Here is a 144,179-nt window from a genome sequence, read left to right on the forward strand (position 1 = left end):
CATATGAATATTTCTAATAAGTTTATTTAATGTTTTAATGATGGTGACTCTGGTTGATTGGTTTGTATGAAGAGAAAACGTGTGAGGCAATCTCAAAATATGTGTCCTACTACTAAGGTCTGAATTTCCTTCAGAAAAATACCACGCAAAGGTAGACATACTATGGTATGTCTAGAGAATGTATCAAAATTTGTCGCAATTCAGGGCATAACTACCCTTTTTCAACATAAATTTCAATATAGGAAAAGTACAAACCATTTGTTTATACAGAAGTTTTGGTTTCAAGGAGAGTGCTATCAGGAACAATCTTTGAATCAAAATTTTAGAATCACCCTCGTATATCCACGAAGACAGATTCAAGCCGGTAATATTCATTGTGTTAACTTTTGTCCGGTTGATCAATTCCTTCAAAGATTTCTGGTATATATGAAAAATGGGAATTCCAAGCACACTAACCATGTCACGTTTTGTTGATATTCTGAATTATTCCACTGACAGATGAACACCTCAATAGGTTCGACTGTGAAAGAGGAGACTGACAATTTGTATTTTAATAGAAGGAACCGTCTTTGAAATTCGTGTCTTTACTAACGCCTGGAGAAGCTATTGTATAGCGCAAAACACGAGTTGCATTTTTGTAAAACTATTTAGTGAAAATCTCAGGATAAAGTGTTACTTGAATACGTTATGGATTTTCATCAAGTATCGGCCGATTCCATCACAAATCTTTTGATTTTGTGTTCATAATTTCATTTTGTCTCTAGTTCGTCAAGCTTTTGTGACCCTGGTTTGTCTAATAATTCCTATTTGCCAATAGTTGTACAAGCTGCTGCTTTGTTATCTCGACATTTGTTGTTCGTTTATCTCTAATCAGTGCTCAGATACTGTCTATTGTTACTATTCAGCAGAAAATGGAGTTTATTACCCACTTCGTGCTGCATCGATATTGCAGAAAGCATTAGACGTCCAAATGAGGCAGTAACATCAGAAAACATGAATTAAATTCACAAATTCGTTTTGAATGCTCGAAAAGTGAAGTTGCGTGAGTTAGCTGACATTGTAAAGATATCAAAAAAAGTCTTCGATTTATTTTGCATGAGTATTTGACTATGAGAAAGCTCAGTTCAAAGTAAGTGCCACGCATCTCACTGTTAACCAAAAACAAGAACGTCTTAATTATTCTGAGCCGGAATTTTTGCGTCGATATGTTACAATGGATGAAACTGGATCCATCACTTCACTCCGGAATTAGAACGATCGTCATCTGAGTGGAGAGCAAATAGTGAACCAACGCGTCCGAAAGCCCAAAAATCGGCAGAAAAGGTCATGACCTCGGTATTTTGAAATGTGAGTGGTGTGATATTCATTGACTATCTTCAGAAGGGAAATACCATCATCAGTAAATATTATATGTAGAGAAACTACCGCATATGGTGAATAAAAAAATTTTTGTTCCAAGACTACGCACCGTGTCACGAGTCATCAAAACAATGGCAGAACTACATGAATTGAACTTCAAATGCCTCCCACATCGACCGTATTCGCTAGATTTGGCCCCAGCAACTTCTGACTGTTTGCAAACCTCAAAAAACTGCTTACCGGTGAGAAATTTTGCTCGAATGGAGAAGTTATTGCTGGAACTGAGGCCTATTTTGGGGCAAAAAATGAATCGTTCTACAAAAGTGGTATTGGAATGATAGAATGGCGCTGGAATTATTGTAAGGGTCGTGATGGAGATAACGTTGATGAATGAAGCTAATGTCGAACAAAAAAGCGTTTTCTTTCTTAGGCCCGGGACTTTTCAGCCCATATGTTGAATCACTGATTGTCAGATCAAGCAGACTTCCATGAACTGAATTGAAGGCAATTTGTAAAATCTAAGAGAGTTTGTATAATCTTTGACTTAGAGTATGAAAAATCAATAGTAATAAATTTAGAAATATTTATTTCTCCTACGATATCAACATTTTGTTGATTGACCAAAATTTGTTGGAATTGATCTAGAAATAGGTCGAAATTCTCACTAGTAACTTGAGAGTGGGTATATGCAACGTAAATGAACACTTTGTTTTACTCGTATTTAGTATTTAGAATGGAAGAAGAAGAATATATTTATTGAAATAATATACAATATTATATAAAACATATTACTAACATTATAGAAATTGAAAATAATTATAAAAAACTTAAAAAGTAGATATAGTTCAAAATTGAAAATAGAAAAATGAAAATTTCTAGTTTGAAAAATGACGACATATGCTATTAAAAATATATTGCCATATAAGTGCATTATCAATACAATGATAATTATTTTCCTGATTGATTCGGCCGTTACTTGATGAAGATCCATAGTAATTTCAAAAACATTATTCATACACTTGAGAAAGCTACTGTGCTAGCGAAACAAGTGATTATATTTTTTCAAATAAATTTTGTGGAGATCAAATCGTGAGGAGTAGTTTTTGAAATTACAATGATAAATAGATACAAACAACATACAAATACAAAGTATTATTCTTGCAAAGTATTATTCTAACTAGCATTATGGATGGATTTCAATAACTGTTTTTTAAAAATACTTATAGTAATGATGGACTAGATTTAATTACATTTGGCAATTTATTGTATGAATGAAACCCTTTGTATCAAACCACTTTGTATCAAACCCTTTATATCAAACCACTTCTCCTATTTGTTCTTCATGAATGCAAATTAGTATGATTTCTTGTAGCATATTTGTGCACTTCTTAATTTAGACTGACAAATTCAGAAAAAATATGAAGGTGAAAGGTTATTCACAATTTTATATATAAATGTCATAGTTGAGTAATACAGCCGTAAAGAAACTGGTAGCCACCGCAAAGTTTGTAACATGATTCCGATTTCAGTGAATCTATTCACTTTTAGAAACGCGATTTTGAAGTTTTTGTAATTGAGATGTTTGAGAAAATAATAGAAGCACAGTAATCAAAATGTGGTTGGATAATCGCATTGTATACAATAATTTTAAACTGAGTGGATAAATTACCAGATATTCTTGCAAAGAAATATAGTTTTTTAGATATTTTTTTTCATGTATAATTAAAAGTAATATAATATCTAACTGGAATCCAAGATATTTGATACCTGACACAATTTCAATGTTTTCATTATCGATTTGTAGATTTACTTCGTTTAAATCAAGGTTGTTCCATTTTTATTTTGTTATCATAATCATTCCTTTAGTTTTCATTTTACTTAGTTTCAATTTATTTGCCCAGAGGTACTCATTTACATCCTTCAGTCCTTCAATAGATATAAAAAGAGAAACCGCACAAACATATCGAATGATAATATTTACGATTATGGGAGCAGAACATTTTTTAACGAAACATTTTACTAGAACAAAAGGTTGCTGTCGCAAAATGAGGTTCTGAGAAATACAGTTCAGTGATATTGACTCACACACACATGAAATTAACAAATGAAATATGTTTTTCACAACAAACATTGAATACTGAAAAAGTGTTTGATAGCCTGAAAGCCTAAAATATTCTAAGAGGGCAACTGTAACGAGTGCCAGCTCAATCTACTTCTCTGGATTGCATATAGTTGATAAAATACCCGCAACCTATTACATTCCATAGATTCACTACGATTTCCAATAACTTGTTATTGTATAATTACGTCAGAATAGAAATATTTCCGATTAAATGATTACTAATCTGTAGAATGGATTTGTACTTTTTCTTCGTCGAGAAAGAAATCTGAATCATACGTTGGTGTTACGAATATTCATATAAAAAGTGATTTATGAGTAATGGCGAATTTAAATAGATAGTAGAGAAGCATATACTTCTTTCTCATTTACACTATTTATTGAAAGAAGTAAAATTGTAAGTCTTTTGTGTATATATCAATGTTACAACGGGAGTGAATGAAGCTAATTGGCTATCATTTCTCCAAAAACTATAATAATTCCAAGAAATGAACTTTTTTGAATTCAAACAAATCTGCTAGCTAAAATCTTCGAACATTGCATCAAAAGTAGACTGTTAACGTTTTTCAGGGATCATTATGTTATAACAGAACATCAATATGGCTTTATACAGAATTGTAATACTGAAAATGCTACCTTAGATCTCACAAAAAAAAATTAAACTTCTCTTGGCAAATCGTCCAAGTGTTTAGCGATTATTATGGACTTGGCCAAAGCATTTGATACTGTGTCTCATGATGCACTGTTGAAAAAACATGAAGGATATGGTATTAGAGGAATATCCCTACAACATTTTCAAAACTATTTCAGTGATAGAACTCAACAAGTTAAAATCGGTAAAATCTAATGTTCATCCTCAATCATATATATTGGTGTGTCTCAAGGTACAGTATTGGGTCCGATACCGTTCCTTGTATACATAAACAATATTTGCCACATCAATAATTATCAAGGTTACATTATATGCTATGCCAAAGGTACTGTATTGATTTTCGAAGGCAACAACCGAAATGAAACTATTAACACAGCTGAGCAAGATTTTAGGAAAAGTGGATTATGGCTAAATAATAACAAATCAAGTATAAATATACAAAAAACAAAATTTATCACCTTTTCCTTCAGATCTGGTTGTGTTAATCACGAAATTCTGCTCAGGAAACTTTATCTCTATGATATTGAAAGTATTACTCATAAATGGTTTGCTTCTTATCTATCGGGTAGAAATCAAAGGATTTAATATACAACAGTATCTGATGTTTCTAACATATCTAACGGAATACCACAAGGATCAGTACGGGGACCTACCCTATTTCTACTCTATATTTTTGACTTGAGTACCGTTAATATTGAGGGTAAATTTACTTTATTCGCCGATGACAGTACAATATTATGGCGCAATACCAACACAAATGATCTATATAATGCCATTTGCTCTGATATTTCCAAACTTTCAGATTGGTGTAAGGCAAATTTATTAGCTTTCAGTGTCTCAAAAACTAAAATTTCATCCTTTAATTGCATTCTTGATGATATTCCTCTAGCTTCGAATTCGAATGTGATTGAGAACACGTCATGGAACAAATTTTTTGGGTTATTAATTGATAATAAATTGAAATTTGAGGACCACATAATGTCTCGTAACAAAAAACTTTCATCTGGATGTTATGCTGTGAAAATAACTTTTATATAACGAACTAGGACTAACTGCAGCTAAAACTGTCTATTATTCATTAGTAGAATCACATCTAAGATATGGGATACTTTTCTGAGGGGTAAGTAATCAAACTCGACTCGAGTCGATTTTTATTCTGCAGAATAGGTCATTAAGATTTCTCTGTAGAGCCAGGCGGCGAGATTCTTGAAGGCCTTTGTTTGTAGCAAACAAAATTTTATCACTGTATGCTCTATTCATTTCAGAAACAGTTTGTTTAGTGCATAAACATAGAACAGAACTTTCCTCTATTGTCTCTTACTACACCACACGTCAGACCCTAAATTTAGGTCTTCTCATAACTAACACTACTTTTTTTATGATGATACCTTTCAATCATATTTTATACACATATCTTTTTATACATTTTTTTTTCAAATTATTTTTGTGTTTGTATATGCATGTTATTTTGTTTATATTTGTTAATATTCATGGTAAGACTCTAGATGTTTTAATTAATCTACCAGCTTATATTCTGATTTCATGCAGTCGACTATGTTTTTTCGTTCTCAAAATGTTCACCAAAGCTTTGTCAATAAGAACTTTTCTTTGGACAATAAATCATATTTATTATTATCATTATTATAACCCAACACAAAAACAAATAAAACTCATAAATATGATTGCCCAAGTCTACAGTTTCAATGCCCCCAAATTACAAAGACATCATCGATTATTTACTTAGGAATTTTTATCGACCAGCACATGGGGTGGAATGAAGATGTTGATCACTTGTTCAAAAGGATATGATTGTTAATGAATACATTTTTCAATCTGACCGACATCGTATCAACCACATTACACTACAACAATATGCTGATAATGAATATAAATTCCTTATATATTTACAGAAGCATCATGTAGATCTATTTAAACAACGGTAAATTCGAAAAACTAGATGAGGATGTAAAAAGGTCAAGTATAGTCACAAAAGATCAAAATTTCAATTTTTTAGGAAAACTCATTTCAAAAGAATTATTTTTTGCAATGGCCCAAAATTTTTTAACCTCGTTCCTGAAAACCTGAAAGCTATAAATGGTATAAAAACACTCAAAACTACCTTGAAAAATTATATACAAAAAAATCCCAATCTGTTCCTTGAATGAATACTGTTCACTGTTCACGTTTGCTAACATTCGCCAATCAAATATTTTAAATACATCTTTTCCTAGCTCTCCTGCCAAAAACCCACTGAAACCACTAGAATTGAATAGCCCTCCGATTTCACTCATTGTGTTTATTAAACAAATACATTTCATGTATTTGATATATACATGGTTTATAATCTGCTGAATTGAAGGGAAAGCACAATACATGTATATTTTATACCTAGGTGTAACCCATACATTCAGCGAAATCATATTTGCAATATTGATGTAGAAGTTTGTAAAGAATGAATAAATAAATGTTGAAAATAAAACTCGTAGGTACTTCAATTGTATTCTCATTGTCATCGATATGAACGTACGGAAATGATTTTTCAACTCTAATCAGATGTCTTTGATAAACTTTACAATTGTTTCATCTATTTCTAGGTCATATGGTCGCATTTGCTGATCAATAGCCCGAAAGAAAAACAATATATTTTAATTTTTTTCATAGAATTATTGTGTTCAATGAAATAGTGCTTTCAGTGAATTTCTATACCTACCTACCTATTTCCAGAAAAATTGTTACATTATGCAAACGTTTTCGGAAAGGATAAAAAATGTCCACCAATGTTATTGTTTGAAGGTGATTGAGAATGTTTCATGATGAATTTCATCAGTTCGAGCTTCCATTGTCTGATATTATATAAAATGATTTGAAATTCCGGAAAGAACTAATAATATAAAAAAGAATTAAAAAAATTGCTGAAAATAACAATCATATTAGGCAAAATAAACTGAAATGAAATAACAGTGAAATAAAATACTTAAAAATAACTTTTTTATTATACATTTCAACATGCAATACAAAGAACTAGAGAAGATAGTAAACCAAATATTGGCCATGCCATGATAAATAATCCTAGCAAATATCAAAAAAGTAGTTTTTTCATAATTGAATTTCGAATAACTCGATCGCGAGACGAAGACTTATATGTTTCAATCGGGTAAGAAGCAAAAAATCATCATGGGCTGGAAACTTATATTTGCTATACGTATCTACTCATTGAAAAAAAAATTCCATCCTAAACGCCTAGGAGAGAATTATGGTGACACAACGTCTCAAATGCGTTTGAAATGGGGTTTTCTGTAAAACTAATTATTGATTATCTGTTACTTGGAACTTGAAATTCTGTTGTGATGGAATCGTTTATACTACCCATACACGACGAAACAATACAATGAAATGGGAAGAATGTTTAGTATTTTGCTTTTTATAATATTGGCAAGCTGATGCCCACTTGATTTTCTTCTCATTGATGATTGAATGAGTACGTATTGGATCTTTTGAAATTAATATTTCATTATTTTTATTCTCATTTTTATATTTTCAATGAAATTATCAATTTTGATTAGTGAACATAATCGAAGTTGCATTTTCAATAATTCAAAGGTTGATTTTACACATAATGTTTATGGGTCAGTAAGATTACATTTAAAATTTAAACATTCGTGTCCAATCTGTCTGTTAAAAATAGCGTCAACTGTGATGATATGCCGTTATAAATAACATTTTTTTCTAATCTATCTTCGAACATAAGGCAAGCCTATTCGCTGTTCTTGTGTGTAATTTTGTCAAATTCATTTCAAGTTACTAAGAAAACCTTTATTTTGTTTCTTATATATAATTATCAGATTTCGAACAGAGAATGGATAAAAAGGTAAATTCACTAAATAACAATTTACAGAGGTAAATGAAATATTTAAAACAAAAAAATATATCGAAATGAAAAATAACCAACTATGAGCTCTGAGCTCCCCTACTATTCAGCACCTGAAGAACCCAATGAACCACCTCATTAAGTGTCTAGTCTTGATGATGATCTCTACGTCACGGTCACTTCCAGAAGCCGCTGCTCTGTTGGAGATTATTGTCAGTGGATGTATATGTTTACAATTGGCAACATGTGTCGTGTGAGATCTGCTCGAACGTGTTCGTTGGTGAGGTTGTTGTTGTGGTTTTGTTTTTTGGCTATTTCAAAATGTCAAGGTGAGTGACAAAGTTTTCAACAGGAAACTCGAAACTATCAAACAAGGCGTCAACAATATTGAACATTTTAGAATATTTTGAACAATATCTTTGAACGTAGTACTCAGCTACAGGTGAAAGAAAGAAATAATGAGGTAACCGCTGGCGATATACCTATGTAACATTTATAACACCTTCGTATTCAATAATTTTAATATTTTGCTAACAGGGGTTTTTCATCAGAATATTTCAGTCAAATTTAATATTGAATTTCTTTTATGACTACCACCAATTAGAATAGTTGAAATTACACCTTTTGAAGGTTGGTTCACTCGTGTAAATATTCCCATTTAACTTTATAATTCCACCTCCCTTGATATGCTAAGATTTTCAATAATATAAAAAGTTTATTTCTTTCAGGCCTGGCTTACTCTGAAGATGTTCCATATTTATCTGGCTAAGGTCTTCACAAAATGATATTTCGATGAAACTTCATAATTTCAGCTTTTTTGATATGACGTCAATGACAAAAGTTCAAATAACCTCTTTTGGGGGTAGTTTACTCTCGTAATTTTGATTCACATTCTTCTTAAACCTGAACCATTTTTCCTCACTTCTTGTACAGACGTTGAATTGTCAATTTTAAAAATATTCTTATCAAATATTAACCCTACTTTACGTCCTATCTTAACCGAACTTGACCTACCCTGACCCCCAAAAGAAGTAGTAGATTCAACTTTTCTCGTTTCTGGTACTGGCATATCAAGCAACGAAAAGGTGAAGTGTTATAAAAATATTACGTTGGGAATATCTTGGTCAGCAAAGTATTTTCAAAAATTCCAAGATCAAGTGAAATTCATGTGGTTTTTTCAATTTGAATAGGTTTTCGAATTATGAAGGTTCTATTTGGGTGGTCATTTAAAAATATTCAAGTACTACCTGTTGCCCGCGATATTGTTCATCAACTAAAGTTTCAGACAAATCAATTGAACAATGTTTTGTTGCATTTTTTTTCAACAAATTTCTGTTCTGTTAAAAGCTGTTTTTCCGTTAACCAGCTGCCGCCCTTCTCTACAAACGACAACTCTCAAAATCGAAACTTGTGCAAGCTAAGGACCAACAAGGTCTTACATTTCAACGTGTGATTCCTAATACGTTAAAAAGTAAGCCGCATCTTCAATTCTTAAAATTGCCATAACTTTTTTATTAATGGATTGAAATGAATCAAACACGAAATCTTAAATGAAGCTTACATTATATATTAGTGGAAACCTCATCTAAATCGGAAAAGCCATTTTCGAGATTTATGCGCACAAACGCAAATACAAACAAACATATTCTTGAAAAGACAAATAGGCAAAAATTCTTTGTTTTGGGTTCTATTGCGTTAATAAAGACTCGCAATTATAATTTTTCTCAAATGTCTATCATGTACAGACACTGATCAGTCACACTTATTAACTTATAATAACTTATAATATTCCCATAAATAACAATAAATTGATGGACGTAGCCGTTACTACGTGATATAAAACATAATGAAGGAAAGAGAATTGAAACTTTCTATGTTTTTTACCACTTTACATTAAAGTTCAATGTATAATTTTGAAAATGTCCTTATAGGACGAAACTGCAGTAACGTTAGTTACAAATAAAAGTGGTAAAAAACATAGAAAGTTTCAATTCTCTTTTCTTCATCATAAAAACAATGAGTTATGTAGTTTTTAGAAATTATAATTCAATAGAAACATAAAGTGGGCAAGTAAATAAAATGTATATACTTACTTTTGTTTCAAATGATATGCAACAATTCTTTCATCGATAAAGACACCTTGAAATCATATATTTCAGAGAGGAGATCAATATCGTCAATTGCGTAATCTAGTTTGATATAACATACATCCAACCTAATAATCATTCTCAGAAATTATTTAATAATGACAATTAAGGATACATGCAAAAGGTATACGAACAAAAACTTTCATGAATGTTTAAATTTGGATCTGTATATATTTTAAGTATAATTCATTTATTTTTCACCCCAAATATATCTTATTTAAGTAAAAATACTATAATTGTTTCAAAAGTAAGGATCATTGAAGATGAATCGAACTGATAAAAATTTGACAATCTAAACAAGATGGATAAAATACATATTTGAAAATTGAAACTGGTATTTTTGACGATATGAAATGCTACTTAAGATCTTATTTAGTACGTCATCCATTAACGTTCAACTTGATAATAACAACCAGTTGGATAGAAATCATTTATAATCAAATAATGTCACAACTGGGACTAATCAGGTAGATTAGTCCCAGTCCCAATTTCTATAGTCTTTACCTCTTTACCATAACATCAGTGATATGACACCCAAGTTATAGCTTTCAGAACCATATTAACCATAAATAAATTACTTTCAAAATTTGAGGATAAAACTCCTACAAATTTTTAATCTCATTTAGTTTATTCCATACCATGTTTGAATTGTACTAATGAATATATTGGTCAAACGTCAAGACTACTTAAAGATAGAATCACTTCATACAAAAGTGGTAGTAGATTACATCCTGAGAGATATGCTCTCAGCAATCACGTTTTCAAAGAAGGTCATAATATGGACTATAATTCAACCAAAATTAATTCACGGAAGATTGAGGCATCTACAATATGATATCCAATATCACAGATTCAGTGCGATCCAATATTCAGACTAACAATTTCAGGAATAATGATTTCCGAGCTGATTCCATTAGGTACAATTTTTGAAAAGTGAACGTCGGTTACGAAATCCAATTGAATATTTTCATTCTTGTTAATTTTTTTCCTAAACAATAAACGGTAGATTGTTTATAGATAATATCCTGCAAAGCTCGGTGAGATACTATTTCATCGACGCAAGTTGTTTCAATGCCAACAGTGGTCCAAGTTTCAACCGTAGGAACAAAAATTGCATGATGGCTATCTTGATGGGGGCTCAACGTCTGTATTTGATTAGCAACCTCAAAAGTTCCTCAGAATTTTTTTAGAATTATTTCCTAATATTTATCTGTTTACTTAGACATTTCTCTCGAATCTGTTGACCCTTCATCACGTTCTTTTCAAGTCGTTGAGATCATTCTGATAGACAAACACTCGTGAATACCTTTTTGATAAATCAACTTTTCAAATTCGAATCATCAGATTTGTTATTGCTAATGTTTCACATACATATTGCTATGTTCAATATTTGCTCAGTTGCACATTCAAAAATTTAGAGTTTCAGTCATATAATTAACCAGTACGCATATCTGTGAAATTTCTGATATTTTCCCGGCAATGACCTTTTTTTAACTAGAAGAATAACATTTTTGAGTTGATATAAAAAATGAATGCGTAGTTACCAGAATTTGAATTAAACGGGAAAACAAATAATTAACGATAATCACACTAAATGATTTTCAGACAATCGACGACAGAATTTTCTCAAAACAAAGGAAATGTGTCGTTAGCTTTTTGATTAATTAATTTTTTTGAGTTTCCTGAAATGTGATATGTCAGACTGAAAAAATTGATTCCCATGGAAATATTAAATTTTTTTTAACCTCAATATATCAAACAATATATCAAAATAATTGAGGCGTGCAATAAATATTTTTCAGACTGGATTCATTGTGTCGATTTATTCTTAGTCGAAAAGTTATGAACAAACAAATTATTTATTAGTAGTGTTAAGGCGCAAGGTCAATTAGTTTCGATTGTGGCACTAATTTGACGTAAATATTTTCATTTTAGAAGTATTTTGTTTTCTTGAATTCACTTCTCGAGATTTATTGTTAGTGATGACACAATCGATCGTTAGAAATATTTATTATATCATGAATGAAATATACATTTCAGTTACCTATATTTTTTACTTAGCCAATCGAAAAAATATTCTGTTAGTGGTAACGGAAACATAATCAATCGTTTGCATGGAAATTAAGTTCACAAGTAACGTCTACAACTGAATATATATGAAAATGAATTAATATTGAACATCAATGGAATATATGTACATTTATCCGAAGCACTGGAAACTGTGGGATATTATCATTGTTTCATAATAAATGATTTCGTATCAAGAAAGACAGAAAACATTATACAGGGTGTCCCTGGACTTCCTCTTTTCCTCTCGGGAATGTATAGATGGGGTCAAAATATCACCAGTACTTCATATAACTTTTTTTCCTAAAATCCTTCGTTACCAAGTAACGGGCCCTCGAAGTTACAAAATGAAAAATGTTTTTCTTTGATAACTTTTCAAGTGAATATTCAAAATCATCCAAATTTTGGTAATTGACTAAACAAATGAATTCCTTCGATGAGCTTTCATGCAGGAGTCAGTTGTTTTGCTACAAAGTCAGGAACGGACTACCCCCGATGGTCCACACCCCAAAACTTTGAAATGACAGATATTTTTCAATATTTTTCAACAAATTAAGGTTACTTGGACAATTTTATGAATAAAAGTACTCGTGTGGAAAGTCGATTTTGCTCTTGAGGCTCTTGAGTTTCGTTAGTTAAACGTGTTTGCATTATAAAAATTCGTTATGAACATTTTACCTATCATTTCCATTTTCCTTAAAAACTAATATTTTCGAATAATGGTAGACATCTCAGGATAAATGTTGTTGAATTAACGTTATCATTATTATTTCTGCTTTGATAATTATTCATTTCAAATAATGGTGATGTCGTCGAGTAGAACTACATTTTTATCAAGACTCGTTGCTCCGATCGACTTTCCACACGAGTACTTTTATTCATAAAATTGTCCAAGTAACCTTATTTTGTTGAAAAATATTGAAAAATATCTGTCATTTCAAAGTTTTGGGGTGTGAACCATCGGGGGTAGTCCGTTCCTGACTTTGTAGTAAAACAACTGACTCCTGCATGAAAGCTCATCGACGGAATTCATTTGTTCAGTCAATTACCAAAATTTGGATGATTTTGAATATTCACTTGAAAAGTTATCAAAGAAAAATATTTTTCATTTTGTAACTTCGAGGGCCCGTAACTTGGTTACGAAGACTTTTAGGAAAAAAAGTTATATGAAGTACTGGTGATATTTTGACCCCATCTATACATTCCCTAGAGAAAAAGAGGAAGTCCAGGGACACCCTGTATATTATAGCTTGGAAAATTTAAATAAATGGGCTTGAAATAGCCAGCCAAACTAAAAAGTGGGAAATAAATAAGAGTTCAAAAAACTTAAAAACACGATTTGAAAACAACACAAACTGGAAAATAATTCGGAACTAATTCAAGATTGTGTTCAACATCGATAATAAATCCTATGGCTCGATGTAATTAATGATAAGTCTGAAATCAGAATGAAGAGTGGGTTGCTATATATCCATTGTTTTAAATATTTTGTTTAGGAGCTGTTTGCCAGATTAGAGCCATGATAAAAATATAATTTGAAGCACCTCACGCTTTTTACAACAAAATAAACATTTTTAAAAATAGATTTATTTTGATTTCAGACTCAATAAAAGTCATTATAGTTACATCAAGCCATAGGACTCATTATTAATTTCGAACACAATCTTAAATTAATTTCGATTTATTTTTTAGCTTGTGTTGCTATTAAAGCGTGTTTTTTAGTGTTTCCAAACTATTTTATTTATTCAGCTTGTATTAGAAATTGTACTGAATTTCTTAAATTGTTCATAATCATTTCGTATTTTCAAATAAATTTGGAATCTTGATGATTTTGTGCCTGAATTCCCTAATAAATTCTCTTTAACATAAATTTTCCATGTTTCTGAGTAATCATCTGATTCTGTTAATGAGTTTGAAATCCCGCCGATCGCTAGCATTCTGAGAAATTTCAAGTGATTCCTCAATGACTGTGAGATTTTGTGATATATGCGTCAGCCTCGTGAGTTCCGACGTTGTTGTGATAGTTGAAGTAAAATATCAGGCGAGATGGATAATTACAAAATTGGGCATTTGCCCATTTTTGATTTCCGAGAAAATCGTTTAACAAACTATTTTTTCGAAAAATGTTTGAAGTGATTCATTAATTTGAAATAACTTTTTCAGTCATGAATCGATTGAAATAATTTGAACGATGAACAATATACTGGTGGACACCGCACTTCAATCAATTAAACCTTTTTTACATTAGCGCGCTCAAATGCACAGACATGCAGATAAGGAGACAAAAAATCTGAAAATAATTTTTTCGGTTTTATTGCGTCAATGGGGGTCCAAAATGATAGTTTCTCTTGAATATCTTCCATGTACAGGCAGCGATAAGTTACACTTTCATTGTAGGCTTCTTCACAGTTTTAACGATTATGAGATGGTTCAAAATAGTTACCTCGCTGATCATTGACAGTAGACTCCCACAAAAATGTTCTTTTCAAGTTTCAACTGTGCGACCACATTTAACAGTTCGAAAACTGTTCAAATAGCGAACCCGAATACGGCTTATAATGTTTTGATGGTACCTAGTTTATGTATAATGCGAATTTCTGTAGTTACTCAATTCATCAGACTTCACACATTCATTGTAAACAAATATGATAATGTTTCAAAATTGAGATTTGAGATTGTTTATGAAGCTGAAAAATTAACAATGAATAAAATTTTCTTGTGATTAAAAGATTCGGTTTGAATTTTTACGTAAATGAGTTTTTGTTCAGTATCTATGTTAAAACACCGAATTAACACCGAATAGCGAATAATCGCCTTGTGAAACCCATACAGCGAATAATATTCGGGATTTGCCGAGTACCGCATGTCTGTTCTCGGCTCAAGAAGAGTGGAAGACTTATTCCCCGCAATTGTACTAAAATCAGTGTTTGAGAGTGTTATCAAAATATCATTGAGGAGTAATAATTATAATACTTGGTTCCACCGCGTTGAATCGTGTCCGATTATTCATCTGGTTCTCGGTCGAAAAGTAGTGGAAAGAAAATCTCATCTTGTTTCCCTTTCTTTTCCTTACCTTTTATCACCTACCTCATCAGAGCGAGAGAGAAAGACGAAAGGAGAGAACGTTTGATGCCGACAGATAAAAATGGGTGAGTTTTTATATATAGTTCACATCGCATCTGAATGATTTATTTACGCAATTATCAATCGCACAAACACATTTTTTATCAATTCATTGATTGATGGAAGGATCTGTAATTTACTAGTCAGAGATACGATATTGAAAAAAAAACAATTTTAATATACAGAAACAAAGTAAAATATGTGAAATCGGGTTCAGATTATCCAAATGAAACGAACTTACAGCGACAAAATATCTATTAAATGTGCTGTGATGTGTAATCACTGTAATCAGCGTCATTGCCATTACATAGATTGTTGGGGCTGCATTTGTATTCAGTTGGGTTTAAGTAAGCATCATTGTTTGTCGACATTATAATGCATATATTTTTCATTCTCAATTGATGATATTACTTAGATAATATAGAGTATTCCAACAAGGACATCTGTCATATAAGTTGTCATTTATTCAGTCTATTTTGCTAAATCATCATGGACGAATATAGGATTTAACAAAATGTGCAAATAATAAAATTGTTGTATCAAAATGTGTGTTTTGTTCGGGCAACGTATCACGCGCTTCGTCCATTTTACGGTCGCTATAATAATCCTACTGAGAGGATTATTCGCAATTTGGTGAATGAATTCGAGTCCACTGAACCAGTGGGGTGAAACAACCTACATCTGTACGTCGACGAAATGCAAGATCTGTCAAAAACATCGCCGCTGTCTGTAAGAGTGTGCAGGAGAAATCGAGGCAGTTGATTTCGCGTTGCTCGCAAGAACTTGGCTTTTCACAGACCACAACTTGGCGAATTTTGTATCGTGACATATGCCTGCACTCATACAAAATTCAACTGACCCAGGAACAGAAGGTAAACGACCATAGACAACGACTTTTGTTCGCTAAATGGGATCTGGAGTAGTTGACAACTAACCCTAATTTTCATCGAGAAATCATCTTCAGCGATGAGGCCCCCCATGAATAAATGGGTACGTGAACAAAGAAAATTGTCGAATTTGGAACAATATCAATCCACATGAAATTCAAGAGCGTTCAATGCATCTCGGAAAAGGCATAGTTTGGTGGAGATTTTGAGCTGGTGGCGTCATCGGTCTATATTTTTTTTTGAGAACGATGTTGGCGAGGCCATCACTGTCAACGTCGAGCACTATAGGTTGATAATTACCAACTTCTTTCGATCTAAATTGAATGATCTGGACACTAAGGAAACGTGGCTTCAACAGGGCAGCGCTACGTGGCACACAGCTCATGCTACATTGGATATTCTGGACGAGCGATTTGAGGGGATGGTCATCTCACGTGGAAATGGTGTGAACTGGCCACTGTTAGATGACTAAAAATTTTCGATTATGTGTCACACACATTTTGTTTTATTTAAATTTAAATTTAAAGATACGATGCGACTAATGAAACACCCCTTACATTCACAATATTAACGAGTATTTTTGTTATGATGTAAAAACAGAGTTTATCCGATAGATACATTATACTGTTAATTGACACCAGACATCGTTCTATTTTTTCTTATGATTTATTCAAAGTTGAATTAATATTGATACCGATAGAAAGTGATCTTCATCACTTCAGGCGGGAGTGCACCTGAAGAATTTCTCGTATAGTGTTTTCTGTTTGATCAAAAAATCACATCGCCTCCTCCAAAAATTTTATTTCAGATTTCCACAGATTATATTGTTAAAAAATTTGTATGTTGGGTCCTCACATCTGTTTCACTTACTGTTTTAACAGTACTTTCGAAAAAATCGAAGAATTCCAAAAATATAAAAGTTATTAGATGAAGAAATGTTCTGTCTGTATCTGTAGAGTAGGGAGGGTGAGTGTAAGCCCACAGCACTTAGGCCACATGTGACTCTTTGTACATCCTCCCGAAGAGTTGTCCTCATCGTCCATCCTTTCCTTTCCAGGAAGGTGGACAGGTCACTGGGCGACATCTCCTTTATATCAGCAGGTGTAGGCCAAGATTCGCCGAACACACACTCTCTTATTGATGATAACTCCGGGCACTCGCACATGACATGCCTGACAGTCTCATCTTCCTGTTCACACATCCTGCATAGAGATGTGTCCACTAGCCCCATATCATGGAGGTATTTTTTTATTTCTGTTTAAAAAAAATCTGTTTAAAATCTGTTTTTCCGTTAACCAGCTGTCGCACCCCTACGAACGACAACCCTCAGAAGTCGAAACTTGTGCGAGCTAAGGATTAACGAGGTCTTACCTTTTAACGTGTGATTCCTAACATGGTGGTCAGTGGTGACAGTGGTCAGTCAGAAATCATAGATTTTTCCTGGTCATCGCCAGATATTTCTTCGGCAGCAGCTTCCTAGGGTCGCTCAAGGTGATACTGGCAAGATTACATCCTTTGATTTCATCCCATCTCTTTAGGGACTGAGCATGGGTGTGTCGTTTGGCTAGTTCTGCAATTGTTGAAGTCATCATGCCGTAGGTGCCACTGGGTCCTAAAATTCTTAGTCCAGTCGCTTCCTTAGCTAAAGAGTCGGCAATACGATTATTTTTACTCCTGTTTGCCCTTCAACCCACCTCAGGAAAATGTGATTATCTACCGAGGCTTCGACTAAATCTTGGTGACACTCTAGTACTAGCTCAGAGAAGTGAAGAAATGTTATTATAATAAAAAAAAATTTATTGTCACACATAAAATTTGTTCACTTATTCATTATATCAATCATAGTTCTGAAGTAGAGAAAAAAATGGACCTACTGTTATTGTCCTTAATTGAAAGGGTTTTCACATTCCACGTATTCAATCTCCCCTGTGGATTACTTTTTTCGTCAGAAACGAAGCATTGAAAAAATTAAGGTGAATTTCAAAGTTTTTCAATTGCTTGTGCAGTATGGAAAAATAACTCTCAAATGAAACACAAATCTGCTTTCAAGAGACTGCTTTCAGCAGAGTATTGAAATAGGATTTTTTTTTGAAAACTTGTGAAATTCGTTTTCTTTTCCAAAGGAATATTATGATATTAATTTGCGCAGATTTCAGCTATAATATACACATAGTGTTTTAGTCTAATATTCATATTTGAATTTCAGACGGAGCCAACCTTGATGGTCATTATATGTAGTTAAGAGAGATAATAACAGCTACCACACTATTATCATGACATTACAATTCGCCACACCCACAGTTGTTACTGTTAAACGGATTTCCCATCGATATTCTCTTTTTCAACTCGGAAATACCCATTCAAAATTATTTGTATTTTTTTACGGTTTACAGAGAATATTCACTCTCGCACTATCTATGCTTTTCGACCGGAAACGATACAGGTTCATTATTGTTTCGATATATTCACATTGATTTTTGAAATAGATGTAAATTGAAGGAAAAAAATAAAGTTCACATAAAGAGAATCGTTTCTTTTACCAAACTACACTTAACGATTTGATCTTCACAAACTTTATTTTAAAAAAATATATCACAACATGTTTCAATATCACAGTAGCTTTTTTCCACGAAAAATGTGTTGAAATCAAAATGTTGGTGGTACTTTGTTGAATTACTATGGATCTTCATCAATTAACGGCCAAATCAAACATTGACAGTGAAATATTGTTTAATTCACACGAGGGTAATGTGCCAGATTTTATCAAGATGCCACCTCACGATTATTTGTAGGTCCAGTCAAATTTTCGTGTCAGCACTTGACAAGTAAACAATTCAAAACATCATCACCAATTATTATTATTCGATATTGTAGTTGATTTTACAACAATCCAAAATTGTGAAATTTCAAAGTAAGTGTGCAGTAATTGATTGATCCTTTAAAATGAAGCGACTAGGCATACAGAGATGCAGCACACTTATTGCTGAAAAAATGAACCGACAAACTAGTCCAAAATTCTTGAGTCGAATGAGATTAATAGATTTCACTAGGTTACAGCCACTTTATGACTGTAATGACAAAGGTAGTTTTTTGTTAATTTTTGGTCCCTAAATGCGAAAATAATAGTAAAAATATCCTAACACGTAAGACTTTTGAGTTATGGTTTTTTTCACAAAAATTTAATGAACACGACATTCCAAATTTGCTTTTTCCCTAAATTGAGGAAATTATTTTACCCTCCGAAACTTTGGGATGAGCATCAATGAATTTGCTGAATTTTTAACTGATAAACATGTAATTTCTCTCCGTGATTTTTTTTTATTTACGCAGTAACTTATCAGGGTGAAATAAACGTTTGTCCTTTCTACACCTGTATAAAGTTCTTCATTAAGTTTTTTTTTAATTCTTATTGTGGAAGGTGGAAATATCTGAAAAAAGTTGATGAAAAACACTGACTTTTCCAGAAAAAATGAAACTCCATAGTTGTTAGTGTTATTGATACTGTAACGAATTAAAGAACTAACTGTTTTAAACAAATTTATTTTCAACAATATTTCACTATCACAACTAATTTATATACAACACTTAGCAACTAACGCTTAATTTATCTTCACGGATAGAATTTTTTCTTTAAACGCACGATTCACTTTCTAGATACAGACTCTCTCTCTCTGAGCGAGGAACCAACCTTTTATATTGGTAACGAACGTTCTAGATGCCTCTAGCGGTTTCGGTACTCATCTATTTTTTTCGTGGCGATTCGTCGATCGCATTCCTTTCGCGGTGAGTCATATGTTTGGTGTCTGAGATAACGGTTAGGGCCGGCTTACGATTTATTACATCGCCCCCTTCTTAAAGACGTTTCGTCACGAAATGTCATCTTTGGCATGTGTCGATACCTGCAGGACTCCCCATATCTGCACTGTGAAGTTCGATGGAAGTAACACTCCACAATATTCATGATCGGTCGTGGAAGATGGTTACCGCACACCAAAATCTAGATGTCGCTGGATCTGAAGATCGTTTTCAACATGCTTCTCACAATTCTCCAGTCCAGCCTGTCGAGCCTAGAGGCTAATTTTGGGATTGCCAAGTCCGCGAGATTCTGGTCGAGCATCGTTTCCTTCAGTCTAGTAAGACTCCTCCAGACATCTTCATAGGACGGTTTGTCTCTAGAATGCTTTTTGGTCACCAAGTAGCACCAAGTAGCACTCCTCCGACTTATGGATTCTGTTCTCGTAATGTTTGGAGCTGACCGATTTTCTTGTTGAATACCACAACGATACCCTTGGACATTTGGAGATCCTCTGCCACGCAGTGAGTTAGTGCGTAATTAACTGGAACCTTGAAAAGGTCTCGTGGCTCTTCTCGAGATACCACATGTACGACCTTCTGTCCGTTCGAGTATAAGGACATGAATTACTGAAACGCCATTCCATCCTCTGGTGGTCTGAGGGCGCGAACTTGATCGTGATTTCCAGCATAAGGAGCCAATCTATTAAAATGGACGACTCTTGGCTTTCCTCGAGGTGGCTTATGGATTCGGTAGACGAGGCCATTAATCTTTTTCATGATTTTGTACGGACCTTTCCGCGAGTTCCGTAACTTCAGTGATAAACCACGGCGTCGCTTAGGGTTGTACAGCCAAACTAGATCACCGGTTTCGGATTCGCATTCGCCTTGATGTCATAGGCTTCCTTCATTCTATCGCTGGCACTCCGGATGTTCAGACAGACTCGTTCATGGATGTCGTCCATTCTCTGCCGAAGCTTGCTGACATAGTCTTCCCCCGCAGTGTCTTGTTCTGGCGGCGTCCCAAACTTTAGATTGCAAGGAAATCACAGCTCTCGACCCATTATAATATTGACAGGTGTTTGGCCAGTTGACAAGTGCACTGCCGAACGATAAGCCAGCAGGAACAGGTGGAGGTATTGGTCCCAGTCTCTTTGATGGTCAGAGACTACCTTGGACAAGTGGCGGTTTATGGTCTTATTCATTTGTTCTACCACTCCATCGGACTGTGGATATAAGGCTGTTGTTCTGGTCTTTCGACTGTCCAACAGTTAACATATTTCTTGGAACAGGTTGAACCCAAACTTTCTGCCCTGGTTCGAATGCAGCTCCAATGGGACACCGAATCGAGATATACATTCCTTCAGCAGGACGTCAGCGACGGTAAAGGCTTCCTGGTTGGGCAGGGCATAGGCTTCTGCCCACTTGCTGAAGTGGTCCATGGCTACCAGGATGTATTTGTTTCCATGGTCGGACTCTGAGAACAGGCCGGCGATGTCGATGGCGATTCTCTCAAAAGGACTACACACGTTATACTGGCGCATTGGAGCTTTCGGTCGTATCCTAGGTTCGTTACTGGCAGCGCATACAGCACACTTTCTGAACCAGTCCTTGACGTCGGCTTGCAAATTAACCCAGTTAAACCGTTGTCTTAATTTCTGGAGGGTCTTCGTTATTCCCAGATGTCCTTCAGTGACTCCATCATGGATTTCTTTGAGCACCTCCCGTCGTCTGTTCCTGAGTACCACTGTCTGGCGCCTTCATTCTCCAACGTCTTCAGACTCCAACACCCACTTCAGAACCCCGTTTTCCATGTTAAGAGAGTTCCATTGGGCTCAGTAGGACTTAACAGCTGGCGAATAACCTACTACCTCTTGCCACGATGGCCTTTGATTATTTTTCTTCCATCCGATGACTAAACCAAGATATCGATCTTTCTTTTGGTTTTCTCTGATCATATTGTCCTTCCAGTTGTCATCTACAGCTGTAGTTCTATAAATAGCCGCTTCCTACTCTTCTGCTCGTCAGTAATGTGAGGAGCCATCGGGACATGGTGTACGTGAAAGGGCATCTGCGTTTCTTACGGGGGTTTGCTGGATACAGGCTGACGATTTTTCCTTCTCACGGAACCTCTCTAGTTTTCTTGATTTGGTGTTGGTTCTGTGAATGCTTGGACATTTGCTACGCACATGCCCAATTTTCCCACGTTTCCAGCATCTTATTTGTTTTCTTTCAGACAAAACTCCTTTTCTCAGCTTTCTAATAGTGGCCTCAATATCAGCAGAACCCTTTCCGTCTTCCTCCATAGTATGAACTTTACTCTGGCCCTTGCCGGATTGTTTTACAGCCTCAAGCTCCAGAGATCTTGCCAGTGCGTCCACGAGATGTTTGGGACGAGCTAGTCTCAAGGTCTGCCTCGTTTCTTGGTCGCGAAGTCCATCCAAGAATGCCTGAACTGCTAACCGCTCCATTACATTTTCGGGTGTAGCAGGATATGCCAGACGGACCAATCGAGCTATGTCGGCTTCAAACTCCTGTAGGGATTCTCCTGATTTCTGACAGCGGTTCTTCAGCTGTGAATGGTAAACGTGTTCTAGGTGTGCCTGTCCATACCGTAGCTCAAGATGCTTTATGAGTTGGTCATATTCTTCCTGTTCTTGGGCCGTGAGGGTTTGAAAAATATTCGTTGCTTCTCCACTCAACGCCAGTGTTAATGCTACCGCCTTTTCTCCTGCATTCCATCCATTTGCTCTGGCTGCAGCTTCGAATCGCCGGCGGTAATTTTCCCAGGGAGTTTTTCCGTCGAACTAGGGCGGCTTCGTAGAGAGCTTTCTTAGTTTAGAACTACCTTTGACATCTTTCAGTTCGGGAATCGAGTTTTCGGTAACACATTCTGCGGTGTGGGCAGAATTAACGATTTGGTTTTGCAACTTGTTAATTGTTTCCTTCATCTTGCTGATTTCTGCCTCAAATCCGCCTATGATCTCATTGCCTAACTTTTTTCCATTTTCTTCATTTCTGCTCCGATTTCATATTTGATCTTCCCTTTGATTTCCTCTCTGATTTTGTCTATCTCTGTCTCGATGATTCCTATCCTTTCTTCGAGTAGGCTCGCCACACACTCTTTCTTCAAGCATTCTGCATTTTCTAGAAGTTCTTCCTTCAAGCTATTCGAATTCTCTAGGAATTTATCTTCGAAACCCATCGAACTTTGTTGAAGTTCATCTAGTTTACTCATTATTGAACTCAAATCAACCCCAGAAACTTCGAATAAATATGCTTCGGGATCTTCTTCTGATTCAATCAGGTTATCCCATAGTCTCCTCTGGAGTACTGATTTTTTCCCGGAAGAATCTAGCCATCTCTCTTCCAATTCTTGCTTCAATTCGGCGACTTTCAAGCCTACTAGGCGCACTTTCCTCGAACACATTTTGTCTCTTATTGTCTATTTTCCACAAAATTGAATACGTCCACTTATTTCAATCGAGTCCGAAACACTTATTTATTTTCACAAGTCTATCAGTTTATGTTTCCGTAGTCCGGTACTGTCCACTTCACGAAAAACAATGAATTAACAGTCTCTACGCGAACAAATAAGTCTTATAGTCAATTTCACCGTAATATAAAGTGTCCACCAAGCGCTTACAAATTTATTTTAAAAATCCACTTCTGATCACCAATTGTAACGAATTAAAGAATTATCTGTCTTAATCAAATTTAATTTTAACAATATTTCACTATCACAACTAATTTATATGCAACACTTAGCAACCAACGCTTAATGTATCTTCACGGTTAGAATTCTTTCTTTAAACGCACGATTCACTTTCTAGATACAGACTCTCCCTCTGACGAGTCATCCTGATTTCGTCCAGGTTTGGAGACCAGCTCCCCTACCCTTTTGGCTGATTATTGGCCTTGAGAGGGGCCAATGGGTACACAACTGATAGATGTCTCTCTCTCTGAGCGAGGACCCGACCTTTTATATTGGTAACAAATGTTCTAGATACCTCTAGCGGTTTCGGTACTCATCTATTCTTTTCGTGGCGATTCGTCGATCGCATTCATTTCGCGGTGAGTCATATGTTTGGTGTCTGAGATAACGGTCAGGGCCGGCTTCATATTCATTACAATACTAAAATCTATGAAGGAACGCACATTCTGCCTCGCAGACCAAAATTCTGATGTATGTTTTAAAAATCATCAGAAATTATGAGTATTGTGTCTTGAGAACAACCCACATAACAAGTTTTTCATAACTTATTGTCACAGAAATGTATTGTTCAATCTGTGAGAATCAATAGGATTACTACGTACAAAGTTTCTAGAAAGATATCAAATTCACTTAAGCTACGAGATCCGGAGTTTTAATTGTTCGGTGTCTAGGATGTTTGCAAACACATGTGCTGATTCTATGACAGTTGAAAGAGCACGATGGTGGAAATCATCTTCAGTTGCTGAAACCTACATTGAAGACTCAGTTGCTACAAAAATTACGCTGTCTTAGCATAGAATGAAAAAATAATGTGATACAACTGCCAGCAGTAGGTATATATCATACTCGGTATCCCCACTAAAATTATTGAAGATGTATCGCTTTAATCTCGCAGTTGATGAGACGAATGAAAATATTGAATCTGATAGTTGAGAAATGATAATTAGTAATAACTGTTATTGTTCGAAGTAAAAATCTATGATAAACCCAATGTTGAAAGTTCGGTTTCAATTTTCAGTATAATAATCAAAAATTCCCATATGTTTTAGACTTCAGTGACTAAGAAAATTAAATTGAAAATCTATTGAATATATTGAAAATAAAAATTTTGTTAGTTCAACTTGTATTGAGTATCAAAATTTCAAATTCCAATAAAAACTCCATCTTGGATAGACATCATATTTTAAAAAATATAGTTTTCCTAATGCGAGTGGAAATTTCCAATTCAGAACATATAATGTTACTCTTTTCTGGTATGAAACATGTACTTTCTGTGTGAGACTCAGAGTGCTTTCTTTACATTTTCTCAATAAAACAAAAAAAATTATTATTATCATTTCGAATGCGAGTAATTTTTCGTAATATGTGATGGAATTTAACTTCAACTAGTTTCATTCATATTATATCTCACATTATCTCAGTGGATATCGATTGATTCGTATTTTGGTTCGCATGGTAGAAAGTAAAACCCCCCGTTGGTCTATAGAAGATTTGTGATGTTAAATATATCGGGATTGAATATTTTTTATTGAAAGCTTTCATTTAACTTGACTTGTATGTATGTTAACAAATCTTGAAAGTTTAATTTGACTCATTTCCCGGTATCCGATTAACCTGAAATTTTGCATGCTGGTCCAAAACCGTTGACAATGCATGTTAATCATAAACGTGACATGATGCTGCTGCCAGTATCGGCTCCGTACGAGAGACCTCCTCAGCGGTAAATAGCAGGGACACGAAATTTTGTATACGTATTTGTTTATGATAGGCAGTTGGTAGGCCCACCATAAAATAGATGCCATATCCAGGGATGGCTTCAATAAAATAAATTTATTTCTAGAAAAAAAATTAAATCAAGCTTTTATCTTTAAATACCTACTTCCCGACCCTAAAAAGAAGACAATAAATGGTGTAGTAGGTTGTAAGAACTCATATTTATTTGAATTGTAAAAAAATATTATCTGCCACCCTCTAAGTTCCCAGAGTAAGAGGGTCCATCACGCAATGTGAGCAACAGGCACAAAAGGTATACCATGACTTGTGTAATTTGGTGAACTGGATGTCATTAGCATTGGTCTGCAACCCGTTTAGGAGAAGGAAAACTCCAAAATCAAATCCGGAACGGTGTTTCGTCAGGCACGAGTAAGCTCTATGCTGAAAAAAGTGGTGCTTCTTTCATCAAATTACTACCCAAGTCAAGGTGAGGCCGTGCCGAGGACTGAGTGGCATCAGGGTGTGAAATGATGTCGTGAACGTACCACGTCAGGGCACCACCGGAGCGCACCCTGTTGTATATCAGCTCTTTCCCTGCTAAACGAAGCTCTGGGAGGGTTAACAAATATTCCTCCGGTACTCGTGGGAACACTATAGGAAATAATCAAACATCAACACGAAGAAAGAGAAATGGAAACTAAATGAAAAAATTGATAATGAAAGCGTTAACTTGAAACGCCAAAGGTCTCCTGGTAGAGGAATTAGACTGTTCGAAATTAACTGGGACTCGGCCATGTAATAATGATGCCATCAATGAAACGAATACACTAAGAAATATAACAAGCTAATTCTTCTATAAGGTATGCCGGAGAAGTAGGTATCTACCTGCTTCTATAGAATATAGTTTATCCTAATAATAGTTTTCCCCTTTCCTTAAGTTTTTCTGTTGAAGGACTCTCCGTTTTATAGATGGACTTTCGTATTGATCGATAACTATCGATTGAAACTATTCATTTAAGTGCTCTAAAAAGATCAAAATAAAATTTGTAATCACATTAACCACATTCATTTAGGCACATACTAAACTTGTAAGCAATTCATAATGTTTGTAATTAAATAAAAGTGCAGTGAATGCTCAAAATGTGGAACTTTAACCTTGAATAACTTTTTTGTACACATAGGATTTATCTAGTTGATCCTAGTTGATCTTTCAGAATGTTTCTTAATTTTAATTCCATCTGACTGAATATGTAGAGATTTCTTCCAGGTATCGCGACAAGCTTTTATTGTAATTTCAATTCTGTAAAGTCATAAATGAATGTGGTTAATGTGATTCAAAATTTTATTTTGATCTTTTTAGGGCACTTGAATAAAAGCTTGTTTTAAGAGTTTTTTATCATCAAGTGTTTCGTATTTTCTACGGTATCTATGTTACTGAAACCTTTTTTCAAAAACAACATTTCACACCTTATTTTCACTTTCAGATTGGGTAATAGAAGACGAAGGTTGTATAACACCCGATGGTGAATCCGGAGACTGCACACCTATTCGACAATGCCAGCCTATGGTTGATTTTCTCTCAACGGCTAAAAGACCATTATCAAATTCAGCAAGTAAAAGATTGAACGCATTCACTTGTAGCTTCGCTTCTAATCAGGTTTGGGTGTGTTGTCCACCAGGACCAATTGTTATTCCTAACGAACCCGTCGTCGCGACTCCTCCAACTGTGGAACCAGAGAGGCCGCCACCAGATGTTACACAGCACAGAAATTACCGTATGTTGCCGCAGGAATGTGGATACCTTGAGACAGGTGATAAAATTAGGAATGGTGTCAACGCCAGTCTCAATGAATTCCCTTGGATGGCACTTCTGTCATACAGAACCCGTAAGTAAACGTAACTTTCAAAAGGCCAATAGAATATTGGTCCTAACAATTGAACTTTGATACAGTGTCTTGTGATAATGCATTTCTTCAGATTAATTGCAAGAATTCACTTTAGTCAGACAACAATTCAGTCTGTAATCCAACAAAAATAGTTTGTCTTCAGAAAGAGTATGTTCCAATAAAATTCCACCAGCCTTTGTAAAATAACCAACAATGTTAACAAAAATCCCCTTTCCATTTCAGAAACCTCCACAGATCGTAAATTTGAGATTACAAACATATATTATATCGATAATCTTCAACTGTACGTGAACAAAAAATTCAAATCAGTCCTTAATAGTATTGAGATAGTGAACCTGTTCTTTCAACATGGATTTCATTTCAAGTTGTTATACGTATATACGAGATCATGCTATAAAACTGTATAACTTCCTCATCAATTTCCTTCAAGCATGATGAGGTTCAGAATGCCTGTCAAGTTTTCTCAAAAATATAAAAGATCAGTAATGACATTTTCGAAAACGACCCGTCAGAAAATTTTCCATTATTTTTTCATTGAAATTTTTGAAGTATCTAACATAATGATTACATAGTACAACGTAGTTGGCACCTGTCGATAAATAAAATTCGCAAAGAGAATAGTTCATTCAGTCAGTGAAGTTTCAATTTACTTCTATAAAAACAGGAATCTTTTTGGTATAGGAGAAAAAAATTGCCAGGTGCAATTCCAGCAATGAGAATTTGAAATCTACCATTTAATAAATCCAAATGAACTATCATTTTGATGATGAGTTTTCCCTCTCAACCAAAAGGAGGCCCAATACAATAATTTTCATATTAATTTTCATGCAAGTAATAACTTGAAAACCATGATCCTGAGGGCAAGCATGTTCTGATTAGTTTTAAGAAACGGCTTTTCAAACAGTAATGAATTAGGATATCATTAGAAAAAGAATAGAAGATACGTGAAAATTATTCTACTTGGGTAATTGTTCTCTCCAATCGTTCTATTCAAAACCCCGAGGGTAATATCTATTCCTAGTTGGGGGTTGAAATATTTCTTGAAATTGCCCTCTTTGAAAATAAAAATGAACAATTTTTTCGATTTTCAATATTATTTTCCACAAGAGTTTTTACATTCATACCCTGTTTAACATGCATATAAATTCATGCTAATAGTTTAAAACTGATAACATTCAATTGTTATTAATGAAAATTAATGAAAAAAATAATCTGTATATCTAAACCAAATTACATTCCACACAGCATTTATTTGAATTGACATAATTTGTTATGTTTCAGATACTTCCTGAATAACTGACTATTCATTATTGCATTTGATAATAGTATATTATTTTAATAGTTTGAATGAGTTGTTGACTGAATTAGCATTCAATCTTTTAATAGAATACCTACTTGATATGAATTTTGCAGTACAATAATCACCTCAACCATTCACTGGAAAATGTTCAATTTGTATCTATTTGACCTTGCTAATTATTAACATTGTTACATGAAATGAAGTTAATAATGTTTATGGTTCAGTATCTATAAATAATATAAAATTAATTCGACTGATTGTTTATGGACAAGTATATTAGGTAAGCCAATTCTGATAAAAAAATTTCATATTGGGAACTGTAATAAAATCAACTTCACTGTCAATTTGTGTTCATAAGGGTGAAACTGGAATTGTTTGAAAGCTGAGAAAATAAATTGGTTGTCTCATCTTTTTAATAAGATAATTTTTGATGTAAAACATCTAATGCCTCACGTAAAACCGACTGCTGAAGTGGCGACAGGTCGCCATGCGCAAGCGACTATGCGATTTTCTTACCACTGGTTCGGCGTTGCGCTATCTTTCTCGCCACATTGAGCTCGGAGACCTATAGTGCATATAGTTGTATTTACTACAGTATACTCAACCTGTTTTCACTAAATGAATGATTTTTATAAATAATTGAAAAATAGTATAAATTAGACAAAAGTTATTTCTTTATTCCATATGAAAATAAAATAAGTCTGACAGTGGTGATTCATGAAAAGAGCAAGACTCCTGCAAAGAAAGCAAAATCAAACTAATGAAGTCATCAGTAAGTTAATTATAGTTTTCTATTTTATAATTGAAGTGGGCATTTATCTGTGCATTACCCCACGTATATTTGGTCTGTCTCAAGTGTCAGGAAATGTAAAATTTACTCTTTTGGTAGAACAAAAGTTGCACAATTTTCATAGCATAAAATATTTTTAAATCGATTGTTAATTAATGTCTTTTTTCTGAAAAATAATGCTCTTTAACATTTGCTTGAAGAATAAATTTCATAAAGACTGACAAAATTGTATTTCAAAATCAGTTGATAGCGAGTAGTGCAGGAAAGTATTTTCATTTATTATTAACAGCAACATCAAAAAATTAATTATTCAAATAATTTTCCGATGATGGTGGAATTTATATTGAAATCTTACAATTTGAGATCTTCAGTAATATCTGTATCTGTAGAGTAGGAGAAGTGAGTATAAGCCCACAGCAGTTGTGGACAGGTCACTGGGAGACATCTCCTTTATATCGGCAGGTGTAGGCCAAGATTCGCCGAACACACACTCTCTTATTGACGATAACTCCGGGCACTCGCATAAGATATGCCTGACAGTTTCATCTTCCTGTTCACACATTCTACATAGAGGTCTGTCCACTAAACCCATATTATGGGTGTGTTTCCTTAGTTGAAAGTGGCTAGTCAGAAATCCTACTGTTGAGCGTAGATTTTTCCTGGTCATCGCCAGATATTTCTTTGGCGCCAGCTTCCCAGGGTCGCCCAAGGTGATCCTGGCAAGATTGCATCCTTTGATTCCATCCCATTTCTTTAGAGATTGAGTATGGGTGTAACATTTGGCTGGTTCCGCAATTGTCGAAATCATCAGGCCATAGAACATAGAACATAGAACAATAGTGTTCTGAAAATATGCGACTTCAACATTTGGCGTTTGTCGAAAGGTAGTGTGACGTCATTCGAAATGCAAGATTGTTATGAAGCGAAGAATGTTTGAAGTTTGAAAGAAGATGTGTTTAGTCCAGAAAAGTTATAAGGCAGACACAAGTAACCACAGGCAGTATTATTCATGGTTATGAAATACTTCAATATAGCTGAGGATAATTTTTTTCATAAAACTCAACAATTAAAAGCATTCGTCCACCCCTACCATTCAAATTTAAATTTTTTGCAGAGATGAGAAAAAAAGTGGGGCAATATTTTTCAAAGCGTTTTTGTGTGAAGATGCTTAAAAGTGATTTTTTATCCTCTTCATCGAAATGTATATTATAGTTACTTTGGATTATATATTTGATGTATTTAAATTTTTACAAAAAGATCATTCAAAGAACTCATTTCTTCGCATAGCAATTTACAAGTCTGACTTGATTTCTTCATTATTGGTAACAATTACAATTTCTTTGGTGCACCTCAATTGAATGAGTACAACAATTTTTTGACTTTTTTGTTTGCCATACTTTTCCAACATAGGACGCTGAATATGAACAACCAACCCTGGAGATCCTATTGTGAAGCAGCCGAAGACTTCCCACTAGCTTCTAGGCTACAGAAGGCACTCTCAAATGACCACCATAAGAGTATCGGCATCCTGACGAAAGAAAATGGCGACAAAGCCGCCAACCTCCAGGAGAGTGCTGAGATTCTTATGGAAACTCACTTCCCAGGTTCTGTCTTTCCTGGAATGACGAACTGGACGGATGTACCAACAACACCCTCACAATACGACTGGCAATATGCTAGTACAGTAATTGATTAGGACAAAATAAGATGGACTATATCGGGTTTTTCCTCTTTCAAGTCACCAGGATCTGACGGTATAATACCAGCCCTACTTCAGTGGGGACTGGACACTCTTGTGCCGCACCTGGTTGAAATATTCAGAGCCTCTCTAGCTCTGAAGTATATTCCCAGTAAGTGGAGATAAGTAAGAGTAGTATTTATACTCAATCCAGTTAGGATGTACCAACAACACCCTCACAATACGACTGGCAATATGCTAGTACAGTAATTGATAAGGACAAAATAAGATGGACTATATCGGGTTTTTCCTCCTTCAAGTCACCAGGACCTGATGGTATAATACCAGCCCTACTTCAGTGGGGACTGGACACTCTTGTGCCGCACCTGGTTGGAATATTCAGAGCCTCTCTAGCTCTGAAGTATATTCTCAGTAAGTGGAGATAAGTAAGAGTAGTATTTATACACAAACCAGTTAGGATGGACTACAGCCTACCGAAAGCATTCCGACCAATTAGTCTCACATCGTTTTCCTTGAAAACCATGAAGATGCTATGTGAGCCATTCATAAGAGATGGAGTACTTGTTCACAATCCACTTCATCCAAATCAGCATGCATATACCCCGGGAAGGTCTACTGATTCGGCCCTTCACCATGTGGTTGGCAGAATCGTGAGATCATTGGACAACAAAGAATCCACCCTGGGTATATTCATAGATATCGAGGGAGCGTTCGATAAAACAACCTTTCCAACAATTACCCAGCAAATACACTCCAGGAATGTACCCCTGGTAGTAGAATAATGGATAATCCAGATGCTCTCTAGTAGAGCAATAAGTATTAATGTAGAAGACATCACAGTGAAAGGACTGGTCATGAGGGGATGTCCACAGGGATTGGTCTTATCACCTCTTCTCTGGAACATAGTTCTGGATACTCTAATTAATCACCTTAACAAAAATGGATTCTAAATAATTGCATAAGCAGATGACATAGTTATCTTGCAGACCGGCGAATTTGTAAACTGTGCGATAGAGCAGGATGGGCTCAAATTAATAGAAACGTGGTGTAAGGAACACTCACTGTCGACCAATCCCGAGAAGACTGAGATGGTCCTTTTCACCAGGAAAAGAAGTTTAATGGGCTTAAAACCTCCCAAAATCTTCAAAAGCAAACTAAACTTCTCTGAAGAGGTGAAATACCTTGGTACTATCCTCGACAAAAAGCTAATATGGAACTCCCATCTACAGAGTAGAGCAAAAAGAGCATACGTGGATTATGAGCAATGTCGGAGGATAGTGGAACGCGCATGGGGTCTTTCACCCCGTGTGGTCACCTGGATCTACACTGCAACAATAAGACCTATGTTAACGTATGGAGCCATTGTATGGGGACCGAAAGTTCTACAAGCAACGGCCATCCAAAAATTATATCAAATATAGCGACTGGCTTGTTTAAATATCACAGGAGCTATGAGAACAACACCAACCGCGGCAATGGAATCAATCACGGGTCTGACCCCTCTGGATCTGTACGTTAAGGAGGTTGCGTTAATGGCCATGATACGATTGCACACGGCTGGTGTAAACCTAGAAATAGGAATGGGTCGATAGAAGCTGGGCCTATGGCGGGAAGCGCTTACTGCGCAACCTCTGCTGCAGGCAACAAGTGATGCAATTGAACCCAGGTAGATAATAACATTATCCTGAGGTGGGTTAAAGGATACGACAAGAGTAAAGGTAATCGCATTGCCGACTCTTTAGCCAAGGAAGCGGCTGGACTAAGAATTTTAGGACCCAGTGGCACCCACGGCCTGATGGCTTCGACAATTGCGGAACTTGTCAAATGTTACACCCATGCTCAATCCTCAAAGAGATGAGATGGAATCAAAGGATGTAATCTTGCCAGGATCACCTTGGGCGACCCTGAGAAGCTAGCGCCGAAGAAATATCTGGCGATGACCAGGAAAAATCTACGCCTCACAGTAGGATTTCTGACTGGCCACTGTCAACTAAGGAAACACCTCTATAATATGGGGCTAGTGGACACACCTCTATGCAGGATGTGTGAACAGGATGATGAGACTGTCAGGCATGTCCTGTGCGTGTGCCCGGAGTTATCGTCAATAAAAGAGTGTGTGTTCGGCGAGTCTTGGCCTACACCTGCCGATATAAAGGAGATGTCCCCCAGCGACCTGTCCACCTTCCTGGAAAGGACAGGATGGACGATGACCTAGGAGAACAACTCCTCGGGAGGATGTACAATGGGCACATGTGGCCTAAGTGCGTGGGCTTACACTCACCCTCCCTACTCTACAGATACAGATGAACAACCAAACGTCTGAAACTGTGAGTCCAAGCCGACTGCGCTTATTATATCTCTGATGACATCACGTTCTATTTGGCTGATACACTTCTCTAAGACTGTTCTCTGAATCATTGAATTTAATCATTGATTTTTTTTTGCTAATATTCTTCCACTTGCGTACCAATTTCATTTTCAGAAATTCTAACCTAATGTATATTACCAAATATACATTAAGGTAATGTAACCTGAATATATTTAGGATACGTAGTCCAATATGGCGGGTCGCTAAATATATTTGGGTTACATAAGCAAAATTACGTAACTTGAATGTATTTTTAACCTAAACAAAGCCTAATATATTTAGGTTACGTCGGTAAAGGTTTCTGTTCTACCATCCATCATTATTCATTATTCATTATTCTGAGTAATTGAGCTTTGAATGAGTTAGAAGTGAAAACAAAATTATGAGTATGAATTCTAAATTTCCAGGTTAAAATGGAAAATCTGATCTAAAAACAGAAATTCCAAGTATGAAGTGAAAATGAACAAATTGGTTACGAAATTCATATCTGAAAGTTGAAATTTCAAATTGAAATACCAAACTTTGAGAATGAAGTTGGAATTGTTAATTCAAATTCAGAATTTAAAATTGTAAGTCAAAGTGAGTTTGAGTCGAAATTGATAAAATATCTTCACTATGTACACAGTCTCGTTTTAGGCATTTTATACCAGCTTTTTTAGTTGGAGAATATACATTAAGAACAAATACCTGTGTTCTTGGTGGTTGCAACTACAGATTTTTCATATTTTTTTAATGTTTTGGTGTACCGTCAGCACACTATAAATCATCAAACAGAAGGTGCTCAACAATGAAGACAGAAAATGAATGATATTTTCAGTGAAACCTATTGAATTTCTGTCGCAGAAAATATAACATTGTTAATGAAGATAATAATAGGAGGGTTACCACTAATATTTAAGATATTGAACATGATATTTGTAAAAAAGAAGATTAAAACAACCGTAATGACATAGAATACCTCCACAATGTTATCATACAGAACAGATCAAAAGAACTTCTCGAAGTTCAAACAGAGGAAACAAGTGAAAAACATGGTTGAATGGGATACCTTAGGCAAAATTTAATCTGAATCATTAGTATGAATTTATCGTTAGCAATCCTGGTAGAATGGACTACAATTTGTTTGATTATTGGGGCAATAGCCTCTGTTACACCAATGTCAGTTTCAATACTACTAATGAAGTGAGTTGGAAGAACCAACAAAAATAAAAGGATTCAAAATAATAAGTCATTATAATCAATCAATAATCAGATTTAGCAAAGAAAAAAACAAGAAATTGAAGTCCAATATCATAAACGAGGTTATACTCATTCAATAAAGGGCTAGGTAAAGTACTTCTCTTTCTCCTTTATTTTTCGACACTAAAGTTTTATGCCTTTTTCATTACTCCTTCAGTTGTATTCATGACATGATACATTTTACATAAACATTTCATAAATCTTTTTCTATGGTTAAATGATCTCATTAATTTTCAGGACAAGGACCTCAGTTCAAATGTGGAGGAACTATAATAAATGAAAGATACATACTTACAGCTGCGCATTGCATCAGTAAATTGAATGACCCATTGTAAGTATTTACAGTTACAAAAATCAAAATAAAAAAATTCTTCATTGCCAATTTCTCTATAGTAAATCTAAGGTCCAATGTACAGAGTATATATACAATAATTACATCTCTCCCACAAACGGGAGTGGGTGGGGTAGAAAAAGGTTTGGTGAAGGAACGGGGAGGATCAGCAGGATGATACTTGATTATAGAGCCCCAGGACGTCCACAGGGTGAAACGCCACCTCATAAACCCACGACAGGCCAATGGGAGGCGCCCCCGCTGGTGTTAACGGGTGGCTTTCTGCCCAACAGAGTCTCATTTCAGCATTCAGTCTAAGACTTCCCGCTTCCTGCCGAGGCTTACGCGAGATGTATCGGGATGTTGCGATTTCGATACCTCATAACTGAGTGTACTAAGTGGGTGTTACGGGATTATTACTAGCCCCTTGGAAAAAGTTCAGTTACAGGTTTAGTACAAAATAACATGTTAACTGAACAAGTGGTTTCGTAATGACGATAATTTGGTTAATAAAATGCGGGAAACAGTATTTTTCTTCTGATGGGGGAAAAGTGTTATCAACAGATATATTTCACATCAGAGAATCCGATTCTTCTCAGTACTTCCAAGTTGAACAAATAATGGAATATAATATGAATGTATTATAATTCTTGTACTTGAGTAATTGACATTCTGAAAAAGAACTTAAAATTGAATAATTATTAAGATGAACGAAAACATGTTTAATGTTTTCAAAATTCAAATATTTCCAAAAGAGTTTTTATTGAGTTACTCGGTAAGACATATAGAATATCATTTATAGTTTATTATTTTGGCATAGAAGGTTTTCAGATATGAGTATATTTAACTAAGTGTTGAAGATGGATGAAAGGTATGTTATTTGATTGAACAATTATTGTTTATTATAAAGAACACAGCAATAAATCAGGTGTTGAAGTAAATATGCAAATAGTTCACTGGAAGTGCCGTTTATGATAATAAAACTTTTTTGTCGAACCTTTCTTGGCCAGCTCTTTGGATGCTTTGGATATATTCGATGCTCACGCCATTGAATTGTTTTTTCAAGTTTTTATTCAACTCTGCCATGTATATATAATATTGACTGCGGAGAGGATATACAGCTCGTAGATGGAAGCGTCCTACACCATCTGGATGCCGCAGGGACGTATACTTACCTCTGGGTGAAACAAGCCCATTCACAAGAGGTAACAGCAGTGAAGATTTCCGCGGAGAGTGTCAGCACAGATCTGGTCTTTGGAACTGTAGCGGAAGAACAAAGTTGCTACAACAAATATGTTTGGCGTTTCAATATTACTCCACTCGTTTGGAGTAGTGAAGTGACCCAGGAGGAGCTGTATCAACTTGACGTAAAGAACCGAAAATTGATGTATCTCCATAGCAGTTTGCATCACGAATCATTCGTACCACAGTTGTACTTCCCCTGACAACAGGGAGGCCGTGAAGTTTTGATTTTGGAGTGTCTACATGACAGAATGGTACTGGACGACACAGAACGAGGTGATCACAACTCTGTCACTGACTTGGAATATGTTAAGCAAAAGGTTCATATGAAAGCGACAGAGATCACTTCACTTCTACGGCAACACAAGGATAAGCCAATGTATAGGGTCTTCTTCAACAAAATTGAAGACGTTGGCTTATCAAAGCGTCTGACTTTCGCTTTCCTCAGGTCGAGTGAGATGAAGTCGAATACTTAAGGGTTCATCATGGCTTGCGAGGATAGTTTTTTCAACACCACAGTCTACCGCAGTCGCGTGATAAGTATAGAGGTACGACACAAAGTGCAGAGGCGTCTGAGGCCCTAATGCACTTGATGTCAGCATGTTCAGCATATGCGGTATCGGCTTATTTCCATCGACATTACGCGACCCTAAAAGTGATTCATTACCACCTACGGCACTTTTACGGTATTGATGAGACACCGGTCTTGCACTACGCTCCGGAGGGTATTGAATCCGTTCTGAGAAATGAGAAGGTCCGAGTTTATTGGAACAAATCGTTCTTCATCCGCAGGATCATACGAGCTAATAAGACTGATGTAGTCCTTCTTGACCAACAGAGCAAGACGATATTTGTCGTGGAGATTTCAGCTCTCGGCGAAACGAATATCGTCCGAAAAGAGAAGGAAACATGGATAAAATATCGAGAATATATCTCTGAACTCCGCAGACTATACAGACCACTGCATCAAAATCTGTTTAAAATCTAAGATGATTGTTCCGATTATTGGAGTCCTTGATGGAATGATGCCCTCTCTCCTCTCAAATCTCAAAATCATGCTTGCCGCACTGAGGCAGAAATCTAAGCCAGACAAATGCAGAAAGCTGTCGTTCTTGGCTCGCTGCGCTTACTCAGGGCACATGATTCTCGGACCCAATGATCACTTACCCTACGGTGTAGGTAGTGTTCTTCGGTTGATAATGCTGGCGTACCTTCATGAATGTATCGGGGCTTCGGGGGATAGGACCTGACCAACGCAAACTTAGGATACATCCGGAGCATGCCACCTTTCCCGTCCAAATCCTGAACCAGCATGCCTACAAAGTGGTGAAAGTGACAGTTCTACCACCCGTTGACACAGCTGGAGCGGAGACCCGCATCATGCTACCAATGGAGATTATCAAAACACGCAGGGCGCTCCACTGAATCAGGTCACTGTAAAACAAGAACTGGCTTATTTGGATGCAGAAGTTCATAGAATTCTAACAGAAGAACATAACAGACATCTGCCAAATTACCACCACCGTATACAGCGTTATCCAATCGTTTTCAGAATCGGAAGGATGAATTCTCGGCCTTGCGGTTCGGGAAATTGCACGACAGGAACACAAGTTGGAGACTAGGATCACGTTGGCGGGACAACACGCGTTTCGTATTTAATGTGTGATGGATTATAATAGGGCGGTCAATAGGCCTTTCATGTCTGCAGTGTGGAAAATAGCCGCCAAACTACGACGTACCTATCTATCGTACTCTGAGTCAAAACAGCACTGTCTTGATAGGATACGAATGCTAGTGGCTACTAAAGAGTCACTAGTGAGGCGAGAGAAAAGTATCACGAAAAACCTCAGGTTACATGAAAAACCTTCTCGCTTATCCTAAAACCTCCGCGTGGATAATCAGTCGACCGCTGATCAGGTGATCTTCTGAAAGAACATCTTTGAACACCCGCAACAAATTAGACACTTCAACCTTTGCCCAGTTCAAAGCTTTCAGCAGCCTGAGCTCAATGAGCTGCGCAACTTGATAACCCCGGAAACCCCGGATGACGTTCGGAGAGCTCTTGTAGGTTTCAAGAACGTTGCTACTCCAGGCCCAGATGTGCTGAACACTTGGTGAAAAAACTACCAGGCATCCATCGCCATCTGGCCAGAGTTTTCAACGCATGTTTGGACGCAGAGCGGCCGATTACCGATTGGTTTGTCGAGGGGTGGACTGTGGATTCCTAAGAATTACAGACCAATAACTTGCTTGAATTCATGTAATGAGTTGTTTACGAACATCTTATTGTTGACCGAGTATTGGACGGATGTTGCATTTGCTCATGTTGCATTTGCTCATATGCCTTACGGTACCTGACAAAAAATTGAGATTGATTGAACAACTGGTACCACTCTGGTGGACTCGGTTCACTATAATATCTGATCGAGCCAGGGTCCAAACAGGGTGTTGATACTTTCAGAAAGAGTGTATTTAATGGCAGTTCTCTCAGTCCCCTTCTCTTCTGCATCTTACAATCGCCATTATCAGTTGCGCTTAGAAATACTTTAGGGTATAACTGTGGCACCCCATGAAACCGGAGGGTCACCCATTTATTTTATATGGATGCTCTTGAACTTTATGCCTTTGGAGAAAATGATTTTCATCAGTCCTTGAGAGTGATGGAAGAATACACGCATGCTATCGGTATGGAATTCAGAATAGACAAATGTGCAACGGTTCATCTCGAAAGAGGAACCGAAAGAGGAAGAAGCATTATAAGCAAAGCATTCTATGTCCAAAATTTTCGACCACTCGACCAACCTTCAGATATGGGGGTGCATGGAATTGAAAGGATTTGCTGAAGAAAAGAGTAAACAAAATAAAATGGCTGATCGCTTAAGATGACGGACTGATTTTTCTAAGCGGTCTCTTGATATGGGTATCAAATGAACAGAATGGGAAAAATAACATGACTTCATTCTAAATCTAATGTGGTGGACGACTCAAGATGCGAACTATTTTTTTTCATGCACCCCAATGAAATTGATTTCGAACGAAAAGGTTTGCTGAAGAGAGCATGAAAAATAATATAACGTTACTCCAAATTCCAAATGACTTGCGACCCAAGATGCGAACAATTTTTTTATGCACTCCTATGACATGGTTATCAAACGAGAAGGTTTTGCTGAAGAGAACTATATCCAATATAGTAGGCTACCCGGAAAAAAAATAAGGAATATTTCTAGCGATAACTGAAAAATAAAAAAATTACGAATTAATTCAATCTCATCAATTTAATACATTACACAATTTATGTTATATGAAATTGTTGCAGTGTAGGTATATAGATAAACTAAAATACAATATGTAACTTTATTTCGACAGGTAATTCTGATAAAAAAGCCTTGTTTTTTATAGAATAGGTAAGTATCACAATAGCTTGATGCGGGCTATATATAAGTCGCTGGATGAAAGATATGAAGTCATTCATTATTACGAAAAATGTTTTTCAACACTTTTATTTGTAACTAAAGTTACTTTAGTTTCGTTCCATAAAAACATTTTCATATAAACATTATTATCATTAGCTTGAACAATTTTTGACTCCGGAAGGTTGCCATTTGTATGGATATGATCGTTGTTGAACACAGACAAACTATTTTTCCAATATCGAAATGTAATCTCGAAAGAAATATGTTTTATATATCGGGAATAAAATTGAATTTTAGACAAAAACAAAAAAAAATATCTACCTTTTTTAGAATTTTACTGTTCATGTCAATTTACTTGATATTATCAAATAAATTTAACGCTAGTCAAAGATCGAGTCAAATCATTGATTGAGTACAGAGTGAGTTTTTTTTCTGTAGTTGAAGAAAATCAATTTCTCAAAGATTCATTAGCATGAAAAGGAATCTGAAATCTTCCAAAGTTATGAAATAACAATCATAAAACCATTAAAATCATTTAATCATTCACCTGTCTCTTTCTACAGATCGGAAAGACTAATATTTTTTGAATGCCCTGAAAGCAATTGCTACATCGGAAGTTACCCCTAAAGTTTTTCAGTGTAATTTCTCAAAAATATTTCAGATGTTTTAAGAATATCTATTGAAGAACAAATTATCTCTTATTCACCTTTTTTTCTGATTGATCCGACCGTTACTTGATGACGATCCACAGAAATTTCATAAACTACACTTTAAGATTTGATCTTCACAAACTTTTTTTATAAAATATTACGTATATCACGACAGATCTCGCTTGTCTTGATATATGTGATATAGTTTGGAAAACAAATTTTCTGAAGATCAAATCGTAAGATGTAGTTTATGTAATTCCTATTTACCTATTTAGTGTTTTTTGCATCCAAAACAGTATATCTTATAATTGTTAGAGAAGTTCATTCATCTGAGTAATTCAAACTTTCTGGTACTGTTGAAAATGACTATTTTCCATAAAATATTTTCTTATCATTTCCAGATTAGGTGTCAGAGTAGGAGAACACAACATACTAACAAGAACAGACTGTGAAATCATGGTAAATGGACAAAGGAAGTGCTCAGGTCCAGTTCAAGACTTAGCAATTGAAGAAATTCTTCCCCATCCTCGTTTCAATCCCAACGTCATACAAAATGATATTGGGCTTCTGAGGGTATCCAGGATGAACTTGAATGTTGGTGAGTTTTGAGAATAATGATATTCATCGAACTTTAACCCAATTTCCTTTGTTTCATTAACAAATGTTATTATCGATTCACAACTTCATATAGTTACTATGTCAAAGTTTAACTATTCCACAGACTGAGAACCGTTACTTTGTGAACTGACACAGAGCAAAGTGAATTTCTGACGATGGGCAATCGATCAGGTCAGTTTCAGCTGAAATGGCAGAAAAAGACAAGTTGAGACTTTTCTTATCAATTCCTAAAGTCAGTTAGAGAATTTTGGGTTCGATGAATCTGTTGAAATCTTTTGAAATATGTTAACAAGCAGTTTATGCTTGAGGAAGCTATTTTATAGCGAAACACGTGTCTCGGTTTTTTAAAACCCTTTTATAGTGAGAATCATACAATAAACTGTATTGATCAGTTTTTTTTTCTGAGGTATTTACCTTGGTATATCAGATCAGATTATAGAATGGGGGTTTGCCTTAAGTGTCACGCAATATGCCGTTAATATTATTCTGTCTCAAGTTCAACTCCGAACTGATTTTCGATTTCGATTGATTGAAATCAATAATAGGGAAATATTCAAGCTAACGTTCTTAGAAAATATTTGTGTGTGTTAAAGGGCATTTGTTATCAAAACAATTCGAGTGGGATCAACCACTATTTATGTATAACAAATTACAGGTATTCACCTAGTAATTTTATTTCTTATATCAACACTAAGTTTGCACTAGGAGCAAAAAACTCATGGAGTGCACAGTTAGTGTATGTGATATATGAAATCAATAAAAGATGGAGTATAATTACCCAAAAAAAACTTCCAAACACCTTTGTGCTAACTAGGAACATGTAGCTTAGCATTTGTATTTCAACCCGCTTTTTCCCGGGCTGTCAATCTCAGTTTCACTATTGGTTAACTTTGACGAATGCTAGAATTTGGTGTTTCGATTTAACCATAAAAGAAAGTAGCGTGGAGATGCATCTCAGTGGTTGCTGGATGCTACAAATATTCTTTAGATTTTGAATAAGAATCACTGTCATCACATAAACATCTGAATCTGTCAAAGTTACTCATGCTATAATTACTCCATAATCAAATAAAACAGAACACAGAGTCGGGTGCTACAAATGCAATACGCATATACAGACGGCTCAATAACCAAAGAAGGCTCAGAATGTGGAGTTTACTCCAGATCACTAAGCCTAAGGATTGAGTGGGGAATGGGAAAAATACCAGCATGGTTCAAAGAGAACTGGCTGGTATCTCAAACGCCACAAATGAAATAGCCAGGTAAGGAATTTCTGGTAAAAATATGACAATCTGCACTGACAGTAGACAAGCCCTGTTAGCCTTGAACATACAACGAGTTACCTCAGGGCTAGTACTAGAGTGCCACCAAGATTTAACCAAAGCCTCGGTAGATAATAACATTATCCAGAGGTGGGTTGAAAGGCACGACAGAAGTAAAGGTAATCGCATTGCCGACTCTTCAGCCAAGGAAGCGGCTGGACTAAGAATTTTAGTACCCAGTGGTACCTATGGCCTGATGACTTCGACAATTGCGGAACTAGCCAAACGTCACGCCCATGTTCTATTCCTAAAGAGATGAGATGAAATCAAAGGATTCAATCTTGCCAGGATCACCCTGGGCGACCCTGGGAAGCTGGCGCCGAAGAAATATATGGCGATGACCAGGAAAAACCTACAGTTAATAGTAGGATTTCTGACTGGCCACTGTCAACTAGGGAAACACCTCCATATTATGGGGCTGGTGAACACACCTCTATGCAGGTTGTGTGAACAGCAAGATGAAACTGTCAGGCATGTTTTCTGCGAGTGTCCGGAGTTATCGTCAATAAGAGAGTGTGTGTTTGGCGAGTCTTCGCCTACACCGGCCGATATAACGGAGATGTCTCCTAGTGACCTATCCACCTTCCTGGAAAGGACAGGATGGACGATGACCTAGGAGGACAACTCCTTGGATGTACAATGGGTCACATGTGGCCTAAGTGCTGTGGGCCTACACACTACACTCCACACCACCCTTACTCTACCCTCCCTACTCTCCATAATCAATTGTGAGAGATATCTCACAAATGTTTCGAGAATATGATAAAAATTTCCATTTTCATCTATTGAAGATTTTTTTGTATTTATGTGAAGCGTTACTATGCAGAGGGCTCAAGTTTGTAACATCTGTTACAATTACAAATGATTTCCCAGACAGGTGGTCGTGTAGTGACTGTGGTTACACAGGCGAAGAAAATCTTTTTTGGTCTCCCTTACCTCTATAATCTACAATTAAAAATTTTTTTATGAATACAGTAGCTCTACTTCAGCTTCTTTATGAATAAGTGGCAAACCTGTACTTGAAAACCTAGAAAAATTAAAGTGAATACATTGAATATAAATTGGAAGGGAAGATATTTTTAGGAGAGTATAATTCTTGGGAAAAAACCTTTTTGGTAGTTTCTCACATTTTTTGTGTGAATCTGGGAAGTAGAGAGCCAAAAAGCATCTTTCCCACGAATATTGAATACATTCAGCGCTATCACAGCTTTTAAAGAATTATTATATAAAAATTGTTGTACCAAGATGAATTTTTGAATCCCGATATTGAACTGATTGGCGAAATATCTGTAGAAAGGTATTTTTTTGAAATGTAGAGTGGAATAAGCCCCAAAATGATTCATTGTCATATGATTTGTTCATTCTGAACCATATTCATTTTTTTTTCAGAAAACGTTCGACCGGTTTGTTTACCCATCGACAATTCAAGAGATGCAAAGTTCAGATACGCAACAGTCACGGGTTGGGGAGTCACCGATTCAGGTTGGTATAACTTGCATTTCATCAAACAGAAGAATACTTTCATTACTTTTCTCAGTGTGAAAGAAAATTTGCAAACAATTTTCCAAACTTTCCTTCTTAGGGTTCACATAATTTGTTTCTACTGATAATATGTTAAAAATATGTTGAAATATGTTTTTTTTCGTTAACCAGCTGTCGCACCTCTACGAACGACAATCCTCAGAAGTCGAAACTTGTTCGAGCTGAGGACTAACGAGGTCTTACTTTTCAACGTGTGATTCCTAACATGAAATATAAGAGATACATTTCATTAAAAGTAGTACCACAAGACCTCCAAATTTTATCGATAAATTTTCATTTTTTAAGTGAAACTTTGTTATATAAAATCACTATGAGAGCAACCAGCTGATGGATTGATTGATATTATTTGATGATAATAAGTTTGAGTTCGAAAAAATGGACATTTATCTGAAAAATTTTTTAGGTCGAGTGGTTTTCGTGGAAATTATTTCCTGAAATATTCCCAGCCGAATGCATCGATATAAATACAAAATATCATTTCCCAAATTAAATAATTCCATGAGCTGCATAATGAGAAATTTCAACAAGAACATTTGTTTGAAAGTACAATTATTTAATACACATCGTTCGAATATAATAACAGAGGACCTACGTGACTGACTGAACTCGTATTTTTGAACAATAGGATTTCTTCGTAAAATATATCGTGCCTTAACATGAGACCGCAAAGCCGGCACCCGAGTTACCCGACATACTTTAAATGTCTAGATGCATTAATAACTCTATTTCAAGTTAATTGCTACTATTCAGAATGATGTTTCGATTCGAAATAAATTTCGATTAAGATGTTAAAATTTCTGAATATCATATATGAATTGTTGGTATTCTAAGTGGATATTGAATCGAAATATTGTCTTATTTTCGTGAGGTAATAAGAATCGGTGAAGTATGGCAATTCATTTTTCATTTATTTCGTATCTGTTTATTGTTTTGGTGATTTTAGGAATCATACGTTAAAAGGCAAGACCTCGTTAACCTTAGCTCGCACAAGTTTCGACTTCTGAGGGTTGCCGTTCGTATAGGTGCGACATCTGGTTAACGGAAAAACAGATTTTAAAACAGATTTAATTGATTTGATTTTGATAATTTATTGGCGAAAAATAAAAACTCAAATTCGTATCCACAATTTATTATCACTCTCGGATGTTATAATGGTAAAACCATCAATCAATCAGTATGTGTTTCGAACCTATATAGGCTCATCATCAGCTAATTATGTAAAATTCTACAATAAAAGAAAAACAACATAACGATAGTTAATACAATGAAGTATGAAATACTTACATGGAGAAGAAAATATTTTATAATGAAGAAAAAAAATTGTCACATGTTACCAATGAAGAAATGGTCACAATGACATGTCAATAATAATGATAAAATATTTGTTTGAAGTAGTGAAAACGACGGAAGTTAATACATCATATCTATAAAAGATTGAACTATGAAAATCATAAAACGGTACATGAAAACGAATCATAATGAAAAATATCCGTACTAAATTGAATGAGAAAGGAGAATCAACTGTCAAAAATATATAAAGAGATAAAATCGAGATGACACGAAACAATGACAAGAGATTTGCAAACACAGAACATAACAAAAGAAGGACTACCACGTACATATCGACTCGTGTTCTGAGCAAACAGACCTCTTAAAAAAATCTGTTTAAAATATGTTTTTCCGTTAATCACTTGTCGATCCATACGAACGACAATTCTCAGAAGTTGAGAAACTTGTGCGAGCTAAGGACTAACTTGTTATTCCTAACACGGTTGCAGAATCATCTCAGCTTCGACCAGATAAATTCTGTCGAGAGAAATATCTGGTCGAGACGGGATTCGAACCCACGGCCTTCCGATCGTGAGTTGGGCGCACTACCCCCGCGGCCAATTCCACAACCATACAATTCCATAAATGCCATCTTGTTACAAAAACTAGTGAAAGTAATCCTATGAGTTGAAATGTGAGTCAATAAGGTTGGAAGAACAATTGTTCCGATCAGCAGCTTCTATTGCCTAATGAAGAAAAGGTGTTCAACAACTGAAACTGACCACCAAACAACTGTACAACCATACTAATAAAAGGAAAAATAAGGTTTTATGGATGATCAAGGCAGGGAAAATTTAGTTGAAATTAGGAGAATTGAAAAACTTTTGGCAATCAAATTGTACATGTTCATTAAGAAACATAACATTAGTTATAGAGTTATTAAAAGCAGGGTTGATTTCAAGAATTTCAAGTAAATCAGGTAAAGTGCCTTTTTGGCAAACGTGTGAAATGTTTGAATCAGAATCAATATCAATAATATGGTTGTAATTAAGAATGTGATTAGAGATCGAACTCTTAGGGTTATAATCATTCAAGTGCAAACTTCTGAAATTGTCATCGGTCACGTCAGCACTCACATTTTCAAAATAAGTAAATAGTAAATCTATAAGAGAGACATTATTTTCAGAAATCCGGATGGGACCATCAATTCTCTGTATAAAATTAACCGTGTCTGTTATTGCTCGTAAGTCTCTAGATAGCTTAAAATTCGAATCTAAAAAATTTATATTGAAATCGCCAGTATATATCATTTCGTCATAATCATAAAATATATTGATGCGAGTATCCTCGAACTCATTCCCCAAATTTTCCGGAACGTCTATTGATATTGAAAAATACTCCTTGACTCATCTTCTAAATGTACAGGAAGAAATGTGATTTGAAAAAATATTTTTTCATCGTCTACTGCGATACAACTATAGATATCAATAACCTACATTAACTCCATAGCGGAGTTAATGTAGGTTAACTACGGAAAAGATCAGGGTTTTTTAAACTTCGAAAGGTAGTGAGGTAAAGATGGTTATCAGGAATTTTCCTATATGAAATAGATTTTCAACAGGCAATTCCTATCACAAAGTCAATAGTTCACGCAGTATTTGTAAACTTCTTGTTCGGTCGAAACATTCACATAATTCATTTCAATTATTCATTGAAGTTTCTGATATGAATTTAAAATAACTATCGATTGGTTTATGTTTGGTAACAGTATTCACATCAGAAAACGGATAGAAATCACTATTTAAAAATTATTCGGTCGGTTGCCAGGTGGTTCGACATGGGTGCTTTGTTCACTCACTCGAATTGACTGCCGTATTGGTCGGTGGTTCAAGCCCCAGTATGAACGATCGATTTGCACTTGCTATCGTCCAACCCGTGTTAGGAATTACACGTTAAAAGGTAAGACCTCGTTAATTCTTAGTTCGCACAAGTTTCGACTTCTGAGGGTTCTCGTTCGTACGGGTGCGACAGCTGGTTAACGGAAAAACAGATTTTTTTTGATAACCTTTACGTACTCTCCCTCTCGATATAGTGACAATTACTATTTTTGGAGAAACTTCAATTTCAAAATTTTTTCAAATGAACTTGTTCCATTTAATGAGCTGTTTCCATCCATTTCGATTGATTATACTTTCGAAGGTTTTTTATCATTATCATCAGATTATGTCATTAAAATGCAACCAAACTTCACTGAATTTATTATTGATGATGTTTCTCAATGATAGTGAGTTTTCTTCAATACCTTTTTGACGTATTCAAAAAACATTTTATTGTGAGATTTTCACTAAACAATTTTACAGAAACGTTACACGTGTTTCGCCATACAATGGATTTTTCAGGCGAGTCTTTCACTACCATTGTATAACGAAAAACGTGTTGCGTATTCGTAAAATCATTTAGTGAAAATTTCACAATAAAGTGTTTTTTGAATACGTTAGTTTTGACTTTTCATCAAGTATCGGCCAATTCCATTATATATAATAGCTTTTTGAAAAATTTCAGATTCATAAGACCATGTTTTGTTACAGGTCAAAATAGTATGGTTCTTCAAAAAGTAGAGTTGCCCATCGTTAGCTTAGAGGATTGCAGAAACGTCTACAAATCTGAACCAAAAGCTAACATTAACTACTTACAACTTTGCGCTGGAGGAAGAGATAAAAAGGATTCTTGCCCAGGAGATAGTGGAGGACCTCTACACGTAGCAGCTTATATCAATGAAGCAACACGATATGTTCAACAGGGTGTTGTGTCATTTGGACCACGGTTTTGTGGCCTGGAAGGTTATCCGGGAGTGTATACCCGAGTGGCCTATTATATGGACTGGATTTTGGACACGATAAGACGTTGAAGTAACAGAAGACGCGATAAGATGAATTAACTTATCAGCTGAATTAAAAGTGCTATATCTATATATTTATTTGAATGCCATATTTGGCCTGTGTTCTATTCGAAAGGTTCAATTCAGTATTTTTGAAACTTGTTTTTGAACCTTATTTTCTATGTATGTGTTGTTCTCTTAAAATCTTAGAGAAATTGATCTGACGCAACCGTTTCAAGGAGTCATATCATCAAAATAGACTGGATCTCATTTTTTTATTGTGTACAACGAAATAAGAAATTCAAACAAGTGGATGAAATAAAAAGGTATTAGTAGCTCGAGTATAATACTACATCTGTGTCTTGTTTCTTCATTTATTTATACTAGCCTTATAGTTTCAAATAAGAACTTGAATCGTTATTTGTTTTATCAACGCATATATTCTTCTTATTATTACAATATATTGATCTGTATGATTTTTATATTTTAAACGTTTATTTATTTTAAAATATTTTGAATTCATCCTAAGACTGTAATTCATAAGTAGTGCTGTGTGCACTGACCCCCCGTCAAATGAACATGTTGATTCTGTGTACATATTGTGTCGTGAAAGTGGAAAAGTCTACGAAAATATAAGCTCATATAATGAGCTGCTTGAATTGCTACTTTCGCACAGGCACCGCTCTCAGACCGCCTCATGGATTTTTCTGTAGTGCTTGTGTTTTATCCTTCCTCAAAAAAGGTCTGTTTCAATATAATTGTCACGTGAGCACAAGCAATGGAAGGCAATCAAGGGTTCCAAATGGTATGTGAATATATGAATGTGGTATGTCTATGAGGATGTCGAGTTGCAGGGGTATACAGATTATTTTGGAAAAAAAGTTTTTGGCTTTCTACTGCTCCATCTTGATACAAAAAAATGTGGAAATCTTCCAAAGAAAGGAAGGAAGTAATCAATTTTAAAAATAAGTAACTCTATAAATGGATGTGTAGATCATACAAAGAAGTAACTTGCATGATCTACACATCCATGCAAAGAAGTAAAGTGCATGATCTACACATCCATTTCCATTCCCAAAAAATTAATCATTCCTAAAAATATAACCCTCTCAATATATACAGATCAGTTCTGAACGTTTAATATTTCAAAGTTCAGACAAGAGACAAAGCAAGCTGTTTGATCGCTCGTTTTCAATACCGCTTATGCCGTCCTACGACTACATAAGCTGAGTTTGCACATCAATAAATCTACCAGTTATATATTTATACCAGAATCAAATTATATGTATATCTTCAGATTATGTTCATCATTGATATAATTTGATTCTGGTATAGTTTTTATGCAGTTGAGTTGTTTTAGGTAGGTTTCTGTGTGGTAGATGTGTAATTACTTAAAATGTTTGTTATCTATTTAACATGTTGAACAAGTTCTAATAGTAATAACGAGTGTGATAACAACGCAGACTTTTTCCTGTGTAGTGATTCCAATAGGAATGGTGAACAATGATAACAAGAGATACCAGTGAATAAGATTCAGATGCATTTGAATATTGAAACACAAAGAGTATGTTTCATTGTATATAAGAATCTTCATCTCAAGTTTCATTTCGAGGGAAACAAACTATTACAAGCAACATCAGATTTGACCAAAATTTTTTTCTCAACTGTACGCAAAATAGTCAAAAACATACCTTAAGTACCAAAGACGCGATTTAACAAAATCAGTGAAAAAAACAATATATGACTGTTACAAAAGCAATGAGAATCCTACAACTAAAATCATAAGGTAGAATACCTACTTCCTGCCATAACGTGAGCTGCTTCAGAATTGGATAAAGAAACTAGGATTTAGATTTGAAATAATAAACAAACGTCAAGCAGTTATGGAAAACAGAAGAATAGTGAAATTGCGTAACAAATACTTAGAACAAATAACTGAATAACAAAAAAATTTCTATTTGGACGAAACTTGTTATGACACATGCCTGCAAAGGATCGCGACTAATCATTGTGCATTGCGGAGGAAGTAAAGTATGTGCAAAGTTGACTATCCGACATGGGAGCTGATATTTCCGAGGAATTTGAGGGTGTTGAGACTGGCCTGAACGAATTGTTCTTTTAGATGATTTGATTTATAGCCAGTCTTCAAGTATGCCCACTGACTATACGTGAAAGATTTCTTTCCTTTTACGAGGAATTGGGCAAATTTGGATATGCAGTTGGTTACCTCGTTCACAGGCAGATGGAGCAACGACAAACCTGTTGTTTGTTGTAGTCTTCAGCTTAGTTCGAGGAATGATACTCTGACGGAATTCGATTTTCAATTATCGGAAATCATCGACTTCATGTTGATGATATACACTACCTTGCACTGACGAGTGGCCAAACAGCCCGAAACCGGTCTGCAAGTGTGTTCCAATAATTGAAAATCTATTGCGGCAGTTGTATCGCCAACAGCATATGCAGGAATAACTTCAGTGAAGAATCCTGCACTGACACCTGTCGGATATAATCCAACGCCCTTCGTGGTATTAGCCAGGGGAGTAGTTGTTTTCTGATAGGTGTCAGTCCATTAACCTACTGTGTAGGGTGTTGAGACTGGCCTGAACGAATTGTTCTTTTAGATGATTTGATTTATAGCCAGTCTTCAAGTATGCCCACTGACTATACGTGAAAGATTTCTTTCCTTTTACGAGGAATTGGGCAAATTTGGATATGCAGTTGGTTACCTCGTTCACAGGCAGATGGAGCAACGACAAACCTGTTGTTTGTTGTAGTCTTCAGCTTAGTTCGAGGAATGATACTCTGACGGAATTCGATTTTCAATTATCGGAAATCATCGACTTCATGTTGATGATATACACTACCTTGCACTGACGAGTGGCCAAACAGCCCGAAACCGGTCTGCAAGTGTGTTCCAATAATTGAAAATCTATTGCGGCAGTTGTATCGCCAACAGCATATGCAGGAATAACTTCAGTGAAGAATCCTGCACTGACACCTGTCGGATATAATCCAACGCCCTTCGTGGTATTAGCCAGGGGAGTAGTTGTTTTCTGATAGGTGTCAGTCCATTAACCTACTGTGTAGGGTGTTGAGACTGGCCTGAACGAATTGTTCTTTTAGATGATTTGATTTATAGCCAGTCTTCAAGTATGCCCACTGACTATACGTGAAAGATTTCTTTCCTTTTACGAGGAATTGGGCAAATTTGGATATGCAGTTGGTTACCTCGTTCACAGGCAGATGGAGCAACGACAAACCTGTTGTTTGTTGTAGTCTTCAGCTTAGTTCGAGGAATGATACTCTGACGGAATTCGATTTTCAATTATCGGAAATCATCGACTTCATGTTGATGATATACACTACCTTGCACTGACGAGTGGCCAAACAGCCCGAAACCGGTCTGCAAGTGTGTTCCAATAATTGAAAATCTATTGCGGCAGTTGTATCGCCAACAGCATATGCAGGAATAACTTCAGTGAAGAATCCTGCACTGACACCTGTCGGATATAATCCAACGCCCTTCGTGGTATTAGCCAGGGGAGTAGTTGTTTTCTGATAGGTGTCAGTCCATTAACCTACTGTGTAGGGTGTTGAGACTGGCCTGAACGAATTGTTCTTTTAGATGATTTGAATTATCTAATTTGTGTAATTGATGACTTGTTCATTCTGTGGAAATTCATGATCACTTTAATGAAATGAATGAAATGAAATGAAAATTAACTAATAGGTTGAATCCTAAAAACGTGGTTATATAGGGAGTTTGTAGGTAAGCTGGATGGGGAGGTAATTGAATGAACAGAAGTGCCAAATATAAACATTTCAACACATTATAGAAATTACCGGGGTTGTCAACCACCCGCATCATGTAAATGATCAGATTAACATAAGAACATTATTAAAAATATGTAGGACATTGATGCTATCAATATCTGACGCGCTCGAGTATGTCCATGCAACATTATTTTTTTACATATTTGAAAATCTATAGTCGCTACCCCCACCGATGAAAAGTTACATATTATAAAACATTTTTTTCTTCTTATCATCTAAGCTTTGCAACCTAATATGTCTCTATGACGCTCCAGTAAATCCCCATTTTGCATCGTGGGCTACCCTACTATTGAATATAGAATAAAAAAAATACTTTTGTCTAGTTTCTACTGTGTTTATTTATTCTTTACGACCGGTTTCGGCTTATAAGGCCATTTTCAAGTAATTACCACAAATTGTCAAGTTGCGTCTTAAATAGGTCGTTGAGCGTCATGCACTTGGGGTCCTTGTACAATTTATTTATTTCCAACGCTTCCAATAAATTCATCTCCCTTCCTTTGTTACATGTATGAAGAATTTTCATGTTTCCTTTATTTATTGTATGGTTTGTTTCTTTTAGATGTTCAATATATGGCTGATTTTTTATCTGATGATACATGTTCTCGGTATCTTATATCGAAGTTTCTGCCTGTCTGACCTGTATAAGCTGCTGGGCAGTCCTCACATTCTAGTCTGTATATGCCCGATTTTTTCCATTTATCCTGTGCTGACCCACGGTGTGTAATGATAAGGCAACACTTCACTTAACACTTTATTCACTTCCCAAGACTAACAATCAAAATCCCAACTTCATCCCCGAGATCTGCACTCGCTCGGTGCTTGATTCATACTCCCCCAGTCGCCTTTGATTATCCAACCTTTCCCATGATTCATTCCAAAGCAGTGGTGTCGGTACGCTGCCACATATCCCTTTTGGGTTTTGCGTTGAATAACATGTTTCCTAATTTGAATTGAAGGGGTTATATTTTTAGGAGTGATTAACTTTTTTGGGAAAGAAAGTTGTTGGCTTTCTACTACTCCATCTGATACAAAAAAAGGGATGAGAGAATCTTCCAAAGAAAGGAAGGAAGTAATCAATTTGAAACCCTATACATGAATGTGTAGATCATGCAAAGAAGTAACTTTTAGACACAAACTGAATATGATGACAAACACGATTTACAACAAATTTGAATGAGTGTATCACCTTATCATTAAAAAATTTCCATTGTTGGCAGTGATGGTTCATAACAATGGCGATATTGGCAATATATCTGTTCTGTTTAAAATCTGTTTTTCTGTTAACCAGCTGTCGCACCCCTACGAACGACAACCCTCAGAAGTCGAAACTTGTGCGAGCTAAGGATTAACGAGGTCTTACCTTTCAACGTGTGATTCCTAACACGGGTTGGACGATAGCAAGTGAAGATCGATCGTTCAGACTAGGGCTTGAACCACCGACCAACACGGCAGTCAATTCGAGTGAGTGAACAAAGCACCCACGCCGAACCGCTTGGCTACCGACCGTTCTTTTTTTACTTTTTATCGTTCCAATAATCATTTCTACATTTACTCACTTGACATTTAACTTGTTTCAACTTGATTAACGACACATTTATTACGTCACAATTTATTCACAAAATTTGTTCTATTCAGATTAACAAATGTTTTTCGTTATCTGAATCAATTTGTTTGATGAAAATTTATTAGCATTGTTTGATATGTGACTTTTTTTCAGTTATCAGAATATTCACTATAATTTCTGCAGAACACGAATGTAATTGTTTGTTGATAACAGTAGTTACATGTGTATCGTTTATTTAAATAGATTTTCAATAAAATACGTAATGATATCTCTATTCTCGCATACATCAAATAAATTAGCGTTGAAATCCGATCTTTTCAGCATAACCGCATAGTCGTACGCCTGGTTGACAATGAATCATTATTGTTTTCATAATAAATGCTCAATAGATCCCTACATCCCTCAAATTTCATAAGAGAAAATGATTTTAATTTATTAAATTATTATAACAAAGAAATAAAATTGATAAACACTTTTATCAATCTACTGGACCTAACTAAATGAATTTCCTAAATAGGTTTTTTTCCTTAACCTAATTGTTATTATTTGGTAATATCTTATTACAATTGAAATAAATCAAAAAATTCACAAGCAAACGTACTTTAAGTATATATTTCAGTTATTTTTATGATTTTGTCCATCATTAAAACTATTTTCCTGAGCAGAGTGTTCGCTATTTTTTGTCATCACTTTCCACTCATTTCCTATTTTCTATAGATAGATGTGAACCTGAATTACAAACAGCTATCAATAAAATTAATGATATTATGATCAGAATATCTGAATTCTGATCATAATATCTGAATATCTGAATAAAACGAAAGCAATGATAATTACAACAAAACATAAACATAATTCAATTGACAAAACATCTACCTATAACTATAAATATTTACAATCAAAAAATTGAAATTGTCGAGGAATTCAAATATTTGGGGTTCATCGAGGATCGAACAGTGACTATGAAAAAACATTTTAATTATATCCACAATGAAATTGCTAAAAAACTATTTTTCTTTGGCGGTGTAAACAGTTGCTTACTGTTTCAGACTCCCATTACAGTTTTCAAATCAATCATTCAACCACATTTCGATTACTGCGCTACTTTACTATCACAACTTGATGCAAATTGTTAATCGTTAAAATCGTTATATTTCAAACAAATTATACAAATCATTATACACATGGAGAAAACTTCTTTCCCTTAAGGCGCCAACTTGGTGATTGGGAAAAGTGCTTGTTTTGGAGTTTTCAATTGCAATGATTAACAATTTTGAAATATCAAGAGGCAAAATTAAAATTTGAAGCAAAAATAGAAAAATGTAAAATCCTCAATCAATATACTTTATTGTCTAAGAAAAGATATTCTTATTGACAAAGCTTTCTATAATCTAAAGTCAGTACATGATAGAATTTGACAAATAGTATTCTATATATCACAGGTCAACAAATACAAAAATGTTCACAACATAATTAGTGAGCATCATCGTAAAAATATTTTATTTACATATCTTATTATAATCTAAAATGAATATTAGTATAAATGAATTTGTAAATAGTATTCTAGTACATAAAGTGAGTTGCCAAAAGCAAAAATTTATGGCAATACAATAAAGTGAGCATCATCGTAAAACTTCTGTGAGATACTCCTGAACATTTAGTAAAGAAATTGCGCTAATTAAGAGACAAATAAATTTTTCAATATGAAATCGAGTTATGATTTTTCCTCTCGGTTTTTTAAACTCAAATCAAAAAATTCCCCTTCAAATAATGTATTACATGAGTTTTAATCAATTAAACTAATAGAATGTAATTGGTTGAAATGAGTCGCATTCAGAAATGTTTTATGATTTGAATTAATTATTTAAATTTCAATTCTTTTTATTCTGAAAAACAGCAATCAACTGAATCAATTTACATGCAACCGAGTGTGATTGGGGATACCCCAGAGTGATGGACATGTGTAGTTGAAAATATATCGTTCATTAGTCACATTCCGCTCTATGAACACGTATCGGTTTTTATTATCTGAACACTTTTGATATAGTTGTTCCAAAGAAACATTCACTATGTGTTTGTTCAAAGTATTGGGAGTCAGTGTTTTATTCATTCTATGTGACGGTCAAGGTGAGAATAATAATTTAGTGATTTATCGAAACGTGCTAAAGTTAGTTTGGTTGCGTTTTTTCGTGTCTGATAACCGCTCGCGCTTAAGGTTTTTTCTCGGGAATATTTCCAGTTTTGTTGAGAAAGGGTTACGGTAACCTAAAAACATGCATAATATAGACTGGCTAGTCAACAAGTAATAAGAGTTCAATTAAAAACAAATTTTGCAAATCGATAATTCTTTGGTCTACTATTCACCTAATCATGACAAGTTCAAGGATTGTATGGCACAACTGAACTGATATTTGAATTCTGTCATTTGATTATGTTCGGTTGTTTTAAACTCTTATCCGTTTCCATGTATCTACTTTAAACTCTTAAATCTTAGTGAATACCTATTCAATTAAATCTTTGTCATTGTAACACAAGTTGAATGATTCCGTCAGCATAAAAACTACTCGTGATTCGATGAAGTAGACGAAGACCGTTTTTGTCTGGTCCTAATTGGAGATTGACAGTCGGTTAGGAGAGAATGGTGAGTGAGGCAGAACTTTAACCCCCAACTCATTCAATTTTTGTACGGTGATTTGTGAAAAGTGTATTGTCATGGAGTAGGATCGAGCGTTTTCTGTTGACCAGTGCCGGTTGCTGCTGATGCAATTAGGCCCGGTGCCAGAAAGTTATAGTAAATCACAACAGTCGCTAACCACCATACAGTAACCATGGTTTTTTGGTGGGTTTTTGCCTTTCGGAAGTGCCTGGGTGGCTGCTCATCGATGTCCAAGGACTCTCCTGAACGTCTCATGTTGTCGTAGAGGATTTAAGTTTCATCATACGTGACGATCCGATCCAAAACAGAATCGTTTGGGTTGCGCAAGAGCAAAGAAGATCAGACCTCGAAACTTGACGGTTTCTGTTGATCGTTCAATTCGTGGCGCTCACACTTTTCGAGCATTTTCACCTTTTGTCGTCCTGTTTCTCTCAACTGAAACTCAATTTTTTGTAAGTTTTCCACAGTTTCTTTTTGCCTGTCATTGGAGACATACTTTGGTCTTCTTCCAAGACTCCCATTATTTCCTTCACGGTCGGAGATAACTTTGTTTTTGGCCGTGGTCTGCACGTTTGTATGCCTGACGTTCTGTGAAAATGAAAAATAAGTAAAAAAGATTAGCTGAAAAATAACAATTATATTGAGCAAAAAAACTGACATTACAATGAAATAAAATTCAAGCCACAAACAAAAAATAAAAAAATTGAACTACTAACAAGAGAAGCCGTCACAACCAGTACATGTACTTCCCTACATCAAAGGATTGTCAGAAAGGTTGAGAAGAACTGGGTCCAAGTATAATATCAGAACCTGCTTCAGATCTGCGAACACTATCCGTAGCAGCCTCACGAAAACCTGGCCACCAAACGCGGACTGCGATTATAAGAATTGCATTTACTGGATGGATACCCTGTGAGTGCGGAAAATAATACATCGGTGAAACTGAGAGGCCATTGAAAGTTCTCATTGCCGAGCACAAGAAGCACACACAGCGAGGAGAAACAAGCAAATTAGGAATAGCAGAGCATGTTTGGACTCATCAACATAACATCAAGTGGGCTCAAGCTGAAATCATCCACAAGAAGGAACACTGGTTTAGAAGAAAATTCAAAGAAGCCGCATTTAGCCAAGCTAGCGTAGAGATACGCAGTATATGGTAACCTCTAATCAAGCGGGACACGACCAACTTCCGCCAAACGGTCATCCCCCGCTAAAAACCGATGAATCGTTAAGAGGGAAGAGGGGATAAGTGAAAGCAATCGAATGACCTATAAATATTCAGATCTCGGTGGAATAAGTCCAGTTATCACCCGAAGACGATTGTGGACACTTACAATCGAAACGCCGTGGAGTAACGTTGTTTAAAATCTTTTAATTTTTATTTCTTGTTGATATTATTTTTAATTTTCATCTCTTGTTAATAGTTCCATTTTTTGATTTTTTGGTTGTTGCTTGTATTTTATTTCATTGTAACTTCAGTTTTCTCGCCTAATATAATTGTTATTTTTCAGCTAATCTTTTTTAATTTTTACAGAATCTTTCAGATATTTCAAATCAATTTTTATCATATAATGGAAGTCCAAACTAATGAAATACACCACGAAACATTGTCAATCACTTTGTAACGGTAACGGTCGCGTGTCCAAGTTTCCGTTTAATCAATTAAACGTATTTTCTATGAAAATCGGTGTGTTAAAAAATTAATTGCCGGTGATTTGGCTGAAAAAATCCTTGCCAAACTATGACTATTTCAAAATTCAAAAATGACTTTTAAAACGAACAAATTTTATATCAATCGAAAGTATGTATTTCATAGAATATAGAAATGTTGGGTGGACTATTTTTTCCTTTCGTAGATATCAGGTTCGCAACTGTATAATTAGCGCTTATTTTGGCATAAATTTATTTATTGAACCAATGAACCTTCAAAGCTTCAAAAATCAGATGCGTAAAATATTATGGCAAATACCCTGTAACAGATGCAAGAAACATTTTTCTAAATGAGGAGTCATTCCAATCAAATATCAACTGGTTATAGAACAACAAACTGGAAGTTAGGGGTCTCATAGTTATTTTCAGATGAATATGAACAAATATTGACGAGTTTGATTCACTCACAAAGCATCTCTGACATATGGCTGAGAAGATTCACATTATTGTAGAAACAATGAAATAGAACTTTTCTACACTGTGCATATTTCGATTATAAATAGCATCAGACTTCATTTATGGAGACACTGAAATCTATCAACATAAACTGTGAAATAGAAAATAATCCAAGACCACTTGAATGAAATTTACCAACTTTCGAAACATTGCAAGAATCAATCACATTTTCAACTAAATTTTGTCGATAAGTTGATGTCGGAATGAAAATGAAGTTACTAGATGGGGTATTAAACAGAATTGATTTCCTGCAAAAAAAAAATAGTTTTTGATCGATCTTTCTAATTATTTCCACGTTTCACAATCTAATAAAAGTAAAAATTGGGAACTTGAGTTATATCAACTTCTCAATTACAGGTTATATTTGTTTACATTGTGGAAAGGTCGATCGATGGGGTAATACTCATATTTCTAATTCTGTCCTCAGGTGTTCGATAAAAATTCAGTAGAAAACTCTAAGGAAGGTTTGGTTTGGAAATATACAGAAAATTCCAGAATAATTATTCAAAAATTTAGATTTATTTTTTATCATAATAATGTCATACTAGCCTAATTATTTATGAAATTGTTACTCATATGAACCAAATATGGAAATAATTGACAATACCATGTGATAAAACTAATCGAAATGCAAAAATATGGCTGAAGTTTGAAATTTATTTGTTTTTTATTCAGAAAACGCAGAGAACACAATTTATAACTCATGTCGAAATTCTCACATCTTCATTATATGATAACTAAAACTCAATGAAAGAAAGACATTTCGTGAAAATACCTACAGAAAACAACTAATTTCTTGTGTACCTCATACTTGAGAATGTCGTGATAATAAATCACTACATGTTATAAATTATCCCCCACTATGTCTACCTGTCTGTCTGATCGCGATGAACTCAAAAATACCGAGAGAATTTTCATATGGTTTTCACAAATGGATAAAGTGATTCATGAGAAAAGTTTATCTATATATTTTAACAACATTTTTATGTGAATTGGTTGAAATATATTATCCGTGAGAAGTCAATACAATTGTGCTACCCATTCTAGGTAACTATACATATTATACTTATTTGAATGTTCAAAACGATATTATACACGATGATAATAACAGATATTTAGAATATGAAATTCATGTGCTGTTACCACACTACTTTACAATGGATTATATACAATTTATCGACCTTAGTTAATAAACATTACTAACTGGAAAACAGATAGTTGTAGAAACTGGTAGACAGCAGGTACAAAGCAGGTAAAAACTATTATTACTGATGATTGGACTACTAATTCTAAATTTTTCTAAATTTTTAAATATCAATATAATTCATTGTACAGTTTGGAAAGTTTAGTTCAGGTCCCACTGATCTGGAAGCGGAAGGAATGTTCACATATTTGTTTAGGTTGGTTTTCGGGTTTTGCTGTGGTGTTTTTTGTTTATAAACTCCAAACGTTTCAACTGCAACTGCCGCAGTCATCTTCAGTGTTGTGGTTGGAGTACTCTTCCTGACGTGTCAACTGAAACTGTTTCAGTTGACACAGATAGGAATCTAGGTGAATCGTGAAATGCACAGCACATAGATTAAAAATGTATATCACAATGGATTTCATTATGAAACGGATTCAGGGCATATAAGGGTATTACTACAGTACGGGTAGTGTAGAAAAAATATATTGAACAAATGTATTACTGTCAATTTTCTTTATTGAGATAATTTTAATTCAGAAGTGACATCTGAAACAGTTGCAAAAGAAACAAATCGAAAACTGAAATAGTCCTGCCTACACAACTTTTTGATTACACAAGTAAAGGAAGTAAATTTTACGTAACAACGATTTAACATAGCGAAAATTTAATGGAGTTATACTTATACTCTAGTCTAGTGAGGTTTTCTTAATATCTCCAATTCTCGATAGGCCGAATTATGAATGGAATTTTGTTTTGTCGAATGTCAGAGTTTTCCTATTTTTTTTTTGATGAAGGTTCAGCTACCGGACTGAGTCATGGCCGGTGGGAGAACTCGGAAAGTTTGGGTCCATGTATGTATATTACGTTTATGCAATTCACTTTAAAACTTCATCACTAACTGAAAACGGTCCTGAGTTTGGAAGTTTACGGCTCGAATAATCTAACAGACTGATAACAGATTTCAACACATCTACTGCACATCTTGGGAGAGGGTCTTCTCACCGGCCATGACTTAGTCCGGCAGCTGCAGTTTGGAACAGAAGCAACAATAATTTGACGTGAGAAGAATTTGATGTAAAGAGAATTCGAAACGATTACACTCATTATACTCAGCCTTTATTTTTGTAGTCTTATTGTAGGGGATTGTGATCACAGATATTTCTTTCATTTCAGACTGGGTAGTAGACGATTACGGATGCAGGACTCCTGATGGAGGAGTTGGTGATTGTACTCCTATAAATCAATGCAAGTCATTGGTGAACTGTCTGTTGAACGCTACAAAACCAATTTCACAAAAAGTGAAAGAAAAACTCAATGCCTACCTCTGTAGCTACAAATTGGGACTCATCTGGGTCTGCTGTCCGGAAGAACCTATAGTAGATATTGATGAGCCCACAATAATAACGACAACCCCCGCACAAAACGAAAACCCACCAGATGTAACCCAGCACAAAAACTTGAAATTACTGCCAGACGAGTGTGGTTTGATTTACAGTTCCAACAAGATACGAAACGGAAAAAACGCCTTCCTCAATGAATTTCCTTGGATGGCTCTTTTATCTTATAAAACCTGTAAGTGAAAAATGTCTCTTACCAAAATATGTTTTTCGACGGTATCGAGGAGAGATACATACATATAAAAAACTGATATTTCTAATGAAAACTCGGAATATTCATCTCTCCCAACGTTAAAACTAATTAATACAAATTATTGAATGATTTTCACTATAAGCCACTATACGCCAGCGATGCAAAGTACGGAAATCGCATTTATAAAATGCCAAAATTAGGTACTTTCTAGGTGCTTTTTAGTTACCGAAGTCAAAAATTAGGTGCTCTGTAACTTACACCGCAACTCAATTCTCAAAGTTGCATTGCTAGCATTATGTAATGCTAGCAATGCGATGAAAATAATAATGAAATAATGAATGTTGAGGAAACACTATTAGATACTTATTAAGTGCTAAACGGTGAGGATCGTGAAATTTCCTAATTAATAAACAAAAGCTTCTAATTTCGTTAAACAACAGATCTAAAAATCAGGTCTCTCGAAAACGAGGACGAATGCTCAATCGGGTATCAACTAAGCGTGGTAATAAAGTGCTAATTGGGTGCTTGCAAGAAATTAAGATGAAAACGACCGCGAAAAAAAATTCGGGATACCTGATTTGAGAAAAAAATTAACAATATACGATAAAGTCTTGAAATGCTCATAGGTACATAATAGACAATCAAAATAAGGTGCTAATCAAGTGCTCCCTAGATATTCATAGTAAACCTAGATTCTATAATGCCTATGGGGATCATGGACCTGAAAACCACCATGACTGATGTACTGAGTTTTTATAGTACTTTTCTCAATAAATAAGGACAAGAGAATAAAGTGCTAATTAGGTGCTCATTAGATATTTATAGTAAACCTAGATTCCATAATTGCTATGGGGCTGATGGACCTGAAAACCACCATGATTGATGTACTGAGTTCTTATAGTACGTTCCTCAATAAATAAGGACAAGAGAATAAAGTGCTAATTAGGTGCTCATTAGATATTTATAGTAAACCTAGATTCCATAATGCCTATGAAGTTTATGGATTTGAAAACCACCATGACTGATGGACTGAGTTCTTATAATACGTTTCTCAATAAATAAGGGCAAGAGAATATTACTGGATTTTTTCCCCAACACCAAATCGTTATTTTCAATACCTCGACACGTGTTTCGATCACCAAGTGATCATCTTCAAAGAGGAAGATTAAACTAGAAACTAACGCTAGCAACAGGAAGGAACGGCCATGAGAAACCCCTTGTCCCCTAACTGGCAGACCTGTTCATGAACAGATTCGAAATGGAAACCAAAGAAAGTCGAAGTATTTTCCTAGGATTTGGCTAAGGTATGTGGATATTTTCACGATATTCGATACCAAAAAATTGAATATTGAGGACTTTGTTTCCTTCTTAAATAATATATGTCCATCAATAAAATTCACATATGAGTTAGGAAATAAGGGACAACTACCATTTCTTGACGTTTTGGTAATGAGGAGCCAATATGGAGAGTTAGAATACGATATATTTAGAGAAGAAACAAGCACGTACAGGTATATTCCTGACAGTCCACATCACTGTGGACAGCACAAACGTGCTGGGTTGGATTTTTTAGTGCATCGTCTTTTGACTTTCCCTCTAACACATGATAGGTTCACAAAAGAAAGACGTACAATACAGGAAATAGCAACCACTAACGGTTTCTCGAGGGGGTATTGAAGATGACATAATAAGGAACAAGAAGTTCAGGTTGAAAATGAACTGAATCTCGACTTTCACAAAGGACAAAACCCAAGATAAATACATCTCAGTTTCGTACCACCAATATACGAAAAACTTTGGAAAGATTTTCAAGGAACTAAGTATGAAGGTGGTTTTTAAAACATGTGAGAGTCAGAGGCCAAAAGACAAAGTCGAGAATTTGGAAAAGTCTGGAATTTACGGAATTGAATGTAAGGACTGCGATGCAAAATATTATGAACAGACAAAAAGATCTTTTAAAGTAAGATATAAGGAACACATAGAACACTTAAAATATGGAAGACCTGAAATATCAGCAGTCGCCCATCATATTTTGCAACAAAACCTTCCATAGACTTCAGTTCATTAAGATTATTTAGACAAGTTAAAACAACAGGCAACTAGATGCCTATGAGAGTGTAGGAATAAGTAAGCACAATAATATTATGGATACCGATGACGGATCTATACCAAAGAGCATACTATATAGCTTGTTAAAATAATGTTGTTAGTTTTACTGGTTACAACATAAGGACACATTGCAAAAATAAATTTAGATAGGCAATATTGTGAAATTAATTTTTATATAGGTGAAAAATTGTTTCATATACAGCTATAACATTTGAACATACATTGTAAAATAATAGATGAAGCAAAATTGTAAAATTAATTTAGGTTGGTATACCTGTATGGGTGGTACACCTGGATGGTTCACCTGTATGGGATATCTATATAGCACAAATAGCGTTAGCTTCGCGTTAGTTTCTAGTTTATTCTTCCTCTTTGAAGATGATCATTTGGTGATCGAAACACGTGTGGAGGTGTTAAAAATAACGATTTGGTGTTGGGAAATCTCCAGTAATATTCATTACTTCACCGAAGGTTCTAAACAGTGCATCATAAGTAAGGGCAAGAGAGTAAAGTGCAAATCAGGTGCTCATTAGATAAATAATAGTAAACCTAAATTCAATAATGGCCATGGGGCTTACGGATCTGAAAACCACTATGATTGATGTACTAAGTTCTTACAGTACGTTCCTCAATAAATAAGGGAGTGAAAATGAAGTGCTAATTGGGTGCTCATTAGATATTTATAGTAAATCTAGATTCCATAATTCCTATGGGGCTTATGGACCCGACAACCACCATGGACCCGATAACCACCATTTACATAAGAAGTGTGAGATATTATCTTAAACAGACTAAAGAGACGATTTCGAATTTTTATTCGTTTATTATAATGATAGCAAATATTTGTCCTCGCAGGTTTTCAGAGCTTCATACATCTTCATCTGTTGAGTCGCCAAAAAAGGATCAGAGAATTGAATTTTCGACAAGAATATAAGCTTCAAAATTTGATTCAAAATCATTAGTTCTACTGAAAGAAAACGGATAAAATTGTTTTTCGTGTTATTTAGAAAGGAAATTATAAATTCAGTGACCTCCATTCTAAAAAAATTTTTCTAGACCGTAAGCGAAATACTGTTATTATTGGATCACTCCATTCATATAGACGAACCAGTTAAAAGTTATCTTGCAAACGCCCGCTAATAAGAAATGATATGTTTTTAAAATAAGAAAGTTATGACTTTCTTCCCAACTGTTTTTTTGTAAAAATGAGGATCAAAACTTTATTTTATTCAATTCTTGACATTTTCAAGAATTACATTATTTTCAGCTTTCTCAGACGTGCACTAACGAAATGAATCGGATACCAACTCAATAAATAACATGAACCGCGGAAATTTTGAGCGCGAAAGTCAATAGGCATTATCGTTATCTTTTATCTTCATTATCTTTTAGAATGTATACATGATGACGTTAATAGAATTATTGAGAAACCTAAACCAGTCTTAACGGATATTAACGAAAAATTGAGCGATAGTCATGGCTGCATGATTTATTTGAGTACATATAACTCTAAGATTGTAGCTAATTTCGTTGGTCAATTAAAATCCACGATGAAGTGCACACATTGTGGATACTCATCTGTAACCTTCGATCCTTTCTGGGATTTGTCACCCCCCATACCAGAAAAAACTAGCCAATTGAGTTTATCACAGTGCTTGGATTTTTTCACAAGAGAGGAAACTTTGGATGGACATGAAAAACCGACATGTTCAAGTTGCAAAGAAAGAAGAAAATGCACAAAGTCTCTATCGATCCATAAGTTTCCCCATATTTTAGTTATTCATTTCAAAAGATTTTCTCTAACAGAAAGATTTAGAGGCAAGTTAAATGTTGCCATCGAATTTATTTCCGCTAGATGGATTAGATATGAACAATTATGTAGCAGATAATGACTCCTTGTCGCTATAATCTATATGCACTTTTGAATCACAGTGGGTCTACCTACAGCGGACATTATACAGCATTCTGCAGACATCCTCATAATGGCACGTGACACGAATACAAGTGTCACCAATTTCACCAAAATCGCTTGTGAGTGGAGATGCATACATCCTCGTTTATGAAAAGGAGGAAACGATTTCGCACCTTTGAGCGTTTTGTAAAGTTATTTTCGAACTGTTCATTTTAATGTTTTGCATTAGATGTTTATAATTGATTTCTGCCAAAAATAACATACTTTTTATTTGAAAAAAAAGGCATTATGAAACTCAGGTGTTCTATGAATATCTAATGAGTACCTAATTAGCACTTCATTCTCATTCCCTTATTTATTGAGGAACGTACTGTAAGAACTCCGTCCATCAGGCATAGCGGTTTTCAGATCCATAAGCATCATAGGCATTATGGAATCTGGATTTACTATAAATATCTAGTGAGCACCTAATAAGCACTTTATTTTCTTGCCCTTATTTATTGAGGACAGTACTATAAAAACTCAGTACATCGGTCATGGTGGTTTTCAGGTACATGAGCCCCATAGGCATTATATAATGTAGGTTTACTATGAATATCTAGTAAGCACTTAATTAGCACTTTATTTTGATTGTTTATGTATGAGTTCACGAGCATTTCAAGACTTTATTGTATATTGTTAATTTTTTTCTCAAATCAGGTGTCCTGAATTTTTTTTTTCACTCATTCACGGTCGTTTTCATCTTAATTTCTTGCAAGCACCTAATTAGCGCTTAGTCTATACATGATTGAGCATTCGTCCACGTTTTTGAAAGACCTGATTTTTAGATCTGTTGTTTAGCGAAATTGGAAACTTTTGTTTATTAATTAAAAAATTTTACGATCCTCACCGTTTAGCACTTAATAAGCACCTGATAGTGTTTCCTCAACATTCATTATTTCATTATTATTTTCATTGCATTACATAGCATTACATAGCATTACAAAATACTAGCAACGCAACTTTGAGTATTGAGTTGGGGTGTAAGTTACAGAGCACCTAATTTTTGACTTCAGTACCCAAAACACACCTAAAAAGTACCTAATTTTGGCATTTTGTGCGATTTCCTTATTTTGCATCGTTGGCGTAATAGAGCTTGTATTTATTAGTTTTATTATTGATTTCCGTCAAGTATTGGCCAGTTCTATTCAATTCTCCTAACATTCCTACAGATTAGGATCTGGTAAATGCCTGCCAGAAAACAACTACTTTCCAGGCTAATTCAGTAACCATCGTGATGCCCAAGAAAGTAATTGTACTTTGTGAAAACGTTTGGAAAGATGAATGTTTCGAAATTTTATTTATAAATATTCATTTTCTCATACGTATGTATCTCTCCTCGATACAGTCATTGGATATATTTTGATTTCAAATGAGTGATGGTACGTGTGATGTTTCTTCCCTATTTGTGGGAGTTTGTTCTCGAGATGGAGTTGTTAATGGTTAACATATCTTTTTCTTAGACGAAGGTTTCACACATGGAATCGAGCAGGGTTGAAGTCATTAGAGTCTACGACCACTGCAGGTTAGATTGAATCTTTCGTGCACTTATGAGAGGTAATACTTTGGAACCAGTGTGTAGGTGAACTACTCGATTGATTTCAGCGTAGTTCTCCTTCTGTGTGAACAAGAAACATCTGCAAGTATACACTTCTGTAAGGTATCTTACATAGATGTATGTTGGACATAATTCAATGTTCATCGTGGCACTAGCCCAGATAGTAGTTATTGTTTGGCAGGCATTTACCAGATCCTACTGTGTAGGAACTCTGGAAGTGACGAGTGTCTCGAAATTTCATTTCGAAATATTATTCTTTTATATGTCTCTTATGATATTATACCAGCAGAACTCTGGTAATAAGTTTTTTATCGACCTTTTTTTGGGTAATTGTTACCTTCCACAATCTGAAAAAATATAAAAATTATAATGGAGAACCTTATACAAGTGTAGAAGGCAAACTTTTTAGTTTACCCCGATAAGTTACTGCGTAAAAATCAAAGTATTTTTCACAAAGAAAAATCTTCTATTTATCAGTTACTTGTCGTATTTCACAATTTTGCCTATCAAAAAAATTATTAAGAAATTATACTTATCTTTTACGTTTCGGAGGCCAAAATCTGCCTCCGTCTTCAGAAATAGATAAAAATTCGAATATATACGCAGTTATTCCTTTTTTTGAGAGCTTATTTCTTTACTTCTTCGACAGATGTCAAAGAAGTTTCAAAATATGAAATTATGTCAATGTTGTTGATTGACAACTGAAATATTCGATGTAATACAAGGTACTCTCCGATATCAGTTTGTTGCCATTTCGCCACTATTCAAAGTTTTCTTCAAGATGGGTAGCCAAGTACGGTCTATTTCTAAGGAGCTATTCGAGTTACAATTCTCTCCAGATATGAGAATATACGCTGATTCTTTTAGCTTACGTCTCTTAGAATGAGGCTCATTGGTAATCTTTCTTGTCCTATTCCATTCCACCCGATGTTCACCGTCTGATTTTAAAATGTGTTCTGATAATTTTGATCCTGTCAATTTTATATTTTTTATATAATCTCGATGTTCATTCTCACGCACTTTCAATGGTCTTGAGGTTTCACCAATGTAACTTTTACCACAAGAACAAGGTATTTTATAAATACAATTTTTTGTTTTTTCTTCAGTGTTGTTGGGTTTTGTATGTGTGAGTATAGATCTCAGTGTATTTTTTGTTCTGAAAGTAGTTCTAACATCATATCTATTTCCAATTCGTCTTATTTTTTTCAGATAGTCTTGGAATGTAAGGTATAACGTTAGCTGTAAAAGGTGTCGTTGGATGTTGAGTCGGTAATTATTGAGTTGGATGTTGTTGAATTTGTGAAGCTGTTTGTATTACATCGAATATTTCAGTTGTCAATCAACAACATTGACATAATTTCATATTTCAAAACTTCTTTGACATCTGTCGAAGAAGTAAAGAAATAAGCTCTCAAAAAAGGACCAACTGCGTATATATTCGAATTTTTATCTATTTCTGAAGACGGAGGCAGATTTTGGCCTCCGAAACGTAAAAGATAAGTATAATTTCTTAATAATTTTTTTGATAGGCAAAATTGTGAAATACGACAAGTTACTGATAAATAGAAGATTTTTCTTTGTGAAAAATACTTTGATTTTTACGCAGTAACTTATCGGGGTAAACTGAAAAGTTTGCCCTTCTACACTTGTATAAAGTTCTCCATTATAATTTTTATATTTTTTCAGATTGTGGAAGGTAACAATTACCCAAAAAAAGGTCGATAAAAAACTGATTTTTTCCTCCACAAAAAATGACTTTCGTTGAATATCTGGTAATAACTTTCAGATATATTTTATTTCCAGCTCGTGGCCCCGAGTTCATGTGTGGAGGAACTGTTATCAATGAAAAATATATTTTGACAGCTGCGCACTGTATTGTCAACATGACTTATCCATTGTGAGTATGAGAGAACAAGAATAATTTTTTCAAAAGTTCTGATCACAAATTGGATCAAAATCTTTGTCAGAAAAAATGATTTCTTTATATTATCTCTATGGTTCATTTGGTAAATGGGCTCACTTATAAAGCAACACCTTCCCTCAACAACAACTATTATAATTATTTCACTAGTTTACTACAGTTTCGCTTCATCTGAACTGATATTAATTTGTGGAAACTTTTCATAAAATTCTAATCAATTTTTCTCATCTATATCTTTGCGCCCGTCATCGTATCTCACAGCAACGGTCAGAAACAAGGTAGATAAATATGCACGATCGTTAAGGCCAACTTTACTGCAATATCTTTTCATTTACAATTTTTCAAATGAGGCCAGTTTGAAACGGTGCAGGATGGACTCACGTCTGCATCTAGTTGCAGGTTTCTATTCCATTTTAGACAGTGCGGGTGAGATCCAAAGGTGCTTCTCCGCATCTTCCGAATTAACATTTTAATACCGACAGAAGTCGACCTAATAATTCTGGCAATATATGCTCTTCTATGAAAATGTGATAATCATATCGATAAATAATTGAATCGGTCGTTTTAAGTGGAACTGATTTTCATATTCATTTCATTTCTCATCAAACACAGGAAGGAAAAATTTAAATGTTAACGCTGTTGGTAAGAATATGAATGAACTTTCAATGACACATAATTAAGGAAGAAACATGTGTTACTTATATCTACCATTATGTCTTGAACCAGTTGGTTGAACGATAATTTAAAGAAATTGAGTTCCTTAAGAAAAATTTGAACTTCAGTGTAGATGTTTGGGCTTTCGGGGACTCCTTTTGACACTGTTCGTTTTTGAGCCGCCGTCTGTTAAAAATTATTTCTGACGTTTCGATGGCGCAAGTGACCTTCAGAGGTCCATATTATAGCTTCCAATATTGGAGTAAGATCTCCAATCTACAGAACCTGCATCATGAAAGAAAACAAACCACTCCTGAGCAGTTCAGGAAACGAATACGCTCAAATGATTTCTCACCCAAACTACAGGCAAAAAAGCCCTATATGACTGAATCGTTATATATAGCTGGTTTACAGATGTCCTCTTATGAGAAAGTTACAGAGTGGAGAGAATTTTTCACCTTGAAAACTGACAACCTCAATACCGACCAGTCAACTGTAACCTATTCAGAATCTCTTCATGACTGCCATAGATGATCTTCTCACAAATACGATTCCAGAGCTACACATTCTGACCTTGGTCTGTGAACCTTGCATTCTTCACGGAGAAATTTCAGCTCTGGTAGCAGATCACATATTTTACCACGAAACAAATGAGGTTTTCAATGTTTGGCAGTTGATGGAATTTGAATAAGTTTTAAAAAATCTATTTTAAAATCTGTTTTTTCCGTTAACCAGCTGTCGCACCACTACGAACGACAACCCTCAGAAGTCAAAACTTGTGCGAGCTAAGGATTAACGAGGTCTTACCTTTTAACGTGTGATTCCTAAGACGGTGGTGGTAGCCAAAATAAACCCTGGCGTTTTGCAGGGGAAAGTTGAATATACAAACTTTTTTTTGGAATACCCACCTATCTAACTACACTAAAATGGTGGTAGAAAAGACATAGGCAAGAAGAAAAGAGCACTACAAGAAAGAGAAACTGTCACATGAATTTTCTCCATCTAGTAGAACCTTTCCATACGAATACATAGAAAAATGTGGAAAACCCTCCAAAAAAGGTAATTGTTTTAAATAGGCTTGAATAGTCATTTTTTTGTATACGAAAAAAATTTTGGTGCAGATCTACATATTTTCGTAAAGGATTTGTTCTGAAGTTATTTACCCACAGTCTTCCTTTCTTTGGGAGTTTTCTACATTTTCTGTGTTAAAATAGAGTAGTAGAATGGCAAACAGAACTCCTTTCTCAAAATTCAATCTCTCCTGAAAATATTCCATTTTCAATTCATTCAGATACTAGGTATTATGAAAATAAAAAGTGCGGCCACGGCGTATACTGAAACGTGAAAGAATCTGATAACGAAATAAAAATGACATGAAACATTATCAATAATACCCTGAAACCAAAAACTGAACTGAATATTTCAGATCCAATAACACTAAAGATGAATGCATATCTAATTGAAAAACCCTTTGAGGTTGCTAATAATTCCAATCATTATGTTTTCAATGTTGCAAGTTTTTTTTAGGACAAAACACAAGCACTACAGGAAAATCCCTAAGGCGCTCTTAGAGCGGTGCCTGTGCTAAAGTGCGATTCACATTGGATGTGGATAGCTGGAGAAGATCTATAGAAATGGGGCAAATCTCCAACCTTTCTTCGTATTCCAGGCTATCAAGGTTGCACGTGATGTTCGTGTCTCCAATCAGACGGATAGCTCTTTTCTGGATGGAATCCAGCAAATTTAGGGTATGTTTGGGGGCAGAGCTCCATGTATGAGCACTATATTACAAATGAAGTATATGATCTGAGCTTTATAAAGCATCAAAAGTTGCTCGGGTGTGTATAGTTTTCTGGTTCGGAACAGTATTCCAAACTTTTGAGAAGGAGCCTTCACAATTTCAGCGACATGATTGTGCCAAGACATATTAGTGTCCATTTCAACCCCCAACAAACTTATGGAAGCAGAAAGCGGAATTGTAAGAACTGACACTTTTAGATCCTCATTAAGATATGCAACCTCCTGATGCCGGTGAAGATGTGCCTCCGTAGCCGATGTCCTGGAATCCAAATGGAATGACGAGACAAGTGTGCTGTCGTTAGCAAAGCAATATTTGGTTTTTTCCAATGAGTCGTTGATATGTGATAAAAAGAGGGTTGGAGATAATATGGATCCCTGAGGAACACCAGCGTTGATGCTGAAAGTATTCGAGAGATATCTATCGACGGCCACTTGCGGGAAACGTTCTTTCAGGGAGATGAAGAGCCATACACAAAAATGATCCGACAAGTCATATCAATATCAAGCGCAACAGCTCTCGATTCTCCATTTTTCTTGATTGCTCTATTCCAAAAATGGGTGACATACGATAGAAGGTCGCCTGTGGATCTTTGTTTCCGAAAGCCGAAAGCTTAAGTTGTTGAAGCCTTCCAAATATTTGAGTATATGGTGGTTAACGACATTCTCCATAATTTTTGATATCACTGATAGCAAAGCGACTGGTCTATAGTTATTTGGAAGACTTTTATTGCCCATTTTGGAAAGGCTGAACGCGAGCAATCTTCTAACATAAAGGAAAAACGAACATGAACAAATGAATAAAAATCGCCAAAGCACTTATACTCCATCACTCCATACTCCATACTACATCACACATCTTGAATTCATAATGAAAGATCAGCTAACAAAATATCTAGATCTACACAACATAATAGAACGAAAACAATATGGTTTTCGAACATTTCTTCCTTATGGTATTTCCGGCACATCATATCAGTGGATTAAGTCTTATTTAGAAAATCGCAAAGTGTATGTGGAAGTGCAAACACTAAATCGTTCTTCTTTCTCAAACATTAGGAATTAATTTGGAATTTTGAAATATGGTGTACCTCAGGGATTCATATTAGGACCTACTATATTCTTGATTTACATAAATAACCTGATACAGAGTTTTTCAACAATGTCTTTCTTTCTATTTGCAGATGATACAATTATTCTCAATTCAAAAAAAAATTCTGATGAGTTGGTATCAGATTCACAAACTGCAATTAATAACATTCTAGCCTGGTTCACAGTAAACAAGCTTCTGATCAATTTTAATGAAACAGTCAGTATGATAATACAACCAAATAAGTCTCGCGACTTCGGGCATCGGAGAGCTTGGTGAAAATGATTGTGAAAAGATTTCAATTCTTCAAGAAAGAGTAAAAAGTACGAATGGGGCATTCATACGAGAGATCAAATCAGTTTAAGTTAGTTTGAATTGAAAAAGGTAATTCAATAATGATTTTAATAATATTCAAAGTCATCATTTTGATCAAAAGGTGTGATATTTCGTGAGAAAAAATATGTCTCTCATTCCTGTTATTATTATAATGAAAATCATATTAGTGAATCGTTGCTTGAACTTTGATTTACTTAATAATAATAATAATAATCGTCTTTATTGTTACCCAGCTGTAGTTACACACAAATATTTAAATAAATTGGAGAGCTAGTTGCTGACATAACAAAAGGCGAAGTTCAACTTAGTTAGCACACGTGCTACTGAGTTGTTCTTCCACTCTGATATCCTTCTTTCGTCGCTGCAGTTAACTCATCTATCACTGAAGATGTCTGCTGAAAAAGTAGACTAAACGAAACAATTTCCATTCGACAACGGCCTAGCAGCTCGGATTCTGACCAACAGAATCGGAATGAGTTGGGAGGGTCCGGGTGACGGGTAGCTCTTTAAATGCCTGGTATATAGTATGAGGGGCCCACCAGGCTCTGGCCCTACTGACGAATGTCACTTCAAATATTTAGTCAGTATGATCTGAACACAAGAAAGAGAAAAAATACCAAATTTCTTCAAAAGGTTCTGGGGTTGAGAGATATCGGAATGTTCATCGCATTCAAGGAAAAATCTAAACACCTTTGTTTTATTAGAGTTCCAGTTTTTGTTTTTCTTTAAGGTTGGGAGCGAGAGTGGGAGAGTACGATATTCTGACGAAAGTGGACTGTGTGGAGGATCCAAAAGGTACCAAGAAGTGCATTGGCCCAGTGCAAAATATAGCAATAGAAGAGATTATACCACATCCAAAGTACCAAAGGGAGGTTATTCAGAATGATATTGGCCTCCTGAGACTATCTGGAATCAATCTTCAAACTGGTAAGTGAATTTTGTATTCATTGTGAAAGGAATATTGATCTACGTATGTTTTCGGCTATAAAATCCTTTAAATTTGAATATATTATTTGTTAATAATAACTCTTCGGTAGAAGTAGAGGTAAAAGATGAATTCAACAACCCCGAGAAATTAGTTTCCCAATATTTATCTGATCTAGTTCAATTATTTAATAATCGGACTCAAATTAAAATTTATATCTTCTGGATTTTTGTTTCTTATGGAATCTTGTGGAATCACTTGCAGACTTGGCGTTTTTGCAATTCGTAGAAACCGTATTAAAATTTAAAAACAATTTATTCACCAAGGTGAAGTAGGTGGGATTTTGTGATGATCAATAAAAATAGTATTCAAACGAAAAAGAAGAAAATGACTTTCATTATATTTAACATCAGGGCAGAAGTGACTCATACATGCCATGGAAATTAGTTTCAGTATTTGACATTATTAAAAAAAAAAACAACTAGAAGTAGGGTCACGGTACCTGGACTGTGAAAATGTAGAAACATCCATCAGAGTGTGATTTATGATAACTACGAAATTGTGGTTTTCAGTATCAAAATAGAATCAACACTAGGATACTTCAATAAATGCCTTCCGTTATACTTCGAATATATTTTTTCAAATATTTCATAGGGAATCTTCTGGAACAAATTATATTCCATTGTGCACCCCGACATTATTAATTAGACAAATGATTTCACCACAATTTTCTGAAACACGTCTAAGTGACCAAAAATGTAGTTGAAAATGTTTTGAATCCATGTTCACCTGAAACGCAGAAGAAAACTTACTTCAATGCGGTACAAATAAACAATATTAATGTTGGAAATGTTTTTCTTATTTTCTGAAATAGAAGTGAAGAATGTGTAATACTTTTGGCTTTCTACTCCTCCATCATCGTTCAGTGAAAAACTTTATATTTTTGTAAAGAGTGTTTATTGGTGTATTGAATCATTTTCTTCTCTCCTTCAGATGCTTTCTATTTTCTATATGATTATGAAGAATCAGAAAGCTAGAAGGTTTTTCCAAAAAATAAATCACTATCATAATTCTCCTCTGTTATCATTTGAAAGATTCTTCTATTCAGAAATCAAGTACGTTTTTTGAGGTGAAAGTTATTCTGTAATTTTCTTCGTAAATTATGCGTAATTTTTATGATCATTGATCCTCAACTCGATCTTATAAAGTTTTATACCATAATTCTTCAAATGAATCAGAAAATTACCCAGACCGGAGTTTTTACTCCTACATCAGTTAGGAGAATGTAGATATAAAGTGGAATAAATATAAAATAAACTGAAGAAATCCTGTTCAACACATTCTTTCATTCTATTCTTTGAATAATATTGATGACCATAGTTTGATCACCACCGACAATAACATATTGATTACCTGCTCTCTGAGCAATATTGAGAGGATGAGTGTTGGATTTTAAAAACATGTTTCGTAGAAATTCCAATTCTATCTGTGTTTTGAAATTGAGTGTGAAAAACTGATGATGAAATTTTGCTTGCAGATAACGTCAAACCTGTTTGTTTACCTGTGGATGAAGAATTGGCCAATGCTCAATTCAAATTTGCCACTGTCACCGGTTGGGGAATCACTGACCCCAAAACAGGTTGGTATTTTCATTGCTTTGACTAAGAAAAGTTGAGTGGGGTTTCCCAAATGGCTTCCAAAAGGCAATGCTTTGAAGGCAGAACATGCATGTAAAGTTCATTTCCCATAAAAACATCTCTTTTCAAATGTTCATGAATTATTCTTATAAAGAATGCCATCCATTGATTCCTCCAAAACATTATTCAAAGGTGGACCTTCCAGGCTTTATGCTAATTATTGAGATAAAATAATAATTTATGAGACTTGAAGTTTTTTAAAACATCCGACAATTATAGAGACTACCAACACTTTACCATGATTAAGAATCTGTTTGAAATACCCAGTAAAAATGTTACTTTCCATTAACTAGCTGCTGTCTCTTACGAAGGATAACCTTCAGGAGTCGAAAGTTGTGCGAGGTGAGAATCAACGGGGTTTTTCCTGCAACCCGTGATTCTCATCACTGGTATGTAAAACACAATCATGATCATACTGAAAATAATAACCACTGTTAGAACCAAGTAATATCGGTAGATCTCAAATGAAACTACATGCATCTGATATAAACAGTTCTCAAAACGCGTTGGATATTTCGTAAACATTCCTTGAACACTTAATATAATTTAAATATTTTGTTGGAATCCTTAATTGCATTCATTGAACTCTTAGTCATTCCTAAAAAGGACGATTGTCTGAACGCCCAGTCAGTCGATTCAGAATCGCCGCTAAGTGTACAAAAAGTTGTTTTCAGTTTTATTAAACGGTTTCATTTAGCTGTTTGTTTGAGTCAAATTTAGTAATTGAAGTTTAACCCCCTTCCTGTTGACAGATTGATCTGACATTTGGTACACACATTTAGTTTTGATAACAATACAATTCAATGAATTCTGTATTACTATAAATTCAATATGGGAGCAGCTACAAAATGGCGAATTACATATTGTTTCACAACTACCCCAATATCGGTATCAAATGAAAGGACTTGACTAGTAGAATATCAGTACAGTTTGAAAAAGATGCAAATTCAAGATGGCCGCAGCTACAAAATGGCGAATTACATATATTTTCACATCTACCTCAGTTTGGGTATCAAATGACAAGGCTTGCCTAGTAGAATAGTAGTTCACTATGAGAAAGATGCAAATTCAAGATGGCCGCATCTAGAAAATGGCGGATCACATATTACCTTGTAATACAGGGGCACTAAATGAACTGAACAGAATGAGAAGAATTGAGTAACAATATTTGAAACTGAAAACTTGAACATGAAGTGAGTAAAAATAATGTTTATGTTCAACGGTTTAACATTAATTTCAAATTTTCTCAATACAGTCAACAAATCTTTCCTGAAAAGTCCATCGACATCATTTTTGGCATAATATTCCATTACTTGATGGGAATGAAGAAATTTTTCTGTGTTAGAAGTTTTCAACTTGTCAATTGTATTCCTCTTTTTCGAATTCTATTCGTACTGACCATGGGCATTTGAGAGTCAACACAGTATAGCAGATATGAATATTGATGACAATATAAACGGTGTTTCCACACATATTTGTACCGAATTTTCATTATATCACAGCCTTCGAGGAAATAAAATATACTGCAAATCTTGTCTCAATAAACTTGGTGTGATTCATTCATTAGCGCTGAATAATCAACCGCAGAATACGACTTCAGGTTTCAATAGCACCCATTCAATTTCTCATTCGCTTACCAAAGATAAAATTAAATTAAATGTATATGATTCTTTGGAACATTTCATTGATCTCTACTGAGAAATACGATTATCTAGTAACAGCCCTTGCGGGACCACCTCTATCTCACGTACGTAACTCGAAAGTAACCGGAAGTAACAATAAATCCATATTCTAGTAAAAAAGTATGCGCTCAAGTTCATTATTTTAAATTTGGACAAAGCTCAAAAGATTAGTGCAAATAATTATGTAGTTCTCAGTAACTCATTGGATACTCATTCAGAAATTTTTGCAGCTCTGATAAAGCTAGGGATTGCCTGTAGACATATGGAACATTCAAAATACTATGAAGCTTCCACAATGCATTGATAACACCTTGGTTATGAATTTCGTTATAATGGTTCACAAACCATTCCGACAAAGAAAATCTTGGATACGTTCTTGAATAAATATTATCTAGCTTTCAAGAGTTTGTAACTCTTAAGCTATGAAGGTGAACGCTTTGAAAAAGTTCAAAATAAATGCCTTTCTTCATTCTTTGTGAATGAGTCAATTTCAACAAGATATACTTTTTGCAAAGGTGATCATCATTTTTACATTTGCCCTATTTTCGAAACCAAAGTGCTTTCTGATAGAAATACGTTCTGCAAATCATTATATCTCTATTTCCATTGTTTGTTTCATCCCATGATCTACGAAATTGTCAATCAAAAAATACTTACAAAAAATGTTTCTCTAATAAACACCATACGCTCTTGTACACAGATAAAAATCGCACTTCCTCAAACTCAAGTTGAATATTGTTGCTTCCAAATAACTTGATTTTTTCTGCTCATAGATATACCAATTCTAGCATTTGACCAGATATTTACATTCCGCCCCAACTGCATGCGAATACACTTGCTTATAGTCTTCTGCCACTGCCTATATTACATCTTTGAATAATCATCACAATGATAGTGTCTGTGTGACCAGTACTGACCTCAATAATAATTCTAATGTTTTACTGCCAATCGCATGGATAGACGTTCTTTTTTTGATTCTGGCAGTATAGCATATTCCGTTACTGAAAGAGCCTCAAAGAAATCAGGTTTGTCAAAAATTTCATTTTGATTGAAGGTCTAGGTTCCACAACCAGTTCAAGTAATGGGCAAGTTTTACTTTGAATTAAACCCACTAAGAATTTTTCACCTGTTTTGCACACAGATGAACTAGTATTGAACAAAATTTGTGAGAAATTACCTTCTTCAAATATTAATATTAAATTATGTTCACTTATTTCTCATATTCAGCTTGCCGATGATGAGTATAATATTTCAGGAGCAACATATTCATACAGTTTATGATGCACTGTTGGGAACCTTTGGTGTAGTAATGAATATTACTGGAGTTTTTTTCCAACACCAAATCGTTATTTTTAACACCTCGACACGTGTTTCGATCACCAAGTGATCATCTTCAAAGAGGAAGATTAAAAAGATCGCTTGGTGATCGAAACACGTGTCGAGGTGTTAAAAATAACGATTTGGAAAAAAACTCCAGTAATATTTATATTCATACAGGCCGACCTTTTCCACATATTCTATTGAATTGATCGACTACAGAAAAGTCAAATTTGTCATCCGCTTAAAAATCTATATTTGGTTATATTTATAGTTATGTATAAACTTCTTTCTCCATTCAAAACAGTGACTTTCTAGTCATGTGAATTATCGAAACTAGAAGATAACATAAATGAAAGTTAATTATGATAGAAAATAATTTTCAAAGAAAACCTATACTTTATATCTGGAATGGAAATGCATTATTTCAATGTGATGATTACAGTTTCATCAACTATGAGTGAAATGATATACAAACAAAAAAAATTAGAAGAAAACCAGTTTAAACAAAGATGCTAAATACGTTCTAATTATTGGTATCCACAATGTTTTTGCGCATGATAACTGATCTATTCCTGATATCTCAAAAGTTTTTATTGGTTAATTGGATCATGCTGGTTCAGGGAAAGTTTAAAGGAACTATTTACATACTGAATAATGACGTATTTGGCGTTCAGTTAGGATAGTGTAGACATTTTCAACGTATGGAAACCTTCAATCAAGCGAAAAAAACATGTTCTAGTGCACTTAACCAAAAAACTTGGAGCAATATAAATGTGAAGTAGTTTGGATTGAAATATCTTTTTTTTCTTCGTTTCTATTTCAAGTGGCCGTCGATGGATATTTCCCGAATACTTTCACCATCAACGCTGGTGTTCCCCAGGGATTCACATTGTCTCCAACCCCCTTTTTATTGTATATTCAAAAGCCTTTTTGGGAAAAACCAAGAATCCAATATATTGCTTTGCTGACGAGAGCACAGTTGTCTCGTCATTCCATTTGGATTCCAGGACAAAAGGTGAATGTCTCCGAACCGGATATAATAATACCAGGACAGCTTCCTGCTCCGATAAGTGTGTTGAGGATTAGAATGGATACCAAAATGTCTTGGCACAATCATGTCGCTGCAATTGTGAATGTTGTTTCTCAAAAGGTTGGATAACTATTCCTAACCAGAAAACTGTACACACGTCAGCAAATTTTGATGCTTCATAAAGCTCAGATCAGACCTCCTTTGGAGTATTGTTCTCATGTATGAAGTTCCGCTCCTAAGCTTACCACTGAAGCTGCGGGATTTCATCCAGAATAGAGCCATCCGCCTGATTGGGAACGCGAACATCACGTGCAACCTTGATAATCTGAAACATCGAAGGAAGGTTGGAGATTTGTCTTTCTTTTATAGATACTTTCACGGGTGGTGTTCAAGTGATTTGGCACATTTGATTCCACCAAGAGCGGTACATATCAAAAATACGCGACGGACTGTGGCTGCTCATCCTTTTGAGGTTCAATTCTGTAAACTTCGAACTTCACTTTTCAAGAACTCTTTCGTTTGGAGAACTACGTTTATATGAAATAAACTCCCTGAAATGAATAAACTTCTAAATGAATTTATTTCTGACCGGGATATTATAAGCTTATATCGTCATAGTTACGCTATCAATAAAGAGGGTCATAACTCCCTTGGGACATTATAGATTTTATAATTCCCTCTACCTTTCACAAATAAAAATAAATAGAAATGAAAACTGAACCATATTTTATTTATTCACGTCATTACAAATGATAAATGTACAATTTTGAAATGTTCCCTGAAAATTACTTCCGCCACTGGAAACAATTTCTTCTTTTGTATGGCTGGAGCTTCTGTTCACTACAGTCGAGGTACCTGCCTCTTCTGATGACAAAGTAGACAACGTACGCGCCGTTTTATTTCTCAATTCGATGCTATCCTCCAAATACCCCTCCGCCACCGTGGAACTTTTCCAACCTCCGTGTCTTTTTAAGTTAGTCATAGTTGCTCCTGCATTGGCTAGAGCAGTAGCAGAAGTGCGACGAAGGCAATGTCCCGTATAGGAAGATGAGTTCGGCAATCCTAAATACATTGCGATTTTACTGGGGATTTTCCCAAACATGTTTTTACCAATTGGCTGAGATGTACATTTATTTTGTCGGAAGCTCAAAAAAATCGTTCAATACCTTTAGGACGCAAAGACATAACGGAATCCCGGTCCTCTATATCCGATATCTTCATATTCAAAAGTTCCTGACTTCTGCATCCTCCAAAATAACCCATAATCAAAACAACCTATAACAAAAAAAAGGAAATAAATACACACAAAAAGGAAAATAAGAAAAAAATTACCTTATGCAATAAATGAATATCATTAGGAGCGTCCTTTAGGAATCTGATAACATCTTTACGAGATAAAACAGCAGACTTTTTCGGCTTATAACTCTTACTCTTCCGTTTCAAAAAAGCCTGTAGTTCATTGAACTTGGTGATATCTCGTTTCTCATGTATAGTCACCATCGATTTTAGTATTGACCATTTAGTCCATAAAGAATTCGGACTATACGTTTCTGACTGAAACGAATAAACACAATTACTACCAAATCTACCGAAAAACAGAAAATTCCTTACCAGTTCTTGAAAATATGCCAGAAATACAGTTTCAGTGACATCTTTTGGCATAACATTTTTCCGTGTCAGCCAGTCCAGATATATCTTGTATTCTTTTTGGTATACGGCTTCACTTTTCGATGGAATTAATGATTCTCTTGCTTGTTCAGCTTTTTTCAAAATATCCTCTATTATATTTGGGGTAGAAAACACGTTTTCACCGCAAACACAGCTTGATAACAAAGTTCTGTTTATAAACAAGTAACATAGCAACAAGAAAACTCTACTATAATCAACGGTACCTGATTCGAATATACCGGGAAGGTAATGAATTGGTACATTTTTCCGTTTCAAAAATGAACAAAATTTTATTGAAATCGGTCAGAAATAAAATTATCTATGTACCACGGGAATTAATGAGCCTTAATAACCTCAGGCAATTGCTGTCCCTCGGGCCAGAGGCCCTCGGGACGCAAACTTTGCCATCGGTAATTAAGGCCCTCCTAATTCCCTTGATACATAAATAACTATTATCCTTCAGCGATTCAAATTCAACGAATCGCTACTTTCTTTTAGTACTTATGTTTTGCCCTTGAAAAAAACCCCGATTTCATTTTATTAGTTGAGTGAGGACGCTTACCAGTCAAGAGGTTTTTTCTGAACTACTTATTACAATTTTAAAAATTCGTGGTATCATTCAGTATCAATAGTACTGTTTTTTCAGTATTTTTTTTTATTTCAGGAGAAACCAGTAACATACTCCAGAAAGTTGATTTGAATATAGTTACTCAGAAAAACTGCAGTAACGCCTATAAAGACGAATCGAATGTTCAGATAACAAATAAATTGATCTGTGCAGGAGGTCGTGAAAATAAAGATTCTTGTAAAGGAGACAGTGGAGGACCTCTGCAAGTTGCAGCGTATGCCAACGGTGCGATTAGGTATATACAGCAAGGAGTTGTCTCATTTGGTCACTCTGAATGTGGAAAAGAAGGTTATCCAGCAGTGTTCACCAAAGTTTCGTTTTATTTGGACTGGATTTTAGATTCAATTAGACCCTAATGAATATTTGTTGTTTTGACTGATTTCATATTTATTTATTCTGTAATGTTGGTATATGTTGAATGCATGAAAAAATATTGTTCGATGTTTTATATAATATTATAGTTGCATCCTGTAATACAATTAAAAATGGAAAATGATAAGTTCCTCAATGAAACTATTTTCAATTTTTCCCCCAAACCCACCACAATACAAAACTCTTACTAAAAAAATTAAAAATTAGTCTTTTCATGATCTAGATTCTAGATAGTACTGGATTCGAAATAATATCTAGAAAAAATCACAGAAGAAAAATTAAAATCATCAATTAGTGGAAAAATTACAAGATTCAAATTTCGTTAATTTATTCAATATCAATTCGAGAAGTGCAAAAGCAAGAAATTTTCAGAAAGAAAATTCTATGGAAACATTTCGAATTCCGACGGGATTCCTTCATAAAAACATGGAATATGAAAATTAGGAACCAAAATATTGAATTCCTGATTTGAATATTTTCTTCAATACAGAAAAGCAATAAAAAAATCAAAGCTAAGACTGCTTTTATATAGTTTTAGAGCGATTGAATTCAGGAAACATTTTGAACCGAATGAAAGAACTTAACGGAATATATATCCTGAAATTTGGATAATGACATTTTTTTTCGAGTCAACCTTTTTCTCTGACGTCACATACGAGGGCGTTCCGAGAAGTAAGTACTTAGCCTACAAAAAAATTTGGGACTGTGGCGATTTATTCATCAATATAGTCTTGTTTCAGCTCGATACACTCGTCCCAACTATGCTCAACTTCTTTAACCCGTCTGAAAATTAGTTTTCTGGGAGTCTGCAAAGTTCGCCTCATTGACGGCGATAACCTCTTTATTTCACTCAAACTTCTGCCCGGCTAGTGACTTTTTCAAGTTTTCAAGAAGTGGCACGGGACCAAGTCGGGAGATTACGGTGGATGTGGAGCCATTCGTAGTACAATTCGACTGATTCAGCAGTATCGACAGCGGAGGTGTCATTCGTTGCGTCTTCGCTTTCTTGGGAGAACGTTTGCCGCATTATACTACTTACTTCTGCTGAAGTTTTTACTGATAACGAATTAAGTATTTGTGTCATTGAAAATAACAATAAGAAATATCGGTGGGACGATTTCAAAAACAATAGTCATTTATTCCAAATTGGTATCAAGGAACCAGCACATTGTATTTGTATATATTCTTCATAAGAAAAACGATGTTTTGCATTGAGTAAAACGGTGACAAGCTATAGAACTGTTAAGCTTTTCAATATTATAGAATACCATCGTATCTTCACGTGTGGTGAAAAATTGATGTTCCATGACAACTAAAGATGTTCAGAACAGTGGTAGGACACCGATGAGCCACCCAGGCGCTTCCCAAAGGCAAAAACTCAGCAAAAAAGACCATGTTCACTGTATGGTGGTCAGTAGCTGGTGTGATAATCCTAATAATAATAATTGTATTGACGGGACATCGGTGTTGCCCTACGCTCTGGAGGATATTCAATCCGTTGTGGCTAATAAACCTGATGTAGTCCTTTTCGACCACTAGAGCAAGACGCTATTTGTCGTGGAGTTTTCAGCTCCTGGCGAGACGAACATCGTCCGAAAAGAACCAAAAACGGATAAAATATCGAGATTTTCTCTTCGAACTCCGCAGACTCTATCCAGACCACTCTGTCAAGATGGTTGTTCTGATTATTGGAGTATTTGGTGGAATGATGCCCACTCGAATCTTGGAAACATACCGGCTTGCCGTACTAAGGCAGAAATCTTAGCCGTGCAGAAGGCTGTCATTCTTGGCTCTCTGTGCTTGCTCAAGGCACATTACTCTCGGACCCAGTGATCACTTATTCCACAGTGTGGGGAGTGGTCGTTGGTTGATAATGCTGGCGCGCCTTCCCGGATGTACCGGGGCTTCGGGGGATAGGGCCTGACCAGTGCATACTACGGTAGGTGATAATAATGATGATAATAATAATAAAGTTCATCAGCAGTCTCTCGGTGATAAAACAATGTACAAAAACATATCGGTTTCTTGAAACTAACATCAATAATATTTACACAAAGCCGAAGTTGTTCGTGGTATTGACTTTATATATTTCTAATCTTTGATCATTGTTCTAAAAGGTGAACATAAATAAGTTGTTACCAAGTTAGCAACTGGTAATTTATCAATAAGGAAGTGTAACTCTTTAAAATTCTAATAATATTGTAACAAGTATAATACTCCAATAATCTAAATTACATGAATATATCTACATACAGCATATTACGAGAAAAACGATGACGACAAAAATTAAAAAAAAAGAAAAAACTAACTTTTTAGTTCGATGTTCTTTAAAAGCGTGTTTTTTAGTTTTTCAAACTATATTAATTTTTCATTTTTTAGTTTCGTATGCTATGAAAGCGTGTTTTTTAGTCTATGTAGACAATATTTATTTTATCTAAACTCTGGGATCAATCAGCCGTATATTGTTTAGAAAAATGACCATTGACATTTTCCGATTCCGGAGAGGGAGCCTGAAAATTAGCTACCAAGCCCAAGGCAGCAGGCGCGCAAAGGAGGGTTACAAATAAGGCAGCAGGCGCGTGTGTTAATAAAAAAAATACTTCTTTCAGATGAAGAAATACATGTAAAGTGAGTTCGAATCATATCAAGGAGGTTACGTACAGCGCCATCTGCCCTCGAATAGATCAAACAATAAGGTCGATATTTCTGTCAAATACAGATCTCGAGCTTGAGAGGTACAAACAAACATACATACATACAGGTGGAGCTAATGAAAGTATGGTGATTAAAAAACAACTTCTTCGTGATTTTCTTTCTCTTATTTTTACATTTTGATAATAATCAAAAAATGTAAAGTCAGTATGCTGAATGCTTAAAACTACATATACATAAAGTCATCCAATCTATAAAAACAATTTTCTAAGAGAAACTCTTTGAGATCTCGTTTAAAAATTAACAGATTGTTTTGAATTCATCATAGCAATTGGCTATAAGTTGAAAATACGGGATGCCTACTTAAACGTTGTTTTTGTGTCTAGTATTGACGTAATGATCAGTTTTATTTGAAACAAATTAATTGTTTTCGTTTTTGAATACACGAATAGAAAAATTCAGTATCAACGGTCAAAGTTTAGAATCTCAGTGGCGTTTTTATTTGTACTTACTTCTGTACGGTTGGGTGGTTTTCATTGCCATCGTTACGATGGGGGACAATTTATATTTCGGAAACTGGCAACACTAATGTCGATAGGTAAAATGTGGCATAAACGTACCCACAACGTTATGATGTACAAGTTCCATTTGTTTTGTTTACAGTGAGTTAAGAAAATTAATTTGACAAAAAAATGGAATTTTCAAGAGATGGTTTTGGTTGGATTATTTCTCACAAATTTCGATGTGGATTATCTCAACAAGAATGTGTCAATGAACTCAGTTTTTTGTATGGCGATTGATATTGTCAAGATGTTTATTAAGGAAACAAATCAGTTCATGTTTCTTTCATTTTTAAAATTCTGAAGACCTACCGTTGAGTTCAATATCATGGAGTGGAAAGTACTTCAACCACATTATTTGTATCATTATATCTGAAACGACGTCAGTAAAAACGTCAGAAGATGAGGTTTCTAACAAAACCACGGGCGATATTCATCGAGAATTCACGTTTGAGTTGATAAACTTATGAAATATGGAATTTTCTCGAGTCTACATGTCATTGTCGTTGTTCTCAATTGTCATTCAATATTTGTGACAGAAACCTGTTTTTAGTTATACACATAAGACGATCATCTTGATGAAATATATAAAAATACATAGTGATGATGACATTTCATTTCCATACTTCTCAACAATATTTTTCGTTTTTCTAGTCACATGTCACAGTTGTTGGCAACAACTCACTTCGCATGTGTCAAATTAGTTGTCATTTATTCAGTCTGTTTTGCCAAATCATCTTGGACAGGTACAGCATTCAACAACTCGTGCAAATAATAAAATTGTTTTATCAAAGTGGGTGTTCTGTTCGGGCAACGTAGCGCGCGCTTTGATCATTTTACGGACGCCATTATCGTCCTACCGAGAGGACTATTCGTAATGTGGTGTATAAATTTGAGTTAAGAGTGCTTAATATCTATTGACATGTGAAGGAAAATATCGATACATTCATTCTATGAATAAAAGGGGTTATAGTTTTCGGAGTGATTAATTTTTGGGAAAGAAAGTTTTTAGCTTTCTATTACTCCATCTTAATACAAGAAAATGTGTGAATTTCCAAAGAAAGGAAGGAAGTAATCAATTTCAAAATGAGTAACTCTATACATGGATGTGTAGCTCATGCAAAGGAGTAACTTTCAGACACAAACTGGAAGAAAGCCCTCCTGAAACAGCTACTTTCATGTAAACATTGAATTAAACGAAAGAAAAAAATTCTTTCGAAACAAATACTTTTATATGAACACTGAATTATACAGAAGATGCTTTTCTCTACTGAGTTTGTATTCCAAACATTCGTTATGGAATAAAATCAGATATCATTCACAGTAGTTTTAATTTGAATGAATGGTAACAAATTGCACTTACACGGAACACTGTCATCCTCACTGGTTGACATCGATGTTTCACCGTAAGACACTTGACTTAAGACTCTTCAGTACCGGATTGGATAACATTATAGAAAATACACACAATTCATTCATGAATTACGATTTTCAATGTCACGGAATAAGTTTGATCTACTTATGTCATCGATGAGATCGTAATAACATTCATTCACCTATTTGATTAAATCCCAGCCAAGAGGAATCTTATTTGAATTGAAAGGGTTATATTTTCAGGAGTGACTAATTTTTGGGAAAGAAAGTTTTTGGCTTTCTACTACTCCTCTTTCGTGTAATTCAATGTTTATATGAAAGTCGCTGTTTCAGGAGGGCTTTATTCCTGTTTGTGTCTGAAAGTTACTTCTTTGCATGATCTACACATCCATGTATAGAATTACTTATTTTCAAATTGATTACTTCCTTCTTTTTTTAAAAGATTCCTAAATTTTTTTGTATCAAGATGGAGTAGTAGAAAGCCAAAAACTTTCTTTCCCAAAAAGTCATTCTATATTATTGAGTCATTGTAGTAAATATGTAATATCCATATATTTTATCCGATATATGACATATAGTACGAAATTACAATATTTAGGAAAAATCATCATTGATTAATTTACATATTCATTCATTTCAAACATGATCTATAGTTATACTTGAATTTCACCTATCGTTAATTTCCAATAAATACTTGACTACAAAAAATCACCCAATCTATCTAGTTTGTTGTCCCAGTTTGCTAACCCGACAGATATACGAAATACTCTCAGGATGGCAGCACTGTACTTGTATCATTTCTCTTGAACCATGAACGAGTTGCACATGTATGTATGTTTCATGTATTATATGTGGTAGGCAGCTATAGCTACCTGCGTGACATCCGGGTCCAGGATATAAATACAAAGAGAGATTTTATCGAGTGGGTATGATATAAAAATCAAAAATGAAACAATTAGTGGACACAACACTCCAAAAGTGAGGCAAACCGCGGACACGTGGTCATGTTAGATGTAGCCTGGGGATTCTAGGTCTTCTAAGTGGAACCACAAATGGTCGGTTGGCTCCTGTTGTTGACTCCGTGCATATGTGTTGTTTCCTGCTTTCGGCAAACAAGTGTTGCCTATCTTTACACTGCACTGTGTTTCTGGCGGCTGCACCGCCAGCCGCCAGATATGAAAGTCGCTGTTTCAGGAGGGCTTTCTTCCAGTTTGTGTCTGAAAGTTACTTCTTTGCATGATCTGCACATCCATGTATAGAGTTACTTATTTTCAAATTGATTACTTCCTTCTTTTTTTGGAAGATTTCTAAATTTTTTTGTATCAAGATGGAGTAGTAGAAAGCCAAAAACTTTCTTTCCCAAAAAGTCATTCTATATTATTGAGTCATTGTAGTAAATATGTAATATCCATATATTTTATCCGATATATGACATATAGTACGAAATTACAATATTTAGGAAAAATCATCATTGATTAATTTACATATTCATTCATTTCAAACATGATCTATAGTTATACTTGAATTTCACCTATCGTTAATTTCCAATAAATACTTGACTACAAAAAATCACCCAATCTATCTAGTTTGTTGTCCCAGTTTGCTAACCCGACAGATATACGAAATACTCTCAGGATGGCAGCACTGTACTTGTATCATTTCTCTTGAACCATGAACGAGTTGCACATGTATGTATGTTTCATGTATTATATGTGGTAGGCAGCTATAGCTACCTGCGTGACATCCGGGTCCAGGATATAAATACAAAGAGAGATTTTATCGAGTGGGTATGATATAAAAATCAAAAATGAAACAATTAGTGGACACAACACTCCAAAAGTGAGGCAAACCGCGGACACGTGGTCATGTTAGATGTAGCCTGGGGATTCTAGGTCTTCTAAGTGGAACCACAAATGTGCGGTTGGCTCCTGTTGTTGACTCCGTGCATATGTGTTGTTTCCTGCTTTCGGCAAACAAGTGTTGCCTATCTTTACACTGCACTGTGTTTCTGGCGGCTGCACTGCCAGCCAGAAACACGTGTCCGCGGTTTGCTCCACTTTTGGAGTGTTGTGTCCACTAATTGTTTCATTTTTGATTTTTATATCATACCCACTCGATAAAATCTCTCTGTTTGTTTGTTCTGATTCAATGAATTTTAGACAAAGTGTGAATATTTCAAATTGAGAATATTACCAAGATTTATCTATGTCTACTGAATAATTGTAAATTATGCTTAGATTTTCATGTTTGTTTGTTTGTTCATATTATCAGGATTTTTGTTGATTAGGACCATTTCGTAACAGAGCCTGTGTTTTGATATCTCCAATAAGTTCAATATTCTTTTTAGAAATTTTTGATATCCTTATCATCGTGAAAAAATGTATTAATTATGGGAGATAATTTTTCAGTATTAGGAAAAGAAAAATATTCCATTATGTCTAACCTCTCGTAAGGAGTTTGTGTAGTGTTCCGATAATCATCTTCTGCTTGATTTGAAAGGGTTATATTTTTTTTTTAGGAGTGATTAATTTTTTGGGAAAGAAATATACACATCCATGTATAGAGTTATTTATTTTCAAATTGATTATTCCTTCCTTTCTTTGGAAGATTCTCTCATCCATTTTTTTGTATCAGATGGAGTAGTAGAAAGCCAAAAACTTTCTTTCCCATCTTCTGCTTGTTTCATCAAACGTTGTATAATCACTTTCAAAAGCGGTTATGGTTTTTTCGTTATATGCTCACTGTCAATAGTATATGTCGATCGAACACTGAACACTGAGTCATGTAAAAAGAGGCTAGAGAATCGTCCGTCCGAAATATAGCTAGAGTGAGGATAAAAGGAAGCTAAACATACTGGCGCCGTTATGCGTTACGTTACCAAGCAGTTCACCCTCCCATAAGAAGTTATCGCTTCAAAAAATAATTTATTCGTAGAGATATGTTCTTACAAGTTCTTACAATCACAAAAATTAACAAAAACTATGATTTTGCAATACACCACAAATATAAGCACCGCTACTAGCAACAATTCTGATAACCCTCATCAACATAAATTAGCAGCTTACGAGTATAACAGGATCAACAGATTCATCAGTACTCCGATGTCTACAGAAACAACAATTCCAAAATACGAATCATGGAATTATAAAACAACAACAAAAATTAATTGACGCTCCGGAGCGACTTTATTGATTCCAGTGGTGCATTTGCTTTTTCAGCTACAGAAAAACCCGAAAAAACCTGCAGCACCACATCATCTGAAGATATTGATCTGCCAATGTCTTCTCTCGTGAAACAAAATGTAGGGTGTCTCCAGAGGCTCCAATAAATGCCATGCATCGCCAGGACACTTAGTGACACAACTCTTGTCAAACTTAAACCAGTCCGTTTCGTCTGTGACCAAGGAGTAATAATGATTAAATTCAACGCCACAACCACAGTTTACAATGACTGCATGAAAATTATAATAGTGGTCAGCAAGATTGAAGCGTTCATCTATTTCGAACCCTCGTAGGAGTTTGGTGCTTCCGTCAGAGGTTGAGTCATTTTTGAAGATCATCAGTGTTATTAGATTGACTGGTGCCTCAGCTATACTTGGTTTCTTATAACAGTCAGTTAGTTTGGCATATGTTTGGCAATGCAGTTGATCATCACCTGTTAAAAGTTTCATTTCCAGAAGATTTAACAATAATCTTTGCACGGACTGGTTATTAGTCATATAAAGAAACGCTAGTTGAAGTTCCAGAAATTCACATACGTTTTTGCTACCTCTTGAACATTTACTACAAAGTAAACAAGTGAAAATTGTTCCAGCAAAACATTTACAAACATAAGACGAGATAGACTGCATGGAATCATTTAATCCAGAGCGGTCTGGAGTATTGATTCTGCTATTGTTTTGCTCACGAAGAGTATTCAACAAGAACCCCAAACTTCAAAGACTGCCGGAAATCGGTTGGAGGGAAAGATGATACATTCCTACGAAACTGCAGTTGCATGAACATGGGTTTGAGTGAATGAGTAGGAAACATTCTCGTTCTCGTTCATCATTAAAATCTTCTTGAAATTCTTCATCATGAACAACACTTGTAAAATACTATTCATGTGCAAGTGTTTCCTCAATCATCTAATCAAATTTTTTTCTCAAGATTTTCAGGACAACTCTTCACTGATTCTTAAGGAAGAACATGTTTCACACAATCTGATAAAGCAAATTGCAGTTAATTGCAACTCAAACAGGAATGACGAAAAATTATTCAAACAGGCCAATAACCAGATATATGTTTGTTTGAAGGTGATTGACAATGTTTTATGATGAATTTCACTAGTTCGGACTTCCTTTGTCTAGTATATAAAATGATTTGAAATCCCTGAAACAACTAAAAAAGAATAATTATAAATGAATAGCTGAAAATAACAATTATATTAAGCAAAATAAACCTAAAATGAAATAACAGTGAATTAAAATACAAGTAAAAATAGAACAATTGAATAAATTGAAATAAAGAAATGAAAAAAAAATAAAAACTGGAGAGATTCCAAGTCTTGTTAGTTCACGACGTTTCGATTGTTAGTATCTACAATCGTCTTCGGGTGATGACTGGACTGATTCCTCCGAGAGATGACTATTTATAGGTCGTTCGAGTACTTTCACTTTTTCCCGCTTTCCATTTTCCGCTTCACTAGTTTCGTGGGAGATGACCGTTTGGCGGCAGTTGGCCATTTTTCGCTCGATGATGGGTTTCCATATGTTGCGTATTTCCACGCTAGCTTGGCTGAATACGTTGTTGGACAATATGTATGCGGCTTCCTTGAATTTTCTCCTAAACCAATGTTCCTCTTTGTGCAAGATCTCAGCTTGGGACCACTCGATGTTGTGTTGATGGGTCCAAACATGGTCTGCTATTCCTGATTTGCTGGTTACCCCTCGCTGTGTGTGTATCTTGTGTTCGGCAATGCGAACATTCAATGGCCTCTTAGTTTCACCAATATAGGATTTTCCGCACTCACAGGGTATCCGGTGAATGCCATTCTTGGAATCGCAGTCCGCGTTTGGTGGCCTGGTTTTCGTGAAGCGGCTACGGATAGTGTTACCGGATCTGAAGCAGGTTCTGATGTTGTACTTGGAACCAATTCTTCTTATCCTCTCCGATAATCCTCTGATGTAGGGAAGTGCAAGCACTGGTTGTGACGGCTTCTCTTCCTTGCGAGGCTCCTGTTGTCTTTTAGCCAAAGTCTTTTCTACCATCGCTTTGGAGTAGCCATTCCGTTGAAGATCATTTTTGATGATGTCTAGTTCCTTATTGAGACTTTCCTTCGTATTACAGAGTCCAAAAGCACGGTCTAATAGAGTATTGATGATTCCTCTTTTAGTCGATTGAAGGTGGTTAAATTCGTGGTTCAGATACTGTTCCGGTATGAATGGGTTTTCGTAAACATATCTCAACCAGACTTGAGGTTTCTTGTGGGCTTCTTCAATGGCCAGAGTTTCAAACCACTCCATATATATGTTAGCTATGACCGGTGAAAGTGGCGATCCCATTGGCAGTCCTCATCTTGTGTAAAGAATTCGTCTTTCAGTTGGAAATAACAGTTTCGTACACAGCATCCTAGTAATTCTATAATTACTTTTATAGGTAGATTTGTTATCTCTTTCAGGTTCCCGTCTTCGGATAGCTTTCTCTGTATGATTTGGAGTGCTTCTTCGACCGGAACGTTGGTGTAAAGGCTTTCCACGTCGAAACTAATTAGTTGATCTTCCTTTGTGACCTCAATTGACCCTAGTAGTTCGACAAAATGCCTTGAATTCTTCAAAAAAGACGATGTTTTTCCTTGTAATGGTTGTATTAAGGAAAGTAAAAATCTAGACAAGTTCTGAGTAGCCAAATCTCTGGAGCTAATGATCGGTCTAAGCGGAACGTCCTTCTTGTGGATTTTGGGTAGTCCATACAAGTGAGAGGGCTTACTGTGGTGCGGTGTTAACGATGATCTTTCCTTGTCCGAAAAATAGACTTGGTGTTTTATCAAAATCTGGCACAAATGCCTTTCGATTGATGCAGTAGGGTCCCGTATGACCTTTGTGTATCGTCCCTTCTGAAGGTATACCTTCACGTCAGAAATAATACTAACTCTCACATATACCGGAAAATCATAATCATGATGGGATAATAATTCAAAATGAATGTTTTCATGAGAAACATTTCCACTTTGATACACTTAATTTGAAAAGTTTGTTTTTGAAGAATAGATTTCGATAAATCACTATTTCAAATCAATATAGTCATGAAAATACCAACACACTTGTCTACTATAGATCATATTGAAACTCACGAAATCCCAATTCACCAGAATATGACAATGATATTGAATGTGTAGTAACAACTACCAAAAATTCACTTCGTGTGTTAGGTTGTCAATAATATTGATGCTATAATTTTGAGAATGATGCCGTGAATGTATAGGTATTTTGCTAAAACATGTTTTCAATATCACCGACACCGACACGGTCTTTTGAAAAATTGTGTTTCGTATAACAATTGCCATGGCATTACGAGTACGTTATATCAACTGATATATGTTCAGGAGACTTTCGTGGAGCCTGTTTCAAAATTAGTTTATCACAAGTCGAGAATATCTGTTCAAATAACTACACTACTGGCACAATCAGGAAATAATCTACAACAGACAAGTGTCAAATACTGAAGAAGTAGGTCCACCGGTGCTTTGAAAGGATTGAACTCCCTCATTTCAGATACCAAAGTAGACTTCAGAAAAAAACTTTCATAAAAAAATGTATTTCAAGAATTACAATGACATTATTGATATGACTGACATCTTCTTCGTGGATCTGTCTTCTACTTTCCTCCTCTCAATACCTGTTGAATCACGAGGCTGAACTTCTCCGGATGCTATTTCACTCTTTTCAGAATCCCAAGGCTGAATTTCTCCGGATGCAAAAATGGAATAAAAAATATTTGGGAGAATATACAATGCGGCTGATATCAGGAATATTATTCTCCATAGTGATCTATCAGTCTGAAATTATATAATGGATTGAGTTCATCCAGTCATGTTGATTATGTTATATTCATGATAAAATGGCTATGATGAATTCATATATACCCTCATGAAATGAATTACAAGCTACAAAGATCCTATCCTAATAATACACTATCTAAATCTTATTACAGATTGATTTCTAAGAGTCTCATCTCAAATATATATTTCGGGCTTTCCTTTCGTAGCAGTTTATTGAAACTTTATCATCAATTTCAGCCATTTCACAAAGTTATCAGAATAAATTAGTCGAAGGAAACATTATAACTACAAACGACTGAAAACATTCAAATATGAGGGAACGAATTCATACACATACACAATCAAAATATCTACGGCAGCCATCTACTTCAGTGGCAGCCTAAAACCTCTACACTGCTCATCATTTTTCCTGTAACTGAAGCTGACAGATTTTTTAAAGGAATCAACTCTAGTCAATTTGAATGAGAATCATGAACTATCGAATAATTTTCATTTACATAAGGGAAATTTTTTTTTTCACTATTCGTCATAATTTTGAGAACTATCAAAAGAGTATGATTTTTCACCTTTACAATTTTTTTGACAAAATTTACCTTTTTCCATAAAATTTTCAATATCAGAATTCAAACCAGGCCAATGAAAAAATTGATGAGCTCAGGATTTTAGTTGTATATACTAAAACATTCCTCTTGAATTGAAATGAGCACTCCACTTCTTGAAGAAGTTGGAACAATTTATTTATTTTCGAAGAAAAGAAGCTCGAGACGAAACGCACAGTGAATTTTAATAATTCTTATTCTACTTGCTTATGATTACGAGTACAATTCTCTTTCATATTCGATTAGTCTGGTTCACATGTACTTTTTGTTTGTGAAATTTTACAGACGGGTCCAAAAATTACGACCAAGGTGTCATTGGATTCGAATTTTTACCTAAAAAGTTTAAGGAAAGGTCCGAAAAAATGCTGAAAAAAATTACAAAAGTTATAAACAATTAAGTGAAAAAAATGGGCTTTAGTTTTTTTGAATATCTCGAAAAATTTTCAATATTTTGGAAATTTGAAAAAAGATCAATAAATTTGCATAAAAAAGTCCCGATTTACGAAACTGTATCTCAATTATTTGTAATTTTCACAGAACCCTGAAAATATACCAAAAAAACGGGTAGTCTGGCTTCCGCGCGCATTCCGTCACTCTGACACTCAATCGGAAACCTACAAGCTGTCGTTCAGTAATGTCCTAGGTCATGAAAGTGACTAAAGAAAATAGCTAAGCTTCGTGATGGAATCGGCCGATACTTGATGTCTTCACAGTAAAGGGTAAAGACACGCCTGAAGAAGCTATTGCATAGCGAAACGCGTGTTGGGTTTTCATGAAACTGTTTGGTGAAACTCTCACAATGAAGTGTTCCTTGAATTAGCTGAGCTTTGCTAATAGAAATAATCATATTAAAACCAAGCTTAAACATTCGAAACTTTGCCAATGAGTTGTTCCAAAGACAAAGTAAAATCTTTTGATCAACCAAACTGAAAATGCATGAAGAACCTGAAGCTCCGGTTTTGAGTGCATTAGACATGATACCCTCAATGATGATTTGAATGCATCTATTTTACATCTACATAAAAAAATCTGAATTTTCATTATACAATCCAATATTCAAAACATCCACCTCTCTGTATCTGCAGAGTAGGGAGGGTGAGTGTGAGCCCACAGCACTTAGGCCACATGTGACCCATTGTACATCCTTCCGAGGAGTTTTCCTCCTAGGTCATCGTCTATCCTGTCCTTTCCAGGAAGGTGGTCTTGTCACTAGGAGACATCTCCTTCATATCGGCAGATATATGACTAAGACTTGCCAAACACACACTCTCTTATTGACGATAACTCCGGGCACTCGCATAGGACATGCCTGACAGTTTCATCTTTCTGTTCACACATCCTGCATAGAGGTGTGTCCACTAGCCTCATATTATGGAGGTGTTTCCTTAGTTGACAGTGGCCAGTCAGAAATCCTACTGTAATGCGTAGATTTTTCCTGGTCATCGCCAGATATTTCTTCGGCGCTAGCTTCCCAGGGTCGCCCAAGGTGATCCTGGCAAGATTGCATCCTTTGATTCCATCCCATATCTTTAAGGATTGAGCATGGGTGTAACATTTGGCTAGTTCCGCAATTGTCGAAGTCATCAGGCCGTAGGTGCCACTGGGTCCTAAAATTCTTAGTTCAGCCGCTTCCTTGGCTAAAGAGTCGGGAATGCGATTGCCTTTACTCCTGTCGTGCCCTTTAACCCACCTCAGGATAATGTTAGTATCAACCGAGGCTTTGGCTAAATCTTGGTGACACTCTGGTACTAGCCATAGAAAGATCTGAATATTACTGTAGTTCTATATCAACACCAAACCGTTATTTTCAATATCTCGGCACGTGTTTCAATCATCAAGTGATAATCTTCAAAAGGAAGATTAAATTGTAGATTGATCTTCAACTGTAGTTGAACTACAGTTTGATCTTCCTCTTCAATCACTTGGTGATTGAAATACATGTCGAGGTGTTGAATAAAACGGTTTGGTGTTGGGATACAACTCTAGAAATATCCATTACTACAGCAAGGATATCAAACAGTGCATCACAAGTAGAAAGATCTACCAAATGTTCGTCAGAAACAACTAATTTCCTGGCTAATACCAGGAAAGACATTGAAGGCAAAATTTTTTATAGAAAAAATTCTCCGCTTCGGAATAATACTCCTCGTCAGTGCACATATTCAACCAAGAGAATAGTATGACCGAAGTTCACTGAAGTTCAAGACTTTAGTCTGAGACAGGATATATTTTAACTAGAGCGAACAAAGCATCAAGTGCGGTAGAAGCTATGAGATTCATTTCGAATTCTTTTGTTTTATTTTTTGTCAATTTCCAATTCCTTACTCAATGGACTCGGCCTCCAGCTGTAATAAAAATATCCAAGTACGGTTTATTTCTTCTTCATGAAGCCAATGGGACTACCGCAGTATTTATTGAAATTATTCAGGTTACAGAATTGAAACTATATGAATCTGTTAGCTTTTTTACTCACCTTATCGGTTACTACTAATTGCACAACAAGAGGTCCTAATATAGATAATACATTCGTGGAGCTGTTGCATAGCGCCATGATGAGCCCAGCAAAATTTGGAGACAGATCTAAATTGTTCACAATATATCCACTAGTTCCTGCTGATTGAAGTGAAACGGTAAGTATTAACATTGCGACCGATAACTCAGGTGTATTATCAGGTAGGAACCCTAGAATTGTTAATGATATTGCCGGGCCAATGGTTGCTGAAATGTACATAGATAGAGAAAAAAATCATTTTCTCACATACGAGATGAAGAAAAAAATTCAAATATATACAATATAAACAATAACACATCCAAAATTAGACCTAGCCAAATCAATAATATCACATGAATACATTCAGAATACAGATTTTAAAACTTCATGTAATATCCACGAGACTATAAGTGCAAATATAAAAAAAATAAAAAAGTGGTGCGACTCTAATCTGCTGTCTTTCAATGTTTTCAGAACAAATTTAATATCATTTCGCTGCTCTATTGACAGCATTCTTTTACCAACACAGGGCGCGGACAGGATAATTGAAAACATACCTAGTACTGAATTTTTGGTGGTAATAATTGACAATAAACTCATATTCGCCGATCATATTGTAACCCTCAATAAAAAGAAAGCTTCAGGGTGTTTTGCAGTGAGAATAACGTATAAGGATGTTGGTTTGTCTGCCGCTAAATCGGCTTATTTCTCACTCGTCGAGTCACGTTTAAGAATACCTTTTTGGGGAGTATGTTGCAAAACTCAAATGCAGATGGTGTTCAGTATTCAGAAAAGGGCTATAAGATTCATGTGTAATGCCAAAAGTCGAGACTCCTGCAAACCCCTATTTGAATTTCATAAAATCCTGACAGTTTTTGGTATCTTCATTTTAGAAACAGTATGTTTAATTAACAAACATAAATTGATATTTAGCGGTTACTCCAATTATTATGCCCTTCGTCAATCCAACGGCTTAAGATTACCCATACCAGCCTCTACTCTAGTCAAATACTTTATATATTATAATGGTCTCAAGATGTTTAATCATTTACCGAAGCATACAAAAATTTTAGAGGATAACTGTGTATTTCGAAAATCAGTAAAAGACTTATTATGTGGTAGACCCTATTATAGTTTAGAAGAGTTCTATGAGGATCGCTTTCTCTAATTTATTTTATCAACTGTATTTTTTATTGACCAAAGTATGGTATAATGCATTTGAACATTTTAAACTTTCTTGGTATTTTTTATTGTATGATATTTTCAATCAATTTTATATGTGTTTTAGTATTTTAACATTATTTGTACCCTATAAATGAATGTGCTTATGTTTATGATGACTGATGAAAATTTGCAGCTTAGTCAATATGACCCAATGTTCTTTGGGCACTAAAGCATATTATTTAATTTTTTTTTCACCGTAATGTGCGCTGGTCAGGCCCTATCCTCCGGAGTCCCGATACATTTGGGAGGGCGCGCCAGCATTATCAACCAATGACCACTCCCCACACCGTGGGGTAAGTGATCATTGGGTCCGAGAATCATGTGCCCTGAGCAAGCGCAGTGAGCCAAGAATGACAGCTTTCTGCATCTGTGCGGGTACGATTTCTGCCTTAGTGCGGCAAGCCGATATGATTTTAAGATTCGAGAGTAGAGAGGGCATCATTCCCCAAAGAACTCCAATAATCAGAACAATCATCTTGACAGAGTGATCTGGATAGAGTATGCGGAGTTCGAAGAGGAAATTTCGATATTTTATCCGTTTTTCCTTTTCTTTTCTGTCGATATTTGTCTCACCAAGAGCTGAAAACTCCATGACAAATATCGTTTTACTCTGGTGGTCGAGAAGGATTACATCAGGCTTATTAGCTTGTCTGAGCCTGAGGGTGGGGAACGAAAAGTTTCAATGAATTTGGCACTTCTCGTTTCCCACAACGGATTCAATATCTCCGGGAGCGTAGAACAACACCGGGGTCTCATCAGTACCGTAAAAGTGCCGTATTATCATTAATTTTTTTTCACCGTAATGTGCGCTGGTCAGGCCCTATCTCCCGAAGTCCCAGATACACTCGGGAGGGCGCGCCAGCATTATCAAGCAATGATCACTCCCCACACCGTGGGGAGTGGTCTGTTTTCCGCTTGTTTGAAGGTTTCCATATGTTGCGTATATCTATGCTAGCTTGGCTGAATGCGTCGTTAGAGAGCATATATATAAAGCTTCTTTGAACATCCTTTTAAACCACTATTCCTTCCTGTGGATGATCTCAGCTTGGGACCACTTGATATTATGTTGATGAGTCGAAACATGCCTTGCTATTCCCAATTTGCTTGTGCTTGGCAATGTGGACTTTCAATGGCCTCTTAGTTTCACCGATGTAGGATTTGCTGCACTCACAGGGTATGCGGTAAATGCAATTCTTGGAATTGCAGTCTGCGTTTGGTGGCCTGTCTGTTAGTGTCGTAATTTTTGAAAATTTCTGGGGCGTCTAGTAGATTATTTCGTATCGTTGAAGTGGCTGGAGCACTGTTGTTTTTATGGTATGTTTAATTTCCACCTGGATGTCGTCTTTAGATGGGTTTTTTAGTGCTTCTGCAGAATATGGTGTAACATTCACGTATAATTCATGATTTTTCATTTGAGCATTTTGATTTTTTGCTCTTGTCTCTGTTAGACGCTTGACTAAGATTTCATTTAATTTTCGATTTTCTGGGCGTAGATCGTTGGTGATTGAAATGCCTGTACATTTCAAATAATTGGCTGATCAAATATAGAAACGAGATGAATTCCATTACAACTGTATTTTTGTTTCCAATCAGATGAATATTGTGTGAGTTTGCACACAAAAATCGAACTGAGTTTTTTAGTATCTGGTGGTGCAAAGAATATTGTTTTTCTCTTCGTGTCCGCTTACACGGAGGCCGTGGGTGTCGAAATTCAACTGAACAGGGGTTGTCACAGACTAATCTCAGTTTATAACCCTCCAAACAATCCTATACTCCCAGAATCACTAGATGAACTGCTGATGTGAAGCGACATTCCGACAATTGCTGCTGGTGACTTTAACGCTAAGCACGGACTATGGAGCAGAGCCACCAACCAAAACGACCAACCGCTCTATGCGCATGCTGACAAACGTGAATATCTTGTGCTGGGACCGGATGAACCTACGTTCTATCGCGGAATAGGCCTGACCTACTGGACATTGCCCTTCTCAGAAACGTCTCTCTGACTAGTGAAATTTACGTTCTGTCGGACTTGGATTCCGATCATAATCCAGTAATCCTGGTACTGAGCGATAATCTTCCTTCCCCTAATTATCGCATGAGATCTTTGACGGATTGGGATATCTTCACAGCCCAGCTCGGAGAGATGCGCCCCCCTCCTGAGGCTTTTCGCTCTCCCGACGAACTCGACGCGGCAGTTGTGCATTTCGAGCTTTCTGTGAATGATGCATTTCGAGCAGCCACCTCCAGGGAGGAGTGTCCGCTGAGGAGCTATAATGAGTTTTCCCTCGTATCAAAGCCCTGATACGAGAGAGAAATCGCCTGAGAAGGCTCTGTCAGCGAACCCTCTTCCCAGGAGACAAAATTGCGGCAAGCAGGATGGCCAATCAAGTTGAACAGGTCATCATTGATCATCGAAACGAAAGGTGGAAGGAGCTCTTGGAATTCCTTGAACTTGGGGTGACGAGCTTTGGCGAGTCACTCGTAGACTCAAAGGCAAGAAGACTGCTCCCTCACCCATTCATGGAGAGCGCAGAGTGTGCTACTCCCCCGCCGACAAAGCGTTGGCCTTTGCCGACACGATGGAACGTCAGTTTCAACTTAACGTTGACGACAATGACGACATCGACCACCGCGACATTCTGTTGGAAGATCGGGTTCACCGTATCCTAAGGGAAGATGACGATGATAACATCCGTCTAGCCTCTGTGGAAGAACTGGAGGGTTACATCAGGGCCGCAAAGGTCAAGAAAGCCCCGGGAGTCGACTCAATAACCAACAAGTTGTTGAAGAGGTTCCTGGACAACTGCGTTGAGAACCTTTTATCCATCCTAAATAGCTCACTGACCCTCAGATACTTCCCCAGAAGGTGAAATCATGCGATCGTTGTCATGCTCCCAAAACAGGGACAGAACCGGCTGTTCCCGCAGAACTATCGCCCGATTAGTCTGCTTTCGTCGGCGGCTGAGCTGGCTGAAAGAGTCGTTCTTCAAAGGCTCAACGAAGAAGTTGAGAAACGAAATGTTCTGCCTGATGAACAATTCGACTTCAGGAGAGAGCACTCCACTGAGTTACAGACTCTGAACTGGTCGAAAATACCATCGCGGAGCTGAACCGAAACAGAAAACTTCATATATTCCTTTTAGACATTTCGAAATCCTTCGACCATGTCTGGCACGAAGGCCTTCTACATAAATTAATTGCGTTTGGCCTGCCTCGGGGCCTGGTCCGGTGAAATGAGTCTTTCCTGAAAGGCAGAACATTTTAGGTTAGAGTAAAAGGCTCTCTGCCTGACAACAGAGAGATGTTCAAGCCTGTCATCATGTATGCTTCAGGCATCTGGGGATAAGCGGCTCCGTCCAACATCTCCATCTTGGAGTCTTTACAAAACAAATTACTACGGATGATTATGAATGCTCCGGCGAGTTTTTGATTGCGCGGAAACTCGCGATAATCCTTTAGTCAGAAAAGCTATAGATTACACTGTAGACGACCCCTCCCGATATAGAAGGCCCCGACACTGTCGAATGAGGCTCGAATGTCCTCCGTTAATAGATGAATAATATCTTCATCCATCTCACCCTAGCCAGGTAGTCCAGATGATAAACAGTGTTTTTTTTCACTTCAATTCCAAATATTGCGATATTATTTTTTCTAATGAATCATTCGTCAATTTTTTGATACTTCTCTTCTAGATGTCGTAATTTTTGATTGAGGGTAGCTTGCATAGATTCAACTGCTGCCCTAATGTCAGTGGTGTTCATGTTAATGAGCCTCTCAAGTTTACCAAACATCTCCTCATTTGGTTCATATTTCAGCTCATATAGCCGAACTATTCAATGGTAAATTTTCCCATCAGTGTCCTTTCAAATAGTTTGAGTTTTTATAGTGAACGCTGTCAGATTTTGAGCGATTTCATTTGATAGTATATGTGTTTATACTCACTTTGTGATGCAGCTTCCATGAAACTTTTTCACTCACTTTGTTCAGAATTTAGAACTCGTTTTTTTTGTTGTAATTTTCACAATCATTTTTACACTTTTGCCTTGGTAAATAATGTTGAATGTAAATAAACTTTTCTTGTAACCTTTCACACACACGAGGCTTCAATGAAGTTTTCAAAACAATTTATATCTTATTTATATAATATTAGACAATTAGTAAAAGTCACCACAAAGCATCGTTAACCACTTTCAAACAAACATTGCTTTTGGCTGGCCCACACGATTTCTGACTGGCCTAGAAGCCCCATATGATTCGTCGACCTGGATGAGGAGCCAAAAGCCAAACAGTCTCAATTTTACAATAACTATATTCATTGTGTCTTCATTTCGAAATATCATTACATATCAGGGGAATCAGGAGGAATCCTTAGAGCAGAGGTTCTCAAACTTATTTACTCCACCGTCCACTTCGAAAATTAATTATTTTCTAGCGCCCCCCAAATTTTTTTACTTCACTACATCTTAAGATTCACAATCGCGGTCATTATTTTAATAATTACACTATATGTGTTATGTGAAAATAAGACTTTCTGATGAGATTAATGTAAAACACCATTTTGTAGTATTAGGAAAACTTTTATTCATGTTATTAAAACAAACATTTCAATTTTACTTTTAAACTAATCTAATATGAAGGATGAATTTGATGATTTTTAACAAGTTTGTTAATATCAGTCTCGAATTTACTCAAAAACAGCCGGAAGTCACCGCGTTAATTAACTATCAAATACACTAAACTTGCTTTTTAAAAATACTTTTATTATTACAAAATTTGATAATAGAAATACAAAATATATGAAATAATACGTGTTGTTACTTTAAGGAATGAAATCTGGCTGACTCTGGATGCGAAGCTTCGAAGATGTGTGCTCCTGTGAGAACTGACTTGTCAGCATCTGGAACAGGGTAGTGGTACTGCTAGATCAGCGGGATTGTCCTAGGTGGTTAGATGATTCGTTCGGTAATTTGTAACTGATTTCTCTTTTTAGTTAGCAACGTTGCCACAGCACTAAATCCACGTTCTCATAAATACAATGATAGGAATGCTATCTAAAATCGTTGAATGATGGACCACGATCCAAGGTGCAATTGCGGAATTTGCATTTGTAGCCAAAATTCTTGGTATCCATTTTTTAATTTTATTTTTATTTCCTCGTTCGTTATCAGTTCTATGAGTTCTTCTTCCAGCTGGGGTGATCCAGTCCGGTATTTCCAATTTCAAAATGTCCTGGAATGGTTCTGCGGAATCACTTTAGATGTTCTCCAAATGTTGGCAGTTAACAAGAAAGTCATCGTTGTTGGAGAATACTGCTGACAAATTAGGAAAATTGTAGAACTCACGTCTGCCGATATTATTCTTGTATGAGAGCAATTGAGATACAAAAGCAGCAATGACATTTTTTGTTTTAATCAAATTCAAGTCGTCACCTTGAATTTGGAGATTCACATCATTAAATAATTTATACAGGTCTGTACGCAATATCATTCTTTGAAGTGATGAGGTTGTCGTGCCATTCTTTGTCAATATTGTAAAATCAAGTCAAACAGTTACATTGATAACCAACGCACTTCTGTGTAATAACCAACGCACTTCTGTGTGAAATAGCAATCAGTTGAAATCTCCATCATAAACAAAACAAATCTGATCAAATAATCTGTTATTTAAAGAGCTGTTCCGGATTTTATTGGCTGCGTTGATGATATATTGCAGTGATTGAGAGAGGCGCTCACTCAAATTTTTCACAACCACATGTCCTGTCATAACCGGAGCGGCATCCGTAGCAGCTGATATAATATTATTTTTGTATCCGTCTCTTAATTTCTGGCAAATAGTAGTTGTTGATATATTTTCTCATTTTTAATAAATCTCACGTATGACAACAACAATGCTTCATTGGTTGGTAAAGTGTACTTATCTAACTGAATTGAGAATTTAGAAGTCTTCAGGTGTTTGCACAATGACTCTTCAATGTTTTCAGCCATCTCATCAATTTGTCTTTGCACGGAACTGTTGCTCAAAGAATTTTTTCGGATATCTGCTGCTGGTTTATGGAGCACAGTAGTTATTACTTCTTTTATTGCCGGTAAAATTAAATCCTCTCCAATAGTTGAAGATTTACCTGTTTGAGAAATTAGCAAGAAGATATTGTAGGAAGCTCGGAGTCCGTGGTCGTCTTGCGTAGAAGCCGCTGAAAAAAGTTTTGACACAGTTGAGTGTTTCTTTTCCAGTTCTTGAAAATAAGTCACACTTTTGTCTTTTTTATCAGAATGGATTCTATTCAAATGATCTTGAAGCCTTGAGAGTTTCATCGCTTCATTCGAACATTTTTTTGACAAAGAAGGCACATAGGCGAAGATGGATTTGTGGGATTTTCAATAAATCCATATTTTATATATTCCGCGCTATCCTGCCGTTTTTTTCACTTCCGACATAATTTTGTTTTCAAAATGCCGAAGTAAAGAATTGAGTATTGAAAACTTGTTATTGACACCACCACATTATTCACCATCGCACGTACAGCACTTTACCTAGCTAGTCGCTAACTAAATTCACTTGTTTTCGTAATATCGTCGAATGACGTTACTGGCTCGACTCGACCAAGTGTCTTTATTTCGTTCAGGTTGGAGCCTAGCTCCCTTACCCTTTCAGCTGATTTTTGTCGAAGAAAGACAAATGGGTTCATGACTAAGAAGATATTGGCGGCATGATATCCTCAGACATCAGTACCGCCCTTTACGGGGTACCCCTACCTGGATGAAAAATTTATTCGTTCGTTAACGGGGGATATAAGGGCCTCATTTGACAGAGTGTCGATGCCTTCTATATCGGGTGGGGTCGTCTACAGCATAATCTATAGCTTCCCTAATAAACACATTACTGGCTGGATGGCGCGCGCGTTTCTATATGAGACAGCGGGCGGACCTGGTCCTTCAGAGAATGGAGACTGGAAACTTCTTGCTTCGCATTGAAGTTTTCCGCCAGCTATTGTACAGTTTGACAACTATCGGTAAAGTTTGTTTTGAAAGCAAAAAACATTTTTTAATTAGCCATCGCCCCCCTAAACCGCTTCAACGCCCCCCAATCTTCTCTGTGCTCTTTACTGCCCCTATAGGCATCTAGCGCCCCCAAAGGGGGCGTTATCGTCCACTTTGAGGAAGACTACCCTAGAGCAAGACGCATGATCACGACACCGAAGGGAATGAGAGGTGTGGAGAGAATTTGATCTGCTGACTTCTGAATAGCTGTGACTGCTTCCGACACACTCGCTTACATTCAGGTTTACTACAGATACTTCTGGAAGAGGCGCATGCCAAAAAAAACGTGTTAGAACTCTCGTTTGTTCAAATTCTAGTAATCGGATTTTTGGCAGGTGTCTTTGGAGGTTCGTTTGTCCCGCCTATCCATTAATGTTAATAATATTAATTACTGATGTTGTTCTGGAGAAACTCTACAACTCCATTTTACGAGAGGACCTGTAGTGTCTTGTTAGCAGGAGAATGAGATCATTTTTTATAATTTATGAAAAAGTGATAATTGCACAAATTTGATGTTATAACGAAGATCTGTTTTGAAGCCTCTCAACAATAAACTTGAGAAACTCTAAGAATACCAAACATCAAACAGTTTAACGTATAAGTTTGAAAACGTCCGTACAGGATGAAATTGCAGTAACTTCAGTTACAAATATAACTGGTCGAAATAGAAATTTTTATTTGTCATTTTTCATGATGATCCCTTACCACGTAGTGACTGACGGCTATCCATCAATTGAAAAAATATGTTTTCATACTTGAGATATTTTCAATACTAATCGAGATATTTGTGCATTAAAATCAAACCTCAATGATATCTTCAAGCTGGACGGATGATAGTTGAAGAATAATTTATTACTTGAACTATTATTAGATGATCTACGCATTATTAATGACATTCTTTTTGGATTTTAAGTCGACTATGTTTGTTATATCAATTTATTTCTATCCGAACGCTCGATGTGGTGATATGCGAATACTTACATAATGCCGTTGCCATTTTTCTCATCCTAGTTTTCATCATAAAGCCATTGTTTATGAGATAATCTGATGAAAATGCGAAAACGAATCCTAATACGAAAGCACAACAGTAAGGCGATGCTGATAATAATCCATTCTGTAAAAGAGTTTCTATGAGAGTATGATATCGAATATTCGCATTGAAATAATCACCGATTCAATGTTGAAGTTTGCAACTTTACTGAGATAAGTCGGTATTTCCGAAATAAGGACTGTGTAACCCCAAATGGAACCTATTTGCACAAAAAAAATTGCCCATACTGGTAACGAAGTGAGAATGGATTTCCAAGGCGTCGATAGCTGAAATTGTAATTGTATCAAATAATTGGTTTTTCACTTTATTGAAAGTAAACTTTACAAATGCCATTATTTCATAAATGTTTCTACTCAGAACAAAAATAGTGAGTACACTGTTGTCTGAACAATCGACATTTTCAATGTCGTCAGTGGTTAAGAAAAAATAGCAGTTGAAAAGTAAAAAAAAATATTTGATGATTTGTACTAACGGACTATGATAAAACTTATACACAAATATTAAGCCGGAATTGTATCATTGTGTCGTGGTGTGTCATGACGCGCCACAAGTATATCGTATCCATTCTTAGAATTATATTACTGAAGTGCAGTGGACGAACTTATTGAACTTGATAGAAAATACGGGTTTGCATTTTTTCAAAATAATTTTCTACCATGGAATGTAATATCTCAAATTGATTTTTTGACATCCTGAAATATTAATGAAATCTTTCTTCATCACTAGTAAATGATATTCGCTTCGATTACCTCTCAGATCATTTACTGGATGAACCCGATATTTTCTCTTCTCTTTTTAAGTAAACTCTACATTTGCAGACACACAAGATATTCTTCAATATCACTATCCGAATTGGAATAAAACATTGTAGATGCTCGCATGCGTTTACTCCAAAGGCCACCACTGTATTGACTCGAAATAACGCCAGAGCGCGCCCCGACACGACAGAATAGTCTGCACACTCGCCGGCACGTCAGAGAGCATCACAATACACCACGACACAGTAATATAATTCCGGCTTCATTTGAATATTTCTTTCGAGTAAATTAATATTGAAAATCACATCACCGAGTTCAAATTATCTGATAACCAAGGTTAACTTCATTATATGTAGGAAAACATTGAACCCCTTTTCGAAAACAGAACTATTGTGAATCTTTGAATAACATTGAATGAGGTACAACAATGATAATATTGGATATTTTTCATTTAGATGACATGTTACTGTATATCATGTTCCATATTTATAATTTTAGTTTTTCATCTGACAGTTCTAATGTTCTGTGATGTTGATTATGACAATAAACAAACACATCGACTATCAGTAAGTGATAATTGCAATCAACCCAACCATATCACATTTTATGGCGACGAGGATAAACCAGTGATAGTTTAGAAGACACATAAACATATCAAACAGTACGACAAAAACATTCAACACAAGCAACCAACAACGTAAGTTAGGGAAGCCACAGATTATGCTGTAGACGACCCCTCCCGATATAGAAGGACCCGACACTCTGTCGAATGAGGCCCTCATGTCCCCCGTTGACGGATGAATAACTTTCTCATCCATCCCACCCCAGCTAGGTAGGGGTATCCCGTGAAGGGCGGCACTGATGTCTAAGGACATGCCGTCATCAATCAGTCATGAACCCATTGGTCCCTCTCAAGACCAACAATCAGCCAAAAGGATAGGGGAGCTGGACTCCAAACCTGGGAGAATTGACGATGACATTCTGGAAGCAGCCAACAAGCTGAACCAACCAGATAATTTGAACTGTGTCATTCAAGTGTTATGTCAATTGATACAGAATACTTGATATATTTCCAGTTTGAAAGATTTTCTCTGGAAAAAGAGGGCTGGGAGTATTACATACAACCTTTCAAAATGGAATTACAACTTCATGGTCTGATTCAGGTTGTTAATTTTAGGCCAGATGAAGTGACAACAAAATCTTTTGACAATATTGTGAACGTACTAAACAAATATCATGGTAAGACAAAATATATTCTGTATGAAAGGGTAGCATTTGCGCTCCGTTATCGAAAGGACAGTGAAACCATTACTCAGTTTATGAACATTCTCCGTGGACTGGCAGGAAATTGTAAATTTTCCGATAGTTTCCGATAGAAGAAACATCATGGCCTGGCAACAGGAATTAATTAGGTTACATCCAAATAATACAGCCACCCTGGAGGAAATTGAAGCAACATTACTTATTTGGGAACAGGCTTCGTTACAGTCAAAACAACTATCAGGACAGTTTGATGTCAAGCACATAAATGCAGTAAATTCAGATTTTAAACGATCAAGTCGAGAACTTCTTGAACGTAACGATAGCAGTAATAAATTCAAACAAGATAAATACAATAACACTCTGATATTGAACATGGAACAAATAAAAATTGCTCAGCATGTGGAGCATTGAATCATTTCTCAAAAGTGTGCATAACAATGGGACATGCTCGAATACAAAACCAGAAAAAAAAATACACGACATGTACATGTCGCTGAAACGAAGAACGACATTGAAAGTGGTGATAGTTATAGTTCTACTAATACAACAAATGTACGAAACATATATTCCACAAACAAAATCATATTCTTGATAAAAAAAAATGGCAAAGAATTAGAGATGCTATATGATCCAGGGGCTGCATATTCCGTGTGTGCTAAAAAGCTGTGGAAACAGATTGACAGTCCGTCTCTTAAACAAACTGAAAACTTTGTGGCGTATACAGACATGGAAATCAAAACTCTTGAGAAGGCAAAAGTAGAAGTTGAATTTTTCAATTGTTAACCAAAAATACTATCTCTTTACGTAACCGAAACAAACGACATTCCTTTATTTGGTCTCGATTGGTGTCTTGCTTTTAACATACCTCGTTCACCAGGAGCCAAGTTATGCCAAATTAAAGAAAGAAAAAACAAAGAAACAATACAACCACTTGAAAATCGGACACTAAATTCATCCCTCATATGGGATATAGAAGTCAACGTTTCGAAGATATAATGTCAAAACTCAGCGGAGGCCGATACTTTTCCAAAATCGAACTGAAGGATGCATATCTTCAGTTGCAAGTTCATCCTGATTCAAGGAAATATTCAGTTATATCAACAATCCAAGGTTATTATCAGCTATAATATCCCAAGGACATTGATAACTAACGAAATAATTTTATCACAGTTTTTGAAAGCACGTTATTTGGTAACATCCCGACGCCGAAGGCGGAGGGATGTTACCTAAAATAACGTGCTTGAGGAAGTTGTGATGAAATTATGAGTTATTTATCAATGTTCGAGGGATATTCGGTGAGAAAATTTTTTGCAATTCGAACAAAATTATTTATTGAACACACAGTTATTAAAAGAACAATTCGTATAATGATATTCCGTTGATCTTGCTGTATTTGCCTCGGTTACTGCATAGGTGTTTCCTTTTGGTGTATTTTCTTCAATGATTTTGTCAATTGCCGCATCATTTTGAACATCAAAGCGAGGAAGTGACATTTTCGAAATAAATTGAATTACTGAAATGTCAAACAACTTTATTGTGTTGGTTGCTTAGCAATGTCATGACATAAGTGATAACTACCCGTGAAAACTATCCATGGTTAGTTATCAGTGTAATGATGGTTTCATTGGTTATTTCGACACACATGACTAGAAATAGACAAATTTGATAGGATAATTTTTTTGGCAAAAAATTTTCGCTATAAACGACTTCCTTTTGGGGTAAATTTTGCACCATCTGTATTCCAAAACTCAATGGATCAACTTCTAGCAGATATTGATGGAACAGTGTGCTATTTGGATGATATTTTGATAACTGCACCAAATGACGATTTACATATGGTACGATTGAGACAAGTTTCAGAAAGATTACAGTTAGCAGGAGTTAGAACACAACAATCGAAGTGTAAATGGTTACAAAGCTGTGTGACATTTTTAAGTCACAAAATTGATGCAGAAGGATTACATCTTACATCAGAACGCCTTGAAGCTATAAGTGGATATACCATGGGATGGATAACTCATTATAGAAGTTTTATGCCAAATCTACATGTTATTTGCGTTCCATTATACAGACACCTGAAAAACAACTCAACATTCAAGTGGACAGTTGATGATGAAAAATTATTCCATGAATTAAAGAATATTCTTAGTTCATCAGATACTCTGGTACATTTCAATCATGAATTGCCAGTAGTAGTTACAAGTGATGCAAATTCGAAGGGTATTGGATCAGTTTTATTCCACAAATTCTCTAATAAACAACTAAAACCAATTGCTTATGCTACACGCACGTTGAGTGATGCGGAAACCCGATATTCTACTATAGATGAGAAACCTTTAGGTATCGTGTTTGCAGTTATAAAATTCCACCATTACACTATTAACGTATCACAAGCCTCTAGAACGAATGTTCAGTAAAGATCATGAAACACCAGAGATTGGGAAAGAAAGTTTTTGGCTTTCTACTACTCCATCTTGATACAAAAAAAAGGACGAGGGAATCTTCCAAGAAAAGGAAGGAAGTAATCAATTTCAAAATAAGTAACTCTATACATGGATGTGCAGATCATGCAAAGAAGTAACTTTCAGACACAAACTGAAAGAAAGTCCTCCTGAAACAGCTACTTTCATATCAACATTGAATGACACGAAAGAAAAAAATTCTTTCGAATCAAATACTTCTATATGAACACTGAATTGTACAGAAGATACTTTTCTCTACTCAGTTTGTATTTCAAACATTCGTTGTGGAATAAAAATCAGATATCATTCACATGAGTTCTACTTCAAATGAATGGTAATAAATTGTACTCACATGGAACACTGTCACCCTCACTGTATTTTCTATAATGTTATCCAATTTGGTACTGAAGAGCCTTGGGGCAAGTGTCTTAAGGCGAAACATCGGTGTATACCAGTGAAGGTGACAGTGTTCCATGTGAGTACAATTTATTACCATTCATTTAAAGTAGAACTCATGTAAATGGAGGAGGACTTTCTTTCAGTTTGTGTCTGAAAGTTACTTCTTTGCATGATCTACACATCCATGTATAGAGTTACTTATTTTGAAATTGATTACTTCCTTCCTTTCCTTGGAAGATTCCCTCGTCCTTGTTTTTTTGTATCAAAATGGAGTAGTAGAAAGCCAAAAACTTTCTTTCCCAAAAAAATTAATCACTCCTAAAAATATAACCCTTTCAATTCAAACCAAATATTGCTAGTAATAGACTTCTCAGATGGGCCATGACATTGAATAGTTATGATTTTGACATAGCGTACCAGCTAGGAATAGAAAATGCACCAGTAGAGGCATTATCATGTCTATCACTTCCTGATACAAAAACATCACCTGGACTACCTAAAAGAAGTCAACTTTTGCATCTTAGACTTCCTATCAAGTCAAAAACATCAAGTGATGCTATTCTCATCAGAGTTATAAGATGCATACAATCTTATTGACCTGATAAAAGACAACTACCTAACGAATTTCTTCTATACTTCGAGAAACGTGAGGAACTTTCGTTTGAGAAAAATATTCTTCTTTGGAAAGGAAGAATATGTATTCCAGAAGCACTTAGACATGAGGTATTGATGATGCTTCATGCCATGCCATACAGTCCAGTGCACGTTTACCTGTCTACTGGTCGAACGTGGACAATGACATCGTGAGTTTCATTAAAACGTGTACTTTTCGTCAAGAATCTAAACAAAATGATCATAAACTTCCATTGTATCCATGGAGTGCTCCTTCGGAACCCTGGTCGCGAGTGCATATAGACTTCGCCGGACCTTTCGAAGGAAAAATGTGGCTATTCATAATAGATGCTTATACACGCTGGCTCGAGATCTTTTCGATGAAGAACATCACCACGTCATCAACAATTAACGTGCTTCGTGAAGTGTTTTCGAGATTAGGTTATCCGAAAATAATTGTGTCGGATAACAGTTAACCGCTGAAGAATTTGGATTATTTTGCAAGTCTTATGATATCACACATATTCGATCAACACCGGATCACCCCAAGACAAATGGACTTAGCAGAAAGAGCAGTAAAGACTTTCAAATATCGCTTATCAGCTAGTGGACAAGAGAAAAATCAAGATGAACGTTTACAACATTTGACAGACAGGGCTACAATCGAATTGATGTTTGGACGACATTTACGTGATCTGTTCGACCAATTGAAACTCGACTTATTCCGAAACATGGATAGGGCATAACTTGATCATAAGCGAATTCATGATCGTGGATCGAAGGACTCGATATTTCATGCAAATCAGACGGTCTGGGTGAATAATCCACTAGGTAAAGGATCCACACAAGGAACAGTAATGGATCAAACTGGACCTTATTCATATATCGTTGAGGTAAACACTAAGGAGGAAGCATGGAGATCAGTTAAGACCTCGTTTGAACCAACCTAACCAAGTGGAACAAAAACAGGAACATGGCAAGGATTCTGAAAAACCTTTTATGTCATGTATTTCTAATGCATTGCCAGATGAAGATTCGACCAAAGAAAGCATGACACAACCTGTGAAGATAGAGGTACAAGCCAATGACGATATCATTCAAGAAGAACAGACGATCTTTCTGGAGCCTAGAAGAAACTCGTCACGGAACCGAAAACTGCCTGCTCGTTATCATGACTCGTTTTGTTTTTGGTAGGGAGAAATGTAGTATCATGTTCCATGTTTATAATTTTAGTTTTTCATCTGACAGTTCTGATGTTTTGTGATGTTGATCATGACAATAAACAAACACATTGACTATCAGTAATAAATGTGATTATTGCAATCAACCCAACCATACTACAGTTACCACATCTGGACACCGGTTCTCTCTCAGCCAATAATAGCTTAGTAGTAAGGTCTCAGTGCTCAGGACAAAAAACCTTGTGATGAAAACTTCCCGCCAAATGAAATTTCATACAGAAACTTCTCTCACATTGGCGTTTCATATATTTCTTCTGTTGATCGTCGTTCATACTCCTTCTCTTCCTTCGATATTCTCAATATGATCATCAAATACTTGATCTTGGTTACTTCTAATCACTGAGAAATCCAAGAAAGGTATCTTGGTTGGTATCTTTGTTGTTTTCGAATTCAATTGTGATCATTTGGAGATCTGTAAACAGTTGAAATTAAGGCCTGTATTTTAGATTCATTTGTGCCGAAAACCGCAAATATATAACCTGCATATTTGATGCAAGTCCATAGAAAATAATGTAACTTCTTCTTTGCATCCAATCCGAATCTTTATTCAATCATGAACAGATCAGCTATAAAGGGGAACAGTGAGTTTTCCATTGCCGTACCGTTTGTAGAAAAAGTTGTTGAGCTGGAAGAAATTCTGTTCCTTCAGATTTTTTATAATAATTGTATGTAATCTTCGATTATTCAATATATGATAACATATTTTCAATATGAATTTCTACAAAATAAATTGGTCATCATCTCCTGATGACTTCACCTTGGTTGGTGAAACCACTCGAGAAGAGTGTTGCATTTCTGGTGTTTGGGAAGAGTGTTTGTTCCAAGAAGTTACTATAATTGAAATGATAATTGTAATATTCACACGCACATACTTTTATATATAAATGTTTCCTTCTGAAAATTTTCCGCTCCCGAAATTCAAAAATTACTACTCCTCCCCAAAATTTCAATCTGAATCCTCGTTCGTTTTATATTTATTGTTCTTTGGCTATCTACAACTTATTACAGGGTGGATAAATTTAAATGTTATTTTAAAGTGTAACACTGCATATAGCTACTAATTTGTATTTTTTCAGAAACAATTAAAAACTCAATTCATCCATCAATATAATAGTTTTCTAGGATGGTATTGAAAAAAGTTGTGTGTTGAATGTTTTATAGGCATCTTGATGTATCTGTGTGTATTTCTGTCACTCACCTTGTTTCCATGCAGGTCTAGTCCATTTTCAATATATGTCTTCTCAACTTCTGTTATACTTCGATGATCCTGAGGACTATTAGCACCAAAAATTGCATAGAGAATAACCCAAGCATATCCTAAACCTCCGTATAAGTAAAATGTGAATGGCCATCCAAGCGAAGTTGAAGATATATATCCCACTATAGGCATAGTTATAATAGTACCAACTGGTGCACCTAGATGAAATAATTGATATAGTTAATGTTGGTTTCACTATTCACTAATTCAGTTGAGTTGTTTTTCATATTAGCGCGCAAAATCACACAGACGAACACAAAACAAATATAAATTCAATTAATCATTATTTTGGTTTATAATGTGTTAATGAAGACATCTGATGAAAGTGTTTCTATTTCATCTCTCGTATACAAACAGCAATCAGTTACATTTTTATTATATGTATTAATAAAATTGAAACACAATAGGAAGCAAAAGTTTTACATGCAGAAGGAGACGCTGTGAAGCTTCCAGCAAACTTATCACCTTCTTCAGGATAGGTGTGATGAATAGATACAAAAATGGAAATATGACGCATCCACTATTTTGAAAATAATATGAAACTATCTCCAGAACGAAAAAAAAATCTTTGAGAATATAATTGACACTGTGGAATCGAATGGCAAAATATAAATCCGGACGAGTTATTTAGTTAATTTTTTATTCATCATCACAATGCATGTTTTGAAATGTTTATTCAAAATTGGAGTTTTGAGTTCATTTAATTAGTTGGTTGTATTGATGTTGCTTTTGGAAAAGAAACAGTTAGTATATATACCTAAATAGCCGGTAAAAAATTGTGATTATTTCCCTCAAAGCATACAAATGATGTACATAAGTACATAATTATCTAATATATATAAATTATGTGTCACGTTGTTTGTCCGCTATAGACGCCTAAACTACTCAACCGATTTCAATCAAATTTGCACACCATGTGCAGTTTGATCCAACTTGGAAGATAGGATAGCTTACATCTTGATTTATGGTCGCAATATTATTTTATTGCAAATTAATTGTCTATTATTTGACATTCACAATTATCTGTTAACTCCAAACGATTTTAACAGATGACGATATCTGTTGACTGGATTGAGTAAGTTATCAATAGATGGCGCTGCTATGTTGAACCTACAAACGTGTCATGCAAGCTACAATGCAATAGCATAACCACCACGTGTTGTTGAGGCTAAAGTATAAGTTGAAATAATTTTGTAGTAAACGAAATACCGTGAAATTCAATTGTTATACCTGGAATGCCACCACATAATCTTCGATTAAAGATTGGTTCTCCTATTATTCTCTTACGTAATTTGAATCCACTTCAGTTATGTAACGGTTTGATCATCAAAAAGATCACCGGAAATATTTTCGAAGCAAGCATTTTAACTGGGAAGTTTAGAAGAAAAGTGGTCCTGTTGCCACGTATTCCAATGAAACCGTCAGAAGGCTAAAATTTTCAATTCGTTCGTCCGCTTAGTTTCAAAATATTGTCTTGGCCGATAAATAAATTCAAATTTCGAAGACGACTTTGTTTCGAAGGATTCTTCATACGATTGAGTCTCTCAATATCTTCGAAGAAACATCTCACTTGTGATTGCCTAATCATTTCAAGTTCAGCGTTTTCAAATTGTTCAACCTTTAGCTCATCTGATAAAATCTGAGGAGTTGGTAGACAAATTTTTCTCTTCATGAGATAAATGAATCTCATTACCCAAGCGACCGATCTGACAAGTCGTAAGTGATTCGGAAATCTTGAAGAATTGATAATTTCTTCACATCTCTTGTTGATTAAAAAAAACAATTTTTTTTTCTACTTCTGTACTATTTTCTATCTTTTCTTCAGCATGAGGCCATTTAATATCCTCTAAAGTCAAAAACTGAGGATCTTCAAACCAATTCTGAAAGTTATCAATGTACCAGAGACCCCTGGTCGCTTCATCTGCTACTCGTACGTTGAACTTTGTGGGTAGCCAATGCCATTAATCAAAATTTGTATTGAATTTCACTAGTTCGGACTTCCATTGTCTACTATATAAAATGATTTGAAATCCCTGAAATAACTAAAAAAGAAGAATTAAAAATAAATAGCTGAAAATAACAATTATATTGAGCAAAATAAACCTGAAATGAAATAATAGTGAAATAAAATACAAGTAAAAATAAAACAATTGAATAAATAAAAAAAAATAAAGAAATGAAAAAAGGAAATAAAAATAGAAAGTGGATAGATTCCAAGTCACGTTAGTTCACGACGTTTCGATTGTTAGTATCTACAATCGTCTTCGGGTGATGACAAAATTTGTTGGCAACAAAAGTCTTATAGTTCCTTGGATGCAACCTCATCCAACTCAAAACTATTTTAGAATCAATCCAGAAAAAAATTTCATCTATTTTTATGCTGTGGCCATTTTCGATAGTTTTAGCCAATCGTGATCCAAGAAGAGCTGCTTGAAGTTCAATTCTGGGTAGTGTCATGGGTTTCAAGGAAGTAATTCTTGACCTAGCCATTACCAAAGACGTTTTAATCTGATCACTGGAGTTTTTCATTCGAAAATATGACACAGTAGCATATTCTTTTTCACCGCCATCCGTGTAAGTATGTAGTTGAATTTCAACAATATGACTGCAAAATCCACACCATCGATGAATTCTCAAATTTTTTATTTCATACACTGCAGATAGCCAAGATTTCCATTTTCCAAATAGATCAGGTGTGATTTTATAATACCAAGCAATTTTATGTGACCATACTTCCTGTATAAAAATTCTGGCTTGTATAGTGAAAGCCGCTAACAGGCCAAGTGGATCACAAACTGACATTACTACTTTCATAGTTTTCTCTTCGTGGGAATATTGTCTTATACAATTATTTTCTCATGTTTTCTCAAAAATGTATCAGGAAAACTGAGAAGATCATCTTTTGTATTCCATATTTAACCTTAAGTTTTTTCAGACGTGGGTAACTTTTCAGTATCGGTACTACTTTTGTCAGGACATGACTAGAGTTGCTGACCCAGTTAATCATTCTGAATTTGCTCTGGTTATGGAAGTTTATGCCTCCGTAAACAATTTCAATGGTTTCTGCTTCGTTTTCAAAACTGTCTAAGTTTTTATCCATGTAATAATATTTTTCAATAGCTTTCACTGCTTCTGGATATTTCTTCCCATATTTTTTGGCATTTTCACGGAGGACATAGATCGCAGAGCTTGGAGAACAGATTGCTCCGAATATCATGGATTTCATTTGGTAAGGATAGGTCCGTCTTTATCTCTTCCCCTCCACAGAAAACGCTGCGAATCTTGATCTTCATTTCGTATGAATATCCATAAAAACATTTTTTCGATGTCTCCCATTACAGCTATTCGATTATGACGAAAATTGAATAAAATGTTTACTGCGGAATTCAAAATTTTCGTCCAATTTTTTCCATCAATTTTGCTTCTGGCATCAAATACAAATCTGAATCTTTGTGGTTTACTAGGATGTTCTACTGTAAAGTGTGGCAAGTACCAGGTTTTGTGAGACGTAACGGCGGCTTCTTCGCAAGTCAAAACTTTTGCGTATCCTTTTTCAACAAAATTTTCTATCTTTTTGGAATATTGCTCTCCAAAATGCTTATCTTTCTGCATTTTCTTCTCTACAGTGAATAATCTATTCAACGCGGTAGCTCTGCTGTCTGGCAAATTGATATTTTCTTTCTTCCAAAGCAAACCAACTTCCCAGTGGGTGTTTTCTAGCTGAAAACATGTTTCTTCCATGAGTTGAAACGTCTGTTTGTCTTTTTCTGAAATATGATTGAATTTGTCATTTTCAACTCCCAAATTATCCATCAGAATAGTTTCATTCATTTCGTCATCTTCATCATTTTTCATATAGCATGTCATAGAATAGTGAGCGTCGACTCGATATTTGAAATATGAAGAGTTTCCATGAACCACCCATCCTAACTTTGATTTTGAAATAACAGGTACATTGAAAGGCCCCTGTATAACATCTCTGGCTATTGTTAAATCGATGTGGTCTTGGTCAATCAGATTCAGCAGTTTTGCATTCCTGAGATTGACCAATGGAATTCGTAACAGATGATTCCAAGTTGTCGCTAAATTTTTGATATCTACAGATTGAACAGGAAGTTTCAAATTTGAAACTTCTATTATGTTTGACATGTCAAAAATTTCCTGATTGAGAGTTCCCTGAATTTTCAAATTGACACATTTTGATTGGTCTTCTGTATAGGAAGTACAATTGGTCCAATACAATTTCAATGGATCATTAACACCATCCACTCCTATCTCCTTGGTAAGGTTGAAGTCCATCAAAGTAACTGTGCTTCCTTCATCAAAGAGAGCATATGTTTTCATCGACTTTTTGGAGCCGATATCAGTGACAGTACTATCCGGAGTAAAACGGTTTTATATTCGATTTGAATCTGAAGAAAATGCTCATTATTGAAACAATCTGGATCCTGTGTTTCATCTTCTTTTTTCTCAGCCGTGATATTGGAAGCGGCTGGGTTTGCAAGTTGTATCCCTGCAATTGGTTTGGATTTACAACACTATTCGGGTGGAGTAAGCGATTATGGTATTTTTCGCTTTTCTGCCGACCACAACGTCTTCGATTTTTACATTTGAAAGTACGATGAGACGAATTGAGGCAAGAAAAGCAAACTTTTTTTTCTTTCACCCATTCCCATATCTTATCAGTATCGAGACGCAGGAAATGGCCGCATTTGTATATGGAATGAGTAGATTTAGAACAGAATCAGCAACACTTTTCCATTGATGAATTTTCTGTTCCAATGAAAACGTTTGTTTTATTTTTCTTGTCCATATACGGGACTGTTGATAGATAATCTGAAATGGTAGGTTTACATAACAAACAAGCTGCTGAAGATTTTTCTTATAACCACTCTGAAAACTCTTTCAACGATGGTATATGTATGACTTTGTATTTCTTGACAATAATTGACAGTAAGGTTAAGAACCGAATTGGCAAATTTTATAAAGGATATTGGAGAACAAGGGTTCACGGGTGGTAATAATTTCACTTTGTTTATCATGGAATCCATTATAAATTCAAGTCGTCTAAATCTAGCTTCTAACGTCTCAAGTATGTCATTGAGGTTATCTGAAGAGACAAACAGTGGCTTCACTGCATCTAAAGCTTCATTTCTCAGGGCTATTTGTAAACGTAGCAAATTTTCTTTATCACAGTAAGCACATATTCCAGTGGATCGTTGATATAGAGAAATAAACGTCGGCCAATTCTCAACTTTGCCGTAGAAAAAAGGAAGTTCTTTCCCCACAACATTCCTGCAGGATACTTTAGAAGATTCATGGTGGATTCGATTTTGTTTGGTTACTGATTCGAATGCATCTTTCATTACTGAAGTGAATTCTTTCATAAACTGATATATTGTGATAGGTTCCAATAACCAGTCAACATTGAAATATCTGATAACTTGGCGTGTCGAAGATAATTAATTTCGCTACTTCTTTTAATGCTTCTTTCATGTATTCTACTTTCCACACTTTTACTTTGCTCACTACTACTTTCAATGCTTTTTGAAGATTTTTCTGCTTCTATAGACGTTTGAATCTCCATAATACCTAGTTTTCTTTCAGTTTCACGTTCTAAATGTTCCAATTCTAATTTTTGTTGTTCCCATTCTAATTTTTGTTCGAATTTCGAATTTCAATTGCCTATCTTCCAATTCTTTCTGTAGTTGATTTTCAGCCTGCAACTTATTTAATTTCAATATTTTCGATTTACTTGCAGTTGAGCTACGTGACCTTGGTAGATTTTGATGACTCAACTGATTCATTTGGTGTATATTTTAACGGCGGGATTCGAGCAGTGGCTCTGCTAGTTCTTCAATCAGCACCTACCTCTCGTAACATTACTCAATTGGAATTTTACAAAGTTGACAGCAGTTGATATTTTTCTTCTTCGAATTCTGCTTCAACTCGAAAAGGTACTGAACAAAATCTCGAAGGACCAAAATCTTTGGGCAAACTTCTTATTTTGGGCAAAATGAGATTTTATTCGACTTTTTATTCAAAAACAAAATTGACAACAATAAAGGTAACTATATAAAACAATCTCAACTTCAATACTAGATGTGAAATTAATTCACAACAATGATATATAGAAAATTATGATAGGTTATTGAGATGCCAAAATATTTATTGAAGAACTATAGAATCACACGTTAAAAGGTAAGACCTCGTTAGTCATCACCTCGCACAAGTTTCTCAACTTCTGAGAGTTGTTCGTATGGGGGCGACAGCTGATTAACGAAAAAACTTTTTTTTTAAACAGATTGAGTGATGATCCTCAATGAATTCGAAACTTGTTGAAAAATTATTTGATTGAGAAATGTTTTTATAATTTGCAAGAATTCAACAATTCGTAATATGTAAGTGTATCTGTGCTGTATTTCATTTCATTTTAATTTTGTTGTTGTTGTTTTCATAACAACGGTGTTGCTCACATTGTGAATTTTGTGTCATGGCTTTATGTGTCCTTTGACGATTCCAATACATGTTATCTGTGTCTAATGGTAAATAAATATATCATTATTATTATTTTTTTACCGTAGTATGCGCTGGTCAGGCCCCATCCCCCGAAGCCCCGATACATTCGGAAGGGCACGCCATCATTATCAACCAACGACCACTTCCCACACCGTGGGGTAAGTGATCATTGGATCCGAGAATCATGTGCCCTAAGCAAGCACAGTGAGTCAAGAATGACAGACTTCTGCATCTGTCCGGCTAAGATTTCTGCCTTAGCGCGGCAAGCCGGTATGATTTTAAGATTCGAGAGTAGAGGGGGTATCATTTCACCAAGGACTACATTAATCAGAACAACCATATTGACAGAGTGGTCTGGATAGAGTCTGCGGAGTTCGAAGAGAAAAATCTCGATATTTTATGCGGTTTTCCTCCTCTTTTCGGACGATATTCGTCTAACCAGGAGCTGAAAACTCGAGAAGGACTATATCAGGCTTGTTAGCTTGTATGAGCCTGAGAGTGGAAAATGAATAGTTCCAATAAGTTCGACACTTCTCGTTCCCCACAACGGATTCAATATCCCCGGAGCGTAGGGCAACACCGGTGTCTCGTCAATAACGTAAGAGTACCGTAGATGGTAATATAGCACTGTTTGGGACGCATTATGTCGATGAATATACCATTATTATTATTGTTATTATTATCCAGACTCAGATAATTCTGGAAAAACAAAATGTTTTCACAATCGATTACTTCCACCCAAGTTATTTTAATTTTATACAATAACTTCATCAGGCTCATTTATTCTATGAACATACCTGAAAATAAGAAACTTATCATTCTGGGAGGTTCTCACTTCAATGAAAACACATGATAACTTCTGTTTTTTGTTCTGCAATTTGTTGAATCTATCGAGATCAGATGATTTTTTCATCATTGGAAATTTTCAAATAAATGGATTCACTAATATGATCAACTGAATTGTTTGTCAAATTTGAAAAATGGCAATGACAATATTTTGGGAATGAAAAAATTTTATCAAAGGATGCCCCAATGTACCTGCTGGTGTTAAGTCAGTACCTCAAATTTCATCAGTCATAATGTCACTTGAGACCTATTTTAAAATTATTTTTGGTGTTCAAAGCTCCATTAGACGAATAGACATTTATTTTACCGACATATCATCCAATGGACACTTATTCATATAGTCATATCATTTATATCTATGAAGAATAATGATGACCTGTATCATTATCAAATTGTTCATGTAGATGATGATTATACAAATACGATTAGATAATCAGAAAGTAATATTTGCTTATCTATGGAAAATCTACACTCTCTATTATTATAAAAAATGTACCAATTACATACAGTCTAATCAACAGGTTCAAAGGTTCTAAAAAGATGAGCGATAGTTCATTCGATTCGGAATCACCTCTAATTATTTTGAAGGATTTTGGTGCAGGTGAAAAATTGCTATTGTTATTAACAAAATGAAATTTAAAAAAAATGGTGTTTAGTTTTTTGTTAATAACTCAAAAAATATTAATATTTAGGCAATTTTGAAGAAAGCTTGTTAAAGAGGAGGAAATTTCCGATAAAAAAGTTTCGACTCCCGAAACTCTATCTCCATCGTTTATAATTTTAATTTGACTTTGAAAATAGGGTTCCGCGTAACAGCCGCGCGCATCATTTCTGCTAGCAGTCTGATTTGATAGGCAAATTACCAGTCTGAGTCTTTGTTTAAGCCAATAACCACCGAATGAGGGGTTGATTAAAGAAAAAAATCACATTATTAGATTCATTAGGTCCTACTGAGAGTTCTTCCATGAAAAAAAAAATATTCATACACGGTGTGACGAAAAAAATAATGTTGCGTTTTCGCTACAATGGCCCTATCCGGTAAAAAAAATATTTCAAATTTGAAAATGTATAAGTTTCACAATGGGTACAAACTATATATTATGAAATGAAACGAAACAGACATTGCATTTTTCACACATGAAAACTGTCTGACTTTTACACTGCCTGCAGCGCTTTCTTGCCTTTTTCGGATGACGAGAAATAGCATGTCCAACTCTGTCTCTTCTGATTTCATCTGGTAACTCAGTACGAGTTGGTCTTCTTCGACCCTGGTTGCTCACACGGGTTATTTCAAATTTATTATTAGTATTTTGTGTGATTTCTTCAGTTTTCATGAGAGCCATAACCAAATACGATCTGACCTCAAGTTGTGTGATTTTGGGGTGCGTCATTTTGTATAACTTACAAACATTCACAATGACGCTCCCTACACTATTTATGAATAAAGGCCACCACCACTTCTTTCCGCGCACTCTAATGTGATAATTCGCGATTCCTTTGTCATGGAGATCAACGCCGGCCATGTATTTATTATATTCATTTATCCCCAATGGTTGCAGTATGATAATTTATTTTTTCAGTTTCCTGTCATAACACTTTACAGGTTGAACTGGATTTATAGATATATTGTTCGTGATGAGGGTCACAACGGAATTGTCGTTCCATCTCATAACACATGACTTCGATTTTGAATCAAATCTGTAATCGAAACATCCTTTCTCTCTCTTTTTATGGTGCTTGTTGACTCAAGCTCACAATTCCAAATGCGGTTGTCTCGTATCGTACCTGTTGCATATATGTGTCTTTCGCCAAGAAATGAAGAAAGCTTATAGGACGAGAAGAAGTTATCAAAGCATACCTTGTGTGAGGAAGGATTCTCAACGACTTTCAGCAAACTGACAACATCTCAACATCTACTCCAAGATCTATTTCGGTTTTTTATTTTCTTGTTCCACCGCAAGGCATAAACTGGAATAAATGTCTATCTTCTGAACGGAGGCACCATAGTTTGAATCCAAAATGGATTTTCCTTTTATAAATTTCAGCAGAGTGTCTGCCGAAGTATGGATCCATTTCTTCATCGATCGGAAAGTTATGTGAAAACTGTTTGAATTATAAATTCCTTTGATTTATAGCATCAAATAATAGACGCAAGCAAATTTGTCGTTTTTGTATAGCTCAGCATTATCACACAAATGTAGGTTTCTTTTTATATTTCGAAATTTGTTTCTACTCATACAATTTTTCACAAGCACCTACACCTTTGTAGGTGCTCACACTCACTTACATTTGGTGTAAGTAGAGTGTTCACAGTGTGCTCCTGCTTAGCGAGGGATTTGTGTGGGTTAAATATTGAAACAAATTTCAAATTTTATACCATCTGAACATAGATTTGTGACCATCAATTTGGTATTGATAGAAATACTATCTAACCAAACATAACCTTTTCCTAGGAATACTTACTAAATCAGAAAGCCGTTTGTAATCCAGTGGCGTGTCATTGGGTTATTCAGAAATGGAAACTTGTAGTTGTTGTAAGAAAGCGGTGCAACCTCATTTGTTACTGAAATGTTGTATTCGTCACAAATTGTTTTATCACACGTGCGCTAATATTACTCCATCAGAAACTAGACTGATTAATTCCGCAAAATCGGTAACTTGGACCTGCCAAAAATGCGACCAGATTGGTAATGATATCAACTCATTGAAGATGGCTATAGTTGATCTTCAAGATGAGATTAAAAACATCAAGCCTGTTGATAACACAACACTTAATAATACTCAGTTCGAATAAGTCATCCAGGAGGTTTTTGAAAGACAAAACCGACGACGCAAATTGATTATTTTTGGCATGAAAGAACAATCATCAGTTGTCTCCAAAGAAGAACGAGTCTCCTTTGAAAAAAGTGTGGTATCAAAATTACTATCGTAATTTTTTATTTCTCCTGGGACCAACTTACCTATCACATATATGCATAGGCTGGGTAAATTTGATAAGGACCAGACTTCCCATGGTCCAGGATGGACGATGAGAAGTCCATCTTCTTTTCTACAATCCATTAAGAAGGCACCAAACCTAAAAAATTCGACATTCAAGCATATTTCACTTTCTTTAGACAGAACACCCAAATAGCAACAAATTTATAAACACCTCAAACAAGAAGTGGAACAAAGAAAAAATAACGATGATACTAATATCAGAATCAAACACTTCAACGGCTCTCCATAAATAGTGAATTTATAAGCACTACACCTAGTTACACCTTCAACTGTTATTACCAAAACGTGCGAGGGCTGAACACGAAAACTAATGACATCTTTAACGTAGTAAGTTCTAGAGAATTAGATGTTATATGTTTGAGTGAAACTTGGATTTCCAGTAATGTATTTGATGCAGAGCTTTTCCCACGCAACTACAATATCCTAAGATTGGACAGAAATGTCAGCCAAACAAACATAACCAGAGGAGGAGGGGTTATTCTCGCTCTTCAAAATCATTTGAAATTCAAACCCATAGACTTGCCGTGTTTGATCTCTGCAACACCTTTTATAGATATAGTTGGTTGCAAATTGCTTAATAATTCGAATCTAATTTTATTTGTTATCTACATCCCACCATCTGTGTCTTTTGAAGGTTCCGAAGAGTTTTTCAATAATTTCATGTTGCTCGACTATCTCCATGATAATGATGTTTTGCTTGTTGGAGATTTCAATGTTCCTTTTTTGAACACAAATGCGAGCGATAGTAAAGGAAAAATTCTGAAAAATATCCTGGAAATTGCTGGGCTACAACAATATAATAATACAAATAATACCCACAACCGTACTTTAGATCTTGTTCTATCAACAAACACTTTTGATATAAATAGGGATTTAGAACCTCTGGTAAAAGAAGATAGTCATCACCCTTCTTTGTTGTTTGAAATCAGAACATCACATAACCATTTCAATAATTTTTCAAAAACCAATGACATCTCGAGAAATTATAACTCCAGAAAAGCAAATTTTCCTTTGATATATCAACTCATTTCTGATATAGACTGGTCTCATATCTTAGAACAAACAAATTTTAATGACGCATGCTATTATCTAAACAGTAGACTCTATGATGTTTTCGATATAACCGTTCCCCTGAAAATTAATTGAACACATAGATACCCGCCCTGGTTCACACCAAATATGATTGAAAACATTGATAAGAAAGAACGGGCCCACAAAAACCTGAAAAAACATAAAACGTATTTTTATCAGCAGCAATTTATCACGTTGAGAAGTGAAGTAAAAGAACAAATGAACAATGCTTATGAAAACTTTCTTAATGAAAGTGGACGCAAAATTAACGAAGACCCAAGTGCATTTTGGAATTTTATGCAGAACAGAAGCGGTAACTCGAAAATTCCCGGAGTTATGAAGGATGAAACTAAAACTTACACCAAACCGCAGGAAATTATGGATGCATTTGCAAAGTTCTTCAAAAGTGTTTATATTATGTATGTCTATGTATGTACTAATTGTTGGTCCTGATCAAATACCAAGTTTCGTAGTTGAAGATCGTTTACCCTTTACTGAGTCCCCTACTTCATATATATATATATATATATATATATATATATATATATATATATATATATATATATATTTATTTAACTTAACTTCTGAGAGTTGTCGTTCGTATGGGGGCGACAGCTGATTAACGAAAAAACTTTTTTTAAAAACAAATTGAGTGATGATCCTCAATGAATTCAAAAACTTGTTGAAAAATTATTTGATTGAGAAATGTTTTTTATAATTTGCAAGAATTCAACAATTTGTGATATGTAAGTGTATCTGTGCTGTATTTTATTTCATTTCAATTGTGTTGTTGTTGTTTTCATAACAACGGTGTATATATATTTATATATAGGAAACTGCAGGTTGACGTCATTTATACAGACATACAAAAAGCTTTTGATCAAACAGATTCCTACATTCTTCTCAAGCCTCTCAGAATTTGGTTTTTCAGCAAAATTGGTGAAACTCATGTCAAACTATTGACATGAGTATTGCCCTTGAATTTAGGACCTCCTTCGTTCTTGATTTTCATTAATGATTCAACTAAAATACAATTCAAAACTGCTCTGCGCTGATGACCTCAAAATATTCAAAGTGATAAAAAATTATGGAGACTGCTTAGACTTACAGTATGAATTAGATCTGATATATGATGGCTGTTCCAATAATCGTTTGAATCTTAACATTGCTGAATGTCATGTATTGTCTTTTTCCAGAAAAGAAAGTCTGATACAATTTACTTACGAAATTGATAACAATTGATAACCATAAGTCGAGTTAATGAAATGAAAGACTTTGGCATTAATTTTGATCAGAAATTCACTTTTGTTTCACATATAGACCAAGCTGTTTCGTCCGCTAGTCGAATGTTGGGCTTCATAATGAGGAACAGCAGAGAATTTAGAGGTACTAAGGTGATAATCACGCTATTCTATGCTTATGTGAGGTCCAAACTAGAATATGGGGCGATGATCTGGTATTCTATTTATAATTCTCACAAACAGCAAATTGAAGCTTTCCAAAGAAAGTTTTTGAAATTCTTGTCTTTTCGCACTACATGTATTTACCCCAAAAGGGGAATTGACTATTCCATCCTGTTGAATCAATTTAATATTATATCACTGAGTACACGTAGACTTCTCGTTCCGGTCACATTTCTATATAATTCAATAATTTTGGATGATGCAACTGATTTTCCTTTATTTTCAGTATTTTACTATTAATGTGAGTTACAAAAATGATTTGAAGCTCTATAACTTCTGTTTATATAGCTTAAAATCCTTTTTGTAACTTACATTAATAGTAAAATAATTTAATGAATAATAACATCTCCTGTACTCCGCTCCTACAAAAAATACATTTTTATGTACCGCGCCTCAATTCAAGATACCATAAAACATTTCATTGTCAGAGTAGTAGAAGAAATGTGAATCTCAAAGTACCAGTAAATGCAATGTGTTATAATTTCAATTTAGTATATAACATGTGTGACATTAATGGAAATTCTTTGAACTTTATCAAGGACTGTATCTTACATAGAACCTCTCATTTATACTTTTTCTTATATAACTTTCATTTGTTTTATGTCAACCTTGTGAGGGCTAATTCATTTATAATATGTCAATTGAATCTAATTATATCAAAGGAAAGATTCACTTTTGCTCATTATCATGTACAATCCCATCTTCTTCACTATTGAGGACACTTCTTTTCCTTCAGCTGCAGTTATATTTCATGCATGATCCTGGATATTTTCTTTCCAGACGATATCTTTTGTGGTGGCTCGAGCTCAACACTTCTCTTCGTAAGTGTTAAGCTCGAGAATTTCCAAATGTTCTGTTTTTATGTATTCAGTATCCCCTAAAATTGATTCTTTATCGCAACCAATTTTATAATTCACTTAGCTGTCTTTATGTGTGTTGTAGAGAAACAAAGAATTACGATAATTACATTCCAATAATAATATTCATATGTTATTTTAATAATTTGTTTTCATAATTTATTCAGGCAGACAAGTGGTGGACTAAAATTTTCAAAGAACGAATCATAACTTGTATTTTCACAGAACGGGTATCAAATATTCAAATTATTTCCTGAAAATGCAAATTCGATTTTTCAAAAATTGATTTGTTCATAATGATATTCACTATCAATAATGAGTAAAAATGGAATTTCTAAATGATCGTCTTTTCCAATATTGATTGAATTCCAAATGCAATTTTTTTCCACAATTTTTCCAACTGAAGGTATGAAAAATGATATATTATCTTTAACGAAACAAACCAATCTAAATATTCAATTGTTTGTAAATAAAACGAAAAATATTCTCGGGCAGTCAAGCGGCGTTGGAAACTCTTGGTTACTGCCGAGCAACGTCTAAATTGGTAGCAAATTTCCAAAAACGACTCTCCTCAATAGAAAAAATATGTTTAAAATATGTTTTTTCCGTTGACCACGAACGACAACCCTCGTAAGTCGAAACTTGTGCGAGCTAAGGACTAACGAGGTCTCACCTTTTATTCCTAACACGGGTTGGACGATAGCAAGTGAAAAATCGATCGTTCAACCTGAGGCTTGAACCATCGACTCACACATCGGTCGATTGACTGAGTGAACGAAGCACCCACGTTGAACAGTCTGGCTACCGACCGACTTAACAGATTGTCTCTGGTCTGGATTCCTGGCCAAACTGGCCTGAAAAGCAATGAGGCTGCTGACTCCCTTGCAAAGGAGAGTGCTGCAAGCAGCTTTATCGGACCAGAACCTGACATTGGCATCACTTTAGGCTTTGCCAACCAAAAATTGAAGACCTGTGTGGCAAGAAGATTTATAGACTTCTGGCAGGATCTTCCAGGATTGGCTCACTTCAAGGCGTTCATTCACCCTTCGAAGCTTGATGCCAAACAGTTATTGGACTACAGTAGGGATGAGCCACGTTGTCTAACAGGCCTTCTTACAGGCCACTATCATTTGAATCATCATATGCAGAGACTCGGACTGTCAGAAGACAGTGTGTGTAGCCGAATCAGGTTTTTAGACCTGAAAAACCACTCATTATACAAACTAAACGGTTTCATTAGGATGCTGGGTTTATTTGGTCGAGTGTGAATAGTTGTGAGCCCCAATAAACCCTTGCGGGTTGCGATGGAGGGTCGAATAGACCTACTTACTTTGGACTAAACTGACTCAACCTAAATATAATAAATTAAAATTCACTAGTTTCCCAGCTTTCGACAGAAAGGCTTCAGGAGAAAAAAACTACCCCAAGCTTCACTTTTGAAGTTTTTATGTTGTCCTTCAAAGCATATTTATGAGGAAAATTGCGATTAGAATTTTCAACTATCCACCAAGTACCTATTTTTTATTTCATTTCTCGATAATTCATTTCAAATATTTTTTGAATCGTACAGAGCGACGCATGTGCGACCTAAACCAACTGTTTTCACCCGTATTTTCATTCCTCAATTTAGTTGAATAAATATTCGTGCTACATTTGCGGGAAGGGAATAATGCTTTCGCTCTTCAAAAATATGTCTTTATATTTTAAATACATGTCATAGTTTTTGAAATATGCGCACATATTTTTCTGTTCATCTGAATTGTACATAACTTTCAAACTATCACTTTGCGCTCATTGGTTCAAATGGTGAATTACTTCGATTGAATTCAAAAATCGAATTAAACGTCAATCCTATTATTCGGTCAAATGTCATGTGTTTTTGTTTTTCCATATTTGAATAAATATTTATTCTACTGTGTCGTGGTGTATACTGATCGATTTTGTACTTTATACATTGATGCTGTTGATTTAATATTTCCAAATTTTCTAATTGTTTGCGTCTCCAAATTGAATCAAAGCACTGCCGAAACAGCCCGAAAAATTAATCAGGTTTTTGGCAATGATAGTGTTAATAAACGGACTGTTTGACATTGGTATGAGAAATTTCGCAACGGAGATTTTAGTCTCGAAGCTGAGCCCCGAAGTGGTCGGCCTACAGTAATCTTGGATGAGGGTTTGAGGATCCTGGTGGAGACTGAGCCATCATAAACGAAGCGTGGGATGGCGAAGAACTGGGCATGAGGTCCCATGCGGCTTTTGATGGTTGAAAACATGTTGGAAAGGTCACAAAAATCATCCATTTGAACAATCGACAGAAATTGTCATTTGTGATGCACTGTTTGGAACCTTCGGTGTAGTAATGAATATTACTGGAGTTTTATCCCCTCTTGAAGAGGAAGATTGACTTTCCTCTTGAATAACTTTTTTCGAGATCAATTGCCCTAACACCAAACTGATACATTTGCACTCGACGCGCGTTTCGCCAACAAAGTTAGCATCCTCAGGAGAAGAAAATTGATACCTAGTCTAGTCTGGTTAATCCTTATATACTAAAAATTTGTTACCTGAGATTGTATACCTGAAGTCCAATATGGAATTTCTCGGTAATTAACTACCTGCAAGTTCTTAGTAATTATTCTCTTCCTAACAGAAGATTAAAAAGCGGGCTAAACGGTATGGGTCCCTCATCGCCATTCATGCTGTGCTTACATTTTGCTATTTCTAGACTCTCAAATGCATCGAGTAGCCTGGTGTCATGCTTAATCAGTTTCAGATTGTTTTCACCAATTCTGTGATACTTCTCTAGAGCATGTTGGGCGACACTGGATTTTTCTATCCATCCGTATTTCATGTGTGCACAATGCTCCTTGAAGCGGGTTTATTTGCTCGTCGGCTCTGGCCAATGTATTTGCTGTTGCAATCTTGACAACTGATTTCGTAAATCCCAGACCTTTCTGTGTTTTCTAGTCTATCTTTTGGATTACCAAGAAGCTGTTGCAATTTATAAGAAGTTTTATATGCAACTTTCACGCTTACTTTATCGAATATCTGTTGAAGCCTTCTCGTGTATTGGGGTTCATATGGGATTACTATAAACTTGTTATTACTCTCCTCTCTTTTAAAAGTCGAAGATTTACGAAGTGCTTCCCTAAACTTGCATTTTCTAATTATCTTGTCAACTATATCTAGATTAAAACCGTTTGCTTCAGCTATATACCGAATCACTCTCTTTTCATTGTCGTACTTATTTTTCTTTACAGGAAAAATTATTAACCTGTGTACCTTCCTCTTGAAGATTATCACTTGGTGAGCGAAACACTTGTCGAGGTGTTAAAATAACGGTTAAGTGTTGGGATAAAACTCCAGTAATATTCAGAAATTGTCATATTTCGAAGTTTGTTCTTCTTTGCTGTTGCGCAACAAAACAATTCTTTGTAAAGTGGATCCTCTACGACAACAGGAGACCTTCAGGACGGTGGTTGGATACCGATGTGGAACACATGCACTTTCCAAAGGAGAAAACCCACAAAAATACCATGGTTACTGTATGGTGGTCAGCGGCAGAGTTCCAATGTGAGGAAATCGACGAAATGTATCGAAAATTGTATTAATAGCAGCCGGCACTGAACAACACAAAATTAGACAAATTAAGCGTCGAAGTTCTGCCTCATCCACCATACTCCCCAAACCTCTCACCAATCGACGATCAACCGGTAGAACCTTCGCCAATCAGGATCCGGCAAAAAAGGCATTCATCGATTTCACCGAATCCTGAGTACCCATTTTTCATGCTGACGAAATTAATCGACTTGTGTTACGTCGGCAAAGTGCACTGATCCAAATGGTGGTTATTTCGCCAATATATTGCAGTTTGAAGCAGCCCCATGAAAACGGATACAAGTTTTGAAACGACCCAATAATTTTATATGTAGATGAACTCATATTTCGCGAAATATTACTTACGATAGATGAATTGTCAAGAGAGATATAACAATTATTATACAGGCCGTTCCTCTGATACAATATAATTATTTTTCTATGTCTGGGATCATCTGAATTCATGTTGTACATTTGGCAGATTTGAACATCTCTCTCACCTTGGATGCCACACCTTCACACATTTTATGTGGAATCAGGAAGACCACCAACGACTCGAAATCAATTTAAATTTTCTTCAGGAAAATACAACTCGGAAACCCTAAGACATATTAGATACATAAAAGAATTGAAAACATTGTAGTAACAAAATAGTCGAGACCAACACTATACAAATCGAATGGTTTCTTTTGTTGGGATTTCCAGACAATTAAATAATTAACGATGCAAGTGGACAAGTATCTTGAACTAACTTTCGAGTAAAATGCATATGTGAAAAATTTGGCACATTTCTTGACAACAAATTCAAGAAGCTTTTTCAGATGAAAATACAGTTACAAAAAACTGAAATACTGCAAAACATGAATCAACATAGTGTACAAATTAAACTGTCCCAAGTGATGTTGAACAAACTTGGAGTTATAATGTTACACTAATTTCTTAATACATGAGGGATTCTAAGATAAAAAACTCCACAGCTCTTGTTGAACATGAAAAAAAACATAGACACATTTAACTCCAATCATATTTATCCAAAATGTTTATGAGCAGAATGAAACATTTTCTCAAACACGATAGTGTAAATAATACAAGGGAAGGCCTCAAAACTGATTTTTGTCATCTTGATTCATCCTCACATCAATTAAAATCAGTCGAAATAATGAAGTCATTCGTTTGCTATCATTAATCAAACGGTTTTATTCAGCTCACCCTGTTTGTTTAGCTCAAATTTAGTAATTGAGTTTGACCCTCTTCCTGTTGACAGATGGATCTGATATTTGGTAGATACAAACATTTAGTTTTAATAACAATACAATTCAATAAATTATGTATAATTGTAAATCCAAAATAGCCGTAGCTTCAAAATGATGGATTACATAATTTCCCACAAGACCTCTATATATCAAATGACTGGCTTGACTAGAAGAATAGTAGCATAACTCTGCAAAAGATGCAACTTCAAGATGGCCGAGGCTACAAAGTGGCGGATTACATATTATTTCACGAGTACCTACCTCAATAGTAACTCACTATGAAAAAAATGCAAATCCACTACAATCTATTCAAAGAACTTTGTCAACCCAAAATTGGATTGCAAGCATGGATCTCTCACCCAAGTCAAGATTTTGTATCGTGTGTGGAGAACTGTGTGGGATTAGGGTGGCTGAAAATTACACGTCATTAGCGATACACCACATAAGTTGAGGTAAAAGGTTGAAACGTGTCAAGAACTGTGCTGCATTAGGGTGGAAGAAAATGATGTGTCGTTAGGGTTTCCCGCTCAAGACTTGGGCACATATTGTTATATATAATGCCTGGCACCTCTGTTAGGCCTCTTTCTGATCAACATCGTAGATTGCTAAGGAGAGTAATGTGATGACCGCTACCTAGAACCTCTCGAATTATTTTTCATTTTCAAGTACATTATTTACATGTATATTGAAGTGATTTCTTGAAAGCTAAGACAATTGATGGGTTTGTTATCAACTCTGTTGAACATCCCATTCATGCGAAAAATAAGTATCTATTCCATATGGATAATAATACCCTAATTCATTTCAGACGGACTCACCAGACAAAGCCAGAGTCCCCATTCTCGCCATTTCTGATATTGGTGTCCATTTACTCAAGATAATATTAATATTTGCGTAAAAGAATCCTTGAGAAAGACCCATGAAGACCCTGCACCCCATGACTCCATAAGATCCCAATTTTTCGGCCATTATAGGAATCAGATTCATTGCAGTGCTGTTGACGAACATGGCACCTAGCAGAAAATTTTTGGGGCCAAATCTACGACCCAGCTCAGCGCCTATGATTTGAAGCCAAATGTATCCCCAGTAGAATGATGACAATATCACATCTTGGTTTTTCCAGTCATAAGCCTAGGAAAAAACATAATTTGATAAAATGTATGTAGGCTTTCACGGTTGGCGTCAATGTTTTGGTTGGTTTCTGGGTTATGCCGTGGTCTTTTTTGATTACAATCTCCATCTTCAGTGGCTTGGTCAAAATACTTTTCTTGACGTATCAACTAAAACTGAAGCTCTCATTTCTGTCACGTCATTTATAGTGTTGATTTTTTTTCCGTGCATTTTCTGTAATGATGGTCTCGCGCGTAGTTTCCGCGCCATTTGGGTGATATAACTTCCTTTTTGGCGCCTTTCAATCCTGTGTGCCAGATCTTCCTTCCTGTTAAAGTTCTCTTGGTGTTTGTGTATTCCTATGACTTCTAAACACATTCTTGTTGAATGATGATTCGACGTTGCTAGCGTCTCAATAATTTTGGAAAGGATATTGTATTTCCCATCGGATAATGCATATTCAACAACTGCAGACTTCATGGTCTGTCCCCAATCGGCAACTCCGCTTGTGCTCGACTACACGGGTACCAATGCTCCTTTTCTTCTGACCGATATAAACTTTACCACAGGTACATGGAATCCTGTAAACTCCCTCTGATTTGAGTATATCTCTGCTGCTGCTCTCAGATACTCCGGTATCAATTTTCTCCTTTTCTAGAATGTTTCCGATTGGGTTGGTAACACCTTCTATGTATGGCAGATAGACAGTGCCTTGGGGTTGCTCTTCACTGATATTCCTCTTATTTCCCCTTGAACGCGTAGCACAAATTATGTCTTTTCTGTCGTAGCCGTTCGCTTGTAACACAGTTGTTTGGTGGTTTATTTCGTCGTTGATGTACCTTTTTTTAAATATTCTCAAATTTCTGTTCACTAGGGTGTTGATGGCGGTTCGTTTCTGTTTTGGATCCATTATGTAGGTATCGATCGGTGTGTGTTTTCTTCCTGTTCACCTTGTGACCTAGTTGATCACCTTCCTTGATGACCATTACTTCAAAGAATGGTATTTGGAAGTTTTCTTCTAATTCCATGGTGAACGATTTTTGAATGGAAGATATCCAAATGATTTAGGAAGTTCTGGAGTTCTTCTTTTCTGGAGTTCTTCTCCAAAAAACGAACGTGTCATCTACATTCCTCAACTAGTGCTGGGTCGTTTTTCTGAAGTTTGAATGACTTTTTATTCAAATTTTTACACATAGAAATCTGCTGCTACTGGGCTAAGTGAACTGCCCTTGGCGACTCCATCAATTTGTTCACAAATGGTTTTATTTCATTGAATATAAGTTGTCGTTAGTGAATGTTGATATCTTGAGAAAAAAAATCCTCTATGTAACTGAAGAATTCCTCGAGTGGTACATTTGTAAATGAGGATACACTATTGAAGCGAAATGTTCGATGTTCAGTGGAATCTCGGACGTACGCTTAGCCTTCCCAACCTGTTTCTGCAGCATATCCGGTAGATGCTTGTCGAAGTTGTAGGTTGTGATCCTATGGCACTTGATATCGGTCTCATTGTGAATTTTCGGTAATCCATAGACCCTTGGTGGTAATGCTTCTGATCTACAAAGTTTCTTCTTTGTCTCTGGTGGTGATGGAGATTATTTCATGTTATTTTATTTAGGTCTTTTTGTAATCATCTGTACGTTTCTTGACTGACAAGGTTATTGAGTTTGCTTTTGTAGTCCGAGGTGTTTAAGAACACTGTTGCGTTTCCTTTGTTAGCAGATTGAATAATGAAACCTTTGGAGATTGTAACCAAAGAAGATAATGGCAGAATCCAGAAGCCAACTAGAACAAAATGTATGTAGTATTTAGTATGTAGTATACTTTGTCAGTATGTAAGTATTTGTAAAAATAGTTTCAAGTTAAACTATTTTTACAGGTTATTGATACTCAACTTTGAGTACCATTAACATGGCCAATGAAAAATTAACGTATCTATTGAGTCAACATCGGTATCTTATATATTTTGTCTCTTCTCTCTCATTACTTTGGACCCCGCTAATTCCCTACCTTTTTGTGATGGAGCTAAAAAAAATATTTTCTGTTTTCTATATGACAACTTGATACAGCTATATACTTGTTTTTTGGTGACTTTTCTGTTTCTGTTGTGACTCATTTCTGTATTATATGAGATTTTCTCTTTGGTTGATCTCAAAATGTTTTTTTCAATTTTACCATAGAGGTTAGGTGCACAAAATTCCACACAAGGTGTCGAAATGAAAAACCAATACGTTTTATGCAATACCGTTGAAGAAAATTTCCTCTTTGTTTTCATCCTGATAATTCAATTTCATATTTTTTGATGACATTAAGAAAACACACTATTTAATATTAATTATTGCAGTATAGAACTATAATTGATATATCTCCAATCTCCATTATATTTTTTGAGCGAGTTTACACAAAATAACTATTGGCTCTTGCATGATAGATACAATGAACATATTGAATTCAATATATCTACCGAATATATTATAGTTACCGGTATATCAGGATTCGAGCTTGTGTTAGTAGTAGTCATTGCCACTATTGCTACTGATAGTTGAACCCTCATTCCAACTGCTATGGCAAGCATCACCATCATCAATATCACTTGTACATGTCGAACACCCAGAGGTGGAGCTACAAAACATATTCTCATTGCAAACTTCCAAATATATTAAAATTATAAAGTGAGTGATTCTGTGGATTACTTCAGAAGAAGCCATATCTTCAAATTTGGTATCCAGCCTTCTGAAGTCAAAAACCATGAATCGGCCATAAAATCAATACTTTCTGGGGTTCTGACCCTTTCATCTCCTATGATTTTTTGAGAACGTCATCTTATAATTGCTAGGGATCGCACGTCGAAATGTAAGACCTCATTGACTCCCATCTTGTACAATCTTTCTATTTTAGACGTAGGGTGCGATAGCTGGTTAAGGAAATAGAGTTGGGATGATAGATCGTGTGTTGAGAAAACATCAAAAAACATTTTTTTAATCTCCGATGTAGTATTCATTAGATTTGAAATGGCAAAAAAAATCATCATTATATATATGCCTTGGTTCAGGCAAATTGTTACTATAATTATTGAAAGGAAACAATTGGTTTACCTCACCTTAAAAATACAGACTGAATATGGCACCAGTATTGAAAATTTGAGACTTAACCTCAAATATCTCTCGAATGATCTCAAAATCAAGCAAGAGAGAAGTATATTCGAACACAAGATCAACAACCTATTTTTTAGCTACAGAAGCCATTGACGTCGTAAGAAAATATCGCATGATTTGAAAGGGTTAGGACCAGAAATAAGTACCATCCTGAAGAAAGTTCAATAAACTTCCATAGCCTCTACATGGAAATTGTTAACAGGAGATTGTATACCAACTTCTCTTTCTCCATTTTAAATGTATCCCCATTTCGACTCCACCCATAGAAAGTGAGTTCTTCATTTGAATTATTGTGCTTACTCGTTTAACGTTCTTTTTTGATTTGTTCAACTCATTTTGTTATCACATATCACAGCAAGCATGTAAGGAGAACATGCCGAATAACTATTTTCTATTAGCATAGCCGACAAAAATGAATTGCTACTATTCTCACTCACCTATTACTTTCTTTTCCATTCCGTGAATATATTTTCAAAAAATGTATTGGAACTTATAAACAAACGAAATTCAGAAAAATTGATGTTACTTCAATTACGAACATATATCTACTGAATAAACAAAGTCCATTCCATTAGTTGATATGATAATCACAACAGTTAATCAGAATACTTATAACTAATTTTATATGGAACATTAGAGATTAAGATCGATAAGAACCTCCGTTGGTAGAGTTTCAGTCAATATTCAATTAAGAATTAGTAAAATAGTTCGGAATATCTAATATGTGTAGAATTATGTGTAGACTAATTGTCTATCACATGATTTCAACAATTTGTTAGGAAAAAGATCAGTAACATCATTTTGTGTAGTTCGAAAAAATATAATATCTATTATTTCCAATGTACCGTGGAAAGAAAGCTATCGGGCAAAGTAGTAAGCTATAGGTATACTTTTTACTACATACTTTTTCAATTTTTTTCTTCTCAAAGTTTTCCATGAAATTTTCAGGTACATTCGAAATAATCTCTGAAATACTAAAAGAATCAATTAAAACATATAGTAATTTCAAGCCATGATTTGATATAAATAATATATAAATCAGTTTATAATATGGAAAATATAACTCTTTCTGATAACGCTGACTTAATTATCACAAAATTAATAATAACCATGATTTTACATTCTTTCACAAACCATCTTATACGGATATTTTCATGCAGCAGCATTCAACATTATGCTCCACAAAATATTGAATGTTCTACTCATAGAAAGAGATTTTCAGAATTCTGAAAAACCACTGAACGGCCGAATAGAATTGAATACTTTTCTTTTATCAAACTGTTTTATCATGAGAAAATTGGTAATTTGATACGTAAGCTTAGGTAATTTTCATTAATTATATGTCCATTTAAATGAGTTTCTGAAATTTCTTTATTAATGTTCAAATTTGTTATTATTTCATACCTCAAGTAGAATAATCATCAGTTATTAAGTTGGTAGACGATCATATGATCCAATTCATGAATTTGTCTTAACAAGTCACTACAGTCAATTTCATTGTTCAAGGTAGTTATTAGATACAAGTCCTTGCACTTGAAACACATGAACTCTAATAAGCAGTGATAAGACACGCCTGCTAAAAGCGGTTAGGTTCAGAGCAGGGTCTCGCCTTGCTTTCAATCTAAGCTGGGATGTAGCTACTGGGTATACCGATATAAGGAACTGTATCCACAATACAGAAATTTAAAGGTCTGAAAGTTGAGAACCCAGATTCACTATCATATGAATAATGTCCCATTGGGGGATTATCTCCAGAATGTATCCTGGTAGAATATCTACCTTTGATGGAAGGAGCCCTCGAGCAAAGTTTAGTGGAGAACTTTTGTGGATGGCTTTATTGAACGGGTAGTTTTTCGATGGTTTTATAACTATACTCATATCATTCAGCCTCATCAAAATCCTTTCAAAATCTAGAATTTCAGAAACATATTTTCTACTTATATAATAATATATCATACAGGACTCCATACAGTATAAAGGTAATCTCTCTATGGCCTGGATCGATTACCACAAGGCATTTGATACAACATCGTATGAGTTCATTTTGCATTTGCTCAGATGCCTTTCGGTACCCGATTGAAAAGTGAGATGTATTGAACAACTGATACCACTCTGGCCAACTCGCTTCACCATAACATCTGGTCCAAACAGGGTGGGCCACTTTTCGAAGGGGTGTATTTCAGGGCGATTCCCTCAGTCCTCTTCTCTTCTGCATCTCACTATTGCCATTATCCATCGGGCTCAGAGATACTCGAGGGTATAACTGTGACACCCCGGAAACCAGAGGCACAAGGTCACCCATCTGTTTTATATGGATGATCTTAAACTCTATGCCTCTGGAGAGAAGGATCTCCATCAGTCCTTGAGGGTGGTGGAAGAGTACACGCATGCTATCGGTATGAAATTCGGGATAGGCAAATGTGCAATGGTCCATCTAGGAAGAGGACGATGCGGGGACTACGGAGAGGATGTGCAGCTCGTAGATGGAAGCATCCTACACCTTCTGGATGCCGGAGAGACGTATACTTACCTCGGGGTGGAACAACGCCACTCACAAGAGGTAACAGCAGTGAAAAACTCTCTCCGCGGAAAGTATCAGCACAAACTGCGACAGATCTGGTCATCGGAACTGTCGGGGAAGAACAAAGTTGCTGCAACAGATATGCTTGCCGTTCCAATCTTACTCTACTCGTTTGGAGTAGTGAAGTGGACTCGGGAGAAGCTGTATCAACTCGACGTAAAGACTCGAAAAATGATGCATCTCTATAGGAGTTTGCATCCCAAATCTTCCGTTCCACGGTTGCACTTCCCCCGACAACAGGGGGGCCGTGGACGGCCTCCCTGTTGGCCTGATAATAACGTTACTTCACACTGAAAAAAAAATATGCATATTACAAAACTTACGTACAATGTTAGTGTAGAATGAACAAGTTACCCAAAAAAATCATAGATTGCTTGTGGGATTTCACTTTTCCAGTATTCCATGCTATGATCTCTATACGTATTAATATACCGAAAATTTATGTAATACATTAATGTAACAAAAAAAATAACAATTATATCAAGCAAAAAAACTGAAATTTCAATTAGATAAAAATAAAAGCAATGAAAATTAAAAATTATTATAAAGAAATGGAAATTAAACATTAAAAGATTCCAAGCCAAGATACTTTTTATCTAATCGTAATTAATTTTTTTTTGCTCGATACAATTGTCATACTTCTAGCTGATCTTGTTAATTTTTATAGACTCTTTCAGGGATTTCAAATAAATTTATATTATATTGGACAATGGAATTCCGAACTGATGAAATGTAGGTACATAGTGTTTCTATTCCAAAAATTACAATAAATGTATCTCTGTTAAAAAATAAAATGAAAGAATGAATAAATCAGTTTCTCTCAAAGAAGAAAATATTGTATATCATTTATATCCATTTATAATATAAACCTGAGAGCATAGAATATCAATCCTACATCCATATATTATAAAGCATGGTAACATGAATACGAAGAAGAAATGATTATAGAAGAGAAATTATCAAAAATAATAATTTTGTGAATATAATAATCTGTAAGTTTTTGTGAAAAATTTCAGAATTCAAAAGATGTATTTATTTAGAAAAAAAATTCTACATACATTATATTATGCAAAAGTCTTTCAATTTGTGTTATTTCCAGATCTCATTTGTCTGATTGGTTTTGTATATGTTTTTTATGGTATCCTCTTCTTCACTTGTTTTGTTTCCTTTTCTTCTGAAGTTTTTTCTTTTACAGCATCGTCCTCGCTGTCGGAATAGTCAACAGTTTCTAGCTAATCTACAGAGTACTTTTCTCCGTCGATTTTCAAGTATTGTCTTCTGAGTCGAGCTTAAGATTTATTTTTTCTCGATATTTTTAGGTGCTTTACGAGAATTTTGTTCAATTTCCTATCTTCTGTACTGAGATCGTTCGATATAGCTCACCGATATTTCTCCACAAATTCACTTTCTTAAAGACATTGACCTTTTGTAGAAAAGATACAAATTCTATAACTCCTTTTTCTTCGGAAGATTTATTTACGATTTATATATTATTTTTATCTATTACTTCAAAATTCACATCTAGTGAGCGATTAACCTCCTTCAGAACGTCACCAATTATATCGTCGCCTAGTACCAATCCAAAGACTGGATTATTTTTCTTTCGTGAATTTTCCAGCCATGCACAGCGTTTTCCCAACTTTTCTATTGTTAGTTTTGAATCTTCTATGGATTTGTTGATGTCATTCAGGCTCCCTCTTATTTCGTCTTTGATATTTTTTGTTTGCTCTTCGTTTTGTTGGCTGAGTAGCTCATAGAGTTTACGCAAATTTGGATCGGAAATTTCATTTACGCTCATTTCGCTTCTACCTAGTGCGTTTTACTTCCTGGCCTGTATTGAAGGTCTCCTTGGCCACTCTCCTTTCATGTATTTATCCTCTATTTTTGTCATTTGAACTTCGGTCTAGTGTTTTTTTTTTTGCATCAGGGTGAAAACAGAAAGTGATATGAATGCGCGGGATGCAGCGTTTATTCAGTTCGTACACATATTTGTATTCATAAACTAATCACGAATTCTCTTCAAATCACTCAACTGTACCGAGGCTGAATTCTCCAGGTGCCATATGCAGACGATAAATTTACTGTGTTATGAAAATTGAATGACAAGGAAAGGTCACAAGATAGCTTGCTCAATCAATTTGAAGGAAAAAAAAGTTTATGGCTCTCTACTTCTCTATCTAGAAACAAAAAATGTGGGAATCTTCCAAATTTTCCTAATCTTCCAGTTTGTATTTTTGTATGAAGGTACTCTTTTTGAAATTGACTGCACCCGTCCTTTCTTTGAAAAACTCCCACATTTTTTCAAAACAAAATGGAGAAGTAGAAAGTCAAAAACTTCCTATCCCAAAAATTAAACTCTCTTAAAAATATGAACGTTTTAATTTTTCGAAGGAAAAATATTCGAAGCCTCTTAGTACTTACTTCTTCTTGTGCTGACTGAACATATAAAATGTGTTTACATGTGATCAGAAAATTCTGAGTGGCAACAAGATATCCATCCGAATTATTCAATAAATTATGATAATGCTTTGCTGCTTAATAGTGTGTTTATCAAAATCATCAATTAGTAGAATATATCGGCACAATTGAAACTGTAACAACCATATCCATATCTCAATATAGCAAGATCGGAATTTTCTAATTGGTTGATTCAAGTATTTAATCTTGAAATTGAGGTTCCAATATTTGTTTTGCAAAATCCACAAACAGATCAGATACCAATTCGAAATCACAACTGATCACTATATTTCAAATAGACTTCACAAAATTGTGAACTACTCGGCGCGGCGTTATGACCTAGTCTTCGAACTGATTTCTTGTACATACATCATATTCGAATATTCTTGTATTTTGTTTGCTGAAAACAGTTTTATTGAAAGTAATACAAATTATGAAACAACAACAACGAAAGTTAATTGGCGCTCCGGGGCGACTTGATCAACTCCAGTGGCGCATTTGCTTTTTCAGCTGCAGGAAAACCCGGAAAAACCTGCAGCACCACATCATCTGAAGATCTTGATATGCCAATGTGCTCTCTTTCATATGAATATCTTATTGAATTATCAGTTTCCATATTTTGCATTCTTTTGCGTTTTATTGTATATCAACGACTTATTGAAAAAAAAAACAAAAATCCAATATATTGCTTTGTTGACGACAGCACACTTGTCTTGTCATTTCATTTGGATTCCAGGACAACGGCTACAAAGGCACATCTTCACCGGCAGCGGGAGGTTGCATTTCTCAATGAAGATCTAGAAGTGATTTCGAATTGGGGTGAAAGTAACTAGGTTCAATTCAATGCCACAAAACCCAGGCATCGATTTTCTCCAAAGAGATAAATGTCTCCGAACCGGATATAATAATGTCAGGTCAGACAATTCCGCTTTCTGCTTCGATAAGTTTGTTGGGAGTAAAAATAGACACCAATATGTTTTGGTACAATCATGTGGCTGGAATTGCAAAGGCTGCTTGTCAAAATCTTGGAACACTGTTCCGAACCAAAAAACTGTACACATCTCAGCAACGTTAGATGCTTTATAAAGCTCAGATCAGACTTTCTTTGGAGTATTGTTCTAATTTATGGAGCTCTGCCCCCAAAACATACCCTGAAGTTACTGGATTCCATCCAGAAAAGAGCCATTCGCCTGATTGGAGATTCGAACATCACGTGCAACCTTGATAGCCTGGAACATCGAAGAAAGGTTGGAGATTTGTCTCTTCTCTATATTGATACTTTCACGGGAGGTGTTCAAGTGACTTGGCACATTTGATTCCACCAAGAGCGGTACATATAATCGTTTTGAGGTTCAACTTAGTACACCTAGAACTTCACTGTTCAAGAACTCTTTCATCTGGAGATCTGCGTTTATGTGGAATTAACTTCCTCAGAATGTTTTTCCAAATGGATTTAATCTCCAGCGATTCAGATAAAATGTGAATTGCTACTTTCGCACAGGCACCTCTCTGAGAGCGCCTTAAGGATTTTCATGTAGCGCTTGTGTTTTGTCCTTAAAAAAATGTTCACAGTCCTAAATATTACTGATGCTAAATCAGTATAAAATCTGCTGAAGTGTAATAAACATCAAAGTGAAAAGTTCACCATGCATGATATAAACAACTGATAGTCATAAATTTGATCTACAAATTGAATTATCAAAGAATCTATTCTTAGTTTTCACACAGATGTTTTGGGTTTCAGAAAATGATCTAATTCTTTTCTCATATTCAAATACGAATAAACTATTATTGAACTATTTTGAGAACTATTATTGAGAGCACGTCAATAATAGTTCTCATAAAACTTCCTCAATGAACTGATTACTATATTGTTAACGTTGTTTGTAACCACTTTTATCAGTGATATAAATTGGAGGTATACTGTTCGAAGATTCTGTCATTTGTTTTCCATTCGACGTTGAAAACTATTGAAATCATTCCTTGTTATATATATTCACGTGAATTTTTTCTAATTGATTCGGCCGTTACTAAAGAAAGATCCATAGTAATTTCATAAACTACACCTCACGATTTGATCTCCACAAACTTCATTTGAAAAATATATCACGACATGTTTCGCTTTATCAACAATGATTTGGCAGTTGATATAGTGATTTGACTGTTGATAAAGTTACTGTGTTAGCGAAATATGTCGTGATATATTTTTCAAATGAAGTTTGTGGAGATCAAACCGTGAAGTGTAGTTTTTGAAAATATTCACGTGACATTTAATTGGAAGTCATCATATAAAATTCTTATTTCAATGCTGTAATCTGAGAAGACTGAAATTTTACTCGTGATTGGTGTTGGCGATATAATGCGGATACGTCAAATGATATACAGATTATTCGACGAAACCAGGGTACGACGAAAATGAAAAAAAAATGAGACTTTTGCTAAAATACCATTATTATCAAGTCTCGTTCATGAAATGACCGAGAACGACTTCAATCGTTTCA

At 35.4% G+C, this 144,179-nt stretch overlaps 4 protein-coding genes across 5 annotated transcripts; 2 read left to right on the plus strand and 2 right to left on the minus strand.

The window, feature by feature from the left end:
- The first annotated feature begins 5,230 nt into the window (after positions 1–5,230).
- On the plus strand, positions 5,231–48,501 carry LOC111505297 (phenoloxidase-activating factor 1-like). The gene is made up of 7 exons (XM_074180624.1): positions 5,231–5,250; positions 8,149–8,327; positions 26,927–27,328; positions 34,983–35,076; positions 40,783–40,979; positions 43,711–43,803; positions 47,721–48,501. Exons 1-7 carry the CDS (start codon positions 5,231–5,233, stop codon positions 48,038–48,040), a joined length of 1,305 nt encoding a protein of 434 aa, XP_074036725.1. The 3' UTR covers positions 48,041–48,501.
- Positions 48,502–55,377: 6,876 nt separating this feature from the next.
- LOC111514173 (phenoloxidase-activating factor 3) lies at positions 55,378–81,888 on the plus strand. The gene is made up of 6 exons (XM_074180775.1): positions 55,378–55,538; positions 60,593–60,991; positions 68,431–68,524; positions 73,156–73,352; positions 74,888–74,989; positions 81,412–81,888. The coding sequence occupies exons 1-6, from the start codon at positions 55,481–55,483 to the stop codon at positions 81,729–81,731; spliced, it is 1,170 nt and encodes a 389-aa protein (XP_074036876.1). The 5' UTR covers positions 55,378–55,480; the 3' UTR covers positions 81,732–81,888.
- On the minus strand, positions 79,789–81,215 carry LOC141484984 (uncharacterized). The gene is made up of 3 exons (XM_074180776.1): positions 80,691–81,215; positions 80,412–80,633; positions 79,789–80,354 (listed from the first exon to the last, which is right to left on the minus strand). Exons 1-3 carry the CDS (start codon positions 80,739–80,741, stop codon positions 80,226–80,228), a joined length of 402 nt encoding a protein of 133 aa, XP_074036877.1. The 5' UTR covers positions 80,742–81,215; the 3' UTR covers positions 79,789–80,225.
- Positions 81,889–93,111: 11,223 nt separating the features above from the next.
- Positions 93,112–138,163, minus strand: LOC111514174 (putative inorganic phosphate cotransporter). 2 transcript variants are annotated; one of them, XM_074180768.1, is made up of 8 exons: positions 138,045–138,163; positions 135,968–136,107; positions 133,194–133,506; positions 113,710–113,927; positions 105,896–106,042; positions 105,707–105,839; positions 96,444–96,688; positions 93,112–93,368 (listed from the first exon to the last, which is right to left on the minus strand). In XM_074180768.1, the coding sequence occupies exons 2-8, from the start codon at positions 136,067–136,069 to the stop codon at positions 93,138–93,140; spliced, it is 1,389 nt and encodes a 462-aa protein (XP_074036869.1). In that variant the 5' UTR covers positions 136,070–136,107; positions 138,045–138,163; the 3' UTR covers positions 93,112–93,137. The 2 variants fall into 2 exon arrangements, with proteins under 2 accessions (XP_074036869.1, XP_074036868.1); XM_074180767.1 differs by lacking the exon at positions 138,045–138,163 and adding an exon at positions 137,078–137,212.
- Positions 138,164–144,179: the final 6,016 nt, after the last annotated feature.

The sequence above is a fragment of the Leptinotarsa decemlineata genome, unplaced genomic scaffold (genome assembly GCF_025532065.1).
Source record: "Leptinotarsa decemlineata unplaced genomic scaffold, Ldec_3_MD MMD2_tig00026299_RagTag_RagTag, whole genome shotgun sequence".
NCBI lineage: Eukaryota > Metazoa > Arthropoda > Insecta > Coleoptera > Chrysomelidae > Leptinotarsa > Leptinotarsa decemlineata.

Coding starts and splice junctions, on each gene's coding strand:
- LOC111505297 (XM_074180624.1), top strand. CDS start 5,231: ATGGGATACTTTTCTGAGGG. Junction 8,328..26,926: donor GGCTATTTCAAAATGTCAAG/GTGAGTGACAAA, acceptor TTTCACTTTCAG/ATTGGGTAATAGAAGACGAA. Junction 40,980..43,710: donor CAGGATGAACTTGAATGTTG/GTGAGTTTTGAG, acceptor TTTTTTTTTCAG/AAAACGTTCGACCGGTTTGT.
- LOC111514173 (XM_074180775.1), top strand. CDS start 55,481: ATGTGTTTGTTCAAAGTATTGGGAGTCAGTGTTTTATTCATTCTATGT. Junction 73,353..74,887: donor TGGAATCAATCTTCAAACTG/GTAAGTGAATTT, acceptor TTTTGCTTGCAG/ATAACGTCAAACCTGTTTGT. Junction 74,990..81,411: donor AATCACTGACCCCAAAACAG/GTTGGTATTTTC, acceptor TTTTTATTTCAG/GAGAAACCAGTAACATACTC.
- LOC141484984 (XM_074180776.1), bottom strand. CDS start 80,741: ATGCCAAAAGATGTCACTGAAACTGTATTTCTGGCATATTTTCAAGAA. Junction 80,634..80,690: donor TGGCATATTTTCAAGAACTG/GTAAGGAATTTT, acceptor TATTCGTTTCAG/TCAGAAACGTATAGTCCGAA. Junction 80,355..80,411: donor ATATTCATTTATTGCATAAG/GTAATTTTTTTC, acceptor TTTTTGTTATAG/GTTGTTTTGATTATGGGTTA.
- LOC111514174 (XM_074180767.1), bottom strand. Junction 133,507..135,967: donor GCTCGAATCCTGATATACCG/GTAACTATAATA, acceptor GTTTTTTCCTAG/GCTTATGACTGGAAAAACCA. Junction 93,369..96,443: donor AATTAGTAGTAACCGATAAG/GTGAGTAAAAAA, acceptor ATATAATTTCAG/ACTGATAGATCACTATGGAG.